A 144179-nucleotide genomic window follows, 5' to 3' on the forward strand; every position below is an offset into this window, starting at 1 on the left:
TGGAGTGCTCAGAGGAGACCCGTGCAAGCACGGGGAGAACATGCAAACTTCGCACAGGAAGGCTGGATTTGAACCCATGACCTCAGAACTGTGCCATGGACGCGCTATACACTCAGCTGCAGTGCCAGCCCTTAATAATACTAATAATGAACAAAACCACGTAATAGATTATGGAGAAAGAAACTCACGTGGTTTAGCACTATATAAAAACGATGCAAATGCAATAAATGCTGCATTGTTTTTCAGCAACATTTTTCTTTGCATTTGAGGCAGACAGTCAAAAAAACGTGACCCCTCTGCCTCTGGGTGGCCCATCATGCAGCCTGCACCTCTGTGTTAACAGGAGAAGGCAGAAAAACAATCGGGCCCGCATTATGAGCAAATGAGTTAAAATAAATGCGCCACCTAACCTGCGCATCTCGTGGTATGATACCAAGAGGAAAAGGAAAAGAATGAAGAACAGTTAATATAATACTAGCAAATTAGGACACATATGATAATTGAATATAATCTTTGAAAATATATTAAATACATTGCTTAGTAATTGAGTACAGATGGTATTTCATAACTTGGCCAAGAAAGTAAGTATACAAGTACATCATTAAATAGAAGTACCTACTTGGTCAATAACATTTTGGAAAAGCAAGTGTTTTATATACATACAGAGCGGTCTTTCAATCAAAAGAGGGAACATATCAAATACCTGATTGTAACCAACCACTAATTTTAATTTCTAACCCACAGGCATATCACAATAACAATTTGAATATGATCTAAATTGGAAAAATACTGTAGGTGAAGTAAAGTCCAGGGCTAAATGTGTTTATTGTATGCAATGATATTGTATCAGGCTTTAGTTATCATTGCTACTCTCACCGAAAGGCTTCTTACCAGTGTGTGTACTTTAGTGAAGTTTTACATCTTTTTTGTGAGCAAACATTTGGCCACAAACCGAGCAGGAAAAAGCTTTCTCACCAGTGTGTGTTCTTGTTTGAACTTTGAAGTCTCCCTTACGTACAAATTTGTGCCCACAATCAGAGCAGGCAAATGGTTTTTCACAAGTGTGTATTTCTTTGTGATATTTTAGTAGTCCCTTCTGAGCAAATCTTTGACCACAATCTGAACAGGCAAAAGGTTTCCTACCAGTGTGTGTTCTCGTGTGTATTGTAAAGGATACCTTCTGAGCAAACCTTTTACCACAAACTAAGCAGGGCAGCACGGCGGCGCAGTGGTTAGCGCATGTGCAGCACAGTTCATGTCTTGGAAACCTGCTGTGTGGGTTCAAATCCATCACCAGACTTTCTGTGCGGAGTTTGTATGTTCTCCCCGTGCTTGCGTGGGTTTCCTCCGGGCACTCCGGTTTCCTCCCACATTCCAAAAACATGCATTTCAGGTGAATTGGCCGGTCCAAATTGTCCCTAGGTGTGAATGAGCGAGTGAGTTGTAGTCCCCGTGTGCCCTGCGATTGGCTGGCAACCAGTTCAGGGTGTCCCCTGCCCACTGCCCGATGATTGTTGGGATGGGCTCCAGCACCCCCGCGACCCTACTGAGGATAAGCAGTGCAGCTAATGAGAAATGAGAGATAAGCAGGGAAAGGGTTTCTCACCAGTGTGCGTTCTTGTGTGTAATTTTAAAACTCCCTTGCGAACAAATGTTAGACCACAAACAGAGCAGGCAAAGGATTTCTTACATGTGTGTATTAATGCGTGTGCATTTAAGTTCCCTCTGTTGGCAAATTTTAGACCACGAATGTAACAGGCGAAGGGTTTCTCACCCGTATGCGTTCTTGTGTGAATTGTCAGGGATGCTTTCAGAGCAAACCTTTTACCAAAAACCTTTTACCTTCTTACCAGTGTGGATTTGTGTATGTGATTTGAGGTTCCCTTGATGAGCAAATTTCTGACCACAAATACAGGAGGTAAAGGGTTTCTCACCAGTGTGCATTTTTGTGTGGTTCTTCAGGTGTGCCTTCTGAGCAAACGTTTGACCACAAACAGAGCAGGCAAAAAGATCTACACCAGTATGTCTTCTTGTGTGAGCATTTAAGGCTTCTTTGCGAACAAATGCTTTACCACATAAAGAGCAAGAAAAAGGCTTTTCACCGGTATGTGCTCTTGTGTGTCCATTGAAAGTTCCCCTTTGGGTGAATGTTTTATCACATAATGGGCAGGCAAAGGGTTTCTCACCAATGTGTGTTCTTGTGTGTACTGTCAAGGATCCCTTCTGAGTAAAGTTTTTACCACAAACTGTACAATTAAAGTGTTTCTCACCAGTGTGTGTTTTTGCGTGTGTTTTTAGGTGTCCCTTCTCAGTAAATTTCTGACCACAAATAGAGCATGCATATGGTTTCTCACCAGTGTGTCTTCTTGTATGTATTGTCATGAATCCCCTCTGATTTAAATTTTTATCACAAACTGTACAGGCAAAGGGTTTCTCACCAGTGTGGACCACAAGATGTTTTTTAGAGAAAGACAGCTTTAAAAATGATTTTCGACAGTAAGAACATTTCCAGTGTTTGCCGTCACTGACACATGCTGGTGCACTTTCAGACTGTTGAGCGTACTCGGGGTAAGCAGAGTTCTTCATGTCGTCATCATCTGAGAGTGGAGCTAAATAGCTTTTTGCTAGCGACCCTTCACTTTGCCCACCTTCCTTTTTCATAATTTGTTGTTTGTAGCTGCCGCTCAGAGGCTCCCCTTGTTTTCCCCCTTCATTTTGACCTAGAATATGTTGACCTTGATATTCACCAGTCAAATGGACGTCAGTTACGTGCACCTCTGTGATATTCCCTTCATCTTTAATTTGCTCCTGGAGTTTCTCCTCTTTAACGTTGGAAAACATTGGCTTCTGCCCATCAGGAGGAACATGTTTTTCACTGACTGCAGGAAAAAAGACACATATGGTTTTGTGAAAACCAAATGGATTTCATGCAGTGGTTCCTAAATTGTGGTCGAGGGGGCCACGGGCGCGTTTGACTTAGTGGAACTTTTTTTGGAAAACTTTCCCAGAATAAAGTCAAAGAGGATTCCTTCTTTCGAGGGGGAGCATGGCAGAAAATGATCGAGAGGCATGGATTTAATGTGATGCATTTTCACAAAGACGTAATGACGTCATAAAAATGACAAGTGTGACCAGCACCCTACAGTCTTATTAGAATATATATTAGCTCTTATCGTAACATTAATTTTTCAATCAAGCGAGTGTGTTTGTGATTGAGAGAGAACATAAAAAGCAGGCAAAAGTGGAATGCGGAGTGATTAGTTCATTTATTGTTCATGCATAAGTTCAATGTTGGTGCAAGGAAATGTTATTTTGTAAGAAAAGTGCCCTTGTGTTTATTGAAAGTATTTTTTCGATATTGGAGGTTTCACAAATGTAAAAAGAAAAAAACAACAACGCTGAAGTGAAAGTTCTGCTTGAAATGGTTGGCACATACAGGGTTCCGACTGCTTAACGGCAAGTTAAGACTTTTAACGATTTCTTTATGTCTTTATGATATCTATGGGTCCCCAAAATTTAGTGTTATCGAGGTTGAAATTTTAAATCGGCGACAAATATAGAATATAAATCTATTTTCATACAATTTTAATCATCACACTTAATTGGTTATACAAAGCAGTTATCACTTCAGATTTTTCAGTTCTCAAAAATATTGTACATTATACAAAATAATATTGCTGACATATTAGTCTATATATTCATGCAGTTTTAATCACTTCAGATTTTTCATTTCATATATTTTTTGTGGTTTGCTGCCCCACCACAGTTGTAATGCCTTCTCAAGGTCCAATTGTTTGGTAAGATGCACCTTAATAAGCTGGTGTTGTTGTGTTGCTGGGTGCACGCATCACAGAACATGTATCCTCCATTATCATGCTCCTCATAGCATAACCAGGAATATAATTTGGTCCATTTTGGCAGAAAAGTCATTTTCTTGATAGGAGTATTCTTTTGTTTATTTTCTTTCGTCGAATACAGTGAGACCTCGCTACTTCGCGATTCGACGTTTGCGGATTCAGGGCTTCGCGGTCTGTAATGGGAAAAAAAAAAAATGTAGCGACGCAGCTTAAAAAAAAATCCGCTACTTTTTGCGGGAATCCCCCTCGGCCGACGACCCTAGCACGGCACGCCGTTCTTGTTAACAGGTGTTGTGCCCAAATCCGACTACCGTACAGAATCCTCCCCCCCTCGCGTGAACGCGCATTCTGCTGCGCTTCCGACAAAAGCGATCGTATTCTATATAATACGCTTATTGAAACCACAAAGCGAGCTTATTAAAATAATTAGGCGATCTTAGTCTATATAATGCGTTTATTTAAACAATAAAGCGCGATCGTATTCTACAAAATGCGTTTGTTAACGCAAAAGTCACCAACGTCACGTCTCCCGTTAGGGCCGCGATGGCTCTAAATGGCGCTACACGCCCCTCGATGGGGGGGAAAGGGGTAGGGGGGACCTGTGGTGGTTAGGGGGCGGTGAAGCGGAAGCCGCATGGACCCAGCAGTGGCAGCCGTGGGCTACCAGTACACTCAGTACGGCCAGAGTAAGTCGAGAGCCTTCCCGGCTTAGCATTGTGCTCTTGGCGCACTTTAAAGCTCGTGTTTGCTGACGGGATCTCAAAGACTATTATGCATTACGGTGGTGAAGCGGAAGCCGCACCAAAACGGCGCGCCGGTGTTGTGCCCAAATCCGACTCCTGTAAAAATTCTGCGCTTCCGACAGGCCGGCCTCCGCGCGGAGAGCCCGACCCGCTCGGCTTGTCGCGGTGTCGTGCGTATCGCGCCCGAAAGTACCCGCGCCGCGGGTTCGTGCTTTTTTTTGAAGTGGCGTTGCTACTTTGCAGATTTTCCGTTTTTGCGGGTGGTTTTGGTCCCCATGAACCGGGTCTAAAAAATAATAATTAAAAAAAAAATGTTTTTTTCTTTTTGAAGGTGCAGATTTTCACTTATCGCGGGTGGTTTTGGTCCCCATTAACCGCGGTAACCGAGGTCTTACTGTAGTTCGCTTCAACACACGTTTTCCTTTGCCTGCACGATCTGAAGAATTTCTCCGCCGTTTTTTCGTGCCGGAATTATTGCCGTTGTTACCACTTTCTGTATTATGTTTCGACTTATTACTGAAACTGAAAAAATTACAATTCTTTTTTTGTTGATTTGCACCTAATACCAACTGTGCCCAAATCCGACTCCTGTGCAGATTCCTCCCCCCCTCGCGTGAACGCGCATTCTGCTGCGCTTCCAACAAAAGCGATCGTATTCTATATAAAACGCTTATTAAAACAATAAAGCGAGCTAATTATAACAATTGGGAGATCCTTGTCTATATAACGCGTTTATTTAAACATTAAAGCGCGATCGTATTCTACGAATTGCGTTTGTTAACGCGGATGCAAAAGTCACCAATGTCAATGTACGCTTCCGACAAAAGCGATCGTATTCTATATAATACGCTTTTTAAAAAAATAAAGTGAGCTAATTATAACAATTGGGAGATCCTAGTCTATATAACGTGTTTATTTAAACAATAAAGTACGATCGTATTCTACAAAATGCGTTTGTTAACGCGGATAAAAAATACACCAACGTCAATGTACGCTATGATTTCCGCAATCACAACTAATCGTACACAAATAATATTTATTTGATTTACTATAATATCCGTATGTAACGGGTGTAATAATAACTTTTATTTTATTGAAATTCCTGCTAAAATATGTGTATAGTTTTTGGTAAATGTCCTGCAATGCTGAGTCCAACAGTGCCATCTGCTGGTATGGGGTGGGGTTTGGTTTTGGCTTCTAACATGTGACCAGGAGGCGGGGTTTTGTCAGTTTAACCAGAGTACTACAAAGGTAAGACATATCTTTTGGTGCTCCACAAAATAAGTTAATTTTAAACATTATAACCCCAGCTGACAAATCTCTCACCATGCATAGTAATGTGATTGATATTGTCAAGCTGTTTTGATTTATTTTCGTTTTGTTTCTGTTTTACTAAATATTAATTCCCCTTGTAGAGATCAAAGAGATCAAACCCAGCAGAAAAAGCTAATGTTGTGACTCATCCATTTGCAGGTAAATTGTACCCATTTTTATACTCATTATTGTTTTTATTCCTATTTTTCCATATACATTAAAAAAAGGATGATGTTGGTTAAAATTCAGAGTAAAGAAAAACATGTTGAATTCATTGTAAACGTTAAAAATCCACTATACGATCTCTTGTTAAAAGTATCTTGTTAAAATGCAAAGAATTATAAATGTATTGTGATATTCTAAAATGTATTTTCTGTAAAGTGAAAAGACAGCTCTTTGATATGCTTTGTTGTCAGTTTAACCAGAGTACTACAAAGAGATCAAAGAGATCAAACCCAGCAGAAAAAGCTAATGTTGTGACTCATCCATTTGCAGAACTGTAATAATAAAAACCTCATCATCCAGTCCAGCGTGAATGTGGATCTTTGGTGGGACACGTACAACGCGGTTACATTGGTGCCGTGACCCGTGACTTCTATCAAACTCGCCGAACCGAGGACTGTCCTACCTGCCACATGAGCTCACAGTATTTGAAATTTTAGTTACATGAGCGATATTGGTTAGCTCATTACAGTGCAGTGTCACAGTGATACGAAGGCTGCTGATTTATTTTGTGATTTTGACTTATTTACATTTTTTTCTGTTAATCTTTGAAACATGTTTAATCAGAGCAATGTGTTAGCTCCACAATTTGACACACCTATTCACTTTGGCAGGGGCAGGGGCATGTTTACCCCCATCCCCTCTGATAATAGTTCTACCCCAGGTGGTGCGACACATAGAGTAGAGGCAAGTTCCAGTGTGAGCACCCATAATGCAGCTGACCAACATGCTAGCCTACCTTCACCTCAGGTCAGACCCACATCTACGCCAAATTCCGCGAGTGAAATTTCTGAGGGTTTAGCTGATCACATGACAAATATTATTCAGGAGATAGGACATAAATTGGCTGATAGCATATTCTCAAATATACAGTCACATAATATAGTAGCTCCTAACGCTGCTGCCACACAAGATGAAGCAAACAGATTGAGTCAGGTGGTAACGCAGAGAAAGGTTAAGGAACCGCCGTCATTTATTGGGGATGGCTCAGACTCAATAACAATACATGAGTGGGAAGATCTAATGAGGACATTTATAAAAAGGAGTGATGTGAAACTTGAAGAGCAAGCAGAGGAAATCCTTATACATTTGAGAGGAAAAGCTAAAGATGTAGTTAGGTTTAGCATTAGAAACAGTAATATAAACGTCTATACCCGCCCTGACATGATTTATAGTCTTCTCAGGAAATACTTTAGCTGTACCAAGTACTCTGCTGTCCCTTTAGCTGACTTTTATTCAACTTTGCCCAAAGACCAGGAAGACCCCTATGACTACTGGCTGAGACTAAACAGAGCAGCTGACCTTGCCTCTGAGTGCTTGAGAGAGCAGGGCAAAACATTTGACAACCCTGAAATAGAGGTTACTCGCATATTTATTAGGAACTGCCCATGCAAGGAACTGGCACTCACTTACAGATCAAAAACCATCGAAAAGTGGTCAGCATGTGAGGTACTAGAGGTGCTGAATGAATACCACGCTGAGAAGAGCTACAAAGCAGATTCCCTACAACAACCTGCGAATAGAGCGGAAATTGCCGTACACAAAGCTGAGGTGAACCATGGTCCAACCCTCGTGCACGAGCCACCTCAGACTTCGAGCCCACAGTATGTCTCTCTAACGGACGTTATTAGTATGTTGGAGAAAGTTCTGATACGTGTTACCTCGAACCAGTTTCAAGAGAGAGGGGGAGCTCCAACCAGGCGACCTGGAGCCAGAATAAATGGTTTCACTGCCAAGCCATGTATCATTTGCAAAGAAGTCGAACACAGTGCTCTCTCTCATTGCCGAGACAAAAACCTTTGCTTTCACTGCCATGCCCCAGGGCATTCTCGACGTGATTGTCCAGTGACGAAAGTTGTCCCGCTGCCTCAGGGAAACTAACTGATCTGCGCTTAGGGGAGAACAGTGCAGATCAACTGAGTATACCTCCCACCACTAATGTGAAGCCTGACATGCAAGACAATAAATCAATTTATGAGTTGTATAGCAACAAGATACCTCCATCGAAGAAGCTGATCTTTCAGGGGTTTCAGAGAATAGCGGAGACTGACGAACTGTTTTACACACCTGTACTTGTGCAAGAAGGCCCCACTTTCAGAGCGCTGTTGGACAGCGGGTCGATGGCTTGTACAGTAAGTGAGGACACAGCTAAGTACCTCCTGCAGCAATTCCCTGATATGATGAGTTACACGGCCGATGATTATGTCATTGTAGGCTGCGGTGGACACCAAGTTTCTCCCAGAGATATGTACGACATTCACGTCACAGTTTACGGGTGCCAAATGATAATACCAGTAATGGTGGTGCCAGGCCAGACAGAACAGATGATCCTTGGCAGCAATGCCATCAAATATATTTTGACTCAATTGAAAAGTACTGATGGCTATTGGAGATTAGTTTCCACTCCTGACAACGGTCTGTCCGATAACCACAGTCAATTCCTGTCAATGCTTTCCAACACAGAGAGATGGAGAGGTGATTGCATTCCAGACAAGGTAGGGACAGTAAAGATCAAGAGTTGCGTGACGCTGAATCCACGGACCGAGTACGTTATTTGGGGCAAGTTACCTGAGTTGGCCGGGGCATCAGCGGGCAGCACAGTGGTCGTTGAGCCAACCCAATCTAAGGCTGCGCCCAGACAAGTCCTTGTCGGACGAGTTGTTACTCCACTCTGGGGAGATGGATGGGTGCCTGTTAAAGTCTTTAATCCCACGGACAGAGTTGTGGTGCTGAGAAGAAACAGGAAAATTGCAGATGTGTCTCCTTGTATCGCAGCGGAAGACCTGCCCAATGCAGAGGAGGTCAAGTGCAACGTGCAGAGTGTACAGAGCAAAGAGGTCCGACCCAGGTCAGAAGAGGACATGATGCGTGCATTGGAAGCTCTGGGACTGCAAGACATTGACCTGAAGTCATGTGAGGTTTCGCTGCAGTGTAAAGACAAGCTCCTTCATATCATCGAACAATTCGAGTCAATCTTTTCTCGCCATAAGATGGACTGTGGAGAGGCCAAAGAGTTTGTACATCGTATCCACCTTGTTGATGATAAGCCGTTCCGTCTACCCTACAGACGTATACCACCAAGTCAGTATGAAAAACTGAGGACGACTCTGAACGAGATGGAAGAGAAAGGAATTATTCAGAAGTCGACTAGCGACTATGCATCTGCGCTTGTTCTCATATGGAAGCGGAATGGAGAACTAAGGGTATGTACTGATTTCAGAAGGCTTAATGCAAGAACCATAAAGGATGCCTACCCACTACCGCATCAAGCTGATGCTTTGGCCGCACTTGGGGGAAATGCCTTTTTCTCCACAATGGATCTGACGTCAGGCTACTACAATGTCCCCTTGCACCCTGACGACAAAAAGTACACGGCATTCTCCTCACCATTCGGCCTTCACGAGTACAACCGGCTCCCTCAGGGACTTTGCAACAGCCCAGCAACATTTATGAGGATGATGATGTCAATATTTGGTGATCAGAATTTCATGAGCCTATTATGTTACCTCGATGATCTGATGGTGTTTGCCCCCACAGAGGAAGTTGCACTCCAACGCCTGCAGATGGTGTTTACTCGCCTTAAGGAACACAACCTCAAGCTCGCACCCAAAAAGTGTTTTTTCCTCAGACGGACTGTGAAATTTCTTGGGCATGTCATCAGTGAGGATGGAATTCGGACTGACCCCGAGAAAGTGAGAGCGATAAATGACGTACAAGTCACTGATCTAATGGAGTCGGATGGCAAGACGCCATGCCCTAGTAAAATCAGATCTTTTCTAGGCATGGTGATGTATTTCCAAAGCTTCATTGAAGCATGTTCTGCGAAGGCAAAACCTCTGTTCAGGCTCACATCTGAATCTGGTGACAAGCATAAGCGCAAGAGAGCCCGCAAGAAAGGTCAAGTGAAGCTGACGCCTGCAGATTGGTCCGATGCATGCCAGAACGCCTTTGAAACACTGAAGCACGACCTCGTGACAGGTGTCACTCTGGCCCACCCAGATTTTGATGCGCCGTTTATTCTGGCTGTCGACGCATCCTTTGATGGGATTGGAGCAGTCCTGTCACAGCTGCCACCTGGTGGAAAAGTAGCCAGACCAGTCGCCTTTGCAAGTAAGACGCTCTCTCGCTCCCAGCTCAACTACCCTGCACACAGGCTCGAATTTCTTGCCTTGAAATGGGCGGTATGTGATAAATTCAGCCATTGGTTGAAAGGAAGACACTTTACCACGTGGACCGACAATAACCCACTTACATACATTTTGACCAAACCAAGACTTGATGCGTGTGAACAGCGGTGGGTAGCGAAGCTAGCTGCATACAATTTTGACCTGAAGTACATTCCCGGACCAAAGAACATCGTAGCCGACGCTCTGAGCCGTGAGCCATTTGTACGGTCATGTGTGGGTCATCGCCTTGTTACCGAGCCCTATACTTCGCTCTTGGACCAAGTCAACAGGGTGAACAACAGTACTGTGCAAGAGGTGTTCAGAGTATCCAACAATTGTCACGCTGTTGTAGACGAGAGTGCTGGGACATCAGACGAGTCAGTAAAAAGGGCAATTCCATCAGGCTCCAATGGTTCTGTGACATCAGAAGAGGTTGCTGCTGTCTTCAGTGCTCAGTCCACTGGTGGCGTGGGTCAAGTGATGGGAACAGACGCCAACTTCAATCTTCTGCAGAAGGGAGATCAGTCAACGGCACTCCCACAGAGTCAGCTTGTTGGTTTACAAGAACAGGACAACACAATAAGCAGGACCATGTACTTTGTGCATAGACACAAGAGACCTACCAGGCGTGAGAGAGCTGTCGAGTCGCCTAGTGTGATGAAACTACTGAAGCATTGGAGCAGACTCACCATACAGAATGGCATGCTCTACAAAATAAGGAAAGATCCTCACATGGCCAAGAAAATCTTCCAGTTTGTGGTGCCTGATTCATTGAAACAGAAAGTCCTTCAAGGTTTACATGACTCAGCAGGTCACCAAGGCCAGAACCGTACTTTGTCTCTGGTGCGGCAACGATTCTTCTGGAATGGCATGGAACGTGATGTTGTGAATTATGTCAAATCCTGTCAGCGCTGTGTAGTAGGGAAAACACCGGAACCACACAACCGTGCACCACTCAAGAACATAGTCACCTCTGAGCCTATGGAGTTGGTCTGTATAGACTTTTGGACTGCTGAGCAAGAGAACAAGTCTGTAGATGTCCTGGTCGTAACTGATCATTTCTCCAAGATGGCGCACGCCTTCCCTTGCAGAAATCAAACCGCCAAACAAGTTGCTCGCCGTCTGTGGCAGGATTTCTTCCTTGTCTATGGTTTCCCACGGCGTATCCACTCTGATCAGGGAGCTAATTTTGAGAGCAAACTGATCAAAGAGCTTCTAGAGATGGCAGGGGTGCAGAAATCCCATACCACTCCGTACCACCCCATGGGAAATGGCATCGCAGAACGATTCAACCGAACATTGGGAGATATGATCAGAACCCTTCCCCCTCAGCCCAAAGCAAAGTGGCCACAAATGCTGCAGCAGCTCACATTCTGCTATAACTGCACAGAGCATGAGACAACAGGGTTTGCACCGTTTTACCTAGTGTTTGGTAGGATCCCTCGTCTCCCTGTCGATGTCATGTTTCAACATGCTAATACCAATGATGCTGTTGTCAGCTACTCTGACTTTGTACGCCATCTGAAGAAAGATCTACATGAAGCTGCTCAGATTGTACAGAGGAATACTCTCAGAGAACAGACTCGTCATGCCAAGCTGTACAACCGTAGGGCCAAAGGATCACCTCTCGTCGTGGGAGACCGGGTGTTGATCGCCAACAGAGGTGTCCCGGGGAAACGCAAAGTTGCAGACAAGTGGGAGTCAACCCCGTATGAAGTCATATCAGTCAAGCCTGATCTCAATGTCTACAGAGTCAAGGATTGTCTGACGGGCAAAGAGAAGGTAGTTCACAGGAATTTGCTGCTCTCTGTTAGCTTCTTGCCCTGTGAGGATGATCTGGCCAGCGAATCTGAACACTCAGAGTCTGACGCTGCTATGCATGGAAGTGATGTATGCCCTGATTTACCTGACGCGGTTGAAGACAGTGATGTCCGTACAGTAAACTGGGTGATACAGGCAGGTGAAGAGCAAGTTCATCCAGAGGTAGAGGATAACTCACTAGACAGCAGATCTGATGCCCAGTCCGACTCTCGCAGTGTTGATACATCCAGCCGAGGAAGTCAGCACATCCCCGAACAAGATGTTGACCATACTTCAAGTGACAATACGGAAAGCCCATCACAGTGCTCTGAAAACATGATCCCTTTGGGTATGGGTCTCCCAGACGAGACCCCATTGAACACTGACCATCTGGACGCAGACTCCCCTGATACTGACTGTTTAGACTTGACTGCCCCAGACCTTCAAGCTCAGGTTATTTGTGCTCAACCTAACCGTTATGGTCTTAGGGTCCGCCAGTCCATCAGGCCTCCTAGTCGTCTTATTTGTCAGATGAATGACCATGTGGTAGGTGACAATCATCTGTCCGCAATATCTGCAAGTTCCTAGTTTAAGTTCAGTAGAGATGCACTTTCAGTTTGAGTAACAAAGCTTGAGTAAGAAACAAGAATTGTGCCTATGTGAGCACTTACAACTACAGGAACAATGTTTGATATTTCAGAGATGTAACAGGCATCTTTGAGTCTGTGCTTAGTTAGGAGTTTGCTCGCCTCCTTTCTTTTCACACTCCTTTTTGGGAGAGTTTTAGAACTGACATGCACTTCAGTTTGTTCCTTGTAATACTGTACCAGTTTTCGTGTCCTCTTTTTCATCAGTATTTGCCTTTTTGGCATGTGATTTTTTTTCTTTTTAGTATAGCACTCCCATATTTAGCAGAATTTCAGGGGGGTGTATGTAACGGGTGTAATAATAACTTTTATTTTATTGAAATTCCTGCTAAAATATGTGTATAGTTTTTGGTAAATGTCCTGCAATGCTGAGTCCAACAGTGCCATCTGCTGGTATGGGGTGGGGTTTGGTTTTGGCTTCTAACATGTGACCAGGAGGCGGGGTTTTGTCAGTTTAACCAGAGTACTACAAAGGTAAGACATATCTTTTGGTGCTCCACAAAATAAGTTAATTTTAAACATTATAACCCCAGCTGACAAATCTCTCACCATGCATAGTAATGTGATTGATATTGTCAAGCTGTTTTGATTTATTTTCGTTTTGTTTCTGTTTTACTAAATATTAATTCCCCTTGTAGAGATCAAAGAGATCAAACCCAGCAGAAAAAGCTAATGTTGTGACTCATCCATTTGCAGGTAAATTGTACCCATTTTTATACTCATTATTGTTTTTATTCCTATTTTTCCATATACATTAAAAAAAGGATGATGTTGGTTAAAATTCAGAGTAAAGAAAAACATGTTGAATTCATTGTAAACGTTAAAAATCCACTATACGATCTCTTGTTAAAAGTATCTTGTTAAAATGCAAAGAATTATAAATGTATTGTGATATTCTAAAATGTATTTTCTGTAAAGTGAAAAGACAGCTCTTTGATATGCTTTGTTGTCAGTTTAACCAGAGTACTACAAAGAGATCAAAGAGATCAAACCCAGCAGAAAAAGCTAATGTTGTGACTCATCCATTTGCAGAACTGTAATAATAAAAACCTCATCATCCAGTCCAGCGTGAATGTGGATCTTTGGTGGGACACGTACAACGCGGTTACACGTATGTAATGTCTTTTTTATTGTGAATGAAACCCTGGTTGCATTGGATCCCGCGGTGTAAACAAATTGTTGTTGTTTTTTTTTTCATTTAAAATCGGACTTCCCTGTCTATACTGTTTGGAAAATAAGACACGCTTTAAACCTTATTATGCTCTTTGGTTTTGGGATCCAACTACAGGGGAATACCTCCACTATGCGATGTGTTACTGAATAGGTGTTCGACCAATCTAGTTCGTTTTTATTACTACTATTAATAATAATAATAGTAGTATTATGAAAAACGTCTGAAAGTTTTCAAATTCACTGTGCTGACATATTGATGCCACAGAAGGTTACTCTACAAGTTACAAGTCTGTATCTCCAACAAAGTCTGTTTTAGCAGGGGGGGGGAGGATTTGGGCATGCAAAATACTCCCCTCCCCCCTGCTAACTCCTGAATAAAAACTCCAAACGACCCCAAATTCACTGTGCTGACTTATTAATGCCACAGAAGGTTACTCTAGAAGTTACAAGTCTGTATCTCCAACAAAGTCTGTTTTAGCAGGGGGGGGAGGATTTGGGCAGGCAAAATACCCCCCCCCCCCCTGCTAACTCCTGAATAAAAACTCCAAGTGACCCCAAATTCACTGTGCTGACTTATTAATGCCACAGAAGGTTACTCTACAAGTTACAAGTCTGTATCTCCAACAGAGTCTGTTTTAGCAGGGGGGGAGGATTTGGGCAGGCAAAATCCTCCCCCCCCCCCTGCTAACTCCTGAATAAAATCTCCAAATGACCCCAAATTCACTGTGCTGACTTATTAATGCCACAGAAGGTTACTCTAGAAGTTACAAGTCTGTATCTCCAACAAAGTCTGTTTTAGCAGGGGGGGGAGGATTTGGGGCAGAAATGCCTGCCCAAAATTCTCCCCCCCCCTGCTAACTCCTGAATAAAAACTCCAAATGAGCCCAAATTCACTGTGCTGACTTATTAATGCCACAGAAGGTTACTCTAGAAGTTACAAGTCTGTATCTCTAACAGAGTCTGTTTTAGCAGGGGGGGAGGATTTGGGGCAGAAATGCCTGCCCAAAATTCTCCCCCCCCCTGCTAACTCCTGAATAAAAACTCCAAATGAGCCCAAATTCACTGTGCTGACTTATTAATGCCACAGAAGTTACTCTAGAAGTTACAAGTCTGTATCTCCAACAAAGTCTGTTTTAGCAGGGGGGGGGGAGGATTTGGGCAGGCAAAATTCCACCCCCCCTCCCCCCGCTAACTCCTGAATAAAAACTCCAAATGAGCCCAAATTCACTGTGCTGACTTATTAATGCCACACAAGGTTACTCTAGAAGTTACAAGTCTGTATCTCTAACAGAGTCTGTTTTAGCAGGGGGGGGGGGGATTTTGCCTGCCCAAATCCTCCCCCTTCACTGTGCTGACATATTGATGCCACAGAAGGGGAGGATTTTGCCTGCCCAAATCCTCCCCCCCTGCTAACTCCTGAATAAAAACTCCAAATGACCCCAAATTCACTGTGCTGACTTATTAATGCCACAGAAGGTTACTCTAGAAGTTACAAGTCTGTATCTCCAACAGAGTCTGTTTTAGCAGGGGGGGGGGGGATTTGGGCAGGCATTTCATTTTGCCTGCCCAAATCCCCCCCCCCCCCCCCCCCCCCCGCTAACTCCTGAATAAAAACTCCAAATGAGCCCAAATTCACTGTGCTGACCTATTAATGCCACAGAAGGTTACTCTAGAAGTTACAAGTCTGTATCTCTAACAGAGTCTGTTTTAGCAGGGGGGGGGGATTTGGGCAGGCATTTATAGAGGAATGTGGAAAAGGGCTGTGAAAATTACGGTTTGAGACACTTCTGTTTTGCTACAATTTTCATCAACATTCTGTGCTCTTCCAAGCAACCGTTTTGGCCAAGCCCTATTGTTCGTTTGCCTTTTTTTGTGCATCAAATTTAAAAGTAACCAAGTGCCATAGTTTTGATGTGCGTGGTTTTATTATGAGGACATAACAAGCAATATAGAAAGTACAAAAAATTAAGCATTTAAAAATGGGTAAATCTAGTTTTAATGCTGTTTGCATTAAATAGACAATTATTGACTATAAAGTTGTTATAATGTACTTGGAATCTTTGAACCAATCCTTGTAATTTTTTAAAAAACTTGAAAAAAAAATGGTGTTAGCAGGTCAGATTTGACCTGTTATTCAAATCAGCCTGAAATTACTTTCAAATTAGTTACCTTTCAACATTTTTTCACCTCAGAGTTAACTTAAGATGTATTCATATCTATTGAAATATTTCACAAATTAAAATATGTTTGGCGCAATAGGTAGGGCGTGGGTCGTGATGAGAATAATATCACAGGTACAACACTTAACTGGGCCAGGACTACGTTTCTCGGATGAATATATGTCACGCATCACCCCTGTGCGTAAAAGGTGTACTGTATTATAATATTCTTTTGTATGGCATATAATACAAAATCACTATTTTTATCACTTCACTTTTGGAAATGTTATCAGTGGATTTTAAGACATCTTATTATAAAACGAGTGGTACATAGAAAAACAAAATAGTTTACTCACATTACTTTAAATGGTAAGAGTAACCTTCTGTGGCATTAATAAGTCAGCACAGTGAATTTGGGGTCATTTGGAGATTTTATTCAGGAGTTAGCAGGGGGGGGGGGAGGATTTTGCCTGCCCAAATCCTCCCCCCCTGCTAAAACAGACTCTGTTGGAGATACAGACTTGTAACTTGTAGAGTAACCTTCTGTGGCATTAATAAGTCAGCACAGTGAATTTGGGGTCACTTGGAGTTTTTATTCAGGAGTTAGCAGGGGGGGGGGGAATTTTGCCTGCCCAAATCCTCCCCCCCCTGCTAAAACAGACTTTGTTGGAGATACAGACTTGTAACTTCTAGAGTAACCTTCTGTGGCATTAATAAGTCAGCACAGTGAATTTGGGCTCATTTGGAGTTTTTATTCAGGAGTTAGAGGGGGGGGATTTTGGGCAGGCATTTCTGCCCCAAATCCCCCCCCCCCTGCTAAAACAGACTCTGTTAGAGATACAGACTTGTAACTTCTAGAGTAACCTTCTGTGGCATTAATAAGTCAGCACAGTGAATTTGGGCTCATTTGGAGTTTTTATTCAGGAGTTAGCAGGGGGGGGGGAATTTTGGGCAGGCATTTCTGCCCCAAATCCTCCCCCCCCTGCTAAAACAGACTCTGTTGGAGATACAGACTTGTAACTTGTAGAGTAACCTTCTGTGGCATTAATAAGTCAGCACAGTGAATTTGGGGTCACTTGAAGTTTTTATTCAGGAGTTAGCAGGGGGGGGGGAATTTTGGGCAGGCATTTCTGCCCCAATGCTCCCCCCCCTGCTAAAACAGACTCTGTTGGAGATACAGACTTGTAACTTGTAGAGTAACCTTCTGTGGCATTAATAAGTCAGCACAGTGAATTTGGGGTCACTTGAAGTTTTTATTCAGGAGTTAGCAGGGGGGGGGGGAGGATTTTGCCTGCCCAAATCCTCCCCCCCCTGCTAAAACAGACTCTGTTGGAGATACAGACTTGTAACTTCTAGATTAACCTTCTGTGGCATTAATAAGTCAGCACAGGGAATTTGGGGTCATTTGGAGTTTTTATTCAGGAGTTAGCAGGGGGGGGGGGGGATTTTGGCCAGGCATTTCTGCCCAAAATCCTCCCCCCCCTGCTAAAACAGACTCTGTTAGAGATACAGACTTGTAACTTCTAGAGTAACCTTCTGTGGCATTAATAAGTCAGCACAGTGAATTTGGGGTCGTTTGGAGTTTTTATTCAGGAGTTAGCAGGGGGGGGGAGGATTTTGCCTGCCCAAATCCTCCCCCCCCCTGCTAAAACAGACTTTGTTGGAGATACAGACTTGTAACTTGTAGAGTAACCTTCTGTGGCATCAATATGTCAGCACAGTGAATTTGAAAACTTTCAGACGTTTTTCATAATACTACTATTATTATTATTAATAGTAGTAATAAAAACGAACTAGATTGGTCGAACACCTATTCAGTAACACATCGCATAGTGGAGGTATTCCTCTGTAGTTGGATCCCAAAACCAAAGAGCATAATAAGGTTTAAAGCGTGTCTTATTTTTCAAACAGTATAGACAGGGAAGTCCGATTTTAAATGAAAAAAAAACAACAACAATTTGTTTACACCGCGGGATCCAATGCAACCAGGGTTTCATTCACAATAAAAAAGACATTACATACGGATATTATAGTAAATCAAATAAATATTATTTGTGTACGATTAGTTGTGATTGCGGAAATCATAGCGTACATTGACGTTGGTGAATTTTTTATCCGCGTTAACAAACGCATTTTGTAGAATACGATCGTACTTAGACTAGGATCTCCCAATTGTTATAATTAGCTCACTTTATTTTTTTAAAAAGCGTATTATATAGAATACGATCGCTTTTGTCGGAAGCGTACATTGACATTGGTGACTTTTGCATCCGCGTTAACAAACGCAATTTGTAGAATACGATCGCGCTTCGCGCTTTATTGTTTAAATAAACGCGTTATATCGCGCTTTATTGTTTAAATAAACGCGTTATATAGACTAGGATCTCCCAATTGTTATAATTAGCTCGCTTTATTGTTTTAATAAGCGTTTTATATAGAATATGATCGCTTTTGTTGGAAGCGCAGCAGAATAGCAGAATGCGCGTTCACGCGAGGGGGGGAGGAATCTGCAGAGGAGTCGGATTTGGGCACAACACCGGAGGCACACTTCTCTTTCACTCGACAACCACCACAACAATTTCGTTTGTTGAGATCGGCGCAAGACCAAAACAATGGCGGATCTACCTGACGAAAAGTTTAGAGTGCGGTAAATCTTTGTTAATAAAAAAAGTAATTGGGGAATAATGACAATTTTGCGTACAAAAAGTTGCGTCCCGGGGACGCACGTTGATTTGACACTATGCGTCCCAAGCAAAAATGATAGGTCTAGGACGCAGGGACGTGGGCAAACAAGAACACTGCATTAGCATATGCTTGCAATGTTTTATTGTTTTATAATAATAATATTATGTGAACGATAAGGACCCAATGAAACACAATGCACTATTTTGGTTTGACCAAAGCCACATTTGTACACCTTGAGTCAATTCGTCGTAGTTGGAAAAGTACAAGGTCAAGAATCAAATAATATAAACTTGGATTTAAAGAAAAATAAGAAGTGCGCTTATAGTTCTGAAGTAAATGCAGAACTGCAGAAGTAAATGAAGGGACGTGGATGGATGGTGTTATGAGTGCACTGGAGGAAGGTCTAAATATAGATAGTGGAAGCTAGAGCTCTTGTTGGTGAAAAGGAATGAGTGGAGAAGTGTTGTAAAAGGATAGTGGGATGTTTAGACGTGTTCTAAGAGATGGGCAGGGCACCTTTATGATGCGGCAGGGGTAAACCAGTGAAAGCTGTCGGGCCCTGTTGTTGGACAGAAGAGTGTTGTGTCACCCTGACCCGAGTGACATGGACGCTTTCTTGTGTCCCGTTTCATCTGGAGGGATGAAAGCATGACAACTTGGGTGCCGAGGTGCTTAACTTGTTTGGGTGTTTGGGCATTTGGGTTGGCCATGGTCAATTTTTTTGTGTTTTTGCTACTTTTCCCTTTTTTCTTTTCTTTGTTTTTGTATACGTGTTTGTCTTGCTGTCGGTCACCCCTCTTGAGGGATATGACCGAGGTAGATAGTAGATAGATAGCGCTTATAGTGAGAAATCATTTGGATCATCATTTTAGCATTTAATCTACGTTTGACACTACCTCGCGAAGTAGGCCACAGAGTGCCGAGATGAGACGAAGTAGAAAAAATACATGGATATAGTCGTAAAATATTAAAGAAGGAATAAGTGACAAACTGGCACCATTCAAGTCAACTTGAAGCTCCTTGGTCAAAGAATCTGGTTGTCCACTTTGTAGCACGGTTTCCTCTTTATCTCCACAAAGAGCCACATCACACTTGATTGTCGTTGATGTGCACATTTCACGAAATATTTCGATCACAAAATTGAGATAAGCGCAGTTTAACAAACGCAGATCTGTTCGTTAGCGTTGCACAGCTTAAGTTATACACGTAATAACAAAGCAATGAAGGGATGTTTTAGTCGACGTTGGGTGGAAATTAGCATGGAGATGTAGGAGTTTTACGGCATTCACCGGTGCTGTAACACTGTTGTTGATTGGTTAACATTTAGTCCAATAGTCCAATTACAGCAAAGCTTACTTGAACCTTCCAAAGGCTTTTACCACAGTGAAATGTAACTGAAAATAATGTATTAAATCATTCAATTACAAATAGAACCCCCCCCCCCATGTATTCCCACCCAATATCGTAGACACAATTACATAAAGATTATGATGAAAAAGCATGGCAATACACTTTTGAGAAGGAAAAGAAGATGATCCTATTTGGAGCCTTCACTCTGAAAATGCTGGTCTACTAGTGATCCCAAGAGCCAAGAAGAAATCCACAGGTTCGAAATTGTTCTCCATTTGGGCCCCGGTTCTGTGGAATGCTCTGCTCTCTGATATTCCTTCCAAAAACTTCAGAGGAATTGTTTAAATCTTGTCTTAAAACACACTTATATTCAATAGCTTAGAACTCAAGAAGCTGTCAAGCGGACATTTTGTTATTACTTATATTGCAGCGCCACCTTACGTGAAAAATTAACGTTGAAAATTCAATCAAACCTTAAATGTACAGGATTTGACAATTGACAATTAGATCGAACCTGCAAAGCGAACCCTAGCCAATATTTTTTTCACACGGAAAAGAGAGTTTGCTCTTCTTTATTCAAAGTTTCGTTCAGATACACATTTACATTTCCTCACATGGCATGAATATTCAAAGTAAATTTTCTTCTTTCACTTCCTTAACAGATATTTACTTAAAAACATTAATTGCCGAATAACTATTAGTTGGGTGATTTAGCACATATGTTAACATACAGGACTGTCTCAGAAAATTAGAATATTGTGATAAAGTTCTTTATTTTCTGTAATGCAATTAAAAAAACAAAAATGTCATACATTCTGGATTCATTACACATCAACTGAACTATTTCAAGCCTTTTATTATTTTAATATTGCTGAATTTGGCTTACAGCTTAAGAAAACTCAAAAATCCTAACTCAAAATATTAGAATATCATGAAAAAGTATACAAGTAGGCTATTCAACTAATCACCTGAATCATCAAATGAACTCGAAACACCTTGCGAGGGTTTCCTGAGCCTTAAAAACACTCAGCTTGGTTCAGTAAACTAAATCACAAGTATGGGGAAGACTGCTGATCTGACTGCTGTCCAGAGGACCATCATTGATACCCTCCATTAGGAGGGTAAGACACAAAAAGAAATTTCTCAAAGAACAGGCTGTTCACAGAGTGCAGTTTCAAAGCATATCCACAAAAAGTCTGTTGGAAGGGAAAAATGTGGCCGGAAACGACGCACAACCAAGAGAGATGACCGCAGCCTTAACAAAATTGTGAAGAAGAGCCGCTTCCAGAATTTGGGGGAGCTTCAAAGACAGTGGGCTGAAGCTGGAGTCCAGGTATCAAAAGCCACAGTTCACAGACGTGTCAGGGAAATGGGCTACAATAGCCGTATTCCCATGGTCAAGCCACTTCTGAACTCAAGACAACGGAAGAAGCGTCTGACTTGGGCTATGGAGAAGAAGCACTGGACAGTTGCAGAGTGGTCCAAAGTCCTCTTTTCAGACGAAAGCAAGTTTTGCATTTCATTTGGAAGTCAAGGCGCCAGAGTCTGGAGAAAGGCTGGAGAGGAGCAAAATCCAAGTTGCTTGAAATCCAGTGTGAAGTTCCCACAGTCAGCAATGGTTTGGGGAGCCATGTTAGCTGCTGGTGTTGGTCCACTGTGTTTCATCAAGTCCAGAGTAAATGCAACTGTGTACCAAGAGATTTTAGAGCACTACATGCTTCCATCTGCTGAAAAGCTCTATGGAGATGAGGATTTCATTTTCCAGCATGATCTGGCACCTGCCCACAGTGCCAAAACCACCAGTAACTGGTGCACTGACCATGGCATCACTGTCCTTGATTGGCCTGCTAATTCCCCTGACCTGAACCCCATCGAGAATATGTGGGGTATAGTTAAGAAGAAGATGAAAGACACCAGACCTACAAATGCAAATGAGCTGAAGGCCGCTATCGAAGCATCCTGGGCATCAATAACACCTCAGCAATGCCACAGGCTGATTGCCTCCATGCCACACCGGATTGATGCAGTAATCCGTGCAAAAGGATTCCCAACCAAGTACTGAGTGCATCAATGGACATTTTCAAATGTTTGATTTAGTTTTGCTGTTATAAAATTATTTTTTTACTTGGTCTGAGGAAGTATTCTAATATTTTGAGATGGGATTTTTGAGTTTTTTTCAGCTGTAAGCCAAAATCAGCAATATTCAAATAATAAAAGGCTTGAAATAGTTCAGTTGATGTGTAATGAATCCAGAATGTATGACATTTTTGTTTTTTTTAATCGCATTACAGAAAATAAAGAACTTTATCACAATATTCAAATTTTCTGAGACAGTCCTGTATGTACATCAGAAGGTAGACTCTTACATAATCAAAAAAGAAGTACATAATGATGTAATTTTCAAAGGATTTATTTACATACAGCCTTTAAATCAAAACATGCAATCACACATTAACATGCCAGATTGTAACCATTCTCTATTTTTATTCTGTAACTCTCAAGCACATTAATATGACCTTTTTAAAAATCAACTCAATTCAAACAAATGAGAAAGGTCAATTCCAGGGCGGGATTCACAAATGCACAAGAAGATTGCATCAAGCTTTATTTATCATTGCTAATCTCCCCAACACATGTATGAATCTCAGCACCAGACCCACTAATTCTGCCACACAATGAACAGGAAAAAGCTTTCTTACCAGTGTGTTTACTTTTAAGGCCCCGTTGTGAGCAAATTTTGGCCAGAACAAGGGCAAGCACATAGTTTATTGCCAGTGTGTGTTCTAGTGTATACTTTTAAGGCTCCTTTGCAACAAATATGTGGCCACAAAGAGAACAGGCTAGTGGTTTCTCACCAGTGGGTATTGTTGTAAGATGTTTTAGTCCGTCCTTCTAAACTGACCTTTAACCACAAACAAAGCAAGCCAAAGGTCAATCACCAGTGTGTATTCGAATGTGATGCTTTACATGTTTCTTGAGAGCAAACCTTTTACCACAAAATGAGCAGGCAAACGGTTTCTCACCAGTGTGGGTTTGTTCATGAGTTATGAGATTCCCCTGTTGAGCAAATTTCTGACCACAAACAGAGCAGGCAAAGGGTTTCTCACCCGAGTGTGTTCTTATATGTACTTTTAAGGCTCCATTGCGTAGAAACTTTTGTCCGCAAACTGAGCAGGAAAAAGGTTTCTGATCAGTGTGTATTATTGTGTGTTTATTTAGGTAACCCCTGTTGGCAAATTTTTGACCACAAACTGTACAGGCAAATGGTTTCTCACCAGTGTGTACTCTTGTGTGTTTTTTTAGGTGAACCTTCCGAGCAAATGTTTTACCACAAACAGAGCAGACAAAAGGTTCCACACCAGTGTGTATTCTTGTATGTACATTTAAAGTTACTTTGTGAGCAAATGTTTTACCACAATAAGAGCAGGAAAAACGTTTCTCACCAGTGTGTGCTCTTATGTGTGCTTGTAAACCTCCACTTTGAGCAAATCTTTTACCGCATACTGAGCAGGCAAAGGGTTTCTCACCAGTGTGTGTTCTTGTGTGTATTTTCAAGGGTCCCTTACGAGCAAACGTTTTGCCACAGACCGTACAGGCGAATGGTTTCTCACCAGTGTGGACTGTAATGTGATTTTTAAGGTGTCCATTCTGAGAAAATTTCTGACCACAAACAGAGCAGGCAAAGGGTTTTTCACCAGAGTGTGTACTTGTGTGTATTGCCAAAAATTGTTTGCGAGCAAATGTTTTACCACAAACTGAGCAGGCAAAAGACTTTTCACCAGTGTGTACAGTCAAATGGATTTTCATGGAAGACGGTTTTCGAAACGCTTTTCCACAATAAGAACATTTCCAGCGTTTGGCGTCATTGACACCTGTCGGGGCTAAATCGACCTTCTGGGTCTCATCAGTGTTAACAGAGTGCGTCGTGTCGTCATCATCTGACAGTGGAGCTAAATAGCTTTCTGCTAGCGACACTTCACTTTGTTCGTTGTTTTTTGTCTTCATTTGTTGACTCCATCCACCACTTAGAAGCCCCTTTTGTATTTTCTCTTCATTTTGACTTTCATTCCCATTGTTGAAATGGGCATCAGTTACAAGGAACTGTGTGATATCTCCTTCATCTTTAATGTTTTCCTGCAGCTCCTCCACTTTCACGTCGGCCAACCTTGGCTGCTGCCAGCCAGGAGGAAGAAAATTTTCATTGAGATCTGAAGGAAAAAAGATACACTTAAACCCCGCAAAAGAGCGAGTAAAAAATAAATTGTTTTAATTAGCGAAACATTATTTGTTAATCCGTTTCAACCAAGTTTTGTAGACAACAGACATTACCTTAGATTATCAACATTAATTGTTAAAAATAGTTTCTTGGGGAAAAAAAAACTAATTTTCTTTGTTGACTCCACCTATAATGGTGTGGGTCACAATGGACAAAAAGCCCAAATAAGACCAATTTTGGTGAGTTTTGTTTCTCTTCTCTTTGAAGTGTTAAAAGGTTGCTTTGAAGCACTAAGAAAACATTGTTCATTATAACAGTAGCAGGAGAATTTCATTCAAAATTAAGATCTCCTTTTAATATCTGATGCTTCTGTTTATTGTATTTTTATATACTTGACTTGCCTCCTATCTGTGTCAATTTATATTGGGAAGTTATTGTAACTAGGTCGGGTTACTCTTTCTAGTTTCTTGACACTTGGGATGGCTCTGCATTCTTAAAGTTTATTCTTTAAGTAAAGACTGAATATATTTATTTTGGAAAACTAAGTGATCCAAGTGGCAAAGAACCCCAGAAGAAACAATAATAATGCCAGAGCCTGTGTCCAATACAAACAAATATCCGCCTTCAAATTTGTCACCCTTCTGCAGTTAAGACTTGTTAAGACTGTTAAAGTTAACATTGCCCATCATTCTCTTTGTAAATAAACTGCGGGCAAAGTACTTTTATGAAAATGTCACTAAATACTACAAATGATAAGGATGTAAATGTATTTACCTTTAACTAGCTATGTGACGTGGTCACAGTTCTGACTTTGGGAATCGAGTAGTCATTATTCGTCCTCCATTCCATTTTGTATATGCAAAATCTTTGAAATCTACTGATAATATTATAGTTTTGTAAACACTCAAAATAAGGAGAAAATACATCAATGGATTTTGAACTTGCAAGGAGAACAGGGGAGAGCGTAAACCTCAGATAAAACATTCCAACCTATTGTAAAAGCCCTCCCTGGTCTGACAAAAACAGCAACATGATCGGCCGATTGTGACAATGATGTAAATATTGCATAATAATCAAAGCAATGAACAACAGTGAGGTATGATAGTCGAAATATCAGACATCTTATGCAATCACATTCAAGGTTGTCCAATAGTAAAAATATTTTCCCAAAAAACAGTAGTTTGTGCTGCATTTTTATAAATTCAAATCATAAATCATCTGGGATCTCCAACATGGTGCCCACCGGCACCTAGTTGCCTCCTCAGAACAGCTGAGGTGCCCGTGAACCCGTTCTGAAAATAGCTAACCACTGCTGGGTCATTGTGATTTTCTAGTAAGATGATTTTTTTAAGTGGTTGACTGCGTCTATTTAACCCGACTTCCAATAGGAAGGAGCAGGTGCTTGAACACCACCAAATGGCTTTTTATGTATGTGCCTTTAGCATGCCTCTCGATATGACAACGTTCACCCAGATCTCCAAAACTAATCAACGATATTTGTGGCGTAGAATGTTTTTAAATGATCATGTACCGTAAATGCTGCAATAGAGTTATTAAAACTGGATACTTGAAGGTGATAAGTGTTATGTTACAAAATTCAGATTTGAATTATGTCACCGCTATAGGATGAAACTGCCAAAAAACAATATTGTATGATGTGATACTCAAAACTTATAAACAAAATAGATTCCCCCTAGTGATTTAAAATCTAGTATTAGTATTGTCAGATGCCGCTGCTTGTCAATGCAAAGGTACGGTTTGTCTATGAAGAGCGGGATGGAGATATACACCAAAAAACAACGGCGACCAGATGATGAAGGTGCTGTATCTGAGTCAGATCAGGAGGCTTCTCCTGCTACTGGTAACCACTTAAATCAGTACTGTTTCATATGAGGGAGAAAACCCCTACACAAAAAAACAGTCTGGAGATGGATGGGTGCCGATTATGAGTATCAAGAGGTGGCCGATAACCGATATTTGGAGACGATATTGCTGTAAAAGATCAAAGACTGGCGTAAGACATTTTCAGTCATGTGAAAAAAAAAAAATAACATTTGTTATAAATTCAAATGAAATTTTAATAGCTGTCTGAAACCTTCTATAGCAAGTAAGTACATTAGAATTTTAACAAAAATAACATGACCAATCTTTCACTTTAATAAAATAATATTAGGCTAAGCAGCAACTCGTATAAAGGAATAAGATAAATTTAAATACCTCCCTGAAACATTTTGCAATAAATAAAAATGTCAATGCAACCAACATGACTTAAATTGCCTTGGCGGGTGGGGAGAGGAGTGAGTGAGAGTATAACTTGACTTTCAAAGCGAAGTTCTCGCCTGCTACTTTTACACAGTTTAAAATATTTTTTTATTTAATTAATAAAAAGCCAATACCGATATCCGTCAAATCCCCAAATATAACAACCTAGTAATAACATGATACGTTGTCATTTTAGAAATGCATGTCAAACTGGGTGCCCTTTGCATTAACTAGTAAGAAAACGTAGCTCTTACTTTGAAAAAGGTTGGAGACCCCTGTATTTTATGTTATTGAAATATTGACAGGCTGTGCTATATGCATTTTTGGTGTCTGCCAAAAATGTCAGCTGTGTCCCACATTGTCTTCCACACGGACACTCCCTGTACCACATCTTGTGAGTGTTGTCGACAAAGTTTGACTTCTTGACTCAAGTAATCCGAAATAACCTCTCTTTTAAAGAGCCAAGGCGGAAGAGACGGTTCTCTAAATGGAGCCAGGATTCCGATAACTAGTTGCGAGTCTTTAACTTTTCTGCTATACGCGCACATTACGTGTGGTTGTTCGTGTAATCGCCATCTTGTGCACAATACAACTAAAATTAACATCGACATGAGCAAAAAGTACAGGACTTATATTTGTTAGACAAATGTTTGAGCCTGTAAATTGGGGTTGTTCTTTGGTTTCAAAGTACAACAGAACTGAGTATTGAATAAACAAATAAAGGTTTCTATCTAATGCCGGGGTCAGCAATGCGCGGCTTATGAGCCACATGCGGCTCTTTAGCGATGTTGAGTGGCTCGTTGGAGCTTTTCTAATAATGTTTACAGATTGAAAAAAGATTAGCAAGGATTTTTTTTTCTTATAATATGGTTTCTGTAGGAGGACAAACATGAAACAAACACTTTGTTTTCAAATACTGTGAAAATGTGGAGAGTAACTACTTTGCCGCATTTGTCCTATTGCTTGTTTTCCTCTCTCTCGTGTTTCCTGTGTTGGAGGCTTTGGAATTCTCTGAATTGGAAAACATCACAATTGTGTTATTTTTGCTTATTTGGTTAACCTTTTTGTAATTAATTTGAATTGTCATTAAAACTTGAACTCAATTCCATGACTTTAAATTCGGACACAAAACAAGGGCACCATCACAATATAAGTGAACCACTTGCCACAGCCCCAATTTAAAAACAGAAGTCACATTAAACGGGTAGGGATAGAATCCCAGACATGGGACCAAGTCACACATGTGCAAGTCTCAAGTAAGTCTCAAGTCTTCACCTTCAAGTCCCAAGTAAGTCCCAAGTATTTTTTTCTTGGGCAAGTCAAGTCACAAGTCAAGTCCCGAGTCTTAGATTGCCAAGTCCAAGTCAAGTCACAAGTCATAAAAACAGCGACTCGAGTCGACTCGAGTCCAAGTCACTAAGTCTCAAGTCCCCATGTCTGTAGAATCCTGACATAAACACCTTTTAGTAACAAAGTAGCTGTTTTAAATTGAATGATTTATGATTTTTTTCAATATATATTTTAATGACACTTACAGAGATTATTTATGTTTTGTTGCTCAGGTCCAAGTGCGTTGATTTGGTATCTAAAGAAAGAGAAGAGGATGTTGCTGCGTTTTGCCCATGCAGTAAAACTGACTTGTGACATTTGCAGCAGATTATGCATGTTCTATTTTGTTTTGTTTTTTTTCCCCGAAATCCTCAGAAGAATTACATCAAAAATGGCATTTATGTAATGCATTTATTTTTTATCAAAGCATTGAAACATTCTGTAATTCATTAATATTGTAATGAAGATAAACTTTTGGTGGTATCCTTCAAGAAAATGGCTGTGGTGCATCACTGTCCACTGGATGTGCTGCATTCAACTAGATGATAAAGATAGTATGCCAAAATAGCTCATTTAGATACAGGATGTGTTACATTAATTAGTAGGCTCATATAGGTTTTTTTTCCCGGCTCCAGAAAAAATTAGTTTTTTTCGTCAGATCTGGCTCTTTCAATATTCTGGGTTGCTGACTCCTGGTTTAGTGGGTTTTGACTATTGTGGGACCTTTATAGAACGCATTCCCGCGAAAAAAGGATTACTTTGTAGCCATTGTTCAGTATCTGTATGTCTACATTCAACCCTGCCTTATGAACTGGGCAGTGCTCAGATGAGACAGGGTAACAGAAAATACAGAAATATTGTTTGAAAATATTAAAAAGTAGCCAAACCTGCACTGTTCAAGCCAAGTTGAAGCTCATTGTACAAACTGTCTCTTTGTTGACATTTTCGCTCCATCTCTTCTTGATCTCCGCGAAGATCCAAGCCATACTCGATTTTCGTCCTTGTGCACATTTTTTCGCAATATTCAAACACACACTTAAGATCTGCCGGGTATAACAAACGGGTTTCCTTTGCAAGCACGGCTCAATTGAAGTAATACACGTAATAATAAACCAATTATTAACAAGAGAATGGAGGATTAGCAAGAAAATGGTGGCTTTAGCAGAAGTGCCGACGTCACTCCAACAGCATTGTTGATTGGATTGGCGGGAAGAATATTGACCAATCACAGAAAGGACTACTAAACCCTTGCAAGATACTGCTCGTTGTTGGTGCTACCATCGAGGGGACACTTTTAAAAATTGCCACATTGAAAGAATCGACGATACTTAGGGGGAGATTTTTTTGAGCAGACGATTAACTCAAATCAAATATATATTTTAAAACCTTTTGGCATAATTAAAGAAAACTGTAAGTGAAAAATAAAATCGCGAAATGGAAAAACAAACAAAAATAAAACAACAAAAGAACCCACTGTCATTTTTGGCATTTTAGTACGTCATTTATTAACACCTGTACAAGCCCGAATATGCTTGACCCTATTTCATCTTCCCTGCTAAAATCCTGCTTCACTTCTCTGCTTCCCCTAAATTCTGCCCTTAAGCATTCTTCACTTTCCAAGTCAAGTGACTTGACTTTCCACTGGTTCTTTCCCCATCTGCCCTTAAAACCTCCATGGTCTTGTCTGTCCTGAAAAAAAGCCTGGTTTAGACCCCAATAACTTTAACAATATCCGCCCTATCTCTAACCTACCATTCATAGCCAAAATCCTCAGAAAAGTAGTCTCATCCCAACTTCATGCTCATCTCACTACCAACAGTTTATTTGAACCCTTTCAGTTTGGTTTCCCTCCGTGCCACAGTACTGAAACTGCACTTATCAAGATTACAAACAACCTACTCATTGCCGCTGATTCTGGACTACTTTCCCTTCTCGTCATCTTCAACCTTAGCGCTTCCTTTGACACCATTTGCCTTTCCACCCTTCTGAGCAGACTCTCTTCACTTGGTCTATCCTACACCCCCTCCAACGGTTTCACTCGTACCTCTCTAGCTGCACTCAATTCATTCAACTCTAGTCCTTCTCCTCTGACCCCTCTCCAGACTCCTCAGGTGTATAATTTTGCACCCCCACTTTTTCTTTTTTTGTTAAAAACGTTTAATATATCCAATAAAGTGTGTTCCACTTCATGATTGTGTCCCACTTAATGTTGATGCTTCACAAGAAATTACAGTTTTATATATTGATGTTTGAAGTCTGAAATGTGGCAAAAGGTCACAAAGTTCAAGGGGGGCAAATAGTTTCGCAAGCCACTGTATATATATATATATATATATATATATATATATAAATTCAGTGGTAGATGTGATTTATTGTATGTACAATAAATGCAAAAAAGGATTGTGTAAAACTTTAATGATCATTGCTACTCTAACCAATACATTTGTGACACTCAACTCCAGCAGTACTTAAAAACATTTAACCACCATCACAGCAGGCAAAAGCTTTCTAACCATTGTGGACCTGTGCATGTGCTGTAAGGAGAGCTTTTCGAGCAAATTTCTGACCACAAACAAAGCAAGCAAAATGTTGCTCACCAGTGTGTATCTTTGTATGATATTTTAAGTGAGCTTTCTGAGCAAATTTTCTACCACAAACAGAGCATGCAAAAGGTTTCTCACCAGTGTGTGTCTTTGTGTGTAGTGTCAAATATTGTTTACGAGCAAAATATTTACCACAAACAGAGCAGGCAAAGGGTTTATCTTCGCTATGTATTATTGCGTGACTTTTTAGGTGTGCTTTATGAGCAAATGTTTTACCACAAACAGAGCAGGCGAATGGGTTCTCTCCAGTGTGTATCATTGTGTGACTTTTTACATGTGCTTTTTGAGCAAATTTCTTACCACAAACAGAACAAGCGAAGGGTTTCACACCAGTGTGCACTTGTGCATGTGATATGAGGTATACTTGTCGGGAAAATTTCTGACCACAAACAGAGCAAGCAAATGGTTTCTCACCAGTGTGTGTACCTGTGTGTAGGGTCAAATTTTGTTTGCGAGCAAATTTTTTACCACATACAGAGCAGGCGAAGGGTTTCTCTCCAGTGTGTATTATTGTGTGACTTTTAAGGTGTGCTTTATGAGCAAAGGTTTTACCACAAACAGAGCAGGCAAAGCGTTTCTCACCAGTGTGGACTATTATGTGATTTTTAAGGTGTCCATTCTGAGAAAATTTCTGACCACAAACAGAGCAGGCAAAGGGTTTTTCGCCAGAGTGTGTACTTGTGTGTATTGTCAAAAATTGTTTGCGAGCAAATGTTTTACCACAAACTGAGCAGACAAAAGTCTTCTCACCAGTGTGGACCGTCAGATGAATTTTCAAGGAAGACGGTTTTCGAAACGCTTTTCCGCAGTAAGAACATTTCCAGCGTTTGTCGTCATTGACACGTATCAGGGCTAAATCGAATTGTTGGCCCTCATCAGTGTTAAGAGAGTGCGTCGTGTCGTCATCATCTGACAGTGGAGCTAAATAGCTTTCTGCTAGTGACACTTCGCTGTGTTTGTCGTCTTTTTTCTTCATTTGTTGACTGCATCCACCAATTATAAGCTCCTTTTGTATTTTTTCTTCATTTTGACTTTGATCCCTGATGTTGAAATGGGCGTCAGTTACAAGGAACTGTGTGATAGCTCCTTCGTCTTTAATGGTTTCCTGCAGCTCCTCCTCTTTGACATCGGCCAACATTGGCTGCTGCCAGCCAGGAGGAAGATATATTTCATTGAGATCTACAGAACAGAAGACACATATAACCCCCTGTTAAAAAGCGAGTTAGAAATATGTTATTTTAATTGGGGAAAAATGATTTGTTATTCCATTTCAACAAAGTTTTGCAAGAAAAAAAGACATTGTATACATCATAGCAAGAACCTATTGCATGCCTTTGGTAATTGCTCGCTGCGGGCAGAACAGGCACAAAAAGCGTTGACAACAGACAGAACCTGAGATTATCAAAAGCAATTGTTAACAAGACAATGCTTGAAAATAAATCTTTGTTGAATACACCCGTGATGGTGTGAGTCACAATGGACACAAAGTGAGTTTTGCTTCGGTCTCTAAGAAGTGTTAAAAGTTTGCTTTGATGCACAAGTAAAACATTTCTCATGATAACAGATTTTAACATTTTAATCAAATCCGACAATGTCAAAGATTATTTGTTTTTTTTTCCCTACTGGGAAAATCCCTCGACTGGGAAATCTCGGTGATCCCATACCAAGAATCCAGCAGCCATGATTTGATTCTTCATAGTGCTTCACATCAAAGTCGTAGAAGGAATTGGATTATTCTGTTGATCTTGAGTGGACTTATTAACTTATTAACTTTTAATTGAGTGATTTCTGATTTTTGTCAGTATTTATTTTAAACGACACATAGGATATTATTTGTGTTTTGTTGCTCAGGCCCAACAATGGGTGCATTGGGTGCGATTGGTATCAGAAGGAAGATAAGAGGATAATTGTTAGGTTAACCCCAACACTTATAATAAAACATGCACTCAAAGAAGACACAGAGACGTGAGTATGACTTACTTGCAAGGAGAATGAGCGGAGACTGCCCTTTCAATATACCAGACTCACTCTAACTGACAGTCCCCTTTTCCTTGCCTTTTATTAAATTAGGAACGCCCTAGTTTACATGAGGTTTCTTCTGCTAAAGGGAGGGGGAGTGAGAAATAAAAGTTATGACCTGTTTTCACTAACAACATGTTATCGTATCAACACCTGTTTAAACTCACAACAACATGTTATCGTATCAACAATATTAAAACTATTGAACTAGGCGAGAATGGCACACTAAGCAAGAATAGTATGCAACAGTAGAATAACATATTTACAGTTTAAAACCATCAATAATGCTGCGTTTCGCCCATGCAATGACTTGTGACATTTGCACAGAAATCACACTTTAATTGTACTAATTGGACTTTAACTAGTTTGTAAAAGGTTGCTGTTTCATTCTTTAAGAATCCAAGCTGTGTTTTATTGCACATTTTTTTTGTTGCCGAGATATGCGGCTCATTATGGGCGTTTCATTTGTTTTCTTTTCAAAATTCCTCAAAACAAAAATGACATCAAAATTTGGATTTCTTTATTGCATTTCTTTGTTTTACCAAAGCAATGAAACATACTGTAATTCCTTAACATTGTAATGAACTTAAACGTAAGGTAGTATGCTTCAACACAGAAGTCGCGCGGTGTATCATTTTCCACAGGATGTGCTGCATCCAACTGAGTCATAAAGATAGAAGACTAATATAAATACATACAAGATGTGTTGCATTAATTATTTGGTTCATATAAGGCTTTCATTTTTTTCACGGCTCCAGTTTTTTTTGTGTCAGATATGGCTCATTCAAATTCCTGGGTTACTGACTCCTGGTTTAGTGGGTTATGACTATCAAGGTATTGAAAAAAGAAAGATTACGGTACAAGTATTGCCATAGTTCAGTATCCAGTGTTTCCCACCATTGAACGAGACTGTGGTGGCTCGCCAGACTCGTTTGGGACCTCCACAGTCGTGTGTGCTCCAAAGGCACCCCCCACTTTAATTACTTTTGGCTAATTGAAGTTATCTTCTAGGTCAAATCAGAGCTCAGGAACAGACTGTAAGAAGAACACCTTGCTGCCTGCCTGAGAGTCTCCATAAATGGACCAAGTCCTGAAGTGTTTAATTTTGGAAGAGCCATGAAAATTTTCTTTACAAAGCCAAGAAAAAATTAAATGTTCAATGGTGGGGTACAAAGTGTGTCAGTAGTGAGTGAATGAACAATGGACTGAATGAATATGTGAGTTAATTAATGACTTTGTGTCATGGCTTTTTGACTTAAAATTAAATTTAAAATATTCCTGATATGGGCAGCACAGCGACACAGTGGTTAGCGCGTGTGCGGCACAGTTCTGAGGTCATGAGATCGAACCTCCTGTGTGGAGTTTGCATTTTCACCCCGTGCTTTCATGGGTTTCCTCCGGACACTCAGGTTTCCTCCCAAATTCCAAAAACATGCATTTCAGGTTAATTAGACGGTCCAAATTGTCCCTAGGTGTAAATGAGCGAGCGAATTGTCTGTCCATGTGTGCCCTGCGACTGGCTGGAAACCGGTTCAGGGTGTCCCCTGCCCACTGCCCGAAGATAGTTGGGATGGGCTCCAGCACCCCCGCGACCCTTCTCAGGATAAGAGGTGCAGATAATGGATGGATATTCCTGATATGTCTGTGTGTGCTCTTAAGGATGATACCAACCTGTTGTGTTCATATACAGCAATTTATATTACATTCAGTGGTCTCAAAATGCCCTAAAGAGATACACCAGGCTTGAAAATGTACACACACCCTACCCCGAGGGTCAGAGACCTTCCCACCAGTCTCCCAAAATCTTATGGGAAACACAGAGTATCCGTATGTCAACGTTAGACCTTGCCTTATAAAATAGGACAGAGTGCTCAGACGAGACAGTGTGAAAGAAAATACCGAGATATTATTTGAAAATGTTTATAAGTAAACAGAGACAAACCTGCACTGTTCAAGCCAAACTGAAGCTCCTTGTACAAAGTATCGCTTTGTTGACATTGTCGCGTAATCTCTTGATCTCCGCGAAGATCCATGCCATACTCGATTTTCGTCCTCGTGCACATTTTTGGGCCTTAGTCAAACACACACTTGGGATCTGCTGATTTTAACAAACGTGTTTCTTTAGTCAGCGCCGCTCAGTTGAAGAAATACACGTAATAATAAAGCTATTATTATCAAGAAGATGGAGGACTAGCAAGAAAATGGAGGCTTCAGCAGACGCGATGACGCCAATCCATTCGCGTCATTGATTGGAGTAGCAGAAAAATGTTGACCAATTGCGAAGATTATTACTAAACTCTTTCCAAGAACCTTCTTGTTGATGCTGCCATCCTGAGGACAATTTTCAAAATTACCGGTACTTCATTGAAGGATTTCATTTAAAAACATTTTTATTGAACATTGCTAATACAAAAAATAGCATGGAAAAGTCTAAAAACAATACAATAACATTTTCTAGAGAGTGTCAGGTGCTGTGGAAATACAAATGAAGAAAGTAAATAATTAAAATAACTAAGTCCATACACGGGGCAGATTCATGAGTATATTAAAAATCCCTTAGACACTGGGAGTGTTCATCAAACTCAAAAGTTCCACCCTCCAAAAAAAATCACTGACAACATTCTGAATAACAGGTTTACACTTTTGATAATTTTTGTATGGATGAACATTTTTTTCTGTACATATGATAAGATTTATTGCATTTTCGTCATTATTGTCCTGTAAAAAGGGTCCAAATATTATCTGATCTCTAGTCAAGTTGGTAGGAACAGTGGAGACGACAGGAGTAAGCCAGAGCTGATTTTTTTGCCAAAATACTTGTATAATTGGACACAAGAATAACATGTTGTCAGTGGTTCTAATCTCAATTTTGCAAAATGAGCAGATCCATCGTTCCATCCATCCATTATCTGCACCGCTTATCCTCAGTAGGGTCGCGGGGGTGCTGGAGCCCATCCCAATTATCTTCGGGCAGTGGGCAGGGGACACCCTGAACTGGTTGCTAGCCAGTCGCAGGGCACACAGGGACATCCAATTCGCTAGCTCATTCACACCTAGGGACAATTTGGACCGGCTAATTAACCTGACATGCATGTTTTTGGAATGTGGGAGGATACCGGAGTGCCCGGGGGAAACCCACGCAAGCACGGGGAGAACACGCAAACTCCACACAGGAGGTTCCATCTCATGACCTCAGAACTGTGCCGCACACGCGGTAACCACTGGGCCGCCGTTGTGCCCAAAATGAGCTAATACTATCTTGAATTTTAAAACGTGCTTTTAATACATTTTTTGACGGATAAATATCATTCATCATTTTAAAGTGTGTTTCTTTAACGTTTAGGGGTTATAGGTAGTTTTAAATATACAGTTCTGATTCTATTTATCACAGTGTGATCAAATTTCATTTTTGTTTGTTTTTCTAGGAAATGTCAATATTGTTAAGCATTGCCTTATGAGGTCATCATTTACTGTCCAGAATTGACACCCCCTGTATAAGATGTTAATGTATTTGTGGGTTATTTGTAGGTGTTTCAGAGTTTCAGCTTTTATAAACATTAATTGCTTTGGAATTGCATTTACCAAATTGTTAAACTCGAATTTGGATGGATTTAAGTCCCATTTGATTTAAAATTATTCACAACTTAATATTCAACTATGACTTGTGGAGATTTTTTTTGCAGCCACTTTTAGCACGGTTAAATAGAACTGTGATGCATGAAAATAATTAACAACCAAGTCAAGTCATTTTTATTTGTATAGCCCTTAATCACAAAGAGTCTCAAAGGGCTTCACAGGTTATTACATAGACATTTTTTTTCATATTATTATTACACCATCCCCTGATCTGGAACCAACATGAGGGCAAGGAAAAACTCAAAAAACCTCAACATGAGGAAACTGAAGAAACCTTGAAAAGGGACCGCACATGGTGTATCCCCCTTCCAGGATTACCAGACAGCAAAGGATGTTGCAATCACAAATAATACAGAGATATTGTCCACGAAAAGTATAGGTTATTCATATGCTATAGCGTAGAAGTGAGTCTTAAGCTTAGATTTAAACATTTCCACTGAGGTTGCAGATCAGATCTCAGGAGGAAGAGCATTCCACAGCACCGGTGCCCGGATGGAGAACGCTCTCGAACCAGCGGAACACTTCTTGGCTCTTGGGATTACCAGAAGACCGGCGCTCTCAGAACGAAAGCTTCAGACCGGAACATAGAGGGAAATCAGATCTGAACGATATGAGAGAGCAAGTCCATGTATGATTTTGTATAATACTAAGAGAACCTTGAAATCACATCTTAGGCTAACAGGGAGCCAAATCAGGTTAGCCAAAATCGGCGTGATGTGATCGGACTTTTTTGTCCTAGTTAAAAGCATCGCTGCGGCATTTTGTACCAAAAGAACCCCTGCCGCTTTTTGGTGATTTAACACGTATTTTTTTAACATCTGTACACTTACATAATTAAAATAGAACTAAATACTTAATTGATGTCATTGTAATCTTCGTCAATATTACATGATGTGAAAAGTGCTTTACTTGCAAAGAGTACATAATTCAAAAGAACATGTACAAAATATACATCCACATGATGATGCACCAGATTGTAGTCTATTGATACTACATTTTAGATACTATGTCAAATAATTTAAGAAAATGTATATACGTATAAGGCAGCACGGCGGCGCAGTGGTTAGCGCTTGTGCGGCACAGTTCATGTCATGGGAACCTCCTGCGTGGGTTCAAATCCAGCTCCAGACTTCCTGTGCGGAGTTTGTATGTTCTCTCCGTGCTTGCGTGGGTTTCCTCCGGGCACTCCGGTTTCCTCCCACATTTCAAAAACATGCATTTCAGGTGAATCGGCCGGTCCAAATTGTCCCTAGGTGTGAATGAGCGAGTGAGTTGTCTGTCCCTGTGTGCCCTGTGATTGGCTGGCAACCAGTTCAGGGTGTCACCTGCCCACTGCCCGGAGATGGCTGGGATGGGCTCTAGCCCCCCCGCGACCCTAATGAGGATAAGCGGTACGGCTGATGAGATGAGGTATATACGTATACATATATATAATATATATATATATATATATATATATATATATGTGTGTGTGTGTGTGCGTGTGTGTAAATATATGGACACACAATGGAGAAAATAAGTATTTGAACACCCTGCTATTTTACTATTTCTCCCACTTAAAAATCATGGAGGGGTCTGACATTTTCACCGTAGGTGCATGTCCACTGTGAGAGAGATAAACTAAGAAGAAAATTCCAGAAATAACAATGCATGACTTTTTTACAACTTAGTCATTATTTGAAATAAGGTTCTCTGCTGGAGATGTCATTACAAAATGGAAGAAACTAAACATGACAGTCAATCTCAATTAGAGTTGAACCCCATGTAAGATATCATCTTTTGGTGTCTCATTGATTTTAAGAAATGTGAGGAATCAGCCCATAACTACACGTCAGGAGTTGGTCAATGACCTGAAAAGACCTGGGACCACCGTTTCCAAGGTTACTGTAGGTAATACATGAAGACGTTATGGTTTGAAATCATGCATGGCACGAAAGGTTCCCCTGCTTAAACCAGGACATGTCAAGGCCCGTCCTAAGTTTGCATATGACCATTTGGATAATACAGAGGAGTGATGGGAGAAAGTTTTGAGGTCAGATGAGCCCAAAATAGAACCTTTTGGTAGAAATTACACTTAGCGTGTTTGGAGGAAGAAGAATGAAGAGTACAAACCCAAGAACACCATCCCTAATGTAAAGCATAGTAGTACTTTGAGGGTGTTTTTCTGCACTTGGAACAGGACACGTGCACCGTATTGAAGAGAGGATGACTGGGGCAGTGCATTGCAGGATTTTTGGGACCAACCTCCTTTCTCAGTCAGCATTTAAAATGGGTCGTGACTGGGTCTTCCAACACGACAACGACCCGAAGCACACAGCCAGGACCAACCAAACCAAGGAGTGGCTCCGTAAGAAGCATATCATTGTTCTAGCATGGCCCAGTCTCCAGACCTGAACTGAATCGAAAATCTTTGGAGGGAGCTCAAACTTCTCAGGAACAGCCCAGAAACCTGACTGATATAGAGATCCTTCAGTGTGCGCAAACCTGGTGAAAAGCTACAGGAAACGTTTGACTTCTGTAATAGCAAAGGCTACAGTAGCAAATATTAAAATTCATTTTCTATGGTGTTCAAATACTTATTTGCAGCCAAATCATACAAATAATTTGGTTAAAAAAAATCATGCATTTTGATTTCTGAAATTTTCTTTTTAGTACATCTGTCCCACAGTAGACATGCATCAACGATGTAAATTTAAGACCCCTCTGTGATTTTTAAGTGGGTAAAATAGCAAAATAGCAGGTTGTTCAAATACTTATTTTCTTCACTGTATATGCCTACGCTCGACTAGGGCTTATTAATCAGTGTCTAGATGAGACTGGGTCGCAGATAATACAGGGATATTGGTTTACAATATTATCAAGTAAACAGGAGACAAAACTGCACGACACAAGCCAACTTGAAGCTCTTGATACAAATTATATATTTGTTGACATTGTTGCTCCATCTACTCTTGATCTCCGCAAAGATCCCTCGTATGCAACGCCTGTTCATCTTCAATTTTCGTCCTTGTGCACATTTTCTTGCGGTATTCAAACACATACTTGAGATCTGCGGAGTATAACAAACATTTTCTTTGCCAGCGCCGCTCAGTTGTAGAAATAAACGTAATAATAAAGCAATTATCATGAAATTGATGCGTTAGAAAAGAGACGCTGACGTAATCACAAATAGGTTACAACGCCATCGTTGACTGGATTACCGGAAAAAAATGTGGGCTGCCATCCAGTGGACAATTCTCGAAATTGCCTATTGAAGGAAGCGAAAATAACCTCATTACAGTTTTGGGGAGCAGACATTAAAAAAATCTAACGCCCTTTGGAACAGTTAAATGCAACTGTAATTGAAGTTGAAAATATTAAAAGACAAAAACAATAAAAGAAACATTCATGGTGATTTAGCACCTTATTTATTAAAAGCTGTACAAGTACATCATTAAAAGCACACACTTATTCGATGCCATTGTTATTATTATCAGAACAAAATAGCGTTAAAACAAGCGCTCTACTTACAAATTGGATATTATTAATATGAACATGTATAAAATATTTCACATGATGACATACCAGAATGTAGTCCCTTACGACATTTTGAATACTTGCTCAGGGAAGAATAATTATATATATATATATATATATGTGTGTGTATGTATATAGACATATGTGTGTGTGTGCGTGTGTTTTATTTTACATCCAGTAAATGCAAAACAAGATTGTTTTAAAGCTTTAATGATCATTGCTACTTTTACCGATACATTTGTGACACTCAGCTCCAGCCTTACTTGAACACATTTCCCCACAAACCGGACAATCAGAAGCCTTTTCGCCAGTGTGGACTTGTGCATGTTCTAATAGGAGTCCTTGTCGGGCAAAATGTTTCACACCAATGTGTGTAGTTGTGTGTACTGTCAATTGTTGTTTGACGGCAAATGTTTTACCACAAACAGAGCAGGCAATGGGTTTTTCACTGGTGTGTGTTCTTGTGTGATATTTTAGGTGTGTATTCTGAGCAAATCTTCTACCACAAACAGAGCAAGCAAAAGGTTTCTCACCAGTGTGTGTTCGTGTGTGATCATTTAGGTGTGTTTTGCGAGCAAATGTTTTACCACAAACAGAGCAGGCAAACGGTTCCCCTCCAGTGTGGATTATTGTGTGACCTTTTAAATGTGCTTTCTGAGCAAATGTTTCACCACAAACAGAGCAGGCAAAGGGTTTCTTTCCAGTGTGGACTTGTGCATGTAATACGAGGTGTCCTCGTCGGGCAAATTTCTGATCACAAACAGAGCAAGCAAAAGGTTTCTTACCAGTGTGTGTAATTGCGTGTAGGGTCAAGTGTTGTATGCGAGCAAATTCTTTACCACAAACAGAGCAGGAAAATGTTTTTTCTCCAGTGTGAATTATTGTGTGACTCTTAAGGTGTGCTAACTTAGAAAATGTTTTGTCACAAATAGAGCAAGCAAAATGTTTCTCACCAATGTGTGTACTTGTGTGTACTGTCAAGAATTGTTTGACAGCAAATTCTTTACCACACACAGAGCAGGCAAATGGTTTTTCACCAGTGTGCGTTTTTGTGTGTTTTTTTAGGGTTGCTTTTCGCGCAAATGTTTCACTACAAACAGAGCAGGCAAATTGTTTCTCACCAGTGTGTATTATTGTGTGTCTTTTTAGGTGTGATTTTCGAGTAAATTTTTCACCACAAACAGAGCAGGCAAAGGGTTTCTCTCCAGTGTGGATTCTGGTGTGGAGTTCTAGGTGATCTTTGCGAGAAAATTTCTGACCACAAACAGAGCAGGCAAAAGGTTTCTCACCTGTGTGGACATGCAGATGGCGTTTCAAGTAAGACAGGGTTTGAAAAGCTTTTCTGCAGTGAGAACATTTCCAACATTTGGCATCAGTGTCACGTGCAGGGGCTTTATCGGACTGTTGGTCGTCTTCAGAATGAGACGTTTCGTCATCATCTGACAGTGGAGCCAAATTGCTGTCTGCTAGCGACCCTTCACCTTGATCGTCTTCATTTTTTGTTTCTCTTTGTTGATCCCACACACCGCTCGAAACCTGCTTTAGTATCTTCCCTTCATTTTTACTTTCTTCTGTGTTCAAATGGGAGTCGGCAACAAAGTACTCTGTGATAACTCCTTCGTCTTTAATGTGTTCCTGCAGCTCCTCCTCTTTGACGTCGGCCAACATTGGCTGCTGACAACCAGGAGGAAGATTATTTTCACTGACGTCTGCGGGATTGGAGAGACACAGTTTTGTAAAAACTAAAACTAGCTACCATATTTAACATAATGTGTTTTCACCACTGGAAATTGCTCTCCTTGCCTTGATTGACAGTGTTATTTTGTCTTTATACCATTGGAAGTCATCATCCGTGAGATCCACTGATACCTCTGCTCGTAGCTTGAATTGCTCATGCAACAAGCCAATTTTCCACATATGAAATAATGAAAAACTAATTGGCCCGTTCCTGACCTTCCAAATGTGTCCAAGTGAATGATAAATACCTATAAAACACATCTTCCTGATCACTAAAACTCATTAAAATCGTAATTAAACATGAAAAATATATAATTAAAATGAATGAAATTACATATTTGCAATAAAATGTGAATTTAGTATTAGCACTTACTATGAAGGCAGTTGCACCAGTAAAGGCTTATCATGTTAAGAAAAAAGGATTTCTTTAAAAATACAATACTTGTGAGTGGAGAAATTTGTATTCATTTTACATAACATGAGCCTCACAGGAAGGGAACCAAAATAATTTTCTGTTATCTTGCTACATAGGTGCCAAAAATGTTACTCGAAGGCTTAGTGAAAAACAGAACAAAACAATTAATACTGTTTGGTCACTGAGTCTCCATAGTTGGTATAAATCTTTGTGCTTTTTAGCGCATGTTTTAGTTGCACGACACAATGCAGCGAAATATACTCAAATAAAACAAAATGTCCCTTTAAATCAAATAAAATCTATTTGAGCCCTATTCATGCAATGAAATACAACTGAAATTGCTGTGTAAAACATCAGATAACACAAACTATAGAACCCCCTCGTTTCCCCTCCCAATATTCTAGACATAATTACACAAAGATTGGGATGGAAAAGCATAGCAAGGCACAGATACACCATGTGAGGAGAGAGAATTTAGGGAAGTTCATTCGCAGTAATAAAAACGGCAGCGGCTGGCCGACAAAGGAAGTTTGAAGCCTTACTCCCATCAGCCAGCCAACCCACCTTCTCAGGCGCCTAGCAAGAGTACAATAATTTAAAAGAAAACTGTCAATGTTTCAAAAGAGCTACTAAATTCTATTTGACAATTAACCATTTTAGAAATGCTGACACCCACTGTATTTGTCTTAATTTACGTTATTTTTCTTTTGCATGCATACCATGGAGAAAGAGCAATTCGTAGAGCTGTTCTTTATTCAAAAGATAATTAGGGCACACATTTATATTTTCTCACATAGCAAGTATATTTAAATTCATTATAATGCGTCATTTACTTAACACATCTTCATTTACAAAAATTAAATGGAAAATAGCATACATTTATTTGTGATTCAACATGTCATTTCTTAAAATCTGTACGTGTACACAACTGAAATAGAAGTATTTGAGGTCATTGTAGTCATCTTCAAAATTACAGTGAAAAACAAACACATTGTTTACAAATAGTATATAATTAGAAAGGGCATGTATAAAGTATGTATTCACATGATAACATGCCAGATTGTAGCCCGGTAATGTGACAATGTGTATAGTCATATCCAGTGGTAGATGTAATTTAATGTACGTACAGTAACTGCAAAACTAAATTGTGCTGAGTTTTAAGAAGAATTGCTACTCCCACCAACACATTTGGAACTCTCAGCTCAAGCCTTATTTTAGATTTGTTTTCCCATAGAATGAGAAGGAGAAAGCTTTCTCACAATGTGGACTATTGCACATGCTTTGAGGTATCCTTGACGCGCAATTTTATGACCGGAAACAGAACAAGCAAAAGGTTTTTCATCTGTGTGTATGTGTGTGTCTTGTCAAAAATTGTTTGACAGCGAATTCCTTACCACAAACAGAGCAGGCAAAAGGTTTCTCACCTGTGTGTATTAATGTGTGATCTTTTAGCTGTTCTGTCCTACCAAATGTTTTACCACAAACAGAGCAAGCAAAAGGTTTCTCACCAGTGTGTATTATTGTGTGTCTTTTGAGGGTTGCTTTTCGAGCAAATGTTACTCTACAAACAGAGCAGGCAAATGGTTTCTCACTAGAGTGTACTATTGCGTGTGTTTTTAGGTGTGATTTTCGATTAAATCTTTCCCCACAAACAGAGCAGGCAAAGGGTTTCTCACCAGTATGGATTCTACTGTGAAGTTCTAGGTGATATTTGCGAGCAAATTTCTTACCACAAATAGAGCAGATAAAGTGTTTCTCACCTGTGTGGACATGCAGATGACGTTTCAAGGAAGAGGGGAATTGAAAAGCTTTTTCACAGTGAGAACATTTCCAGCGTTTGCTGTCAGTGTTATGTGTCGGTACTTTTTCAGGCGGTTGGTCTTCTTCAGAATGAGACATTTCCTCATCTTCTGATATCGGTACTGACGGGTTGGCTACTCGCGACCCTTCAATTTTCTCATCATCCTTTTCTTTCTCCTTGATTTGTTGACTCCAGACGCCACTTAGCGGCTGCTTTTGTATTTTCTTTTCATTTTGACTTCCTTTTTCTGTGTTCAAATGGGAGTCAGTAACAAGGAACTCTGTGATATCTCCTTCATCTTTAATGGGTTCCTGCAGCTCCTCCTCTTTAACGCTGGCCAACATTGGCTGCTGAAAACCAGGAGGAAGACATTTTTCAGAGATGTCTGCAGGAAGGGAGAAACACACAGTTTTATAAAAACTAAAACTAGCTACCAAATTTAAGCCAACACATTTTACCAATAGAAATTGCCCTCCTTGCTCAAGTCTATACCATTAGAGGTTATCATCCGTGATATACAGTAATACCACTGCTCGTGGCTTGAAGGCCCCCCCCCCCTGATTTCTACAATTCATTATGTGTCCAAACCCCCAATTCCAACTCCTAATAAAGAGCGCCAAGCAGGGAGGCAAAGGGTACCAATGTTGTAAGTCTTAGGTATGACTCAGGCTAGGCTCAAACCTGCGACCCCCCAGTCTCGGGGCAGGCTCGTAGCTTGAATTGCGCATGTAGTCAATTTTCCCCATATGAATTAATTGAAAACTAATTGGGTCATTCCAGACCTCCTGAATTAGTCAAAGTGAAAGATGAAGAGCAATAAAACACATCTAAATTAAACAGTAATTAAACATAAAAAATACAGAAATAAGATAAATGTTAACGAGATAAAATATGAGTTAAGTATGAGCACTTACCATGGAGGCAGTCGCACCTTAAGAAGGTTTACATAAAATGAGGTTTACATAAATTTTTTTTAAAAATGGGCAGCACGGCGGCGCAGTGGTTAACGCATGTGCGGCACAGTTCATTCACGGGAACCTCCTGCGTGGTTTCAAATCTAGCTCCAGACTTCCTGTGCGGAGTTTGTATGTTCTCCCCGTGCTTGCGTGGGTTTTCTCCGGGCACTCCGGTTTCCTCCCACATTCCAAAAACATGCATTTCAGGTGAATTGGCCGGTCCAAGTTGTCCCTAGGTGTGAATGAGAGAGTGAGTTGTCTGTTCCCGTGTGCCCTGTGATTGGCTGGCAACCAGTTCAGGGTGTCCCCTGCCCACTGCCCGGAGATGGCTGGGATGGGCTCCAGCCCCCCGCGACCCTAATAAGGATAAGCAGTACAGCTGATGAGATGAGGGATGAGATGGAATAAAAAAACGTAGAAAAAAAAAATACAATACTTCAGCTCGTACAGAATGCTTCAGAGAGGCTTTTAACTAAGACAAGAACGTTTGATCATATTACCCCGATTTGAGCTAACCTGCATTGGCTCCCTGTTAGCTTAAGATGTGATTTTAAAGTTCTCTTGGTATTATACAAAATCATGCATGGACTTGCTCCCTCATATCATTCAGATTTAATTTCCCCCTATGTTCCGGTCCGGAGCCTTTGCTCTGAAAATGCTGGTCTACTAGTGATCCCAAGAGCCAAGAAGAGATTCGCAGGTTCGAGAGCGTTCTCCATCCGGGCCCCGGTGCTGTGGAATGCTCTTCCCCGTAAGATTCGATCTGCAACCTCAGTGGAAATGTTTAAATCTGAGCTTAAAACACACTTCTATTCTGTAGCATATGAATAACCTATATTTTATGTTGACAATATCAGGGGATGGTGTCATAATTACGATACCAAACTGTATTACAATACCAAACTGTATGTAACATCCTACATGCGGGCATTTCTTCTCTGTTCCTTTATCTTCTTGGCTTTTTTACCTCACTGTGAATATGTGAACCTGGAGTGTCATGCCCAATTTCGTTGTCACAATATGTTAACCCATTTTGTAACAATGACAATAAAGGTATATTCTATCCTATTCTATTCTAATAGTCTGTAATAATACTTTGCAATAGTCTTTGATCTCTGCAGCCCTTTGAGACTCTTTGTGATTAAGGGCTACACAAATAAACGTGACTTGACTTGACGGTCGAGAAATTTGTATTTATTTTACATAACATGAGCCTCACGTGAAGGGAACCAACATAATTTTTAGCTGAGCTTTTCTGGCAAATGTTTTACCACAAACAGAGCAAGCAAAATGTTTCTCACCAGTGTGTATACTTGTGTGCACTGTTAAAGAATGTTTGCAAGCAAATACTTGATCACAGACAGAGCAAGCAAAGGGTTTTTCACCAGTGTGTATTGATGAGTGGTTTTTAGAGTGTGCTGTCTGAGCAAATGTTTTACCACAAACAAAGCAGACAAAAGGTTTCTCACCAGTGTGTGTACCTGTGTGTGTTGTCAAAACTTGTTTGCAAGCAAATTTTTTACAACAGACAGAGCAGGCATAAGGTTTCTCATCGGTGTGGATTGTGGTGTGACGTTCTAGATAATCCTTGCGAGCAAATTTCTGACCACAAACAGAGCAGACAAAATGTCTCTCCCCAGTGTGGGTTATGGTGTGAAGTTCAAGGCGATATTTGCAAGCAAATTTCTGACTACAAACAGAGCAGACAAAGGGTTTCTCACCAGTGTGGACTGTCTGATGTATTTTCAAGGTAGATGGGTCTCGAAACACTTTTCCACAGTGAGAACATTTCCAACGATTGCCGTCATTGTCACAGTTTGGGGCTTTTATGGAACGGTGGTTCTCTTCAGAATGAGATGTTTCATCATCATCAGACAGAGGAGCCAAATAGCTGTCTGCTAGAGACCCTTCACTGTGCTCGTCTTTATTTTCTGTTTTTCTCTGTTGACTTGAGACGCCGACAAGAAGCTGCTTTTGTATTTCCTCTTGGCTTTTATTCTCATCTTCAGTGGTCAAATGGGTTTCAGTCACTGGCCACTCTGAGAAATCTTCTTCATCTTTAGCGAGTTCCTGTTGCTGCTTCTCCTCTTTGACGTCGGCCAACTTTGGCTGCTGCCAACCAGGAGCAAAATGTTTTTCATTGAGTTCTGCGGGACAAAAGACACACAGTTTTGTTAAAATGAGCGCTTGCTTCCGGATTTAACGTGATACATTTTCACGACTAGCACTTGCCCTCCTAGCTCTGGATCGACAGCGTCATTTTGTCTATACCTCTAGAGGTCATCATCCGTGATGTCCAGTGGTACCTCTTCAATCAAGCTTAATTTGTTCCAGCATCTTGCTCGTAGCTTGAATTGCTCGTGTAAGAAACAAACTTTTCCGACATGATTTAATCAAAAACTAATCGACCAGTTACCCACCTCCCAAAAGCGGCAAAGTCAACGATAAATAGCTATAAAACACATATTAACTTAACGTATAAATTCATTTTTAAAATAATTGTTCTTGAGTGCCAAAATGTAAGGAAAGTTTTTTTGGTAATTGTCTCTGGCCCCTTGCCTGCGAGAGGCAATGATGAGAGGTTTAGTAGACTAGTCTCGCTAAACCGATGGCTGGCAAGTTTTTGCAATCAGAAGGGATTTAGGTTTGTGGATAACTGGCCTGCTTTCTGGGGCCGACCTGACCTGCTGAGGAGAGACGGCCTTCACCCTAACTGGGAAGGTGCTCTCACTCTTTCTAAAAATATAGATTACTGTTTAAGCCTTCCATGACAGGATACACTAGTGCAGGCCAGGTCACAGGTGATTAGTGAACCTGTTACCATGGGTGTGGAGTCTGTAACGCTAGAGCTAACTAGCGCTATGCTAGATTCATGCAATTCACATAGTTTTTGTAGTTTAGAGTGTTCTACTGACTGCACCATACACCCTGATTTATACTATTCTATAGCATCTTCTTCTGTGCCTCTTACCTCTGTTTCTCCCTTGTTAGGTGAGGAGGGAGAAGAAATAACATTATTTTCTACCAATAGTCATCCTGCTACTCCACCGGTCAACAATATTCCTGTGGTATGGAATTCGGGCCGCATCTGCCGTCATGCAAGGCACAAGACCCGGGACCGGCAGTCGAATCCTGTGGTGGTTACCACTAAGGTGCAAAACTCGCGAAAGGTTTCAGCTCAGTCCACAGTGCTGAAGCTTGGCCTTCTTAATATTAGATCACTAGCCTCCAAAGCTTTACTTGTTAATGACCTTATTAATGAACACAATCTTAACCTTATTGGCCTTTGTGAGACCTGGTTGAAACCAAATGAGTTTGTAGTGTTAAATGAGGCTTCTCCCCCTAACTTTGTGAGTGCGCACTTGGCACGACCATGCAAAAAAGGTGGAGGTGTTGCTCTTATATCGGAAAATAGGTTGAAATTTACTTCTAATACCCCTACTAGTTTTAAAACGTTTGAAGCACTTGTTATGAGGTCCTTAATGTCAACACCAATTTATGTAGTTGTTGTGTATCGCCCACCTGGACCATACTCAAATTTTTTGGAAGAATTTTCTGATTTGTTAACAGACTTAGTTACGTATGCGGATAATGTTGTAATTATTGGTGATTTTAATGTTCACATAAACTCCCCATCAAATTCACTTGCAATTGCATTTAAGTCACTGATGGATACATTTGGTTTCAATCAAATAGTTGATGTGCCAACTCATAAAGATGGGAACACTCTAGATCTTGTCCTGACCCGTGGCGTTGTAGCCTCAAATGTTACAGTGTTACCGTATCCTAATGCCATCTCTGATCACTATTTTGTTAAATGTGAGGTGTTGTTTAATGTTTACTGTGATAAGGAAAATATAGGCTTTAGCAGTCGCAATATCCGCCCTAAAACGGTGTTAGCCTTAAAAGAATTATTACCTACGGTAACTGCAGCCTTCCCTTCGTACACTGGGTCTGTTGACTCACTTACAAACAACTTCAATACTGCTTTGGTAAATGTTCTTGATTCTGTGGCGCCCCTAAAGTATAAATTCCGACCCAAGAAGAATACACCTTGGTTTACTGAAGAAACTAGGTTACTCAAACAAAGTTGCAGAAAAATTGAACGAAAATGGCGCACTACTAAGCTGGAGGTTTTTCGACTGGCCTGGTGTGACAGTTTGCTGAAATATAAAATAGCTCTTGCCTCAGCTAAAGCTTCGTATTTCTCTAAGATTATTGTTGAACATAAGAATAATCCAAAATTTTTATTTGACACAGTGGCGAAACTTACCAGACAACAACTTAACCCAAATGGTTGCACTCATTCTGCTAATGACATTATGGAATTTTTTAATAAAAAGATTCAACTAATCAGGAATGAAATTTTAAAAGAACGCTCTGTTTCCTCCTCCTATATCAAAGATGTGGAGGTGCTAGGTATGGACTGTGTCAGCGGTTGTTTAGAAACATTCTCCAGTTTCAATGAATTGTCCCTTGATAATCTAACACAGATGGTCAGTAGGGCCAAACAAACTACGTGCCTGCTTGATCCGTTTCCAGCTTCACTGGTAAAGGATCTGTTTGAGATCTTAGGACCATCAGTTTTAAATATTATTAATATATCGCTATCCTCGGGTATTGTTCCTGTAGCCTTCAAGTCTGCCGTCATTAAACCCACGCTTAAGCGACCTAACCTTGACCCAGAAAGCCTAGGTAATTATAGGCCAGTGTCAAATCTGCCATTTCTTGCGAAATTACTTGAAAAGGTCGTTGCACAGCAGCTAAATGACTACATGTCAGAAAATAACCTTTTTGAAACTGTCCAGTCAGCATTTAGAGCAAATCATTCTACTGAGACAGCCCTTGCAAAAGTAACCAATGATCTCCTTTTAACAATAGATTCTGGTGCCTCATCAATGTTACTGCTGCTGGATCTCAGCGCTGCTTTTGATACGGTCGACCACAACATATTATTGATTCGTCTAGAACGCATTGGTATCTCAGGAACTGTACTCTCGTGGTTTAGGTCCTACCTGTCAGACAGGATGCAATGTGTTAACTATGGCAATATGACCTCTAAACAATCTAATGTCCCTTGTGGTGTTCCTCAAGGCTCTGTACTTGGCCCCCTTCTTTTTAGTATTTATATGATCCCGCTTGGTGACATTATCCGCAAGTATAATATTAGTTTCCATTGCTATGCAGATGACACTCAACTGTATGTGCCACTGGAAAAAACTGGACATTTAAGTTTTAGAAATCTGGAGGATTGCCTTACTGAGATTCAAAGATGGATGTCAAATAATTTTTTACGCCTTAACCCAGAAAAAACTGAAATGTTGATTATTGGTCCAGCTCACTGTCGTCATTTGTTTTCAAACATTACCCTGAACCTAGACAAATGTAATATCACCCATAGTGACTCGGTCAAAAATCTAGGTGTTATATTTGATCCTAATCTGTCGTTTCAGTTACATGTGAAAAATATTACTAGAATAGCTTTCTACCACCTCCGTAATATTGCGAAGATTCGTTCAATGCTGTCCCAATCAGATGCAGAGATTTTAATTCATGCGTTTATTACTTCTCGGCTTGATTACTGTAATGTATTGCTTTCTGGTCTCCCGATGTCTAGCATTAAAAGTTTGCAGCTGGTTCAGAATGCGGCAGCTAGACTTTTGACTAAGACTAAAAAGTTTGAGCATATTACACCTGTATTGGCCAACTTGCACTGGCTCCCAGTCCACTTAAGATGTGACTTTAAGGTTCTCTTATTAACATATAAATGTTTGCATGGGCTTGCACCCTCTTATCTCTCTGATTTGATTTCCCCCTATGTTCCTGCACGGAGTCTGCGCTCGGAAAATGCCGGTCTACTTGTGATTCCGAGAGCCAAGAAGTCTGCGGGCTCGAGAGCGTTCTCCATCCGGGCCCCGGTGCTGTGGAATGCCCTGCCTCTGGAGATAAGATCTGCAACCTCAACGGAAGTTTTTAAATTGAGGCTTAAGACACACTTCTATTCCAAAGCATATGATTGATGCCCACCTCGTATTCTGTTTTGTCCTGTCTTTTTCTGAGGCCTGCCTGGCTGATACGAAGGAGAAGGATGATTTGGGATGGGTCAGCGGACCGGGGTCTGACCTGCAGCATGTCAACCCCTGCATTTACCAGCTGGCGTCGTCGTTGATGTCATGCTCTTTCCGGACATTTTCAACATCTTACCTAGTGTTTACTATTCTGTGTACAGTAATGCTAATTGTAATTCACCCTGTTCAATCCTGGAAGGGGGATTACCACATGTGAGGTCCTTTCTCAAGGTTTCTCTTTTCTCCTCACACTGAGGTTTTTGAGTTTTTCCTTGCCCGCATGCTGGTTTGCTAGTTTAAGATCAGGTAATTGTGTAATTTTGTAACTGTAATCCTGTGCAGTCCTTTGAGACATTTTTGTGATTAAGGGCTATATAAATAAATTTGACTTGACTTGATTTGGTGTTATTTAAAAAAAACTATAACATAAAAAGCCTTTGGCACTGCTCGTCAGTAAGAATCAAGCCTATGGAAATAGTTCCAGTATGAAAAATAACCAATAAATGGCAGGAGTGGCTTTGATCAGATCTTTGTCCACACATTGAGGAATTACTACTTCCTCGTGTTGCTTCCTCCGTCCAGCGATTGAGAGAGTGTGGGCGGCCCTCGAGTGACCGAAATCGTGTGATCACTCCACCGGAAATATTGGGCGCTAAAACGTTCTAGCAAAGTTCACTATGTAAGTTTACTAAGCAATCGCAACACACAAAAGTTTACGTGAAGTGCAAAATGACCTGTGTTAATTTAACACTTTAAAATAATGACTATGTTCACTGAAATAATCTTAAAATTTTACCCTTTAAGTAAAACACAAGGCCCACAGGCCAAATGTGGCCCGCCGCATTATTTTAAAATCTCTTACCAGTCTAAAGATAGCAAAGGTCAAAGGAGCACTTAAACAAAAAACTACATTTCCCACAATGCCAATCGCCGATGGTCCCCAAAAATGTCTAGGAAGTAGGGGTGGGACTATACGCCTTGGTCACGATTCGATCGTATCAAAATACTAAGTTGCCGATTTCTCCATTCTAAATAATTGAGATTTTACAAGTATTGCGATTCAATATAACTGATGATTTAAAAAATGGATTTATAAAAAAGAAGTAACATCTTCCGGGACAACACACCATGGGTGATGTTCAAACAATGATCATCAGTCTACCTTTTAATGCTAATTGTGATTCACCCAGGTCAATCCTGGAAGGGGGATTACCACATGTAAGGTCCTTTCTCAAGGTTTCTCTTTTTTCCTCACACTGAGTTTTTTGAGTTGTTCCTTGCCCGCATGCTGGTTTAAGATCAGGTAATTGTGCAATTTTGTAATTGTAATCCTGTGCAGGCCTTTGAGACATTTTAGTGATTAAGTACTATATAAATAAATGTGACTTGACTTGACAGTCTGTGTCAGTCAGTCTGGAAGCTGACAACTCATTTCAACTGAGATAATGTAAAATGTGGAACAGGTTTGCAGCCACAAAATGTCATGAACTAAAATTTCAACCTAACATAACGTGCTTCTCCAAATGAAATTGAGCTTCTAAAAAAACAGCACAAGTGAACCTAAAACTAAGATCTTTCAAATTCAACATATTTTCTTTAAAACCCTGTTCTGCAGCTAACAAAACTGCCTCTGAAAGAAAGTGATTGAACTGTGAGCTTTGAAATTAAAGTGCTTAAAATTCAAGTTTTCCAGAACCTGGAATTGCAACAACAAACAAAACCTTACAGCACTATTTGATACAAGCAGGTAACAAATAGGCTGACTTAATTTTGGCTGCTTCTGTTAATTGAGCTGTTGCTTAGGAGTATCATAGTTCTCATGCAAACACAAGAGCTCATCAACATGGTCTGCTCTTAGGGAGCTCCGCTGAGACTTCGTTCTCCTTGCACGCTTTTGTCCTCCATTTCCCACTTCTGTTTGCGCACTGGATATGACTTCACCAAAATCCCTTCCCAGGAGAAACATTGTTTTTTTTAAACCGCATCAATTTTTCTTATTCCACTTTCATTTCAAAAGAAACAGTTCGCCTCTTCTTTACACTTTACACCAACCATATTGAATAGATGCAGGAGATATTAAACATAAAAACGTCAAAATTTCAAGAGATACAGTACACGTCGTATGTTTACACACGAACTAGGAAGTAGAAGCTGGATTTCTTCTTCGGGTGGATGCTGGGTGACCTCTCACAGCGCCACGCGGCAGAAAGAACCACTACAGTAATGTCCTCTACTCGGAAAAAGGTGCACACAATACACAATTTAACTTACAGCAGTGTTAGGAAATCTTTCAACATCCCAGAAAAAAATGTTCGTATCTATCGTTTTTTGTAAGTCGAATGGTCGTAAGTAGGGGAGCATCTGTACATGTATAAGTTACACCAGGGCATTTGACGACAGCCATTACAAGAATGTGGCCCTCAGTGAAAATGAGTTTGACACCCCTGCTATAGGTGTTAATTTAACACTTTTTATTTTAGGGTACTAAGTAATCACCTCAGCGAACATTCGGTCCTTATCTACAGAGTGTAAAATTACAGTGGTAATTCAACTGTGTGTATAGCATGAGGGTCTCCTGGAGATGTGTTTATCGATTGTTGGGTCGAGATCCAAAATTGGGCCGCGGTCCTTATCTACAGAGTGTTAAATTAACAGTGGTTATTCAACTGTGTGCATAGCATGAGGGTCTCGCGGAGATGTGTTTATCGATTGTTGGGTCGAGATCCAAAATTGGGCCGCGGACCTGTTTTCAGCGGGCCTTTTTCAATGGCAAAATAATGCTTGGAACCAAAAAACCCAGAGGGTCAATTACACACATTTAGCAGTAGATGACAACAATGTTCTACTCGACCTCTTCCTTATGTTCAGTCAATGGGTGCAATAATCAATTAATGGAAAAATTATTTTTTCAATTGATCAATGAATCGGATATAAAAAACAACACTTTCAATCTCGGACTTTATTCTGATATAAAGATTTTGGACGGACAGGAAATTAAAACACAAAACAGAATATTGTATCATATAAAACAATTTAAAAAAATCAAAGTCCTTGTAGAATAGCCTAACAAAATAAGAATACACATTCAAAAATGTAACATAATTTTTATAAATCTGCAAAAAAAAGGCAACATCAGAGGAGAATACAAATACTTTGTTTGTTGAATGTCTTCCTATTGTACACTGAATGTTCTTATACAGCACTGTGAGTTGAATTTCATTGTCCGAAAAGTGATACATAAATTTGGATATACATCAAGATCAGTGTTTCTCAACTGGCGAGTCGGGACACTAAAGTGGGTCGCGGACCTGATTTTAATGGGTCACAGGCCTTGACAAAATTCTGCTAAGAAAAAATAACTGAGTGTTATTTAAGCTACTTTAGAGGAGATAATTTGCTGCAAACGTGAATTGACACCTGCCGTTTCTAAGCGCAGAAAAAGACGAATGAATTTTGTTAAAACATGTTAAACATAGCCACATGCAGATTCAGCAGAAAATAGAATAGAATAGAAGAATATACCTTTATTGTCATTGTTACAAAATGGGTTAACATATTGTGACAACGAAATTGGGCATGACACTCCAGTTTTACACATTCACAGTGAGGTATGAGCCAAGAAGATAAAGGAACAGAGAAGATAAGGTTATAAAACAAAGGGGATAAGACTATAGTTATAATTTACATGGTATTTACACAAGAAATGTCGGCATGTGGGATGTTACATACAGTGTTATCGTGATACCGTTGGTATCGTAAGGGTTGTGCAATATTGCATTTGGTGCAAAGTCATCATAGTGCAAAAAAATAGTCAGCATATGCATTGGTGCAAACATAGACATCATAGTGCAGAAAAAAGAAATGGTCAGGCATTGTGCAAGATGAGCAGTAAACGTAGTGCAGTCGACATGTGCAAGAACATAGACATGAGTACCATTATATTCGTATGAGATAGTGTGGTCATGAGTTTTCATTTTTTTTTGTGCGGTGTCTGTTTTGAGCAGTGAACAAACATAGTGCAGTCAGCATGTACGTGAGTACCATTTTACATTCGTGTGAGGTAGTTATTTGCAAGAGTTTTCAGTTTTTTGTGCGGTGTCTGTTTAGGGTGGTAATGGCTGTGGGGAAGAAACTGTCTCTGAGTCTGTTTGTTTTTGTTTTGTGTGACCTGTAGCGCTTGTCGGAAGGCAGCAGGTCGAAGAGGTGGTGGCCGGGGTGAGAAAAGTCCTTGATGATGTTTTCTGCCCTGCTGAGCGAGAGCAGGCAATGTCCTCCAGACTGGGCAGAGAGCAACCGACGATTTTCTGGGCTGTTTTGATGCTCCTCTGGAGCTTTTTCCTGTCTGCTGCTGTGCACCCATTATACCACACCGTAATGCAGTATGTTAGAATGCTCTCCACTGTGGCTTTGTAAAAGTACACCTGCAGCTGCTGTTTTAGATTATTTTTCCTGAGCAATCTCAGGAAGTGCAGTCGCTGCTGGGCCTTCCCTACCACCGCTCTGGTGTTTGCAGACCAGGAGAGGTCGTCGGAGATGTGCACACACAGAAATTCGAAAGAGAGGACTCTCTCTACACAGTCTCCTTTTATGGAGAGTGGTGCTGGATTCCTGCCATTCCTTTTGAAATCCAGAATCAGTTCTTTTGTTTTTGTGGTGTTCAGTATGAGGTGGTTTTCCGAACACCACGTTGAAAGTGACTCCTCCTCATCCCTGTATGCCGCCTCGTCCCCTTCAGAGATGAGGCCGATCAAGGTGGTATCGTCAGCGAACTTAATTATAGTGTTTGTGGGGTGGGTCGGTGAGCAGTCGGAGCTGTAGAGGGTGAAAAGCAGGGGGCTCAGTGCACAACCTTGGGGGGAGCCAGTGCTCAGTGTTAGGGTGGGAGAGACGTGGGTACCGAGTTTCACCGACAGTGGGCGGTTGGGGAGGAAGTCCATTATCCAGTGGCAGATGGAAGGAGAGAGTCCTAGGTGTGCAAGTTTCTCCACCAGGATCTCCGGGATAATGGTGTTGAAGGCTGAGCTGAAGTCCAGAAAGAGTTTTTGAGGCAAGGTGGGACGGTCGCCTGTGACAGGGACCGGTTGAAGATGGTGGTGAAGACCCCAGCCAGCGGATCAGAACAGTCCCTGAGTACCCTCCCTGGCACTCCATCCGGGCCAGTTGCCTTCCTGGGGTTTATGGTTTTCAGCGCACGCCTGACTTTGTGCTCCTGAAATGTGAGGGAGTTGCTGCTGGTTGTTGGTGGGTGTGATGTGGCTGTTTGTGGCCTTCCAGCTTCAAAGCGAGCGAATAACTGATTAAGGTCCGCAGCTAGTGAAGCCTCAGCCTCAACTGTTGCCAGGTTGTGGCCTCTGAAGTTGGTGATGTGTTGAAGGCCCTGCCACATCCTCCTCGGGTCATTTCCAGGGAAGAGGTGCTCGATCCTCCTTGTGTAAGCTGCTTTTGCTTTCTTGATGCCTCTCTTCAGGTCAGCCCTGGCCACCCCGTAAAGAGCCTTGTCTCAGACTTGAAGGCGGTGTTGCGGTGTTTGAGGAGGGTGCGCACAACATTCATTTGGACAGGTAACTTAAAATTAGTTTTACCTGGTTATATCAGTATCAGAAATTATTTTCCCCCCATTTTATTAACACTCCACTTATTGAAACATGAATATTTTGTTTGTTTGTTTGTTTGTACATGATTCAAATTGAATCTTTTCTTCCGGCGCCGTCACGAATGGCAGCCACTCCAGCAGCTCCCGTGTTATTTTCGATTGTTCTCGATTGTTCTCAGCTCAGGGATGCTGCTGGAAATGTGAATTTCCCTTCGGGGATGAACAAAGTATCTATCTATCTATCTATCTATCTATCTACCTCGCTGGACATCCAGGGTTTTTGATTTGGGTAGTTTTTGGTATTTTTATTTACTGTGACTTCATCCGTGCAGTACCGGATGTAGGATAAAACAGTGTCAGTGAATTTCTGAAAGTCATGGTGTTCAAATACCTCCCAGAAAGTTTGATCAAAACAGTCCTGCAGCTTAGAGAGGGCTCCCTCAGGCCACGTTTGTATTGTCCTTGTTACAGGTTTTGTTTTCCTTCGGATGGGGGTGTATGAGGGGGTAAGGGATAGGCATAGGTGATCGGAATTTACTAGGTGGGGGAGGGGGGAAGCTTTGTATGCGTTTTTGATGTTGCTGTAAACGTGGTCCAAAGTTTTTTCACCCCTTGTTGCACAGTTCACATGTTGAAAGAATTTTGGAAGAACAGTCCTTAAACATGCCTTATTAAAGTCGCCAGCGATAATGAAAGCTCCGTCGGGGTGTGCAAGCTGTTGTTTGTTGATGGCAGCGAGCAGGAGGTTTAGCGCTGTGCTAGCGTTAGCATCCGGAGGAATGTAAACAGCTATCACAATGAGCACAGTTAGCTCTCGCGGTATATAAAATGGTCTACACGATACCGCCAGAAACTCTATATCGGGCGAGCAGTGTGTATCAATAATTCTGCTGTTATTGCACCACGCATTATGTACATAAATGCATAGTCCCCCACCTCTTTTTTTGCTGGAGTCTTCGTTGCGGTCGTATCGGTGTAGCGTGCGTCCTGTTAGCTGGACTGCAGCGTCGGGGATCCGCGGGTCAAGCCATGACTCCGTGATCACAAGAATCTTGCTATTCCGTACGAAGCTGTTGGTAGCTATCCGCAGCTCAAGCTCACTGATTTTGTCTGGCGTTGGTCAGGAAGATACTCGGAAGCGCTTGTCGGTGTGGTCGCCTTTTCAGCTTCTCCGCTAAGCCTCCCAGAGAGCCTCGTTTTTGTTTACGTTCCCTCCGCCGTCTCCGCCGCTTGTTGGGCGGGCAGATCACCCAGGGAGATCCCGCTGGTCTTCGTATGTCCTTTGGGATGGTGTTGTTGGTGTTGTAATCGTGAAATGAGTCAAAATCTAATCTTAGACCCAGGTTAATAAGTTCCTGGCGACTTAAGGTGATAGTTGCCGAGCAGGTATTTATCAAAGAAAAGATGAGAGATAAAAGAACACTTAAAGTAAAAAGATTTACTGGAGAGACACGTGAAGCCGCTGCGTATAGACGCGCCGCCATCTTGTTTACCTATATGACCTATATATAAGCTGTGGATTTTATTATCTCAAAAACAGAGACAAAAAAGTGAAGCGCTATGGATTTCATTCAAATGTAGCTAATTGGAGAATTACTTGAATTCGTTTTGGCTTTGTTAGTCATTTTTTATGCAAATACTGTACAGTACTGAATAGTTGACTATCACAGCTTTAAAACACATAATTCTTTCATTCAATAAATTTGATTAGTAGAATTTTTTTGGCAGGGATTTTGACCGAGGCTTGCAATTAGAGTAAGCTGGTGGGTCCTTAAGCCAGACCAGTGATAACATTGTGCATCAAAATACAGTCTTAGAGCGCCGACCTCTGTCGAACCAATGTGCACAACAAGGAGGAAATTTGGTGCACTCTCTTATTTGCATTGCATTACGGGCTAAGTGCTGCATAAATCGAGGGAAAGAGCGTAGCAATGAACAATTTTGTAAAAAAATGCTTTTAATAATAGTAATTGTATAAATTTGTTGTTGCAGCCTTAGATCACATCTCATTTATTGTGATTTTGTTGGTTTTATTTCCTTCTTATACCTATAATAAATCCCAAGGAAGGTGAGTTTTAAGGGGAAGGAAAAGTAGAAAAGAGTGACAACAACGATTGAGTCGAAGAAAGAAACTATTGCGAAATTTTTAAAAAATGGTGTACAGGTAGAGGTAAGAGTTTGGGCCCAGGCCCCAACTGAAATTCGGTGCTAATGCTTGGTTGTTATCGGAGAAATCCAAAATAACCTTTCCCCCTTACAAATAGAATGTGAATTTTTGGGTTTCCATCTGGCTCGGTCCCTCAAATAGGGAAGGATTTTTTAGGCCCCACTTCTATGTAAGAGTGTCTGCCATTGCTGCAATAAAGTAGAGTAAATGGTTTTAAAATGTTATACTTTTAGTTTTATATCGGTACATTAATCATTATTAACTAATGATTAATATTTTGAACTTCTTTCAGTATGTTGCTATATCATAAAGCAGTTTTGGGGGGTGGTTTGTATGCTATGTAGGATTATATGCGTTTTGGTTTTGATTGTCATTTAGTTTGTTGAAAACTAAACAAAAACCTAAAATTGCCTTTATCGACACAATCCTTTAATTTGATATATTTGAGAAGTGGATGTATTTTTATTTTTGGAATTGGGCTGTCATTCGAGTGGAATGGTGGGTCTAAAAGTCAAACCCGTTGAGAACCACTGAGCTAGAGGGACCTGATGGGATTTTCTGCAATCTCAGTTACAGGTAACCTCTAAAGCAAAAAAAACTTCTAAAGGCTATGCAAAAAAATAAAATGAACAAATTGTGAAGTTTGGTCACTTTGAGTCTCCGTAGATAACATTATTACTTTGAAGCAGTCGTTTTTAGTTGTACTTCAGTAACTACACAATGAAGCAAAATCTAGTGAATTATTACACAGTATTCCTTTAAGAACTACTGTTACTTTTGGCCGCTTTCTGCTAATTGGGGTATTGCTTAGGAGTTTGTAGATGAGCCCGCATAACCAAAAATACAGGAAAACAGTTGTTAAATATCAATAATCAAAAAACACAAACCTGTTGTCTTCAACTCATCTGGATGGAATGTTACCAAAGAATGTGGCTGTTGACGTTGTTTATCTGTTTCCTCTTTCACGCCGCAAAGATCCACGTCATACTTGAATTCTTTTGTGCACATTTTCACGCGATATTCAAACTTACAGTTGATATCTAATGAGTGTACCAAACACGTTTCTTTTGTCAGCGCCGCTCAGTTAAATAAATAAACGTAATAAAAGGCAAATTACGCCGAGCGGACATTTAACAGTTAAATGGAGAATCAGTAGGAAAATGGAGGAACTGGAGCAGAAAAAAGTGGCTATGACATCGTCGTTGATTGGCCAATATTATTTCCGATAATCCAATCACAGAAAAGATTACTTATCACTGAGCAAGAATCCACTTCTAGTTAGTGGTGCCATCCAGTGGAAAATTTGTAAATCGGGCATAGTGAAAGTCAGGGAAACTTGAGGACATATTTTCCCCTTCTGATCTCATTTTAGCTCAAAGGACAGACAAGTTGATTGGAAAAAAAGAAAAAGAGGGAGACTAGGAGATAGGGAGAGAGAAAGCCCAAGACACGGAGATGGGAAAGGAATGGAGAAAGAAAAGAAAGAAAGTAAGAAAAATCGAGAGGTAGAAAAAAGAGGGAGATAGATAATAAAATCCTAAAACGTCACTCAAAGGCCTAGTAAAAAAGCAAGAGGAAAACAATAGTGCTATTTTGTCACTAATCTCCATAGTTAGTATACTTCATTGTTCTTTTAAGGTTTTGTTTTCGGTTGCATGACACAATACAGCGACAAATAGTCAAATAATACAAAAAGTCCCTTTAAATCAAGCAAAATATATTCAAGTCCTTTTCATAGAATTAAATGCAACTGAATTTGCTGTTTAAACATTCTATAACACATAAAAAAGCGAAATCTTTTCTCCCTTCCCAATATTCTAGACAGAATTACACAAAGATTGTAATGTAAAAGTATGGCAAGAAGGCACAATAGATAAACCATATGAAAGAAGGGACTTTGGGGAGGTTCATCCGCAATTATAGGATAAGATAAGACAGTATTGAGATGTTAGTGCGTGGCATGCAAAAAGTTTGAAGCTTTGCTTCCGTCAGCCAGTAAACACCCTTTCCAGTGCGGAGGCACCAAAAATTAGTATAATAACATAAAAATATTAATTTTCTCAAAACAGCTACCAAAAATATTTGACAGTTAACCGTTGTAGAGCAAAACCTGGTACCTAAAGTATTTGTCTTCCTTTATGTTATTTTATTTTTTTGCCAGCATATCATGGAGAAAAAGCATTTTGAAGAGCTGATCTTTATTCAGAAGAACATTTAGGTACACATTTAAATGTCTTCACATAGCAAGAATATTCAAAATTAATTTTATTGTGTGATTCACAATCCGATTTTTACTTACGAACATTCAATCGACAAAAACAAACATTTCTTTGTAATTTAGCATGTAATATCTTATGATCTGTACATAAACAAAGTGAAGAGGTTTATGTCATTGTAGTCATCTTCAAAATTACAGTGGAAAAGCAAGTGCCTTATTTACAAAAAGCATCTAAATTAGAAAGAACATGTATAAAATACGCATTCACATAATGACATGCCAGATTGTCGTCCATTACTGTGACAATGTGAATAGATGAAGTTGTTTCCAGTGGTAGATTAAATGTACGTACAGTAAATGCAAAATCAAATCAGGTTATATTTGAAAGATACCTGATACTCTTAGCAACATATATGTGACTCTCAGCTCAAGCAGTATTTTGCAGGAGAAAACTTTCTCACCACTGTTCCTTGGTAGAAATCCTTTTTTAACACAAACCAAGCAAGTTTTTCTCACCAGTGTGTATTGTTGTGTGATCTTTTAGCTGAGCTTTCCTGGCAAAAGTTTTTCCACAAACAGAGCAAGCAAAAGGTTTCTTACCAGTATGTATGGTTGTGTGAACTATCAAAGAATGTTTGCGAGCAAATACTTGATCACAAACAGAGCAGGCAAAGGGTTTCTCACCAGTGTGTATGGTTGTGTGATTTCTAAGGTGTGCGTTCTGAGCAAATTTCTTACCGCAAACAGAGCAAACAAAAGGCTTCTCACCAGTGTGTGTACTTGTGTGTGTTAACAAAACTTCTTTGCGAGCAAAACTTTTACCACAAAAGGAGCACACATAAGGTTTCTCACCAGTGTGTATACTTGTGTGTACTGTTAAAGAATGTTTGCGAGCAAATACTTGATCACAAAAAGAGCAAGCGAAGGGTTTTTCACCAGTGTGTATTGTTGTGTGATTTTTAAGGTGTGATGTCTGAGCAAATTGTTTACCACAAACAGAACAAACAAAAGGTTTCTCACCAGTGTGTGTACTTGAGTGTGTTATCAAAACATGTTTGCCAGCAAATTTTTTACCACAAATAGAGCAGGCATAAGGTTTCTCACCTGTGTGGATTGCGGTGTGACGTTCTAGATAATCCTTGCGAGCAAATTTCTGACCACAAACAGAGCAGGCAAAAGGTTTCTCCCCAGTGTGGATTATGATGTGGAGTTTTAGGCGGTACTTGCAAGCAAATTTCTGATTACAAAAGGAGCAGGCAAAGGGTTTCTCACCAGTGTGAACTGTCTGATGGATTTTCAAGGAAGACGGGTCTCGAAATGCTTTTCCGCAGTGGGAACATTTCCAGCGTTTGCTGTCATTGTCATGTGTTAGGGCTTTTTCAGACTGTTGGTCGTCTTCAGAATGAGATGTTTCGTCATCATCTGACAGGGGAGCCAAATAGCTATCTGCTAGCGACCCTTCACTGTGCTCGTCTTCATTTTCCGTTTTTCTTTGTTGACTCGAGACGCGGCTAAGAGGCTGCTTGTGTATTTCCTCTTGATTTTGACTTTCATCTTCAGTGGTCAAATGGATTTCAGACAGTGCCCACTCTGTGAAATCTCCTTCATCTTTAACAAGTTCCTTTTGCTGCTTCTCCTCTTTGACCTCGGCCAACTTTGGCTGCTGCCAACTAGGAGCAAGATGGTTTTCTGCGGGACAAAAGACACACACAGTTTTGTAAAAAGGAGAGCTTGCTTCAGGATTAAACGTGATGAATTTTCACCAAGAGATCGACAGTGTGATTTTTTCTCAATGCCATTAGTGGTCACCATATATATATATATATATATATATATATATATATATACACACATACATACATACACACCCACAAGTTTAATTCGTTCCAGGATCGTGCTTGAAATGTAAATTGATATGACACTCAGCTAGACCCCAGAAGAAGAAACGTGAACGTTTAACTAACTCAGAATAACTTCCCAGATTGGTGAAGTACAATGAAATAAATTAAAAATGTGCGCAAACAAACTCACAAAATGACATACGCAAACCTCACATCGAACCAAACTACTGCTAGATATAGTTGGCTAGATAAACACTACCAAAACTTACAGCATTTCCTTGTCAATTCCTTCACACATTGGACAGAAATATCGTGCACTTGTCATGTGAGCCCATGTGTGATATTGATGATGGCCGGGACAAAACAGTGACAAAGGAGCATAATTTTTTCAGTACGTTTTTAACATAAACTTGATCATAAAATGTATCACTTCTTAGTGAATCCACATCCTTTTCTAGCATTTTACACACAGTGACTTATTTGTCAAACAAAATCAGTTGTCCTAAGGACAACACAGTGCTCGTAGCTTGAATTGATCGTATAACGAAAGAAAATTTCCACATGAAATAATCAAAAACTAATTGGCTTGTTTGTTCCCCATCTCCCAAAAGCAGCAAAGTGAACAATAAATAGCTACAAATTACATAAGTAACATATAAATACGTTTTCAGAATCATTGTTCCCGTGTGCTGTTGGCATAGACATTCCATGTCCCGCTGCATGTTCAACTCTCGGGCACAGGCAAGGTATTTGGACAAGAGAATAACCTGAAAAGAGCATTTAATTTGAGCACTATTATTACAAAGTTACATAACAAAATAAAACAGAGCATACTCTGGACCAGTGATTAGCGATACAGTCATTACTCCAAAAGGCATTAAAAAAAGTCTCTTCCCTGTCTTATAGGAAAGTGCAGTCAATTTTACAAAATGGAAAATTATACTTACTGGGATGGGATTTTCCTGAGAAAGTTTGGAAGTAACATATTTACAAACAGACATTTGTGAAGACTGAACTCAGGTGGATGTTCAAAGTTGTATGATAAGAGTATGGCAGATTCAAGGGTACTTGGGAACATTACTGGGAAAGTCCTGACGGAAAGTAAATACTCCATTCAAATATTTGGTGAACCATAGGGTGCATTTGTTAAAACTAAATGATTACTGTTATTATCAAATGAATAAAGTGATGAATAAATAACACTAGTATTCCAGCTGGAAAACTTAAACGTGATGTGATAGTGACAACATACCTAGTGACATATTTTATTAATATAACATGGCCAAAACGTATTTTATTTTGCTATACTTAAAAAAAAAAAATATTAAAATATTTGGTCAATTTGAGTCTCTGCAGAGACCCTCTGTAGATTGTATTATTATTTTGTTTTGTAGCACTCGTTTGGTTGTTCAGTACTACAAAACGTAGTAAAATCTAGGGGTCAATTATTACACATTTTAACTTTAAGAACTAGTGCTCAGTTTCTAGATGAGCTCGCGTGACCAAGAATACAGGGAAATAGTTGTGAAATATTAATATCAATCAAAGTAATCGGACCTGCACTGTTCAACACATCTCGACGGTGTCGAGGCACTTTGTCCAAAGAATCTGGTTGTTCGCGTTGTCGTTCCGTCTCCTCTTTCACACGACAAAGATCCACGTCGTGCTTGAATTCTTTTCTTGTGCACATTTTCACGCAATCTTCAAACTTACAGTTGATAACTAAAGAGTGTACCAAAAAAGTTTATTTAGTCAGCGACGCCCAGTTAAAGACATAAACGTAATAAAAGGCAAATCACCCCGAGCAGAGATGTAAGCGGGATAATGGAGAATTAGCAGGAACATGGAGGAGTTGGAGCAGAAACGTTGGTAATAAGGTCGTCGTCGATTGGTCAATATTCTTCCCGGTAATCCAATCACAAAAAAGATTACTTGACACTGGGCAAGATTCCACTTCTAGTAAGTGGGGCCTCCGGTGGAAATTTCGTAAAATGCCACAGTGAAAGAAAAGGACTGTCGGGGAAACAGGGGGATTAAAGCGGGAGATAGAGAAAGTGAAAAGCATACCTGTCAACCTCCACGGCTCTATGCCCGTAAAAACTGTCGTATTTTCCCGTATAAAATACAAAATTATCGTACACTATTTTTTTTTTCGGAATGATGGATAATGGGAAATCCAGGCCGCAGACGCATGCGATTGACAAATGTGTGTTTTCCCGTACAGATTTCCATGTACGTCGTACTCGTCTTAGAATGCATAAAAACGTACTATATACGGCAAAACCGTACAGGTTGACAGGTATGAAAAAGGTAAAAAAAGAGAGAGAGAAAGAGGAGAGGAAGAAAGATAATACAGAAAACGAGAGAAAGAGTGTAAATGAGAAAGAGAATGATAAAAAGAGGTATTTTGACCATGGATTTTTTTTTTTATTCTATTTTATTTTTTCACTTCCAACCACTCAAAATGTTCAGAGGGCCTTAGCTACGGATACATTTATGCTTTTTGGATGCCCTTTTGTGTACCGTAACAGGCTGTTACAATGCCGGAGTGGCTAATCTGGAAGAACGGGAGATTTCCCGAAGGGCCGTCTCTAATCAAGGTTGAGTTTGGGCTGGGCTTTCTGAAGCTGTAGATGAACACAGCAGAACAGAAAATAAACAAAGAATAATATAAGACAGGTACGGAAAGGTGGTAGTTAGAGCCGAAAAAGACAAATACATAGAAATGCGTTAAAAGAAGGACTGTTATCATTCAACAGAAGAAAAATAAAATAACGGCAAAACAGAGATAAATGAAGAAACAATATAAAAGGGACAAAAATAAGTAAAAGCCAAGAAGAAAGTACAGCCCTCAGACTTCTTGTGATTAAGGGCTATCCAATTAAACATGACTTAGCTAAAGGCATTTAAACAAATGCAAGGAAAATGAGAAAAAGGAAGGATTTGCAGGACATAATAAAAAGGGGGGAAACATGCTAGAAAAAAGAAGAAAAAAAGTCTTAACTCCAGCCATGTTTATGTGTATAGCCCTTAATCACAAGGAGTCTCAAAAGGCTGTACAGACCACAGATTATTGCAAACTGCAGTCTATTATTACGCCATCCCCATCTAAAACTTACATGAGGGCAAGAAAAAACTGAGAAATCCTCAACATTAGGAAAATGAAGAAACCTTGACAAGGGTCCGCACATGAGGTAATCCACCTTCCAGGATGACCAAGCTGCAATGGATGTTGCAATAACAAAGGGGGGGGGGGATTTTTTAAGGGTTATTGTTCTATCTTCTTTATTCATTATCCATTATCTGTTATCGGTCAGTTCATAATACGCTACAAAGCCTAGGAGCCGGGACTCTCAGCCAAAAGGCCAAGCTAAGGTCCTAGCCTTAAAGCCTTGCTGCGATCATTGCGAATGCACCGTGCCCGGAGGTACTGCAATACCGGGTCGATGTGTGGAGTGGACAGAGCAAGCTCTTATTCCATCTCCGGATTGCAAAAATCAACTACAAACCAAGTTCACACAGATATTGTCAACAGGAAATATTGGTCATTCATAAGCTAGAGAATAGAAGTTTGTTTTAAGCCTAGGTTTAAACAGTTTCACTGAGGTTGCAGATCAAATTTCAGAGGGCAGAGCATTCCACAACGCCGTGGGCCGAATAGAGAACGTTTTTGAACCTTTGGTTTTCTTCAATCCATTTTTCCAACCGGTCTAGTAAGATATGTGTCAGAGGCAGCACTAAGGTCTAGCAGCAGTAAGAGTGATGAAGCGCCAGAGTCCATTGTGAGTAGATCATTAGTTACCTTAATCAGGGCTGTCTCAGTAGAGTGATTAGCCCTAAATCCTGATTGCATGCATTCATAAAGATTATTCTCAGATATAAAATCATTCAGCTGCTGTGCCACAACTTTTTCAAGTACTTTAGAAAGAAACGGTAGGTTTGACACAGGTCTGCAATTATATAAGCTTTCTGGATCAAGGTTGTGTCGTTTAAGTGTAGGCTTAATAACAGTGGACTTAAAAGCCACTGGAACAACACCTGAGGAGAGTGATATGTTTATAATATTTAGAACTGAAGGTCCAAGGACCCCAAAAAGACCTTTAATCAGCAGACCCAGAAGCAGGTCAAACAGGCAAGTGGTCGGTTTGGGCGTACTCACCACCTGTGTAAGATTATCATGTGACAGATCACTAAATCGCAAAAAAATCCCTGGGCAGCCACGATGTCGGGCATCTATAATTTTCAGACCTTTGACATGTGGCGTATTTACATGGTCTTTAGATATCTCTTCCCCTATGAGTTGAATCTTATTAAAGAAGACCATTAAGACATGGGCTGAATGGGTAGAACTATCTAAATAATCTGTTGCCTCGTTCGCGATGCTACAGTGTCAGAGGATTTTGGGGTTATTCTTTTGTGCCAGATCCCCTTCGAACAATAGGCTAATTTTGCAGAGGAAAGGGCTGATTTGTACTTTAACAAGCTGCCACACCAGGTTTGACGGAAAACCTCAAGCTTGGTAGCGCGCCGTATTTTCATTCAGATTTCCTGCAATCTTGTTAAAAGGATCTACTTTTATCAGTACACCAAGACGTGCATTTTTGGGTCGTGATTTATGCCTTAGGGGCGCCACGTAATCCAGGACACTAGCCAGAGTAGCATTAAAATAATTCATGAGTGAGTCAATAGAGCCTTTATATAAAGGAAATTACACAACTACCCCTGAAAGAAGATCAGAGAGCTCAAAAACGGCACCAGTAAAAATATTACGGACGCTAAATCCTTTAGTTTCTTTAATACTACATTTAGCGAGATCCTCAAATGTAACTAAATAATGATCAAAAATAACATTAGCACACGCAAACACCATCACATTTGAGGTTGAAACTCCTCGAGTCTGAACCAAGTCGAGTGTGTTTCCATCTTTATGAGTTGTCACATAGATCAGTTGATTAAAACCAAGTGTGTCAATTAGAGACTGAAACGCAACAGTAAGCGATCTGAGTGGGGAATTAATGTCCCCCGTAATTATTATTTTGTCCGCAGAGGTTACTAGGTCAGACAACAGTTCAGAGAATTCATCTAAGAAAACAGAATATGGTCCTGGGGCGCAATAGTTACTACAAACATTGACTGAAAGAGGACTACATGACAAGAGCCTCACAGGCCTTATAATTATTAAAGTCAAGGGCAATAAATGAACAAACAAAAGTAAAAAAAAAAAGAAAAAAGAAAAATCGCAATATAACCTCGCCTTCCATGTAATTTTGCCTGGCATATAAATTCCTGTTGAACCTTTTCTGTACACATGGGTTGCATGTGAGCAGAGCTTCTCTGCTTTAAAATGTGTGAAAACAAGGCTATGAAGTTCACCGTCTTTATGCTGATGTACACTTAAAAGGAAATTTTCATATCTATGGACAATGACATTGTTATCAACAAAGTTGCACAGACCAATGCTTTGCTTAGGAGGATTTTTATGTTTTAAATAGCCTACTTCAAATGTGTGTAGTGTAACTACTTTATAAGAGCCCTAAGGGATTTATTGTAAAGCCTTACAATCTCATCTCATTAGCCGTACCGCTTATCCTCGTTAGGGTCACGGGGGGGGGGCTGGAGCCCATCCCAGCCATCTCCGGGCAGTGGGCAGGGGACACCCTGAACCGGTTGCCAGCCAATCCCAGGGCACACAGGGACAGACAACTCGCTCGCTCATTCACACCTAGGGACAATTTGGACCGGCCAATTCACCTGAAATGCATGTCTTTGGAATGTGGGAGGAAACCGGAGTGCCCGGAGGAAACCCACGCAAGCACGGGGAGAACATACAAACTCCGCACAGGAAGTCAGGAGCTGGATTTGAACCCACGACAGGTTCCCATGACCTGAATTGTGCCGCACAAGCGCTAACCACTGCGCCGCCGTGCTGCCCCCTTACAATCTCTTAGGAAGGTAAATCCAATTTTGATTTCAAATTACTGATACTGCACATAGGTAAACATGTTTTCATCTATATCAGAATCTTTATATTAGATTTATGAAACTTGTAGTGCTTTAACTAAACATATACCTAAATTTCTTCCCAAGAAAAATGCATCATAAGACCTCGCTGCTGTTCTATTCATTCAAATTCCTCCCCCATAGCTAAGTGGGCAGGCGTTAGGTAGAAAACTCCGGTGCTGAAAAAGGGGCCTAGCACTACTTAAAGCTCAGATCCAGATTATTTATTGTCATTCTCGAAGACTAACAAACCGTTGTTTGGAACATATTTTAATCCAATATTTATGAGAAAATAAAAAATGTACAGAATAAATATCCATGGAATTTAAGGCCAGTAAAACCCCCAATTAAAACATTAAAAGTGCGGCCATGGTACATTTGGAGCCGTGTTATGCCGATAATAAATTTAACTATGCTGCATACATCATTTGCTGTGAAAGATTTTATACATTTGACTATAAAGGATTTTATACGATTGACTCATAATGCAATGAAGATTTTCACTGAGTGGGCTTTAGTTCAATGACAGGTCAGGCTGTTCCAAATGCAAAATACTTTGTCTAGTTCTGTTGATAACAGGATGCGTGATAGTGCTTACACAGAATGTTTCAGACATCAAGACACTCGTATATGAGATTGTGAAGCCCACTTTGGGCTTCCTTGGCACGCCCATGGGAGGAGCCGGCACACCATTATGCGGGGAGAAGATGGCCAATAGGAAAAAGCAAAAGGATTTCAGAAGAGGACTTCGTTCGTCTTTTCTGTATTTTTTTTTTGACTCCAGATGACGCTTAAAGGCTGCCTTTGTAATTCCTCTTCAATTAGACTTTCATCTTCAGTGGTCGAATGAGTTGCAGTCACTGGCCACTCTGTGAAATCTCCATCATCTTTAACAAGTTCCTGTTGCTGCTTCTCCTCTTTGACGTCGGCCAACTTTGGCTGCTGCCAAACAGGAGCAAGTCACTAAAATCACTTTCAAATACCTATCATACAAAAAATACAGCAAGAAGAAAGATAAGATTATATGAAAGTTTGAATGTGGTACAGATGAAGGGGTGAGCAGTTTGCAAAGATGAGTGACGGTGATTGCATACTTGTCATCTTATAAATGTTTTTAATCATTTCACAGTGTCCAGGCTGTAAAATAAGTTTAGACAATATTGTCTTAAGGGTTAGCAAACCATTTTCATGGCCAAATGTAGGCACTTTTTGAGGACTTTCAGAGCCAATCTTCCAATTTCTACGGTACCATCAAAAGAAGAACTACGGTACAAATAATTTATTTTGCAAAGTCCGAAACATATCTGTGATTTTATATGCAATTGTTAATCTTGTGTGTGCATTTATCAAGACAAATGCTTTTAAATCTTGATCAAATTTCAAATAGATTTGTTTTATAGACAAATCTCTCCCTATAAAGGTGTTGGGTAAAATGGCATTAATGTATTTCTTACAGCAAATTGCCAAACAAAATTACTAGGTATGGATTTCATTAATTAAAAGAAATAAAAATTTCTCTACCTATGAATACTAAAAAAAATAACATTGGTATGATAGTTCATGTATTTTGCCTATTACTCAAGTCAATGTTTCTTTTCAATTGAATAAAGGTTTTTTTGTACAATAGGAGGCACTAAATATTACACACTGTCCAATTAAACAACTGTTCAGTTTTCTATACGAAACTACGGAACACAAAAACAGGGAAACAAATGTAAAGCATCCATTCATCTATTATCTTCTGCTTGGGCTGGGCCAGGTCGCAGGTGCAGCAGCCCCATTAGGGAAGCCCAGCCACTTCATCCAGCTCATCTGACGGGATGCCGAGGCATTCCCAGGCCAGCATGTTCTGCTTCGTCCCCAGGGCTTCCTACCGGTGGGACATGCCCGCAACACCCCCATAGGGAGTCGTCCAGGTGGCATCCTTATTGGATTCCCGAGCCACCTCAACTGGCTCAGCTTAATGCGGAGGAGCAGCTTTACTACACCAAGTCCCTACTGGGCTACTCACTTGTTCTCTGAAGGAAAGCCCAGCCACCCTGTGGAGGAAACTCATTTCAGCCGCTTGTATCCAAGACCTTGATCTTTGGGTTATGGCACACAGTTCTTGGCCATAGGTGAGGGTAGGAACGTAAATCTACTGTATGGCTAGTGCTTTGCCATTCGGCTCAACTCCATCTTCCCCACAACAGACCAGTACAGGGTCCGCATGATGGCAGACGCTGCACCCATCCCTCTGTCGATGTCCCCTTCCATCCTAACCTCAGTCGTGAACAAGACCTCGGGACACTTGAACCCCTCCAATATGGGAAAAGTTCTTATCGCCAACCCGGAAAGAGCATGTCACCCATTTGCGGCTGAGAACCAGGGTCTAGGACTTGGAGGTTCTGATCTACATTCCGGCCGCGAATTGCAGCAGTGAGAGCTAATGGTCACGGCTTGAGGAAGCGAACGGCACCACCAATATGGGGAAAGTTCTTATCGCCAACCCGGAAAGAGCATGTCACCCATTTGCGGCTGAGAACCAGGGTCTAGGACTTGGAGGTTCTGATCTACATTCCGGCCGCGAATTGCAGCAGTGAGAGCTAATGGTCACGGCTTGAGGAAGCGAACGGCACCACATCATCTGCAAAAAGCAGAGATGCAATGCCGAGTCTTCCAAACTGGACCTCTTCCCCGCCAAGGCTGTGCCAATAAATGTTGTCCATGAAAGTTTTTAACAGAATCGGTGACAAAGGGCTGCCTTCGCGGAAACAAACTCCCACTGGAAACAAATCCGACTTACTGCCATCAATGGGGACCAACTCTGGCACCGGTCATACGGGGGCCGCAAAGCCTAATTGTAAGGGTGGATGGGAGTTTTGCCTAGTCTACATTTGTATTGAGGACTTGGAAAAGGCATTCGACCGTGTTCTTCGAGAATACCTGCGGGGGGTGCCCAGGGAGTATGGGCTTACGCACGGTCTAATTGTAAAACATTGACTATTAAAATGGTGACAAACCTGCTCTGTTCAGCAAGACCCAAAGTTCTTTGTGCAAAAAATCCGGATGTTCACATTGTAGCTCAGTCTCATCTTTCTCTCCACTGAAGTCCGTATCGTAATTGAATTCCGTTCTTGTGCACATTTTCACGCAATATTCAACCTTACAGTTGAAATCTGTTAAGTGTAAGAAAAACGTTTCATTTGTCAGTGCTGCTCAGTTTAAGAAGTATATTATTATATATATATTGTAGTATAATGGAGTTAGCAGGAATACAGAAGTTTCTTCTTTTTGGGGATTTAACAGGGGTTGGCATCCATCTCTTTGGTGCATTACCGCCCCCTATCGCCACATCTTCCTCACCATTCCACTCCTGAAATCCTGTTTAAAAGCCCCTCACTCCTAAAAAATGTAAAATAATCCTCTGTTGATACCCATTGTCCAAGTCCAGCAATCTTTTTATTGAAAAGTCCATTACTTTTTCTTCCACCACCCCTTTCTTAAATGTCCTCACTGAACGTTGTAGGTCATGGAGTCCGTAATGATATGCTACACTGACTCTTCCCTTTGAGACTCTTCACAAAATCCAGTGACATGTTTTCAAATCAATTTCAATGATTTGTTTAGGGCAGTGTGTTAATTCCTTATTCACCACGGAAGAGTATGGGCAGACCCGTTGGATATGACGCCGCCGTTAATTCGATTATCATTTAAAATGTTGACCAATTGCAGAAAGGATTACGTAACACTGGGCAAGATTCCGCTGTGTTTTAGTGCGGTCATCCAGAGAACATTTAACAAAATGGACAGTGTCCATCACTTTGGGAGTCGGGGGACGCATTGGTTTAAGAAATGTGTCGAGAAGGCCGAAGCCTGAAAACCCAATTTTTTATTTGCATTAATCAATAAATATACATGCATGTTATATATGTTTTAAATATATTAGTTTAATCAAATTTGGTTTTAAAATGCCCAAAGTTTAAGATAAATAATACATTGATACTTTTTTTATAATATGGATGTGGTATTTTAGCACCCCCAAAAAATTGTTTTTGGTCCTATATCTTCCATAGATAAGGTGCACCGGATTATAAGGCGCTACAATGGGAACGTGGACAAAACAGTCAGATGATTCAGTCCAACTGATTACCCCCTTAACATTCCCAAAGCTTGCAAAGAAGCAAATACGTGTCGTAGACACGTGCGGATGCGGTGTCCGTACCATGTCACTCAAATGCATCATTTTAAAACTCCACTTATTGAAACATAAATATTTTGTTTGCTTGTTTGTTTGTACATGATTCAATTGTTTGTTTGTACATGATTCAAATTGAATCGTTTCTTCCGGCGCCGTCACGAATGGCAGCCACTCCAGCAGGTCCCGCGTTATTTTCGATTGTTCTCAGCTCAGGGATGCTGCTGGAAATGTGAATTTCCCTTCGGGGATGAATAAAGTATCTATTTATCTATCTATCTCTCTAATAGTATTTTAATAGTATTGCTGTAGTATTTTTGTTGTACTACTGTTGTATTTTGAAGTGTTTTTTTCTATTATTTCTGTATTAGAGTTTTTGTACTATTATTCTAATAGTATTTCTATAGAATTGATGAAGTTGTATTTCTGTCACAGTATTTTTTGCAGTACTGTATTACTGTGGTACTATTTCTACAGTACTGTTGTGGTAGTATTTCTGTAGTACAATTGTTGTATTATAGTATTCTTTTTTTAATATTCCTGTGATATTTTTTTTCTCCTCAGAATCACACCAAAAAATAAAATGGTCCGTGTTTTTAAGAATGGTACTCAATTTGATATCTAATTGTGTAGTCACAATGGAGACAAAGCTGGCACTAAAATTATATATATATATATATATATATATATATATATATATATATATATATATATATATATATATATATATACATATATATAAAACTTCATATTCACACACACACACACACACACACACACACACACACACACACACACACACACACACACACACACACACACACACACACACACTACTAATTGAGGTATTCCTCTGTAGTCTGCCAGAGCCAAACAACATGTTTGAAGTGTGGCTTACGTTGCAAAGTCGATATTTCACATTTAATTCAATTCAAACATGTGTTTACACGTGGAAATCCATTTAAAAACACAAGGTCTCATTTACAACGGTTTTCTGGTTCCAGGACCAGTGAACAACTACGTACATTAAACACGCTTTACAATAAGGCTACAATAGCACACTATAAATGTGCAATACAATAAGGCTACATCACGCTATATAAGTTCTACGTGTGTACATCTAGTCGTGGTCGTAAATATTATAGCATTTAGCTACATTGGGTCGCCTCCAGTGTTGGTTACGTTCAAAGGAATATGTCTTAACAAACTCATTATATAGACAATGACCACTTTTTTGTTTTAATCACGTTAATCAATATTTCTTAAGAAGACCATATTATACAGACTAACAAGTTTTTGCATTTTAACAAACATCTATGGCTGTGCTCTCATGTCATGATGTTAGATAATTCCTGATCATAACAAGTTTAGTTTGAAAAATGGACCTATACATGCGTGCTTGGTAAAAAAAAAAAAAAAAGCTAAATATTTACAACCATATTGTGAGTTTTCTTTTTGTCAATTCAATGAATTTACAAATCAGAAGGCCCACAAGGGAGGGACACATGGGCAAGTTCCGCCTCAACCCCCTCTCCACCTACTTAGGTGGATTCAAGTCATGCTATAAACGGCGGATGCATCTACCCCACAGTCACTCTTTTTCCTACAGACAAAGGACGAGTGTGGGCTCTGAACCATGCACCTCCCTCTTGAGGTGCAGGGCCCATGGGTTAAGATCCAGTGGACCCACCAATACATCCGTGCCAAGAAGTGGCTCACAAACCTGGCCTTATTCATTAAAGTAACCTGGGCACAGAATGGACAATATGCCAGTGGGTACAGACACTCCCCTACTTACGAACATTCGAGTTACGCACAACGATACATACGGACATTTTTTTGAGGATGAGGAAAAATATCTGGACATTGCTGTAAGTTAGATTTTGTGTGGTGTGCACCTTTATCCGAGTAGAGGACAGTACTGTAGTGCTTCTTTCCGCCGCATGGCGCTGTGAGAGATCACCCAGCATCCACCCTGAAGAAGTAATCCAGGTTCTACTTCCTCGTTTGTGTGTATACACACTGCACTGTATCTCTTGCATGCTAAGAACTTTGACATTTTTTATTGTTTAATATCTCGTGCATCCTTATGGTTGGTGTATAGCTTAAAGAAGAGGCCAGCCGATTCATTTGAAATGAAGGTGGAACAAGAAAGCATGATAAGGTTGAGAAAATGGTCGGAACGTTTTTTTTTCGGCCACTTTTTACCACGCAGGAGGAAGTTGCCTTAATATTCCATAAGTAAGTTAAACTTAACTTTATTTATCTTTAAAGTCAAGTCATGTTTATTTGTGACGCCCTTTATCACAAGGAGTCTCAAAAGGCTACAAAGACCACAGAAAGTCAACGCCTAATATGTAGCTTTGTTTGTCAGTACTATGCTTATCATTCATTCATCTTTGTTACGTTATAGAGCATATTATTATATTAAACGTTTATTTTTCAAATTCAAAACAATACAGCTTACTTATGCAAGCCTTAAACATACTTATGTAAAACTTAAACATACATTCCATACAAAATACAGCACTGGAGAAACTTGCGAACAAATTCAACTTACAGACGATTGTTCAGAACCGTTCGTAAGTAGGGCAGCGTCTGTATTTGGGTAGCCACTAAGCTTAGTACGCATTTGTAAGGAACATTTGTCAAAATAGGCACAAAACGAGATCTTGTGTTTCTAAAAAACAACAATGTTGCCTCTTTACTCACTTCCTTTTTTTCTTTTCCACACGGTTTGTCCTTTGTTATTCATAAATGCGAGTTTCTCTTGACAACAATGTGTCTTATTCTATCGTTTGAAATTTATTTTCCTTGACATGTAAATTAAAGTAGTTTTTTAGTATCAACCACCTGCATTATTCATTTGTGTGTCTGCTATTTTCCTTCTGGGCTGATTAATCAATATCCATATTAATGAATTTTCGATCATTTAAAGACAAAATTAAAATATGTTTAGAGTAAAGCCTTCTTCATGATAAATGCTAGGTACATTATGAGGCTATGTCGGATTAATTCGGGTGGATACCGTGAGCACTATCTGCTGGCTGAATCATTGAACCTTTAAGTCAAATCTGACCTTTCTGAAGCCCTTTTCATACAATGAAATGCAACTGAAATTGCTGAATGAAAAAGAAATTCCTTTCTTCACCCCAGCCAATGTTCTACACATAATTATACAAAGATTGTGATGGAAAAGCAAGGTAAAATACATCATGTGAAGAAAGGGACCTCAGGGAAGTTCATGGGCATTTAGAGACGGTAGCAGCTTACTGACGAAATAAGTTTGAAGCCTTGTTCCCATCAGCAAGCAAACAACACTTCCCATTTTGGATCCCCACGCCCCATAGAATGTGCAAAGCATGACACCCACAGTATTTGTCTTCATTTACGTTATCGTTTTTCCGCCTTCATAACATGGAGAAAAAGTAGTTTGATGAGCTGTTCTTTATTCAGAAGATCATTCAGGTACACGTTTAAATTTCAACAACAAGAATATTCAAAATACTCAACATATCTTCACTTAATTCAAGTCATGTTTATTTGTATAGCCCTTAATCACAATACGTTCCAAAGGGCTGCAAATAAATTTTTGGGTGATATAGCACGTCACATCTTAACATCTGTATATGTAAATTATTAGGATGGAAGTAGCTGATGTCATTGTAGTGATCTTCAAAATAACATATGGTCAAAAAAAAAGCTCTTTATTTCCAACATTTGTGACTCTTAGCTCCAGCCTTACTTGAAAATCTTTGATGACAAAATGAGCATGACAAATGTTTTTCAACAGTGTGGGTTTTTACGTGTACTTTTAGGTAGTCCTTCCTAGCAAACTTTTTGTCACAAACTGAGCAAGCAAATGGTTTTTCACCAGTGTGGATTCGTGCATGTGCTATGAGTTTTTGCTTTTTAGCAAACTTATGACCACAAACAGAGCAAGTGAAAGGTTTTTCCCCGGTGTGTGATCTTGTGTGTACTTTCAAGTCTCCACTGTCACGAAATTTCTGGCTGCAAATAGAGCAGGCAATTGTTTTTTCACCAGTGTGTATTGTTGTGTGATTTTTCAGTTTTGCTTTCTCAGCGAATGTTTTACCACAAACTGAGCAGGCATAAGGTTTCTCACCAGTGTGAATTCTGATGTGACGTTCTTGGTAATCCTTGCGAGCAAATGTCTGACCACAAAAAGAGCAGGGAAATGGTTTTTCACCAGTATGGATTCTTGTGTGAAGTTCTAAGTGGGGTTTGTGAGCAAACTTCTGTCCACAAAAACAGCAGGCATAGGGTTTCACACCAGTGTGGATAGTCAGATGGCTTTTCAAGGAAGACGGGTATCGAAACGCTTTTCCGCAGTGAGGACATATCCGGCGCTTGCAGTCAGCGATACGTGTCGTGGCACTTCCTGACTGGTGAGCCTCGCCTTTGTCTTCAGAATGGGACGTGTCGTCATCATCTGACAGTGGAGCCAAATAGTTGTCTGCTGGCAACCCTTTACTACGCTCGTTTTCATTTTCTGTCTTGATTTTTTGACTGCAGCTACTGCTCCAAAAGTCATTTTGTCTTTCTTCTTCTTTTTGACCTTCATCTTCAGTGGTCAGATGACAATCATTCACAACCACCTCTGTAACATCCCCTTCGTCTTTAGGTATTCCTAAATGGATTTATAGACAATTAGGCACAGAATAAGTAGTGTTCTTCAATGTTGCAAAATATTCTATGCGCCGGGGGACTCAAGAGATATTTACTTAAAGTTGACTGATCTAGCTTGTTTGCTATGAAGCAGTGGTTCTCAACTGGTCTGACCTTAGGATCCACTATTCTACCCTAATGTTAAGCTGTGATCCAAATCAAGTAAGAAATCTCAGTTCTTAAATAGATCCAATGAAAGAATTGTTTAGTTTAAAGGAGGGATCGTAGAATATATTCAATTTTTTTCAAAAAACAAATTGACCAGCAAACCAACACAACTTCAGGTACATACTTTCATATAAGACTACATCGCAGATAAGCAACTCTTTAAAACCTGCTCTCAATAAGTCACATAGTAGAGGGAAATTCAAATATGAATAAAACGTGTACATAAACATCAATAATGATTTATTTATGTAATTAATCAAGTTTAATACACTGGTTAAAAGCTAAAAATACAATGTTTTTGAAACCATTTACTGTACCTTCCAACAGCAATTCAATTTTAGACACTAGTAACACCTTTTACATATTTCACAATTGTTCCCTTTATCGACTCAATCTTTGTTGTCAATATTTTCCCCTTTTCCTTTGCCTTATACTTACTTTCCTTCAGACCTGTTATTATGAGCAGAACAAATCAAAATCCCAATTATATCAAATGTGGTCCCCCTTAAATGTACTGATTGACTGAACATGAAGAAGGAATCAAACAGGGCATTATGGCCATCTAATGTTAAGGGGTGCATTCAAACCTCAGTTTTTTGTCTTTTCAGCATTGTTTTGCAAAGGAAAAGGCTTGCGACACACTTAAAACACGTCCACAACACACCGAAAACGGCTCCGCGACCTACTTTTGGGTCCCGACTCACCAGTTGAGAAACAATGCTATAGAGCTGTGACATAATTAGAAAAACACAACACGTTTAAAATGGCGAAGTCCATGAATACAACATGTGAAGCCAGCCCTAAAACAGACTCCTTTAGGTTATTGATTGTGGGTTTTCGTTTGTTTTTCGTAGCATGTCGCTGATTGTATCATTTTGTCTAGCTAGTGCACCATAAGCGGCTCATTGGCTGCCCAGTGCATTGTTTGGCCGGCTAGTCTGGTGTTAACGCCAGTTTTGCCTTGTTCCTTGGTCTGTTTATACTTGGCCGCTCAAACAGTTGCTGATTTTGTGTTGTAGGTTCCCAATTAGCTCGACTGCTCCCTTAGTGTTTTTCAAATAGGTGCCGATTTTGCAGTGTTTCTTGGTATTTTTAATTTAGTATGTCCCAGAGGCCTTTGCCAATTCTATAGTTGGTTCCCAGTTAGCTTGGCTGCTCACTGCTTGTTTTTTTGGACCCCCAGTCTTGCGTTTCTCTGCTAAGACTGCGGCTGCCCCACATTGATCGGTCCCAATTAGCCCTCCTGTGGGGGCTCTGTGTGATTTTTTTTTGCCAGATAGCCCCTTTCGACTACTCACCCCTTGTTTTAACATCACTAAATCTACCTGGAACACAAAAGCTAGGCATTATCAACAAAAACTACCAAAACTTAGCTTAAAACACTTGTAACGTCTTTGACTAATTTACACGTGAACCAATATGGTGACTGTCTGGCATGCCTGCCAGTGTTCCTCACATGAAGTCACAGCTCACAAAGTCAAAGATGAGGCTGCATGCAAAATGCATTCTCTCTGAAAATAATTGGAATATATATTATGCAAAAAAACACAAAAACAAGCCCGCTGCTGACCTTCTACCACTCCACCAGAGTCTGCTGACCTGTCAGTGTGGCACTCAAGATGCACAATAGCTGACAGAAGGAGGCTGCAAATGATGACTAATATTGCACAACCCACTGCTTTCCTTGACTGACATTTAAAATTCCAGATAACTGAACAGAGCAAAAGGTATCATAAAGGACTTTTCTCACCCGGCTTCCATCGTTTCAACCTGCTACCCTCTGGTAGGCTTTGCAGATCCATTTGAGCCAGAACTGTTGGAGCTATATATTATTATAACTCCATTGCTGGCAAAAATATTCAGGCCGAGACATTTATTAAGTTGAAAACTACTGCGCAAATGTAGTGAGCCCGACCCGGGCGCCATCTTGCTTGGTTGCCCAGGCCCAACTGACAACAGTAGGCGTGGTTCTCTCTCCGTTCCTATTCATTCTATATACATCGGACTTTAAGTACAACTCTGAGTCCTGCCATGTGCAAAAGTTTGCCGATGACACTGCGATCGTGGGATGTATCAGAAACGGGCAGGAGGAGGAGTACAGGAAATTGATTCAGGACTTTGTCCGATGGAGCGACGCAAACCACCTGCACCTAAACACCACCAAGACCAGAGAGATGGTGGTGGACTTCAGGAGAACCAGAACTCACCCGGTTCCTGTAACCATCAAGGGAGAATGTGTAGAATTTGTCCAGACCTACAAATACCTGGGTGTGCAGCTGGACAACAAACTGGACTGGACTGCCAACACAGAAGCTCTATGTAGGAAAGGGCAAAGCCGACTTTACTTCCTCAGAAGGCTGGCCTCCTTCAACATCTGCAAAAAGCTCCTGAAAATATTCTATGAGACAGTAGTGGCAAGCGCCCTCTTCTATGCGGCAGCGTGTTGGGGAGGCAGCGTCAAGAAGAAGGATGCCTCTCGTCTCAATAAACTGGCTAGGAAAGCGAGCTCTGTTGTGGGCAAAGAGCTGGACAGCCTAACAACAGCAGCTGAGAGACAGGCACTGAAAAAGCTGAGGTCAATCATGGACAATCCATCGCATCCGCTTCACAGCATTATCTCCGGACAGAAGAGCAGTTTCAGTGACAGACTGCTGTCACTGTCTTGTACTACGGACAGACTGAAGAGTTCTTTTCTTCCTCATGCCATGAGGCTCTTTAACTCCACCCGGCAGAGTAAAGGCCCACATTAAACCACACCACCTACATTGGATCTTACTGCATTATGTGTTCTGTGTAGCACTATTTAGTTAATCTATATAACATGCTAAAGTGGGCATTTGCACGTCACACTGGGTATTTGTATATTGTTTTCTTTTGGCTTTATTATTGTATTGTTCTCAGCTCAGGGATGCTGCTGGAAATGTGAATTTCCCTTAGGGGATGAATAAAGTATCTATCTATCTATCTATCTATCTATCTATTGAAAGGTTGAACATGCGCAGTGAATGGATGGAGTGGCGCATACATATTACATTAAATACAATAAACATTAAAAACGTATTAAAAAGAATGGAATTAGACTGAAAATATGGATCTTTGAAACGTGACTATGTGTGTGTGTGTAATGATTGCTTGCATATTGAAAAACAGGTTAAACAAGTTGATTTCATAGCATAGGAGTCTGAGAAATACACAACTAAAAGTTGCCTACTTTATAAGGACAAATAGACTTATATAAGGCTTCTTCCCTAAGGCTGTCACAATACCTAACACAAACATGCACTGAACTGACATACTTTGCATTGGGTGTCATTTGCACCACTTTATCGTATCAGGTAATCCATATTTGTACGGTAAATAACCAATAATTATAATTGATCGCTGCAATCTGTGGTTGCCTACTGAGTTTTCATATTGTGTTTTGTCTAGTGATGTGTAAATAAAGATATATATTTTTAAGCATTTTGGTAACTGCACTACTTTTGAATTCTATGTTACTTTTTAAATTCTACATTACTTTTAAGTTCTATGTCTACATGTGCACTGAATGAGGCAGCTTTGAATTTCATGACACTGTGTAATGACAATAAAGGTGTTTAATTCTATCCTACTCTATTCTTAAACATGTATAATTTTCTCAGATTTTGCACATAAAAAAATTGGGGAATACCTTTAATATTTCTCCACCAGGAATTGCCTTCTTTGTTCTTGATTGACAGCGTCATTTTTATTTTATATCAGTAGAGGTATCCATCCTTGATAGCACATGGCCTTACACACTTGGATGAAAAATCTCCTTTTATGTGTGATTGGAAGAGATACATTTACACTTTAATTCTGTTGCTAGATTTTATAATGCAAATATATCAGAAGTGTGAAAGCCAAAATATATGTACACAGCAACTGCACTACATTTTACTTTTCTGGTTTTAGACCGAATAGCCCATGCTTGCAATATGATTTTTGTGAGTTTAGAACTCAGTGGGACACTAAGCACCATTTTGGTTTGGATAAAGTGGCATTTGTACACATTGAGTCAATTCGAGGTCAGGAATCAAATTCTATAAACTTGGTTTTAAAGCGACATTAAGTATTTCTAAGCGCTTGCTAGTGGTAAAAAATCCATTCATAAAAAAATAAAAATATATATAATACTGATTTGAATAATAAGCAAAGAAACCATGAATTATCATATAGACATGTGTTCGTTGGTTGGATCCTTTAACCACTAGGGTCGTAGGGGCACCATTTCCTGAGGTATGTCTTGGGCAAGTACATTCTGGTAGCGCCCATCCATCTCCAGGCCAACATAATTACCAGTTTTACTTTGAAACTCATTAATCAGGACTATATATTTACTGAGGTAGCCTTAAAGGTTTACCCTTTAAGTGTTATTTTAACATTGTTTTTTAAGGTAGAAATGATGTTAATTAAGAACTAAAAAAGTAAAGACTTTTAACACATCCCCAGTGAACATAACATGAGGATCACCTAGAGGGCTCTGACATGATTTTCAACCATCTTGCTGCTAGGTCATAAAAAACAACAACCACCCAAAAATCTTGTAAAAGTCTGTGGGGAAAGGGGGGAGAATTGTACGGTTTGGTAACTTTGAACAGTAACTAAGACATTTGTTCAATCACTGGGACAAAGCATCAACCCAGCATAGGATGGAAACCGGCACCAGAAAAACATAAGCAATGAAAAACAAAATAGATATGATGATCAACCATCAAGAGCTTGAACTTGTCAATCCATCCATCCATTTTCTGAGCCCCTTATCCTCCATTAGGGTAGTGGGGGCTGCTGGAGCCCATCCCAGTTATCTTCGAGCAGCCAGCACACAAAAACTGGTTGCCAACCAGTTGCAGGACACACAAAGACAACTCACTCGGTCGTTCACAGATAGAGACAATTTGGTCCGGCCTGTCAACCTGACATGTATGTTTTAGGAATTCGAGAGGACAACCTGAAACTCCGGAAGAAACCCACACAAGCACAGGGTGAACTTAAGGGGAAATAGCCAAAGCTGAAATCAAACCCTGGACCTCTGCACCACGGGGCTCAAACTAACCATCTAGCCATGGCCATAGCCTCGGCTTGAACCTTTCACTAAATATAAATATCTTAGAGCTGTCATATCAGAAGAGGTTCCAGAACCAGAAATAATGACCAAGATGGCTCAAGGCACAGTAAAAGACATGGACTCTCACTAAGAGGAAGATGGGGCCTAAAAGTTCCAGCCCAACCTGACACAGGCCTACGGGTATTAAAGCCTGCACCAGCCAAGCCCGACTAATCAACTTGATTCAAAGGACCCAGCCTGAAATAAACCAGAATTTTCATATTTTATCTGTGAAGACTCGGGTGGAGCAGGATTTCTCTCTCGATAACTTTTCTTTTAAAAATTATCCACCATCATTGTTATTAGTTTCCTTTTCTTTGTGGAGGTTTCCGTGCAATGTATTCCATCCCACTTAATGCAACTCGCATCCGCTTGCTTGACACACAAAACGCACCGAAACACCTGACGCACAGATACTCCACAAAGTAAAATAAACAAATAACAATGACGGGTGGATAATTTATTTTTAAAAAGTCAGCGAAAAAGAAGCCCGACCTGAACCCAAACATAACGATTGACAATTTTGAGTCGGGCTAGAGCCTAAGATCTAATCTCTATCTGGCCATGGAGATACGATGCTACAGGAAACTTCTAGGCATTTGGTACATAGTCCTTGTCACAAACAAAACAGTGAGCAACACCATCAGAGAGCTCATTGTTCTGTACAAGTCAAGTCATGTTTATTTGTATAGCCATTAATCACAAAGAGACACAAAGGGCTGCACAGATCAAAGACTATTGCAAACTACGAACTGTTATGACACCATCCCCTTATATTGTCAACATAAAATATAGGTTAAGCTTGGATTTAAACATTTCCACTGAGGTTGCAAATCAAATCTCAGGAGGAAGAGAATTCCACTGTACCAAAGAACTGTTGTTGTTGTTGTTATTTCCTGATCGTTTTTCTCTGTATTTCTGTCTGTTCCCTTGAAAATTGTTAACTTTGTTTCATGATGAAATAGTCAAACACTTAAATTGAAACTTGCATGTCAATTTTGTTTGTAAATGATGCAATGTATATAAAAAAAATTAACATAGGCTTTTTATAAAAACTCTTGGCAACCTCTGCCGGACCAAAGCAGTACTACAATTCTCAGCGTCACAATGAAATGGTGTGCACTCGAATTTGCATTGATTCAACGTTCTTGGTGGTTCAAAAATTACGTGATACAACGAATCAATTATGTAATTAGTTGTCAATGCTTTTAATCATCCATTTTAATCGATTTTGTCGATTTGTTGTTGCAGCACCTGTATGGTCATGTCACAAGATCATCAGGACTGGCCAAGATCATTCTAGAGGAAACAGTCCAAAGGAGCAGGAGGAAATAAAGTCAGAAAAAGAACTGGGTCTGACAGCCTCAAGGAATGGACTGGTGCAATCTCTGCCATGACGAAAAATTGGCCAGGGATTGTCGGCAGTAGAACAGTTGTCTAGAGTGGTGTCTCAGTTGTGCACCAACAACCCAGCCGGTTAAGGGATCAATGAACCGTGAACACAATACTGCAACATCTAGTGGTCCAACATTACACAGTGTCCCTTTAAGAACTATGGCTTCGAGCTGGGGTCTCCAACGTGGTGCCCCGTAAGAATGGTTGGAGTGCCCGTGGACCTGTCCTGAAAACAGCCCACAGGTTCTTTGTGATCTAGTGAAATTATATTTTTATTTATTGACTGAATCCATTCAACCCTAGTTTTCATGATTAACCTGCTAACCTGGTGATTTTAGAAAAGCAAATAAAATAATTCCAGTTTATGGGTTTCATGAACAAAAAAACAGATATTTTTTAACAATTGAGATAATGAAATGTCTTAAAACACATTTCGATATCATCTTTGTATTGATTTAGTTCACAGGAAATACCACAAACTAAATTCCCATTTATGGGATTTACAAGGCGAATGGGCAAAAATGTGCAGTTTTTAGCTAGATATCTGGCTATCTTTTTAGCTAGCCACCTTCTTACATATTTAGTTATTTAACAGGACATTTAACTGTCTTTTTACATTTCTTTGCATGCTATCTGACTAAAATTTTAGCTTTTTTGCTAGTTATCTGGGTAGAATTTGGGCACCATTTATAGCTCATTATCTATCTTTTTTTTTAGCTCTCTACCAGGCTATTAAGTTGGCTTTTTACTCTTTTAGCTAGTTATCTAGATACCGTCGAGATTTTTTTAAAACCTGTTTACCATTCTAGCTAAAGATCAAGATATATTTTAGCTATTTAGTAAGCCATATAGCTAAGTTGCTATTATAGAAATTCATATACAAACTCAGGGCAGCACAGCAACGCAGTGGTTAGCGCATGTGAGGAACAGTTTTAAGGTCATGTGATCGAATCTTTCGGTGTGAAGTTTGCATGTTTTCCCTGTGCTTGCGTGGGTTTCCTCCGGGCACTCCGGTTTCCGCCCACATTCCAAAGACATGCATTTCAGGTGGATTGGCCGGTCCAAATTGTCCCTATGTGTGAATGAGCGAGCGAGTTGTCTGTCCCTGTGTTCCCTGCGATTGCCTGGCAACCAGTTCAGGGTGTCCCCTGCCCACTGCCCAAAGATAGCTGGGATGGGCTCCAGCACCCCCGCGGCCCTACTGATGATAAGCGGTGCAGATAACGTATGGAAGGATATACAAACTCGTTGCCCTTTGCGCTAATTAGTAACAAAAAAAGTAGATTTCAGCTTGAAAAAATGTTGACCTTTAAAGGAGACTGCGTAACAAGAAATACAAGAAAATAGCATCAAATTAGTGACGAACCTGCTCTGTTCAGCAAAACTCGTCGCTCCGTCTCTTCTTTAAATCCACAATCATCCACGTCATAATTGGATTCTGTTCTTGTGCACATTTTCATGCGATATTCAAACTTACACATGAGATATGCTGAGTGTAACAAATATTTTTTTGTTTGTGGGATTAACTCACAGTTAAAAAAATACACGGAATAAGAGGCAAATTGCGCTGAGCAGAGATGTTAGCAGAATAGTTGAGCAGAAGTTTCTTCTTCTTGGGGTATAATGGCGGTTGGCATCCATCTTTTTAGTGCATTACCGCCTCCTTATTACAACACCCTCGTCACCGCCCCACTTCTCAAATCCTGTTAAAAAGTTCCGTACTCCACAAAAAAAAAATAGAATCCCCCGTTGAGGCCAATTTTCCGAGTCCAGCAACCCTTTCTTTGAAAATTCCATGACTCCTTCTTCCACCAGCCCTTTATTCATTTCCTCTCTTTGAACCAGTTTGAGCAGACAGGTTGGTTATATCGCTGTCGTTGATTGGATCGCCGTTAAAAGAATTGACGAATCACAGAAAAATATACTTTAGGGACAAATCCGCTGCGTTTAAGTGCTGCTAGTGAAACGTTTGCAAAATGCACACAGTGAAAGTACCGTCACAGAATACCGGATATGTAATTTTTCTTTTCAGCAGACATAGTAAATCAAATAAAATATTTTTCTAGCAAAGTTAAATGCAAGTGTAAGTGATGTATGAAAACGTCAAAAAACAACCCATTCTTTTTAGTAGCAGCAAGATGGAGGACAATTATCAAAGTTCCCTCGAGGCTCGTGTTTTCCAACCTACGAGCATGTATGAAAGTTCATGCATTTAAGGGAGAGAACCTACAAAGAGGACCGGAGGATGCTGCTTGGGGGGGTAGGATGGCAGAGCTATGCCCTTGCGCAATAGTTTTGCCCTTTACACTTTGGTTAACTACTATTAAAAGATAATAACTCTGAAATTGTTTAATTGATGTTGAAAATGTCAGGAAAAAGTGTTAAAATGTCATATTGTGAGTGCAGCGCTGCCGAGGACTTGTGGACAATGGCCGACCAACTAGGAAAATTCCCGGACTTGCCAGCAGGGGAGGTCCCTGATGCACAGTACGTGCTTTACGGGGTGAGTCGGTCGAGGTCTCGGAACGACTTTGCCAGGGATTGGCTCACTCTCGCTGCCATCAAGGACTCCAGCTGGACTTCTAGAAACCTGCTGGTATGGAGGTGCAGGCAGATCCCCCCAGTGGCTGTGCTCCAAATGGCTTTATACCATACAATCTGTGAGCGGCGGGCCTAGGACGCAGCCATAAAGAAGAATCGTCTGCACCCACCCAGAGTGGGGAATCGGGGCTACACTGTGGGGGAACCGGGGCTACACTGTGGGGGTCCCGGCAGCAACGGCCTGGGTTGTGGAAAGTAGATGTAAGGGAGAGGAGCCACAAATAGGACTGGAGGATGCTGCTTGGGAGGGTGGGATGGCAGAGCTATGCCATTGCACAATAGTTGTGCCCTTTACACTTTGGTTAACTACTATTAAAAGATAATAACTCTGAAATTGTTTAATTGATGTTGAAAAAGTGTTAAAATGTCATATCGTCACTTCATAGTGTCAGATATAACAATATTGTGATTATGCTTGATGGTTGTTGAGATTGTCGTGTTTGTTTTGCTGCTGTTGGTGTCGGTGGATTTGTTCAGAACAAAAAAAAATCGACTTTGGCCTGGACGGATCTATTGACACTAACAAAGATGTTATACAACGAAATTGTGAATACGCTTGATTGCTATTAAGATTTTCGAGAAGGATTGTTCAAACCTCACATTGTGTTTGCTGTTAAACATCATATTGAAATATAATAGTGTGAATGTGCTTGATTGCTGTTGAGATTGTCAAGATTGTTTTTCTGTTATTAGTGTCAATAAATTTTTTCAAACCAAAAAAAAGTTAAACAGGATGCAGTCAATTATATTGTTAGATAACTGGACGGATCTATTGACACAAACAAAGATGTTAAAAATGTCAAGAAAAAAATGTTAAAACGTCATATTGCCAGACATAACGAAATTGTGAATATGCTTGATTGCTGTTGAGATTCTCGAGGAGGGTTGTTCAAACCTCACATTGTTTGTTTGATGTTATTAGTGTCAATACATTTGTTCAAACCAAAAAATAATATCTATCGAAATAATGAAATTGTGAATGTATTTAATTGCTGTTAAAAGTGTCGATAAAAACTCATACTGTGGGGATATGATATAATTAAATTGTGAATGTGTTTAATTGCTGTTAAAAATGTCGACAACAATTGTTCAAACGTCATATTGTTAGATATAACAAAATTGTGAATATGCTTGATAGCTGTTGAGATTCTCGAGGAGGGTTGTTCAAACCTCACAATGTTTGTTTGATGTTATTAGAATCAATAAATTTGTTCAAACCAAAAAAATTATGCTTAATACTTAAATATTTTTTTGGATGAATTCAGTTTTATTTTATTTCAGGGCAGCACGGCGGCGCAGTGGTTAGCGCGGGTGCGGCACAGTTCTAAGGTCTTGGGAACCTCCTGTGTGGGTTCAAATCCAGCTACCGGACTTACTGTGCGGAGTTTGTATGTTCTCCCCGTGCTTGCGTGGGTTTCCTTCGGGTACTCCGGTTTCCTCCCACATTCCAAAAAACATGCATTTCAGGTGGATTGGCCGGCCCAAATTGTCCCTAGGTGTGAATGAGCGAGCGAGTTGTCTGTCCCTGTGTGCCCTGCGACTGGCAGTTCAGGGTGTCCCCTGCCCACTGTCCGAGGATGGCTGGGATGGGCTCCAGCACCCCTGCGACCCTACTGGGGATAAGCGGTGCAGATGATGAGATGAGTTTTATTTCACCAGGAAGCTTAGTGCATTAAGCAATAATCATTTAGGGCGGTGTTTTTCAAACAGCGTGCAACGGCACTCTAAATGGCTCAAACTTTAAACAGCAAAGAACATTCATTTAGTAATTTAGCACTTTATTTCTCAACATCTGTACATTAACAGGTAAACCAGAACATAAATAATATAAAAGTTATGTGATGATATTGTGGTTGTCTTTAAATTTATATTGTGGAAAAGCAACTACAATTACAAACAATCTTTGACAGTATAATAGTAATTCATAACACATGCCATTTCTTAACATTTGATCATTAGAAAAATTAAACAGAAGTACATACCTGGTAGCTGTCATTTTAACTAACTATTATTGCACACTGGAAAAACAAGTACATTATTTTCATATAGCCTTTAAAACAAGCGTGTGAAGATTACCGTAAATTCCAGACTATAAGCCGCTACTTTTTTCCCAAACTTTCAACCCTGCGTCTTTTTCAGTGATGCGGCCAATTCATGTAATTTTTCTAACGGCCGCCAGCGGCGCTCGAGTACTAAAGTTAAGATTTAGACTGCAACTTCTTAGCTTGTGCACAAATTAAATTAGCGGAGACATATCCTTATCATGCAATTGCAGGAAGAAAGGCACATGACGCAACTTTCAAGCTAAACGCAATCGAGCAGTCCGATATAGAAGGAAACAGAGCCTCCACACGTATACCTTACTTTGTGAGCGTGATGCTAGCGTGATTTTGAATAAGGGTGCGTGGGACGACGACTATGTGACAAAGTCTCTTTCCCATACTGAAGGAAGACGACTTTGATGACATCATATATGAGGAGGAAGATGAGGACGGTTTACCGTGCCTACTTCAAGTTCGGTATGTTTTTTTAACAGAGCTGCTTACTTTGATGCGAGCGTGTTCCTAGCAGCGTTTTGCTACCCTTTACAGGCAAGGTTTGGGATGAAAGTTATAATATTATTATTAAAGCTTTGAAAACTCTCTTGGTGACCGTCTTTCTTTGTAAATATGTGTAACCATGTATAAAATGTATTTGCAACTGTATATTTTTGTAATGTATTTATTTTAGAAACTTATTCTGTTATGTTTTGTACGAACCAATGAGAAAGAAGGGGCAGGGCAAATGCGGGCTGACGGAAAGTGGAGAAAAGGTGAGACGTGTTTGTGGACCCGGCCGACAATAGTCGATATATATTTTTCCCACCCTTACCTTTGGAAAGATACACTTTTTTCCTTAGATTACTTTCAACAGGCACCCGGACTCTGCAGGTCTGCATTAAATAATAAGTATCATTTTCTGTTCATTTCGCCAGCTGTAGTTTTTGGACTGTATTGGGTATGGGTTCATTTGTATTGCATTTTTTCAATGTAGGCTCATGTGGCTAATATACAGGTGCGGCTTGTGTATGTACAAACCCGGTTTTCCTACAGAAATGTGGTGGGTGCGGCTTATAACCAGGTGCGCCTTATAGTCCGGAATTTTGGGTAATAGGCATTCATGTGTTAACACCAGATTGTATCCTGTTTTACTGTATAACCGACACGCACATTGATATGACATTTTGACCACTCGCTCTATTTTTTAAAAAGTTGTGAGGTAAAATCCACAGCAAAAAGGGGTGTAGTGTTAGTGCTAACTGCTACTTTTATCAAGCCATTTGTAAATCTCAGCTCTAGCTTAACTTTTATTGCCACAAAATGACCGAGAAAAGCTTTTTCACTTGCGTGCATTTGAGTGCGTCTTTTCTAGGCTCCATCGTGAACATATTTTTTGGGGCTACAAATAGAGCAGGCAACCGGTTTCTCCCCATGTATCATTTAGTGATATTTGAGTGCTTCCTTCATGGCAAATTTCACCACACACTGAACAGGCAAATAGTTTCTTGCCAGTGTGCACTAGATCGCACTGCATTATCTAATGCGAACGAAAACCAGTGCCAGAGAGCACAGCACAGTAGAAAGATGCCAGACCAAAATGGCGGTGACCACAAATCTGGCATTCCACTATGTAAGATAAATACAAATTTATCAATAAATAGTTTTTTTCATAAAGATTAACATTGGTATGATGGTTCATTTATTTTTACCTAGTATTCAAATATTTTTTTTGTGAATTCAAGGTTTCTGTACCACTGGGAGGCACTGAATAATACAAAATGTCCCTTTAGGTTTTCTTGTTGGCAAATTGTTGACCACAAATGGGGCAGGGAAAATGTTTCTCACCAGTGTGGATTCTTTTGTGAGGCATTGTGTTTGCTCTCTCAGCAGGCAACATGTTTATCACCAGTGAGGGTTTGCACATGTTTTAGGAGAGCAAATTCCTGACTACAAAGAGAGCAGGCGTATCTTACCAGAATGTGCTCTTGTGTTTCCTTTTAAGGCTCCCTTAAGAGCAATTTTTTGTCCGAAAACAGAGCAGAAGAAATATTTCTGACATGTTGGTAAAAATCTTTACCATAACCAATGTTCCATCTAAGCTGCATGTGTGCGCAATTGTGCACTACCCAGAGCTTTTCCGCGCACAAGAAAATCTAGCCAGCACACAAAAATGAGGGCTCGAAATTGCTAATTAAAAAGCGAATTAAGTCAAAGTTACAGTGCATGAAGGTAAAAATACTCAGGTTCCCCTGACGCTGTGTTCTAAATGCAGTATTTTGAAGACAATGTCGAAGTAGAACGAAGTAGAGTAAAGTCAGCAGAGTTTTTCGAGAACCGGCTTCTTCGGCTCGGCTCACTAAAAAGAACCGGCTCTTACGGGTCCCAAACGGCTCTTCAGGTTGTTTTTGCTTCTTTAATCCCTACAAGGCCAAATATTATGTAAAATTGTGCACAAAATGACTTAAAGGAAGGAGGGGAAGAATAGAACAAAAAATAAATAAAATGAAAAAAGTAGTGAAAAGCTGAGAAAAAAAAACTAAACAAAAGGAGAGAAAAAGAGAAAAAAAGAGCAGGACAAATTAAGAAAAAAAAGCCAGAAGAAAAGAAAGAAGCAAATAAAGGGAAAAACGGTAATAGAGAACAAAAAAGCAAGAAAAAACTAACAGCTAGGAAAAAATAAACACAATGACATTTTATTAAAAGGAATTTTTTTAAAAAAGGAGAAAAAAACGGAAAAAGAGGAAAAGTTTGTGTTGCATTCAAATAATTTCCAATTATATCAAGTTAATCTTGTTGCCAACATTGTACTTCCACTAAAAAAGTAATTAAATACACTTCTGTATCGCGCAACCGACTAAATAAGCCCGCAAAAATGTTAGTATTATGCTACAAAAGATACCAGGAATAAAAGAAATGGAAATCTTGTGAAAGACCTGTAAAAAAAAAAAATGACGTTTGTCGGCCCTGCAACCTTTGCAATTTTATATTTGTCAATTCATTCAAAAGTGAAAAATAATTTTGCATTGCTGGAAACTCAGCAAAATGTAACGTGATGTCAAGTTTTGGACATGTTTGATAATGATTCAGTTGCCACACTCGGGTTGCTGTTGCACACTGTTGTTTCAAGCGTTGCTCAACGACTTTGTGTGAACGCTCAGACCCGTGGAAAATTAGAAGGAACATTGACCATAACTATCCAGGCAAATGGTTTCTCACAGGTGTGTATTGTTCTGTTATTTGCTAGCTGTGTCTTCTCAGTAATTCGTTTTACCACAAACAGATCAGGCGAAAGGTTTTCCACCAGTGTGTATTCTTGTGTGTACTGTCAAGGCTCCCTTCCGAGCAAACTTTTTACCACAAACTGTACAATCGAATGGTTTCTCACCAGTGTGTTTGGTTAAGTGATTTTTTAGTTGTCCCTTGTGAGAAAATTTCTGACCACAAACAGAGCAGGCAAAGCGTTTCTCACCAGTGTGTATTATTGTGTGACTATTTAGTTGTGCTTTCTGAGCAAATTGTTTACCACAAAAGGAACATGCATAAGGTTTCTCACCAGTGTGGACTCTAGTGTGAAGATCTAGGTGATCTTTGCGAGCAATTTTCTTCCCACAAAAAGAGCATGCAAAAGGTTTCTCACCAGTGTGGACAGTCAAATGCTTTTTTAAAGAAGACGGTTTTTGAAATGCTTTTCCACAGTGAGAACATTTCCAGCGTTTGCCGTCAGTGTCATAATTTGGTGATTTTTCAAACTGTTGGTATTGTTCACTGTGCTCGTCCTCGTTTTCTGTCTTAATAAGTTGACTCCAGCCGCCGCTTGGAAGCTCCTTGAGTGTTTTACCTTCATTTTGGTTTTCATCTTCAGTAGTCAAATGGGTCGCAGTCACAGGCAACTCTGAGAAATCATCTTCATCTTTAATTTTCTGTGGCAGCTCCTCCTCCTCCTCCTCCTCTTGAAGGTTGGCCAACATTGGCAGCTGCATACCAGGAGATTTATATTTTTTACTGACGTCTGCGGGACAGAATACAGACGCAGTTTCGTAAAAAGTTGAGCTAGCTTCCAAAATGAACACGATGTGTTTTCAACACCAAGATTGGCCCTTTTTGATCTAGATCAGTACTTCTCAATAGGACTAACTTGAGGACCCACCATCCCACCCTCATTACAAGCTTCGACCAAAATCTAATTTTTTTTTTCATGAAAGATGGTTTAAACCAGACGTAGTACAGTATATTCACATTAAAAAAACAGCAAAACCAGAACAACTTCAAGTACTCCTCAATGCACAATTGGCTGCATTTCAATGACATTCATGCTCTGATTGCAGTGAAGCCTGCAGAAACATGGGAGGTGCAAGAGGCATTGAAAGAAATGAAAGGGGGGAGGCGCCTGGGTTGGATGGTTGTACTGCTGAATGCTTGAAGAAAGGTGGCACAGCCATGATTGACTGGTTAGTACGCTTGTTGAATGTAAGCTTTTTAAGTGGTGTGGTTCCTGTTGATTGGTGTAGTGCATGTTAGAGGTAAGATCGGGGCAAAAAAAAGCACCCGAGCCCGACGCAGGCCCGAGGGGTATTAAACCCGACCCGGACCGAGCCCGACTAATTAACTGGATTTGCTGGCCCGGCCCGAAATTACATATTTTATTTATAAGGAGGGGTGATTTATGATAACAAATTAAACTCTGCCTTTTGTTACAACATCTAGGCCTAAGTTAAATAAAACTGTATAAACATTTACATCTTTTATATTTCTGTGTCTGCACTGCAGATGTTACATTAAGCGACAATCTGTCATTGACGGGTTTTTTTAAAAAAACATTTAAGGGCGTCCGTCATTTTGACGACTTGATCATTGGGCCATAATCCACAGCAGCAGGACGTCCTTAAGATTTTAGCGCAGCACTTTCATTGAGAGGGGGTGTTGACGTGTTGTGCCCTTTTCCGACTCCTATGCAAATTCCTCCCCCCTCTGATCGTATTCTATATAAAACGCTTATTAAAACAATAAAGCGAGCTAATTATAATAATTGGGAGATCCTAGTCTATATAACGCGTTTATTTAATCAATAAAGCGTGATTTTATTCTACAAATTGCGTTTTTTAACGCGGATGAAAATGTCACCAACGTCAATGTACGCTTCCGACAAAAGCGATCGTATTCTATATAATACGCTTTAAAACAAAATAAAGTGAGCTAATTATAATGATTGGGAGATCCTAGTCTATATAACGCGTTTATTTAAACAATAAAGCGCGATCGTATTTTACAAAATGCGTTTGTTAACGCGGATGGAAAAGTCACCAACGTCGCTGTACGCTATGATTTCGGCATTCACAACTAATTGTACATAAATAATATTTATTTGATTTACTATAATATCCGTATGTAATGTCTTTTTTATTGTGAATGAAACCCTGGTTGCATTGGATCCCGCGGTGTAAACAAATTGTTGTTTTTTTCATTTAAAATCGGAGGGGGGGAGGAATTTGCATAGGAGTCGGAAAAATAGCAATTACAGCTCCTTCTCCGTTTTATCCAAATTATTTATTTTATAACAAGTATTCCTTGGTCTAGTATCCATACATAGTTTAAGTATATATTTTTAATGAACATATATTTATAATTATTAATTAATTTAAAAAAAAAAAAAAAAAAAAAAGCAGGACCGAACCCGACCCGACCCGACCGTATGACTGACATTTCAGGCCTGACCCGGCCCGAAATTGCCTCGGGTTCGGGTTCGGGCTTGGGCTCGGGCCCGAAATCTTAGGTCTAGTGCATGTGTGGTCCCATTGTATATGGGTAAAGGTGATAAGAATGAATGTAGCAATTCGAGAGGTATCCGTTTGTTGTCCGGGTAAGTTGTGTGGAAGAGTCTTGATTAAGAGAGTGAGAGGAATAACGGTTGAGGTGGTGATGGAGGAGCAGGAAAGTAAGAAGATGTGTGGATCAGGTGTTTGCAGTACAACAGGTGTGTGAGAAATATTTTGCAAAAGGCAAGGACGTTTGTTTGGCTATCATGGATTTAGAAAAAGCGTGTGACAGGGTCAAGTGATGGTAATGTATGGAGTGGGTGGAATGTTGTTGGAAACATTGAGGCGTTTTTATATGAACAGCAGAGCATGTGTAACATGTGTTACATGTGTATCATGTAGGGAGTGAGACAAGTGAGTGGTTCCCTGTGTTTACTGGTGTGAGACAGGGGTGTGTGATGTCACCATGGCTGTTTAATGTGTACAAGGACGGTGTGGTGAAAGAGGTGAATGCATGAGTATTTGGCAGAGGTGAAGAGATGATGGATAACAGTGGAACGGTGTGGCAGGTAAGTCAGTTGTTGTTTGCAGAGGACACAGCGCTTGTGGCTGATTCTGAGGAAACATTAAGAAGGTTGGTAACGAAGTTTGGAAGAGTATCTGATAGGCGTAAGTTATGTGTGAATGTTGGGAAGAGTAAGGTGAAAAAGTGTTCACGTGATGGAGTGGGCATGGCGTTGGAAATAAGGTTGGCTGGAGAGGTGTTGGAAGAAGTTAAAAACTTTAGGAACCACAAGATGTGGCTGCAGTTGGTGGAATGGAGTGTGAGGTATTGCACAGAGTGAATAAGGGAAGTTTTTGGGTGCTCTGAGGAGAGTGATGAGCAACAAGAGTATGCGAATGGATGTTAAGAGGGGACTGTATGAGAGTGCGATTGTGCCGACTGTGTTGTATGGTGCAGAGACTTGGAGCCTGAACGCAGATTTGAGAAGGAAATTTTAAATGTTTTTGAGATGAAGTGTTTGAGGAGTATGTTAGGAGTGACAAGATTGGATAGATTGAGAAATGAAATTGTGAGAGAAAAAACTGGAGTAGGAGTGGAACTGGGCAATTGTGTAAATAAGACAGTACTCGGTTGGTTTGGACACATGGAGAGGATGGATGTGGAGCGAATGTTGAAGAAGATCTACAGAGCAGAAGTAAATGGAAGGAGACCAAGAGGAAGGCCGCGATTGACGTGGATGGATGGTGTTATAAGTGGACTGCAGGAAAGAGGTCTAAATATAGTGGAAGAAGCTAGAGCTCTTGTTAGAGATGGGCAGGGGACCTGTATGAGATGTGGCAGGGGTAAACCAGTGAAAGCTGTCGGGCCCTGCTGTTTAACAAAAGAGTGTGATGTGTCACCCTGACCCGAGTGACATGGCCGCTTTCTTGTCACCCGTTTCATCTGGAGGGACGAAAGCATGACCAACTTGGATGCCGAGGTGTTTAACTTGTGTGGGTGTTTGGGCATTAGGGTTGGCCGTGGTCCCCCCAAAATTTTTGGGGTGTTTTTTGCTACTTTTTCCCTTTTTTATTTTCTTTGTTTTTGTGTACGGGTTTGTCTTGCCGTCAGTCACCCCTCTCGAGGGATATGACCAGGGTAGATAGATAATTGCAATGAAAAAAAAAGTGCAAAATTTGTGTTGGGCTTGGTGGCTGTTCTTCTTTCCCATTGTTCCGTCAGCTTAAGGCAAGTAAAATTCAAGACTTTTTAAAAAGCTTTTTTTATATCAAATTTTAGCCAAAGTCTACAAAAAACGCACAATTGAGAAAAAAAACCTAACAAAAAACACATAACTTCTTGCACACAATTCAAGGTGCCCTACTACACATTACCTGGAACAGCTTTTAGCCACGCCGAAAACATTCGGACAGCCACTTCTCATCAAACACTTTCCCATGGTTCAGAGTAAATGTCTCTATCCGAAATTGCTAAGTGTACTGTATTGTGGGGAGACATGCATCCGGTTTAAAAGCCGCAACTGAAACCACATCACCGTTTTGATAGTTTTTTTTATTGTGGTCAAGCGATGTAGCCACGAAAGTAAATCGCTGAATTATCAATCCCCCCCCCCAAAAAAAAAACATTGATAAATGTTACTAAATATTTTAAGTTCAAAATGTATTAATATGTTCAATTTTTTTAGTCTTTTGAAAATTAGATTTAAGACATTTTAATGGAATATTGAGGCCTTATTTTTAGAACGAATTTAAAGCCTTTTCGGACTTTTCAAAGATACGGTGGTACCCAGTGCCCACCAAAAAGTGAACTGCACGTGTGTGGCCACAATCCATCATCCCGATCGCATACTGTTAAGAGCTGTGGCTGAGAGATCAATGTTGGCTCATGCGTGGCACTTCTTTTTACCTGTTCTTTCCGCCTAAAATGAACCACACTCGTGCGGCCACAGTCCATTATTTCCGGTCAACTTTTGCTGCAAGCGGGGGCTGGCAGAGCGCATGTTAAATCAGAAGGAAGTTGTGCTACATGGTAGATTTTTGGATATTGCAGTGGGTTCTGGTCCTCATTAACCATGATAAATAGACAACATTACCTGTGATTCTCTATTATCAACATGTGTAAACAAAGTTTACCGTTTTTTTCCTTTGTGGTGCGAAATAGCAGGAGTCAACCCACAATTGCAGGGCATTATCACCATCTACTTTTAAAGAATGTAATTGACAGTCATTATTTTTGTATTCTTAGCAGGTTTTTGCCAAAGCAGAGGCCTGCGACTCACTTATGGGTGTTGACCCACCAGTTGAGAAACACTGATCTAGATCAACAGAGTCATATTGTGTCCTAACCACTAGAAGTTTACATTATTGATTTATAAACAAGACCACATGGCATCACACAGCATTTGTACACATTTCTAATGGCCAAATTCATGCACTTTTTAAGGACTTTGAAAAGCCAACCTTCTAATTCCTCCAGTAACATTTGAAGATGAAATCCGTCGTGAATCATGCATTTTGCAGAAACAAAAACACACAAGGGGGACTAAATATTACACACTGTCTCTTTTGACCACTACATATTGTTGTATTGCGTCGTGTACCTAAAAACTAGTACAGTACTAAAAATCACAAGGAAAATTACAAACTACGGAGACTAAAGTTAACAAAACGCATCATTTTTCTTCTCATTGGTTTGCTCAGCCTTCCAAAGGTTTTTTGGGGAGGGGGGCTTCTGAGGGTATCCGTATTATCAAGATGGTGGACAATTAGTCAGCTGCATTCAGGTGAGGCACCTGTCATGTAAACAATACTAATTTTTTTTAATGAAGGCCGTTTCTTACCCACTAGAGGGTGCCTAATAATACACATTGTCCCCTTTGAAGCGAACTCTCTTGCACAAATGATTTGGAAACCAGTGTCCACGGTAGGTGAAACTAAAAGACTTCTATTTTTTTTTTTGTTTTGCTTTTTGCGTTAAACATAGGACATGAAAGGACTAGGAGCCTTTAGCTCAACATTCTAAAATATAATCATTAAGACAAGAAGGACCACATTGCATTCAGACTTGTTTCCATTAAAGCTAACAATTTCCTCCCAGTTTCCCAGAATTTCTGAATCCAGTTTTAGAAAGTTGTTCAGGAATAGCTTTTTCTTTTGCTTTGTACCATTTTTTGTATTCGTGGTCCATTAAAATAAAAGCCAGAAATGAGCAGTTCCTTTGAAGGTTTTACTAACAGAATATTCTGGGCATAAACGAGAAACGGGAAATAGCGGGAGGAATTCAGAAATGCAGAGGCTAAGGTAGTTTACCATAATTCTTACACAGAAAAGGCCAGTCCATAATCCTACTGTAGATCTATAACAAAGTTACATATTCAATATTAGAGCAAACTTAGGCACTCCAGTCTTGTAGGGCCAAAAGTCCTGCACAACTTTAGAGGTTTCTCTTTTACAACTAAGGCGATACAAATGACCTATTTGTCAGCAAACTAACAGGCGTTTTCAAACGATCCTGGGGGTGAAAATCACCCGTATTGAAGCAGCGAAACCTCAAAATTCATGCAGGACATGTGACCCTTTAGGACCAGAGTGTCCAGGTCTGCATTAATGTGATCACATGGTTGAATAAAGCCCTGACGATAGCCTCGTCCTCCTTGGGTAAAATATTACTGAAACTGCTCAACATTTGCCTGAGGAAATAAATTACATTTAATTAACAGTGACGAAAGTGGACTGAATGTGATTCTTCACGTGGGCAGTACTAGTTTGTTTACGTCTCCTCGTGAGCGGAAATTTCTGTTTGTCTGTCTCTCATTTCGTATTCCACTCATTAAAGTAAGGTGATATTATAATATAAAACACAACTGAAGTTACGTAAACACGACCTAATAAATAGAAGATTTGAATGACGTCCTGCTGCAGGCGAATTCACGGCATAAGAAGCGTTTGTAGATGCTCCTTGAGAAAACAGAACCAAGATGAGACTGCAAAGCAAATAATACAGGTATATTGATGAAAAATATTTAAAACCAAACAAATGGCAAACCTGATCTGTTAAACGCAACTCGGTGCTCTTCGTACATAGATTCCTGTCTTTTACATTGTAGCTCGGCCCCCTCTTTCGGTCCGCAAAGATCCACGTCATACTTGAATTTCGTTCCAGTGCACATTTTCAAGCGGTATTCCAACAAACAGTTGAGATCTGCTGAGCGTGAAACCCCAGTTTCCCTCGTAGGCGCTGCCCAATTGCTGAAAAAAACGTAATAAGAGGCAACATACGCCAATCGCGGATGTCTAAAGGAAAATGGAGAATCAACAAGAACACGGAAGAGTTTGAGTACCAACCTTGGCTATACACCGTCGTTGATTGGTCAACATTTCGTTGAGTAACCCAATCACAAAAAAAGATTGTTTTCCACGAGGAAACCTTCAACTGCGTGATGATGGGAATTCCGTCTCTTTTTAGAGAACCGGCTTTTTCAGCTTCTCTCACGAGAAAGAGCCGACGTGAATCGGTATCGGATCGGTATCGATTGATGCTATTTACTTGCTTTGGCTGGATACCATCACTCCAAAGTCTAATACCTGCAGTGAGCAATGACAAAAAACGTTCTAACAGCTCTCGCTATGATGTCTATGATTTATATTTTTAAGAAGTTTATTAAAACCGGGAATAACAAATCATTGTTCGCTAAATTTTTTTTGATTTGATCACTTTGTTATGTTTTCCAATCAAATTTTATTTGATTTAAATGTTAATCTATTCCTTTTTAAAAATGTATTTCTAAACTTATTTTTAACAGGGGTCATAAAGTAAATGCGCCTTAGCAGAGACTGTCAGACAGATGCGTAATTATAAGGAAGGGATCTACGTAACGTATTAAATGTAGCCTAATGTAGTGAATGAAGAGTGCATTTTCTTCTTCACAAACCTACTCAAATAAAAGAAAAAGTATAGTGATTTAAAAACATTGCAGGAGGTGGGAAGCTTTTTGACTCAAGGAGCCATAAGGGGAAAAGATTTGAGTTTTTTTCTTTGAGTGAGCCACACCATATATTTGAAGACAAACAACAGAACAGCTAAACTCACTGTCCATACAAAAGCTAATTCTTGGCCGTATTTTATTTCACCATACCTGTGGTGAGGGGCCCTCTCCTCGTGAGAGGTAAGAGAATTCTACCACCGTGGTCCGCTGTGTGTCGTAAGAGGCGACTAAAGTGGAGGGAGCGATGGGACTGGGGATCCTCTCCTCTCTATCTCTACTCTCTGAAAGACAGCAAGGCAAAGAAAGGGGGGCGGGAGTCTCGCAAACCCTAGTTAAAGGGTCACTAAATGTGAGAGGATGTGGAAGTAAAGCGACTGAGTGGAAGAAAGAGGAGATCGGAAGGATGATGACTAAAAGGAAGTTTGATGTGTTAGCCTTGAGTGAAACAAAGATGAAAGGAAAGGGTGAATTACAGCTTGGGGGTATGTATGGTAGAAGGTCTGGAGTTACGGGTGGACATGCTAGAGAAGGAGTGGCTGTGCTTGTGAGTGAGAAAGCAAAGGAAAAACTGGTGGAGTGGAAAGAGATATCTTCCAGATTGATGTAGGTGAGGTTGAAGTGAGGTGTAGAAGTATAGATGTTTATAAGTGCATATGGACCTGGTTTAGAAAGAAACGCTGAGGAGAGAGAGGAGTTCTGGAAAGATTTGTCCGAATGTGTGGCAAGTGCAAAAGACGGGTGGAAAGTGGTAATACTAGGTGACCTGAATGCTAGAGTTGGTGATGGAATGGTTGAAAATGTGATTGGTAGTTATGGAGTACCAGGAAGAAATGAGAGTGGGAAGAAATTGATTTTGTGTGGAAAATGAGTTGTTGATTGCAAATACATTGTTTAAAAAGAGGGACATGAATAAGTGTAGCTTTGTCAGAGTGGATGGTGGTGAGACGGTGGACAGAGCACTGATGGATTATGTGGTGGTTAGGAAAGGGATGTGAAGTAGATTGTTGGATGTGCATGTTTACAGAAGTGAAATGAGTGGTATGTCTGATCATTTTATGTGGAAGGAAAACTGAGAATAGATGGATCGTGGAGGGCTAGTCATAAGAAGAGTGTAAGGGAATAGGTGAAAATGTCAGAGTTGAATAAGGCAGAAAAGGAAAGGGAGGTTAAAGAGAAGTGGTTTAAAGAGGCAGTGTTGAGGAGTGCAAAAGAAGTGTGTGGAATGAGAAAAGTTGGTCGAGGTATGAGGAAGGATGAGGTCTCAGAGGCTGTGACAGAGAAGAGACATGCCTTTGAGGATTGGCTGCAAGATAAGAGTGGTGATGCGTATGGAAGCTATAAAGTGAAGAAAAGGTTGGTAAAAGCGGCATTGGAAGCAGCGAAAAGGAAAGCAAATGATGAATGGTGTCAAAAGATAGGAGTGAACTTTGAGGAAAGGAGAAAAGTTTTCTGGAAAGAAGTGAAAAGAGTAAGAAACAATGAGTCTGGAAAGGAAGAGAAAGTGAAAGATAAGGATGGTAGATTGCTGGTTAGCGACAGTGCAGTGAGGATGAGATGGGCAGAGTATTTTGAGGAGTTGCTAAATGTGGAGGATGGGAGAGAAGTGAGAGTCAAGGCGATCGATGGTATGGAGAGAATGCCCGTATTGGGTGATTTAAATGTGAAGCCTGTGGAAACATGGGAGGTGCAAGAGGCAGTGAAGGAAATGAAAGGGGAGAAGGCGCCTGGGTTGGATGGTTGTACTGCTGAATGCCTGAAAAAACGTGGCACAGCTATGATTGACTGGTTAGTACGCTTGTTGAATCTATGCTTTTTGAGTGGTGTGGTTCCTGTTGATTGGTGTAATGCATGTGTGGTGCCATTGTACAAGGGTAAAGGTGATAAGTATGAATATGGCAATTCGAGAGGTATCAGTTTGTTGTCTGTATGGAAGAGTCTTGATTAAGAGAGTGAGAGAAAGAACGAATGAGGTGGTGATGGAGGAGCAGAGTGGTTTCAGGAAAGGAAGAGGATGTGTGGATCAGGTGTTTGCAGTACGACATGTGTGTGAGAAATATTTTCTAAAAGGTAAGGATGTTTATTTGGCTTTCATGGACTTGGAAAAGGCGTATGACAGAGTTGATAGAGAGGCGTTGTGGCAAGTGATGGTAATGTATGGAGTGGGTGGAAAGTTGTTAGAAGCATTGAAAAGTTTTTATATGAACAGCACAGCATGTGTAAGAGTAGGGAGTGAGACAAGTGAAAGGTTCCCTGTATTGACTGGTGTGAGATAGGGGTGTGTGATGTCACCATGGCTGTTTAATGTGTACATGGATGGCGTGGTGAGAGAGGTGAATGCAAGAGTATTTGGCAGAGGTGTAGAGATGATGGATAAAAGTGGAACGGTGTGGCAGGTAAGTCAGTTGTTGTTTGCAGATGACACAGCGCTTGTGGCTGACTCTGAGGAAACATTGAGAAGGTTGGTAACGGAGTTTGGAAGAGTATGTGATAGGCGTAAGTTATGTGTGAATGTTGGGAAGAGAAAGTTGATGAAGTGTTCACGTGATTGAGTGGGCATGATGTTAGAAATAAGGTTGCATGGACAGGTGCTGGAATAAGTCGAAAGCTTTAGGTACTTGGGTTGTGATGTGGCTACAGTTGGTGGAATGGGGTGCGAGGTATTGCACAGATTGAATCAAGGAATCAAGGTTTTGGGTGCTTTGAGGAGAGTGATGAGTAACAAGAGTATGAGTATGGATGTTAAGAGGGGACTGTATGAGAGTGTGATTGTGCCAACTGTGTTCTATGGTGCAGAGACTTGGAGCCTGAACACAGATTTAAGAAGGAAGTTGAATGTTTTTGAGAGACTATGTTAGGAGTTACAAGATTGGATAGACTGAGAAATGAAATTGTGGGAGACAGAACTGGAGTAGTCGTGGAACTGAGCAAGCGTGTTGATAAGAGAGTACTCGGTTGGTTTGGACACATGGAGAGGATGGATGAGGAGCGAATGATGAAGAGGATCTACAGAGCAGAAGTAAATGGAAGGAGACCAAGAGGAAGGCCGCGATTGATGTGGATGGATGGTGTCATGAGTGCCCTGCAGGAAAGAGGTCTAAATCTAATGGAAGGTAGAGCTCTTGTTGGTGATGGGAAGGAGTGAAGAGGTGTTGTGAAAGGATAGTGGGATTGTGGACGCGTTCTTAAGGATGGGCTGGGCACCCGTATGATGCGGCAGGGGTAAACCAGTGAAAGCTGTTGGGCCCTGCTGTTGAACAGAAGAGTGTGTTGTGTCACCCTGACCCGAGTGACATGGCTGCTTTCTTGTGTCCCGTTTCATCTGGAGGGACGAAAGAATGACCAACTTAGGTGCCGAGGTGCCTAACTTGTTTGGATGTTCGGGCAATTGGGTTGGCCATGGTCCAAAAATGTTTGTGTGTGTTTTTTTGCTTTTTTTCCCTTTTATTTTTTTGGTTATTGTATGTGTTTTTCTTGCTGTCGGTCACCCCTCTTGAGGGATATGACCAAGGTAGATAGATAGATATATAGATACCTGTCAACTTGTACTGTTCCCTGTAATTTATATTTTTGGATCATCTCAAAATTTGATTCGCTGTAAAACAATTTTATTACTTTAAATAAATCTCCTTCCTGTAGTTACCTCAAATCCGTGAGGCTCATTTTGACCGTCATTTTTGTCATATATATTAATGAACATACATCAGCTAACAATGCAAATATTGTCGTGATTGCCTAATTGGAGCCACCTAGGGCATTCGTTTGGCGCACTGGAGCGCGCTTCATGATTGGCTGACGTTCTCCACTTAAGCTTGATGCGTCCAGAAATGGACGTTCGAGTGTACTCTTCGTATCCCTGAGTGTTTCTCCAGACTACAAGGTACCCACGAATTCTCTTGCCCGATTCATGCCTGCCTCTCGTTTTTTGACCTATTTCCGTTCCACGTTTTGCGACCGACTCTTCATCGACTTACCCGCTAAGCTGCACCTTCCGTCTCCCGTCACGTAGCTGCCATTCCCTCCGAAGGGGCTGACAACCAACAAGCGCCGACGTCCCAAGCCAGCCAACAAGTCTTTCAAATAAAAACTTTGAAACTAACGCTATTGGATCCGTGAGTCTGTTCTGGTCCTTGACAAATATGTTATTTTCAAACACAACTACTTTTTTGGTAGTACAACATTTCATAAGAAAAAAACAGATACACATACAGTATTTTAATACAAGTATAGATTTCCATTGTTTTATAACAACAAAAGCTGACACTTTCAGGAAAAAGAATTGGTAGACAATGTACTTGTAACCTTGGGCGTAACCAGACAGGTTTTAGGAGTGCTCAGGCACCCCCGAAATTTATAGCATTTTTGAAAACTTTCTTTTTCTGAATAAAGGAAAGAATAGGCTAAAATATAATGAAAAACGCTAAATATTATGTAAAAGTAAAACAAAACGAAAATGTGAATGACAGAGCGTCGAAAATACTCCACTGTCTTGATACGGTTGAGTCCATTTCATTCCTAGCACCTCATATTTTTGCAGCAGTATTTTATTTAGTACTTTATATAATAAAATGTTTGTAGTATATGGTTTGATTACTGCAGTTGAATTTTTGTAGTATTTATGTAGTATTTCTCTAGTCACAATTTTGTGTAATTGCTGTTTTATTTTTGTAGTATTTTTAGTCGTATTTTTTTGGTATATTTTTTAGGTATTTCCATAGTAGAGTTTTTGTAGTCTATGTGTAGTATTTTTTGTAGTATTACTTGAAATTGTATTTTTATGGTATTTTGTCGTATTTCTGCGGTCAGATTTTTGTAGTATTTCTGTAGTATTTTATAGTATCACTCCACCTTCAGTTATTAGTATTTTGTAATATTTCTACAGAAGTATTTTTGTGGTATTTACATAGCATGGTTTTTGTAGTACATCTGTAGTATTTTTGTGGTATTACTGTAGTTTTTTATGTAGTATTTTTTGGAGCAGTATTTTTGTGTTATAGTGTTACTGAAGTGGTATATATTTGTAATATTTCAGTATAGGTATTTCCATCCTTGTATCTTTGAAGTGTTTAATAAGTATTTTTTAAACTGTCAATAAAATTATCAATCATTGTTTTAGAAATGTACAAAAAAATGGTCAATGAGTTAGTCAATTACTGATATTTAAACTTACCTAAAATGGTCAATAAGATAATTCATATTTTAATTGATCAATACATGTTAATACAATGGTTTATAACTGCTATATACATTTAGCCAAAAAATGGCCAATAAAAAGGGTCAGTAGTTAATATTCAAATTGACCTAAAATTTGTCAATAAAATTATCAATATTTGTTGCATAAATGTACAAAAATGGTCAATGAATGAATCAATAACTGATATTTTAACTTACCTAAAATTATTAGTAAAATCTCCAGTAATTAATATCTAAATGTTTAAAGTACAAGACTTTTATTTGTTAAGTGAGTGCTTGAGCCTGTAAATATGGTTGTTTTTTTGTTTCAATTTTTTTAACACAGTATTTAATCAATTAATGAATAAAAGTTTCCACTTAATGGATTTTGGCGATCACGGGTCGTTTTTGGAATGCGACCCTTGCGACAAACGAGGAAATACTTCGCTGTGTTTTTTCCATTTTGTTTTTTAGCAGAACCCCAAACACTCAGTGGTCCCCAAATGACCTGCACACCCATAGTTAGCATTACTAAAACCAAAAATTGAACCTACCTTGCGGACTCTATTGCGCTTTTCCTTCTTGGTGTCTTTTTTCTCGATGTACAGTTCGACCAGCGGCTGGTAGCGTTCGGCCCGGAAAACCAGAAAGGTCTCCGGGCGCTGCCAGTGCTGCTCGGCTTCTTCTGAGTCCACGTGGCGCTGGTACGAAGGCAATGCAGGTACGGCCTGATCTTCCCAATCCCTACGTAGCACTTCTTTCAGTGTCATGGTTGTTTGTACAGAAGGAGATGGCTGGTGAGGATGTTCGGAGGGGTGGGTAAAAAAAAGGGGGGAGTGTTGAAAACAAGTTCCTCGGCAGGGGTCTGTCCACAGTGGTCTTGTGCATTCCAGAGCAGAAGCCAAACCATTAAAGGGGCAAGAACAGAGGTGGGTAAACCTTTAAGTCACGGGCCGCATTGGTTTGAAAACATTTGCACAGGCGCCGGGCCAGAGGGAAATAAACGGATAAGCCAATCCATTTTTTTACATTTACCTGCACAAGTAATGTTTAATGGTAAATAAAGGGATCATTTCATCCGATTGGTTACAAAACACACAATATATAAAAATCTATTCATTTACAAACCAAAACTGAGGGCAAAAACAAAGTAACATCTCCTTTTATTAAGTACTAAGTTTGATCATTTGCATTGAAAAACTCAATTCAATAGGGCTACCTCAGAAGAGTTTTGTTGGATGCAATTTAACATTTTAATCAATAAAATTGATTTAAAAAAATGTTCAAATAATAGGAAGCCTGTTATTTAAATGTTGGGCATGAGCACAATGAAAAGTATTGTTTTTATGGGGGTACACACAGGCTAAAAAATCCAAGTGAGAACAATCATATTGCCTTAAACTTCTATTTTAAATGAAATAGCATCGACCTAGGCGTTTCCACAAATGTTCTCTGTTTGATAAACGGTAGCTAAAACCGCCGCAGTTGTTGATTTGAAGTGGCAGGTGACTATGGTGTCATTTAGTGGACACATTTAAGGCTGCAGGTCATTTTTTGAGGAGAAAAGTTTTATTTTTTTCTTTCGCTTCTTGTAGGCCGTATTAAATCCGTTGACGGGCTTACTACATCACGCGAGCCATAGTTTAGCTTCCCCTGGGCCAGAGTCTTCCTACACTTGATCAGTGTTGGGACTAATGCTTTCTTTTTCCTGTTGCTTTTTATTATAATTTTTTTTTTTTTTTTTTTACGTTTTGCTTTTTTTTTTTTACCTTTTTTGAAAGTACAGACGCTCCCCTACTTACGACCTTTCGACTTATGTAAAACGGTAGATACATACATTTTTTTCGCGATGTCGAAAAAGATACGAACATTGCTGTAAGTTAAATTTTTTATTGTGTGCACTTTTTTCCGAGTACAGGACATTATTGTAATTGTCATGATTTGGCAATTGCCCTCACCTGCACTCACTTGTTCAGCCCCAGGTGCCACTCATTCCCCAATTAGTCCTCCTTCTATTTAAACAAGTCGTTCTCATACACTCCGTGTCAGTCTGTCTGCGAGCCTCAGCACATGCAAGGCAAGCACTTTTGACCCTGGCTCCTGTTTTGATCCCGACCTGTTTCCTGTATCGATCACCGATCCAAGCTCCATTCTCCTGTCCCGGCTACCCGTATCCTGATTTTGTTTTCTGTATAGATCCTCGATCCAAGCTCCGTATTCCTGTCCCGGCTACCCGTATCCGGATTCTTTTTCCTGTATCGATCCCTGATCCAAGATGCGTTCTCCTGTCACAGCTACCTGTATCCTGCCCGATTCTGTTTTCTGTATTGAGCCCGGATCCCTGGCTTTCCGCTCGTCCCGGCTGACCGACTTGTTCCGATCTCCGACCACGCTTCGTTCGCAAGGGCTTCCCTGCTGCTCCCGCCCAGCGAGCACCAGATTGCTATCTTATTCCTCCCGCCCTGACTTCCCTGATCCCTTAATAAAGCATTGTGAGAAATATTTCACATTTGGGTCCCCTGCAGGTACCGGTCGTGACAGTAATGCTTCTTTCCAGCGTGTGGCGCTGTGAGAAATCACCCAGAATCCACCCTGAAGTAAAGAAAATACACTTCCTCTTTCCAGTTCGTATGTACACATACAGTGCTACTTGTACTAAAACTCCAGCGGCTCAGAACTTTGACGTTTTTATTGTTTAATATCTTGTGCATCCATTCAATATGGTTGGGATGAAGTGTGAAGGAGAGGCTTTTGAAATGAAAGTAGAATAAGAAAGCTTGTGTCGTGATTACCTAACTGGAGCCACCAGAGGTAATCAGCTGGCGTGCTGGAACGCGCTTTCCTGATTGGTGGAAGCTTTCTACTTAAGCTGTCAGCGTCCAGAGATGGACGTTCGAGTGTACTCCTCGTTTCCATGAGTGAGCCTCCAACATTCAAGTTTACGACCTACTCTCCTGCCCCGGCCACCGACTTACCTGCAACGTTACTCGTCACGCTTTTCATCACGGAGCGGTCATTCCGTCCAAAGAGACTTTCTGCCACCAAGATCCGACGTCCCAAGCCTGCTCCACCGAACCTTGTCCAAATAAACTATAAAACTGACGCTATTGGATCCGAGTGTTTGTTCTGGTCCATGACAGAACACTCAAACCAAAAAATGGATCCAGCGACATTTTTTCCCACCTCCGAGAAATGCGGAAATGCCGAGCAGGAATCCGCGCTACAGCGCTTAGTACACACCGAAGGCGCGGTACAACAGATCGCCCATGACGTATCCACACTGGTCCGGCAAGTACAACGTCACCAACAATTTTTCGAGCAACAGTGCGACACTTCCCTGGCAGCCCGACCACGAGATCCGGCTCCGCCTCTTTCTGATCGGGCCGGTGTTGTGCCCAAATCCGACTCCTGTGCAGATTCCTCCCCCCTCGCGTGAACGCGCATTCTGCTATTCTGCTGCGCTTCCAACAAAAGCGATCATATTCTATATAAAACGCTTATTAAAACAATAAAGCGAGCTAATTATAACAATTGGGAGATCCTAGTCTATATAACGCGTTTATTTAAACAATAAAGCGCGATATAACGCGTTTATTTAAACAATAAAGCGCGAAGCGCGATCGTATTCTACAAATTGCGTTTGTTAACAAAGCGATCGTATTCTATATAAAACGCTTATTAAAACAATAAAGCAAGCTAATTATAACAATTGGGAGATCCTAGTCTATATAACGCGTTTATTTAAACAATAAAGCGCGATATAACGCGTTTATTTAAACAATAAAGCGCGAAGCGCGATCGTATTCTACAAATTGCGTTTGTCACCAATGTCAATGTACGCTATGATTTCCACGATCACAAGTTATTGCACACAAATAGCCTTTATTTGATGTACTATAATAGCATTATGTAATTTATTTTTTATTGTAGGTAGTTATTCACCGATCGCTGGTTATTTTGGTAACCAGGCGACCATTGTATTTTCAGAGTATGGATTGTTCGTTTTGTACTTAATTTCGCATGGTCATAATGTATATTCCGCTGTTCTGTCCTTTCCATATGCACCTTATTCCACAGTGTGTCATCTCCGTTTTTCATGACCCAGGGATGATTCCATTTACAATGGGAAAATAAACACATCTTGTAATCGTGACGTATTTAAACTCCTTTGTCTTGTGACTGCCCTGTGTTGCAAAGCACTCCAATGTTCTGTTCTGTTACTAAAATGAAACTGAAAATAATATATCCTTTTACACAAAACTCTAAAAATATATACTTTGTGAATTCTGTTTTTGAATTGCTGGTGCTAAATGCCATAGTACTTATTTTCATTGCACTATTGTTACAATGCACTGTTCTTTGCAGTATAATCATCACTTAGGTAAGTTTTCTGAGCACTCCGCAAAGGTTTTTCGCCTATTTATTCCGGCTAAAATGTTGTGGTGTGTGTGACATGAGTTCTTGGAGCATACTCGACTGAAGAGCCATGATTAGCAATGAAAAATAAAAACATTAGTCCACTTAATTTAAAAATGTAATTTGATTTACTGCCTTAAAACATGAGTTAACACACCTTGTAATGGCAATTGTTTTCAATATCGTAAGTTATCTAAACTCTAAATTGTGAGTTGAAATAATATTAAATTTTTTGTTTGTTCAACAAGATAAAGCAAGTTTTCTTAAATGAATAATATAACATGAGTTTTATTGACTCAGTATCAAGTTCAAACAACAAATGATCATCAATTGAACAACTTGTTTGACTGAACCTTGTGTGTGAGAACAAATCTTTTCTTTCAGTTGTGTTTACACATACCTTTTAAGGCAGCAAATGAACTTAAATTCTTAAATTGAACCACATAGATTTTTATTACAGTTTAGTGCACCTAAGCCCTATTTAGAGAGCCTAATGTGTTATCTTTTTATGGAGAGGGTCATGTATATTGAGTAGTGCTTTCTGCTAAGCCAACCGAATTGCATACCTAAGTGTATATTGTATGATAATATTTGATTTGTTTTTAAAAATGTAGGATAAGTTGTAGCCTGTGTTGTATGTGGTGTGCTTGTTTATTTGTGACTTGACTCCTCCCTATTAGCATCATTCCACATTATCACTGTGTAAACTTTTGTGTCCAAAAATAAGACAAATGCAAAAGTATACTTGCTTGTTTTCTTCTGTTCTTTTCAATGTTTCACGAGATTGTAACAAAAATGCAACTTTTTACACATCAACACAAAGAACTTGTCAAGTCAAGTCACATTTATTTATATTGTTCTCAATCACAGAGTGTCTCAAGAAAAGTATGAGGGGGGCATCAGTCAGCTATTGAATAGAACTTGTAAAAAAATAACTAAATAATAATAAATAACATAAATATATAAATAAAAGACATGTTTAAGGTTATCCAGCCACTACTGTTTGTCCAGGCCTTCTCGGTCAAAAATACACGCAGGACAGTAAAAATGACTCGTGGCAATGCAAGCCTGAACACAGCTTGTATGGAACCACAAATTGCAGCTTTCACAGGAAATCTGAAAAAAAGATATTGACAAAATAAAATGAAGAGTCCAAACTTTGCAAGTACTTTTGATAACTTGGCACATACAACCAATTTCTGTGCCACTGACACTAACATGTGTTTAAAAATTATAAACAGATAATAGCATTTCTCACCCAGTCTGTCTGTGTTTGTTTTCCTGACATTTCCCTGGGGTCGGTCTCGCCACAAATGCGGCACAGGTTAGAAAGGTCCTCTACAAAAATATAATGACAAATTACTCCTAAATGGCTATACATTTGTTTATTATTAATGTTAAGATTAAATGTATAGATACCTGTATTCTCAAGAAGAGCAGCTGCAATCCCCCAGCGCAATTCCCGAACGCATTCTAATGATGCTGGAAATGTAATTCTTTCCTTTGTAAGAAAACATTCAGCAAACTGTAGAAAAGAGTTTAAGAAATCAACATTTATCTTCCAAAGCTGCCTTTATGTTACTATTAGGAATACTATTTGTTTTGGATTAATTGTCACAAGTTCACATCCCATTTTGATCATGTTGACAGAGAACTAAATAATTGCACTATCCACTGGCACTTACCTTTAATACAAAAGGACCACAAGAAGTGGCATCTGTCTGGCGTGTGTGTGGGACTGTGTGACATGTCCATCGTGAAATGTTGACCCCCTGAGCTCTTATGAATGCTCTGAGAAATAACAAAGCACTGTTACAATGCATTTTTGATCTTTGTCCTAATGGACAATACTCATTTAGCAGATGCTTTTGTAAAAAGCAACTGACACAATACTTGCATTTCACATAGGATGTTATTGTACTTGTAATCAACAGAACTCAAAACTGTATCTTCTTTCTAAACAAGTGACTGTGAGTTTAACCAACATTTACAACAGACATTAAACAAGTGAATGTATAGATACCTTGTAACATTTTGGCATCTTTTTATTTGGTGCTTGGATTCCCCAAGAGGGTCTAGAAAGAGGGCCCTCTTTTGTGGAGGGATCATTATCTGTTTTTAATGATATGAAATACATTAGTAGAAATGTATGCAGATATTCAATTCACCCACACATACAGTGAAGAAAGCATCATGCTTTGGGGTGTTTTTCTGCACATGGGACAGGACAAGTGCACTGCACTAAAGAGGATGACTGGGGTGGGGCCCTGCATTGTGAGATTTTGGGGAACAACCTCCTTCCCTCAGTCTGAGCATTGAAGCTGGGTCTTGGCTGGGTCTTCTAACACAAGAGCGACCCGAAGCCCAAACAGCCAGGAAAACTAAGGAGTGACTCAGTAAGAAGCATATCAAGGTTCTAGCATGGCACAGCCAGTCTCCAGACCTGAACCCAATCAAAAATATTTTAGTGAGCTCAAACTCTGTTTCCCAGCGACAACCCAGAAACCTGACTGATCTAGAAAACATCTGTGTGGAGGAGTAGGCCAACATCCCTCCTGCAGTGTGTGCAAACCTGGCGAAAGACTACAGGAAATATTTGACCTTTGTAATAGCAAACAAAGGCTACTGTACCAAATGTCAACATTCATTTTCTCAGGTGTTCAAATACGTATTTGCAGCTATACTACACAAATAAATAGTTAAAAAAATCATGCATTGTCCTTTCTGGATTTTTCTTTTTAGTTTATCTCAATTGCAGTGGACATGCACTTACGATGAAAATGTCAGACCTCTCCAAGATTACTAAGTGGGATAAATTGCAAAATAGCAGGGTGTTCAAATACTTATTTTCTTCACTGTAGACACAAAAGACTTATTTTACAAACATTATAATGGAATGTAGACAGCAATGGATACGGTAGAATAAATTGAGAATGGTCCATCTATGAATGAAATAATATTTATCTTACAGTCAGCATGAAATGATTGTTCTCGTTGATGATGCCAAAGATGTATTTGAACCGCAGAGGATCCAACTGAAAATATCAATATTATTCATAGAGTTAATAGGATTGTGCAGAAAATGAGTTTCATGTTGAAAATATAAAGGTGATTACTAACATTTACTCTTTGTTTTTTGTGTTGCCAAAGTTTTGACATGGCAAAAGAGTCAAGTGCCACAGCTTTTTCAGTGGACTTCTTATTGAAGTCCCTCACTAAAATGGACATGTAGCCATTCAGGACCTGAAGGACAGAAATAGAACAAGATATATATCTTAACAAAATGTGTACTGTAATATTACTGATGTCAAACTACAATGTAGTACTGCTTACCTCACTTTCGACTTATACATTTGGGGCCGTTCTTTCTATGCCAGCATAGAATATTTTATATGGGCCTATCTTAGAAAGCAAGACATATACTGACTTTCCTGCCCACGCCTCTGCTATTCCTGCAATTGAACATAATATTTAGAATGTGTCAAAGCAACAGTGTTATATCATGGATGTCATAATATCCACATACATTCTCTCCTTCTCCACCCCACTCTCACTTTTACACTTTCCTTTTCCCCTCTTCTTTATTCTTTCTCTACCTCCCTGTCCTTCTCCCTCTATCTCCCCCAACTCTCTTCATCTCCCTTTTTCTCTCTTCCCCTCTCTCTCTCACACACACTCTCTCTTGCTCTCTCTCCTCCCCCTCCTCTTCTCTGTATCAATCTCATGAAAATGACATACATTCTCTTTATCTCTTCTCTAGCCCTCTCACAACCTCCCATTTTTTTCACACTCTCAAAACATACGTTGGGATGTTGATCCACATGCAGTTGTAGGTGTTGGAGTGGCGTTATATGACAGTTGTGCAGGTGTATTTGAGGAGGGAGATGCAGGCGCTGGTGTTGGGTTGTTTTTTGAGGATGGTGGTGTGATTGCCGGTGATGGGGTCGTCGTGGAAGACAGTTGTGCAGGCGCCGGTGTTGGGTATTTTTTTGAGGATGGTGGTGTGATTGCCGGTGATGGGGTCGTCGTGGAAGACAGTTGTGCAGGCGCCGGTGTTTGGTTGTTTTTTGAAGATGGTGGTGTGATTGCCGGTGATGGGGACAACGTGGAAGACAGTTGTGCAGGCGCCGGTGTTGGGTTCTTCTTCGAGGATGGTGTTGCGGTGGACTGAGACGATGGTAGTGCAGGGGACGGGGTGGTGTCTGGCATTTTTTTAAAAAGTCTTTTTGGTATGCGAGGGAATGTTGGAATGTGTATCTTCAAGTGGTCTACATTTATATTTGTTAACACAGCCCCTTTGGCATCAACCAACTCTGCACTTTTGCTTTCAATCGCTGTGATCGTGTAAGGCCCTGTGTAGTTTGGATCCAGTTTCCCCCCCTTTCTTTGCTGGCTCCGGATGTTCATCCTCCACACCTTGTCCCCAACATGATATTCAACAGGTGAATAATTTTTTGTTTTTTTGGTCATTTTCCCTGGGCTGCCATGATGTTTTCCTTTTCTCTGGAAAGCAGCTCAGGGATATTGAGAGCATCAGTCACCTCTTCCTTCTCCACCGTCTCCTCGATACTGCCATCAATCTAAAAAATAAGGTACACTTATGAAAAGATATTTAGTGTCAAGTTCAGACAATTCATTGGTGGTATTTAAAGCTAAGGGCTTGATTGTACTTTTCCCTCCTGAAAACAAGCAAGCTAATCACATATACCAGGTTGGTCATTGCCTGGTACAATCATACTCCAAATACTTGGCATACAATACATTACAACACACCCTAAATATTGAGCCTGAAAATATTGCCCTCTGCCACAGAATTTAAATGCACTTTTCTTGACATTTTTTCTTCGAACTGTAACTGTATTTAATTACAATGACAATTACTACCAATGCATTGTTTGTGTTGTTTTTGTGTCGGTGTTTTGAGTAATATTGAATTATTGTAGTTCCCCAAACCCAGGACTAACCCTGTATTGCTCTGGGATTTGTGAAGGATACCGTGCCTCTCTTCCAAACATTAAAAGAAATGGTGAGAACTTCGTAGTCATTTGTTTTTTGGTTCTCAAACCAAACATGACGGCATCCAAGTGTTTGTCCCATTCTTTCGGCTGTCGCTCCACCAGCTTGCACAGTGATCTGAGGACATGACATAGATTAAAGATTATTCATATATTTAAAGGGTTTTACCCACCCATGACGCATTTTATTGTAAATATTAGAGGTTATTTAAATATTTGGTAACACTTAACCAGAAGAATTGTTCATCAGACAGTCATGATGCCGTCATATATGTGTTAAATCATGTTGACTTCAATTCAATATGTGTCCACCACGTGGATTACTGTCTTTATTATTGCCCTATGGTTCCAGCAAGATAATATTCAAAATGACAAATTGGCACTCCATCTACAGTTCAATCCCCACCACTAAAAACACAACATTTCATAACTCTATCATTCTAATTCAAACCTGCAGTTCCCACCTTTGGATTGTCCCGTTCATCTTCTCCACTAACCCATTAGTTTGGGGGTGATAGGGCGCACAAAGACTTCTTTGGATGTTTAGAACATCGCAGACCTCTTTGTTTAACTGTAGTTTGTGAATACATTTTTACACATGGGAACAGTTAATGCCATTTTATTTAAAAAAAAAAAAATTAATCAAACTTACTGCATTTACAAACTCCGTCCCCTGGTCTGTGAGGATTCTCTTTGGTGCCTCAAACTGGTGAACAAATTTCAAAAGACAGCCAGTGACGTCTTTTGCACTTTTGGTGGGGATGGCATAGGCTTGAGACCATTTGGTAAGGTAGACAACCATTACACAAATGTATTGATTTCCATTTTCTGTGAGGGACAGCTTACCAACTAAGTCCATCCCCACCAGTTCAAAGGGCTCCTTAACCTTTAGAATAGAATTGAAAAAAATGAGAAATGTACCCTTGAAAATGTAACTGTTTTATTGCTAAGTTTTATAATGCATACGGTATGTATATTCACACATATTTACCTAAACGTAACGTTGAAAAAGAGGACAATAGAAAATATAACTTACTGTTATTGGAATGATTTCAGTGTCAGCCTTTATTGATATTCTGTCTGACTGGCACGGGACACACTGTCTCACCTTTAATAAAACACCAACATTTAAAATGTCAATAGTTCAATAAATTCTCACTTGACAAATGGTTTAAAGAAGTACATTTAGAACACAGATGCAATGTAGGCAACAATTGTCTTCAGGTACTACACTGATAAATAAAAATATGTACAAAAGTTGCAAGGAGTGGACAACATTTGCCAATATTCTCTTATAGTACGACTAAATTTGAGTTATTATAATAGTTAGTCACCCATGCTTCGATGTCATCAGACATGCCAGGCCAATAGAAGCGCTTAGAAAGTGCATCTTTTGTTTTGCGCTGTCCACAGTGAGCACCAACGCTGCTGTTGTGGAAATCGTTGAAAAGATGATTCGCCTGTTCTGCACCACGGACGACTTTAGTTTTATAGACAGTAGACAGGTTTTTATTACGTTCATAGTAGAGTTCTCCATCTGCAGAAAATAATAATAGTCTATATCAACATGTATCACCAATCCAACCATGCAAAGATGAATTGTGCGTGCATTGTTGTATCTTTTGCAATAGCATAGAAAAAAACATCCATATCTTATTTTTCTGTTTGTATATAAAGCCCAATATATCATATTACATATTTTAAACGGCCTCCCATTTCTTATTTAATGTAAAATGCATCCATTTAATACGCAATAGTACGACTGGAAACCATAAGAGTATTAATTGTGGGGGGTGGTAAAAGTTTAGTCAGAAAAATGTAATTGGTTGTTTTTAACTCACTTTCAATGCAGAATTCATTTCCCTTCTTGCAGAACAATTCTTTGTCGCCTTTTTTGAATTATTTGGATAAACTGCATTGAGTTTATAATCCAAAATCTGCTGGTAAAGTATTGGGTCCATGGTTGATTAGGTAGGGGTCGTGATGAGAATAATATCACAGGTACAACACTTAACTGGGCCAGGACTCCTTTTCGCGGATGAATATATGTCATGCATCACCCCTGTGCGTAAAAGGTGTACTGTATTATAATATTCTTTTGTAGGTCATATAATACAAAATCACTATTTTTATCACTTCACTTTTGGAAATGTTATCAGTGGATTTTAAGACATCTTATTATAAAACAAGTGGTACATAGAAAAACAAAATAGTTTACGCACATTACTTTAATTGGTAAAGGGGTGATGCGTGACATATATTTATCCGCAGAAAGTAGTCCTGGACCAGTTAAGTGTTATACCTGTGATATTATTCTCATCACGACCCACGCTCTACCTATTGTGCCAAACATATCTTAATTTGAAAAATATTTCAATAGATATGAATACATCTTAAGTTAACTCTGAGATGGGCAGTAGACAGGTTTTTATTTCGTTCATAGTAGAGTTCTCCATCTGCAGAATATAATAATAGTCTTTATCAACAAGTATCACCTATCAAACCATGCAGAGGTGAATTGTGCGTGCATTGTTGTATCTTTTGCACTAGCATAGAAAAAAAAATTCATATCTGATTTTTCTTCTTTTTGTATATAAAGCCCAATATATAACATTAAATATTTTAAACGCCTTCCATAAGTCTCTTCAGCTAGTACAAAATGCCGCAGCGAGGCTTTTAACTAGGACAAAAAAGTACGATCACATAACACCGATTATGGCTAACCTGCATTGGCTCCCAGTTAGCCAAAGATGTGACTTCAAAGTTCTCTTAGTATTGTACAAAATCATACATGGACTTGCTCCCTCTTATCTTTCAGATCTGATCTGCCACTATGTCCCGGTCCGAAGCCTACGATCTGAGAGTGCTGGTCTTCTGATGATCCCGAGAGCAAAGAACTCTTCTGCTGGTTCGAGAGCGTTCTCCATCCGGGCACCGGTGCTGTGGAATGCTCTTCCCCCTGAGATTCGATCTGCAACCTCAGTGGAAATGTTTAAATCTAAACTTAAAACTCACTTCTACTCCATTGCATACGAATAACCTACTCCTCTTGTCGGTTGAAAATAGTTTGTGTAATATAGTGTAACAATCTGTGAAGCCCTTTGAGACTCTTCGTGATTTAGGGCTATACAAATAAAAATGACTTGACTTGACTTGACTATAGTACGACTGGAAACCATAGGGGTGTTAATTGTGGGGGATGGTAGAAGTTTAGCCAGAAAAATGTAATTGGTAATTTTTAACTCACTTTCAATGCAGAATTCATTTCCCTTCTTGCAGAACAATTCTTTGTCGCCTTGTTTGAATTATTAAATGTAAAATGCATCCATTTAATACGACTGGAAACCATTAGAGTGTTAATTGTGGGGGATGGTAAAAGTTTAGCCAGAAAAATGTAATTGGTTGTTTTTAACTCACTTTCAATGCAGAATCTATTTGCCTTCTTGCGGAAACAATTCTTTGTCGTCTTGTTTGTATTATCTGGATAAACTCCATCGAGTTTATAATCCAAAATCTGATGGTAAAGTATTGGGTCCATGGTTGATTAGGTAGGGGTCGTGATGAGAATAATATCACAGGTACAACACTTAACTGGGCCAGGACTACTTTTCGCGGATGAATATATGTCATGCATCACCCCTGTGCGTAAAAGGTGTACTGTATTATAATATTCTTTTGTATGGCATATAATACAAAATCACTATTTTTATCACTTCACTTTTGGAAATGTTATCAGTGGATTTTAAGACATCTTATTATAAAACAAGTGGTACATATGTAACTGCGTTGTACGTGTCCCACCAAAGATCCACATTCACGCTGGACTGGATGATGAGGTTTTTATTATTACAGTTCTGCAAATGGATGAGTCACAACATTAGCTTTTTCTGCTGGGTTTGATCTCTTTGATCTCTTTGTAGTACTCTGGTTAAACTGACAACAAAGCATATCAAAGAGCTGTCTTTTCACTTTACAGAAAATACATTTTAGAATATCACAATACATTTATAAATCTTTGCATTTTAACAAGATACTTTTAACAAGAGATCGTATAGTGGATTTTTAACGTTTACAATGAATTCAACATGTTTTTCTTTACTCTGAATTTTAACCAACATCATCCTTTTTTTTTAATGTATATGAAAAATAGGAATAAAAACAATAATGAGTATAAAAATGGGTACAATATACCTGCAAATGGATGAGTCACAACATTAGCTTTTTCTGCTGGGTTTGATCTCTTTAATCTCTACAAGGGGAATTAATATTTAGTAAAACAGAAACAAAACGAAAATAAACCTAAACAGCTTGACAATATCAATCACATTACTATGCATGGTGAGAGATTTGTCAGCTGGGGTTATAAAGTTTAAAATTAACTTATTTTGTGGAGCACCAAAAGATATGTCTTACCTTTGTAGTACTCTGGTTAAACTGACAAAACCCCGCCTCCTGGTCACATGTTAGAAGCCAAAACCAAACCCCACCCCATACCAGCAGATGGCACTGTTGGACTCAGCATTGCAGGACATTTACCAAAAACTATACACATATTTTAGCAGGAATTTCAATAAAATAAAAGTTATTATTACACCCGTTACATACACCCCCCTGAAATTCTGCTAAATATGGGAGTGCTACACTAAACAGAAAAAAAAATCACATGCCAAAAAGGCAAATACTGATGAAAAAGAGGACACGAAAACTGGTACAGTATTACCAGGAACAAACTGAAGTGCATGTCAGTTCTAAAACTCTCCCAAAAAGGAGTGTGAAAAGAAAGGAGGCGAGCAAACTCCTAACTAAGCACAGACTCAAAGATGCCTGTTACATCTCTGAAATATCAAACATTGTTCCTGTAGTTGTAAGTGCTCACATAGGCACAATTCTTGTTTCTTACTCAAGCTTTGTTACTCAAACTGAAAGTGCATCTCTACTGAACTTAAACTAGGAACTTGCAGATATTGCGGACAGATGATTGTCACCTACCACATGGTCATTCATCTGACAAATAAGACGACTAGGAGGCCTGATGGACTGGCGGACCCTAAGACCATAACGGTTAGGTTGAGCACAAATAACCTGAGCTTGAAGGTCTGGGGCAGTCAAGTCTAAACAGTCAGTATCAGGGGAGTCTGCGTCCAGATGGTCAGTGTTCAATGGGGTCTCGTCTGGGAGACCCATACCCAAAGGGATCATGTTTTCAGAGCACTGTGATGGGCTTTCCGTATTGTCACTTGAAGTATGGTCAACATCTTGTTCGGGGATGTGCTGACTTCCTCGGCTGGATGTATCAACACTGCGAGAGTCGGACTGGGCATCAGATCTGCTGTCTAGTGAGTTATCCTCTACCTCTGGATGAACTTGCTCTTCACCTGCCTGTATCACCCAGTTTACTGTACGGACATCACTGTCTTCAACCGCGTCAGGTAAATCAGGGCATACATCACTTCCATGCATAGCAGCGTCAGACTCTGAGTGTTCAGATTCGCTGGCCAGATCATCCTCACAGGGCAAGAAGCTAACAGAGAGCAGCAAATTCCTGTGAACTACCTTCTCTTTGCCCGTCAGACAATCCTTGACTCTGTAGACATTGAGATCAGGCTTGACTGATATGACTTCATACGGGGTTGACTCCCACTTATCTGCAACTTTGCGTTTCCCCGGGACACCTCTGTTGGCGATCAACACCCGGTCTCCCACGACGAGAGGTGATCCTTTGGCCCTACGGTTGTACAGCTTGGCATGACGAGTCTGTTCTCTGAGAGTATTCCTCTGTACAATTTGAGCAGCTTCATGTAGATCTTTCTTCAGATGGCGTACAAAGTCAGAGTAGCTGACAACAGCATCATTGGTATTAGCATGTTGAAACATGACATCGACAGGGAGACGAGGGATCCTACCAAACACTAGGTAAAACGGTGCAAACCCTGTTGTCTCATGCTCTGTGCAGTTATAGCAGAATGTGAGCTGCTGCAGCATTTGTGGCCACTTTGCTTTGGGCTGAGGGGGAAGGGTTCTGATCATATCTCCCAATGTTCGGTTGAATCGTTCTGCGATGCCATTTCCCATGGGGTGGTACGGAGTGGTATGGGATTTCTGCACCCCTGCCATCTCTAGAAGCTCTTTGATCAGTTTGCTCTCAAAATTAGCTCCCTGATCAGAGTGGATACGCCGTGGGAAACCATAGACAAGGAAGAAATCCTGCCACAGACGGCGAGCAACTTGTTTGGCGGTTTGATTTCTGCAAGGGAAGGCGTGCGCCATCTTGGAGAAATGATCAGTTACGACCAGGACATCTACAGACTTGTTCTCTTGCTCAGCAGTCCAAAAGTCTATACAGACCAACTCCATAGGCTCAGAGGTGACTATGTTCTTGAGTGGTGCACGGTTGTGTGGTTCCGGTGTTTTCCCTACTACACAGCGCTGACAGGATTTGACATAATTCACAACATCACGTTCCATGCCATTCCAGAAGAATCGTTGCCTCACCAGAGACAAAGTACGGTTCTGGCCTTGGTGACCTGCTGAGTCATGTAAACCTTGAAGGACTTTCTGTTTCAATGAATCAGGCACCACAAACTGGAAGATTTTCTTGGCCATGTGAGGATCTTTCCTTATTTTGTAGAGCATGCCATTCTGTATGGTGAGTCTGCTCCAATGCTTCAGTAGTTTCATCACACTAGTCGACTCGACAGCTCTCTCACGCCTGGTAGGTCTCTTGTGTCTATGCACAAAGTACATGGTTCTGCTTATTGTGTTGTCCTGTTCTTGTAAACCAACAAGCTGACTCTGTGGGAGTGCCGTTGACTGATCTCCCTTCTGCAGAAGATTGAAGTTAGCATCTGTTCCCATCACTTGACCCACACCACCAGTGGACTGAGCACTGAAGACAGCAGCAACTTCTTCTGATGTCACAGAACCATTGGAGCCTGATGGAATTGCCCTTTTTACTGACTCGTCTGATGTCCCAGCACTCTCGTCTACAACAGCGTGACAATTGTTGGATACTCTGAACACCTCTTGCACAGTACTGTTGTTCACCCTGTTGACTTGGTCCAAGAGCGAAGTATAGGGCTCGGTAACAAGGCGATGACCCACACATGACCGTACAAATGGCTCACGGCTCAGAGCGTCGGCTACGATGTTCTTTGGGCCGGGAATGTACTTCAGGTCAAAATTGTATGCAGCTAGCTTCGCTACCCACCGCAGTTCACACGCATCAAGTCTTGGTTTGGTCAAAATGTATGTAAGTGGGTTATTGTCGGTCCACGTGGTAAAGTGTCTTCCTTTCAACCAATGGCTGAAATTATCACATACTGCCCATTTCAAGGCAAGAAATTCGAGCCTGTGTGCAGGGTAGTTGAGCTAGGAGCGAGAGAGCGTCTTACTTGCAAAGGCGACTGGTCTGGCTACTTTTCCACCAGGTGGCAGCTGTGACAGGACTGCTCCAATCCCATCAAAGGATGCGTCGACAGCCAGAATAAACGGCGCATCAAAATCTGGGTGCGCCAGAGTGACACCTGTCACGAGGTCGTGCTTCAGTGTTTCAAAGGCGTTCTGGCATGCATCGGACCAATCTGCAGGCGTCAGCTTCACTTGACCTTTCTTGCGGTCTCTCTTGCGCTTATGCTTGTCACCAGATTCAGATGTGAGCCTGAACAGAGGTTTTGCCTTCGCAGAACATGCTTCAATGAAGCTTTGGAAATACATCACCATGCCTAGAAAAGATCTGATTTTACTAGGGCATGGCGTCTTGCCATCCGACTCCATTAGATCAGCGACTTGTACGTCATTTATCGCTCTCACTTTCTCGGGGTCAGTCCGAATTCCATCCTCACTGATGACATGCCCAAGAAATTTCACAGTCCGTCTGAGGAAAAAACACTTTTTGGGTGCGAGCTTGAGGTTGTGTTCCTTAAGGCGAGTAAACACCATCTGCAGGCGTTGGAGTGCAACTTCCTCTGTGGGGGCAAACACCATCAGATCGTCGAGGTAACATAATAGGCTCATGAAATTCTGATCACCAAATATTGACATCATCATCCTCATAAATGTTGCTGGGCTGTTGCAAAGTCCCTGAGGGAGCCGGTTGTACTCGTGAAGGCCGAATGGTGAGGAGAATGCCGTGTACTTTTTGTCGTCAGGGTGCAAGGGGACATTGTAGTAGCCTGACGTCAGATCCATTGTGGAGAAAAAGGCATTTCCCCCAAGTGCGGCCAAAGCATCAGCTTGATGCGGTAGTGGGTAGGCATCCTTTATTGTTCTTGCATTAAGCCTTCTGAAATCAGTGCATACCCTTAGTTCTCCATTCCGCTTCCATATGAGAACAAGCGCAGATGCATAGTCGCTAGTCGACTTCTGAATAATTCCTTTCTCTTCCATCTCGTTCAGAGTCGTCCTCAATTTTTCATACTGACTTGGTGGTATACGTCTGTAGGGTAGACGGAACGGCTTATCATCAACAAGGTGGATACGATGTACAAACTCTTTGGCCTCTCCACAGTCCATCTTATGGCGAGAAAAGATTGACTCGAATTGTTCGATGATATGAAGGAGCTTGTCTTTACACTGCAGCGAAACCTCACATGACTTCAGGTCAATGTCTTGCAGTCCCAGAGCTTCCAATGCACGCATCATGTCCTCTTCTGACCTGGGTCGGACCTCTTTGCTCTGTACACTCTGCACGTTGCACTTGACCTCCTCTGCATTGGGCAGGTCTTCCGCTGCGATACAAGGAGACACATCTGCAATTTTCCTGTTTCTTCTCAGCACCACAACTCTGTCCGTGGGATTAAAGACTTTAACAGGCACCCATCCATCTCCCCAGAGTGGAGTAACAACTCGTCCGACAAGGACTTGTCTGGGCGCAGCCTTAGATTGGGTTGGCTCAACGACAACTGTGCTGCCCGCTGATGCCCCGGCCAACTCAGGTAACTTGCCCCAAATAACGTACTCGGTCCGTGGATTCAGCGTCACGCAACTTTTGATCTTTACTGTCCCTACCTTGTCTGGAATGCAATCACCTCTCCATCTCTCTGTGTTGGAAAGCATTGACAGGAATTGACTGTGGTTATCGGACAGACCGTTGTCAGGAGTGGAAACTAATCTCCAATAGCCATCAGTACTTTTCAATTGAGTCAAAATATATTTGATGGCATTGCTGCCAAGGATCATCTGTTCTGTCTGGCCTGGCACCACCATTACTGGTATTATCATTTGGCACCCGTAAACTGTGACGTGAATGTCGTACATATCTCTGGGAGAAACTTGGTGTCCACCGCAGCCTACAATGACATAATCATCGGCCGTGTAACTCATCATATCAGGGAATTGCTGCAGGAGGGACTTAGCCGTGTCCTCACTTACTGTACAAGCCATCGACCCGCTGTCCAATAGCGCTCTGAAAGTGGGGCCTTCTTGCACAAGTACAGGTGTGTAAAACAGTTCGTCAATCTCCGCTATTCTCTGAAACCCCTGAAAGATCAGCTTCTTCGATGGAGGTATCTTGTTGCTATACAACTCATAAATTGATTTATTGTCTTGCATGTCAGGCTTCACATTAGTGGTGGGAGGTATACTCAGTTGATCTGCACTGTTCTCCCCTAAGCGCAGATCAGTTAGTTTCCCTGAGGCAGTGGGACAACTTTCGTCACTGGACAATCACGTCGAGAATGCCCTGGGGCATGGCAGTGAAAGCAAAGGTTTTTGTCTCGGCAATGAGAGAGAGCACTGTGTTCGACTTCTTTGCAAATGATACATGGCTTGTCAGTGAAACCATTAATTCTGTCTCCAGGTCGCCTGGTTGGAGCTCGCCTTCTCCCTTGAAACTGGTTTGAGGTAACACGTATCAGAACCTTCTCCAACATACTAATAACGTCCGTTAGAGAGACATATTGTGGGCTCGAAGTCTGAGGTGGCTCGTGCATGAGGGTTGGACCATGGTTCACCTCAGCTTTGTGTACGGCAATTTCCGCTCTATTCGCAGATTGTTGTAGGGAATCTGCTTTGTAGCTCTTCTCAGCGTGGTATTCATTCAGCACCTCTAGTACCTCACATGCTGACCACTTTTCGATGGTTTTTGATCTGTAAGTGAGTGCCAGTTCCTTGCATGGGCAGTTCCTAATAAACATGCGAGTGACCTCTATTTCAGGGTTGTCAAATGTTTTGCCCTGCTCACTCAAGCACTCAGAGGCAAGGTCAGCTGCTCTGTTTAGTCTCAGCCAGTAGTCATAGGGGTCCTCCTGGTGTTTGGGCAAAGTTGAATAAAAGTCAGCTAAAGGGACAGCAGAGTACTTGGTACAGCTAAAGTGTTTCCTGAGGAGACTATAAATCATGTCAGGGCGGGTATAGACGTCTATATTACTGTTTCTAATGCCAAACCTAACTACATCTTTAGCTTTTCCTCTCAAATGCATTTGGATTTCCTCTGCTTGCTCTTCAAGTCTCACATTACTCTTCTTAATAAATGTCTTCATTAGATCTTCCCACTCATGTAATTTTATTGAGTCTGAGACATCCCCATTAAATGATGGTGGTTCTTTAACCTTTCTCTGTGTAACCACCTGAACCTGTGTTACATCTGACACATAACCTGGCTTACTCAATGTGTTTGCTACATCTTGTGTGGCAGCAGCGCTAGGAGCTACTGTATTGTGTGACTGTATACGTGAGAAAATGCTATCAGCCAATGTATGTCCTATCTCCTGAATAACATTTGTCATCTGATCAGCTACACCCTCAGAAATGTCACTCGTGCTCTGATTAAACATGTTTCAAATATGTAAATGAGTCAAAATCACAAAATAAATCAGGAGCCTGCGTAACACGTCACTGTATAGCAATTTTAAATACTGTGAGCTGATGGCATCATGAAACAATGTGGCAGGTAGGACAGTCCTCGGTTCGGAGAGTTTGATAGAAGTCACGGGTCACGGCACCAATGTAACTGCGTTGTACGTGTCCCACCAAAGATCCACATTCACGCTGGACTGGATGATGAGGTTTTTATTATTACAGTTCTGCAAATGGATGAGTCACAACATTAGCTTTTTCTGCTGGGTTTGATCTCTTTGATCTCTTTGTAGTACTCTGGTTAAACTGACAACAAAGCATATCAAAGAGCTGTCTTTTCACTTTACAGAAAATACATTTTAGAATATCACAATACATTTATAAATCTTTGCATTTTAACAAGATACTTTTAACAAGAGATCGTATAGTGGATTTTTAACGTTTACAATGAATTCAACATGTTTTTCTTTACTCTGAATTTTAACCAACATCATCCTTTTTTTTTTAATGTATATGAAAAATAGGAATAAAAACAATAATGAGTATAAAAATGGGTACAATATACCTGCAAATGGATGAGTCACAACATTAGCTTTTTCTGCTGGGTTTGATCTCTTTGATCTCTACAAGGGGAATTAATATTTAGTAAAACAGAAACAAAACGAAAATAAACCTAAACAGCTTGACAATATCAATCACATTACTATGCATGGTGAGAGATTTGTCAGCTGGGGTTATAAAGTTTAAAATTAACTTATGTTGTGGAGCACCAAAAGATATGTCTTACCTTTGTAGTACTCTGGTTAAACTGACAAAACCCCGCCTCCTGGTCACATGTTAGAAGCCAAAACCAAACCCCACCCCATACCAGCAGATGGCACTGTTGGACTCAGCATTGCAGGACATTTACCAAAAACTATACACATATTTTAGCAGGAATTTCAATAAAATAAAAGTTATTATTACACCCGTTACACATAGAAAAACAAAATAGTTTACGCACATTACTTTAATTGGTAAAGGGGTGATGCGTGACATATATTTATCCGCAGAAAGTAGTCCTGGACCAGTTAAGTGTTATACCTGTGATATTATTCTCATCACGACCCACGCCCTACCTATTGCGCCAATCATATTTTAATTTGTGAAATATTTCAATAGATATGATTACATTTTAAGTTAACTCTGAGGTGAAAAAATGTTGAAAGGTAACTAATTTGAAAGTAATTTCAGGCTGATTTGAATAACAGGGGATTCCTCCAGAGCGTGAACCGTGCGCAACCTGCCCCGGGGTCAGTGGGCCGGTGCAAGCCGGTGTTTGGGCGTGCGGGGGTCCCCGGCTTGCGTGCAATGAGCCGGTTTAGGGCGCTCGACTATCAGTCTCGTGCCAGTATTTAAAATTGCTCAAATCCGACAGCCGCCGTGGCGCGAACACCCGGCGCGCCGGAACCCTCAAAAAGCCAAATTAAGTTGGAAGTTGGCGCCCGAGACGTGCGTCGGCCCGTGTCTGGCGGCGCTTTTGGCGGACGTAAAACGGCCCACTAGTGTCGGGCACAAGTCTTCGAAGTCGGATGGCCCGGATTTGAGCCACTAGTGGCGGGCACAAGTAGATCAAAAAGCGACGTCGCTGTGGACACTTCGCCGGACGGACCGGTGGAATGTCGCGGGTCGGATTTTCAGCCACGAGTGGCGGGATTTCAGCCACTATTGGCGGGCACAAGTCCCCAAACAATAGCGATCACCACTTCGCCTCCTGTGGGCCGGTCCCCGGCTTGCGTTTGGGGAAGCCCGGATTTCAGCCACTAGTGGCAAAAAAAGCCAAATTAAGTCTAAACGCGCCCCCCGTACCGGTTCTAATCTCGGGCCTGACACGATTCAGCGAACAGACTCGCACGGTGTCCGGCGGGCGGGGGCTCAGCCGTCGCGCACTGTTTTTATGCCCATAAGTCCCCCAACACTAGCCTGGATCTCATCTGATCTGAGGGCGTGCGCGTAAAAAAAAGCCAAATTAAGTCAAAACTTAAAGGCTCGGGCCTGACACGCTTCGGCGACCGTGTTTTTTTAAACACTCTGCCTCTCGCGGAAAGACTTAAATTTTTGAAAAACCACTGCGGACAGTGCGTGGCCGGCCGAGGGGTGCGGTACGACGCCACGACGAGCCGAGTGGGCCCCAAACACCGGCCGGGGACCGTTACTGCACTGTGCGCATGGGCCGGGGGCCGGTCCCCGGCTTGCGTTTGGGGACTGGCTGCCGCTTTTGCGGTCTGTATTCATACTGAAAATCAAGATCAAGCAGCGCTTCCCGCTCGGTCAGTGTTTCGGCCCCGCGGCGGCCACTCGGGGGCTGTTATTGCATACGACCGACGGATTGCAGCCAATAGTGGCGGGCTGTTTCGTTTGACGCCTCTAAGTCAGTGCTCAAAGTAAATGCTTCGGGCCCCGTGATGACCTGGTTTTCTTTTTTCCTTTGGGCGTGCCCGCCACTAGTGCTCCCGCGAGGGATTCAGCCACTAGTGGCGGGGCAAGTTGGATCCGTAACTTCGGGCTTTTTAACTGCAGCAACTTTAAAATACGCTATTGGAGCTCTGCCATAAGGCCGTTGTGATCCGTGCGGGGATCCCGAGCCGCACGGACACGCTAAACCGCCCACCTGACACCGCGTGGGTTTTTGTGTCTGATAAATGCTCCGGTTCAGCTTGGAAGGGCCTGGTCAATGCTGCCGGCCATCAGCAGAGTTTCCTCTGACTTCGCGAAACCCCTAAAAAAGCCAAATTAAGTGTTTGGGGATTTGTGGCGGAAATCCGCGAACCAGGGATTAATGTAAAATGACCCCGTTTTCTTTTTACCGGGCCGGTATTTGGAGCCGGAATTACCGCGAACATCGGCCGGGGACCGGCCCACAGAGCCGCATTGCCGCAAAAGTTTTTCAAATTTTAAAGTATTGAAACCGGACTCAAAACGCACAAAGGGGAATTGATGTAAAATGACTCAGTTTTGCTTTGACACTTGGAAATGAACGGCCACCTTTACACGAAGCCGGCGCCGGGACCGGGGCCGCCGGGCACAAGTCCACAAACACCGGCACGAATCCCCAAACAGCCGGCGGAACGAGGACTGGCGCGCACGCCCGCGACCGGCTCCGGTTCGGCTTGGAAGGGCCCCTTGCGGGGTCACCAGCCCGTAACTGTTGGGGGACTTGTGGGCGTATAACCGGTCGGGCACGCGGCGCTGAGGCCGGCACCCAGGGTTTGAGCTCCAATAGTTTATTTTAAAGTATGGCGGCGGCAAAACCCCCCAAAAAGCCAAATTCAGTCAAAACTTAAAGGTTTGAAAATTTTTCTAAGTTTTATTGTCGAGGCCCTTTAAATGACTTGTGGGCATAAAACTCGTGGGGCCCGAAGCGATTACTTTGAGGAAATATAAAACCAAGCCGGTGTTTCGGCTGCCGCCGGGAGACAAACGCGCTGCGGGTGCCGTTAGGTCGTCGGGGCGTGGGTGGCGGTCGGGGTGCAGTATAGTGGCCGCGCCACCGTTGTCCCGGCTCAAAACCGGGCTGGTGTTTGGGGACTTGTGGGCGCATGCGTGCGCTACGTGGCCCCTCGATGGCTCTGGCCGGCACATGTCCCCAATCATCGGCCCGGGCCCTCGCGGGAGCGACCCAGAAATCACATCGCGTCAACATGCTCCGGAGGCCATCGCGATGCTTTGTTGCGTTTGGGGACCTGGGGTTCGGTTCTGCACGCTGCACCACGGCGACTGCACACTGTTTGGGGACTTGTGCCCGCCACTAGTGGCCCTCTTGCAAAACCATGCCTCGGCATGGCACTGCGGGTGCCATTCGGTCACTCAAGCCGGAGGAGCCTCACGCCCGAAAACCGGCTTGCGCCGGCCGACGTGTGGTAGCCGTTTCTCAGGATTTCAGCCACTAGTGGCGGGCACATGGACGAGCAGGTGTCGTGAAACGCTGTTTGACAGACGACCGGCCGGGCGCACGGAAGAACCGCGAGACACCGACCGGGCTGGTGTTTGGGGATTTGTGCCCGCGTAAAACTGGGCTGGTGTTGTGCCATTTTCCGACTCCTATGCAAATTCCTCCCCCCTCGCGTGAACATGCATTCTGCTGCACTTTGTGCCCTTTTCCGACTCCTATGCAAATTCTCCCCCCCTTGCGTGAACGCGCATTCTGCTGCGCTTACAACTAAAGCGATCGTATTCCATATAAAACGCTTATTAAAACAATAAAGCGAGCTAATTATAATAATTGGGAGATCCTAGTCTATACAACGCATTTATTTAAACAATAAAGCGCGATCTTATTCTACAAATTGCGTTTTTTAACGCGGATGAAAATGTCACCAACGTCAATGTACGCTTCCGACAAAAGCGATCGTATTCTATATAATACGCTTTAAAAAAAATAGTGAGCTAACTATAACAATTGGGAGATCCTAGTCTACATAATGCATTTATTTAAACAATAAAGCGCGATCTTATTCTACAAATTGCGTTTTCTAACGCGGATGAAAATGTCACCAACGTCAATGTACGCTTCCGACAAAAGCGATCGTATTCTAATTATAATAATTGGGAGATCCTAGTCTATATAACACGTTTATTTAAACAATAAAGCGCGATCTTATTTTACAAATTGTGTTTTATAACGCGGATGAAAATGTCACCAACGTCAATGTACGCTTCCGACAAAAGCGATCGTATTCTAATTATAATAATTGGGAGATCCTAGTCTATACAACCCGTTTATTTAAACAATAAAGCGCGATCTTATTTTACAAATTGCGTTTTTTAACGCGGATGAAAATGTCACCAACGTCAATGTACGCTTCCGACAAAAGCGATCGTATTCTATATAATACGCTTTAAAAAAAATAAAGCGAGCTAATTATAATAATTGGGAGATCCTAGTCTATATAACGCAGCAGAATGTGCATTCATGCGAGGGGGAGAGGAATTTGCATAGGAGTCGGAAAATGGCACAACACCGGCCCAGTTTTACAACGGGCACAATCCGCGGCTGGGGTTTCAACGGTTCTATGCCCACAACACAGGCCGGGGACCCACTAGTGGCGGGCACTTCCAGAGATGCCGAGCCCCTGGTGACTGCAGGTTCAGACATTTGGTTCGGGCGCACGCCGAGGCATGGTTTCGCAAGAGGGCCCCAACGTTTTCACGCCCTGTTGAACTCTCTCTTCAAAGCCCGTTCCCTTGGCTGTGGTTTCGGGTCAGCGATTGCAAAACCCCGAAGTTTGGGGATTTGTGCCCACCAATAGTGGCTGAAATCCGCCCCGGGGCTATACCCGGGTCGGACGACCGATTTGCATCGACCAGAAGGTACAAGACGGTTAAATAGGTGAAAGTTCGTTCGTTTGGGAGGCGGCGCTTTTGAATCCTCCCAAACGAGTGCCCTCCGGCGGCGCTTTTGCGGATGTGGCGTGTGCGTAGAGCTGTGTGGTCGGGGCTGGCGCCGGGATCGCCTCTTGCAGTTCGTTCTCGGCTTGTGTTTAGGCCGAGCACCCCGTTAAAACCGTGCACAGGGTGTCTGGCGGGTCACGCGTCGGAGCGAGTTCGTAAAAAAAGTTTTTCAAATTTTAAAGTATTGAAACCGGACTTCCAGAGATGCCTCGGACGAGTGTCCTACCCCACTTGCGCGCTGGCGCCCGGTGTCTCCTGCTCGGGCCTGAAATCCGCGAACCGACACACAGGCTCGGGCGGGGGGGAGTTGACAAGTCCCAAACACCGGCCCAACTCCTGCCGTGCGCCAGGCCCTTCAAGTTTTTCAAATTTTATAGTATTGAAACTGGACTTCCGCGGACGCGCACGCCCTCAGGTCAGACGAGACGACAAAATCGGCACTTGCCCTTTAAGTTTTAGCTAGTGTCGGGTTATAAGTTGCCAAGTTTTGACTTACTTTGGCTTTTTGAATTTTGACTTAATTTGGGGCACAAGTCCCCAAACCTCGCGGGACTTAGAAATTCCGGCGGCGCTTTTGCGGCAATGCAATGCCCGCCGTCTAGCGAAACAACAGCCAAAACCCCCAAAAACGCCAAATTAAGTGGCATCAGAGGGGCTTTCTCCAAGGTGCCTTTAACTTCCCCCGGATTTATGCCCACCAGTCCCCAAACGGCCTGGCGCGAGATTTTCATAATGAAAATCGCCGCTGCGTGGATTTACAGCCGCGCAACCTCGGGGGGCCGCCCTACCGCAGCGCTTGGAACCGTAAAACCGGGACGGTGTTTGGGGATTTGCACGCGTATTATCGGGCCGGTGTTTGGGGAATTGTGCCCGCCACTAGTGGCTGAGAACTGGGCTAGTGTTGGGGGACTTGTGCCCGCCAATAGTGGCTGAAATCCGGGCCGGTGTTTGGGGATTTGCGCGCATATTATCGGCCCGGTGTTTGGGGAATTGTGCCCGCCACTAGTGGCTGAGAACTGGGCTAGTGTTGGGGGACTTGTGCCCTCCAATAGTGGCTGAAATCCGGGACGGTGTTTGGGGATTTGCGCGCGTATTATCGGGCCGGTGTTTGGGGATTTGTGCGCGTATTATCGGGCCGGTGTTTGGGGAATTTTGCGCGTATTATCGGGCCGGTGTTTGGGGATTTGTGCGCGTATTATCGGGCCGGTGCTTGGGGAATTGTGCCCGCCAATAGTGGCTGAAATCCGGGCTGGTGTTTGGGGAATTGTGCACGTATTATCGGGCCGGTGTTTGGGGATTTGTGCGCGTATTATCGGGCCGGTGTTTGGGGAATTGTGCCCGCCACTAGTGGCTGAGAACTGGGCTAGTGTTGGGGGACTTGTGCCCGCCAATAGTGGCTGAAATCCGGGCTGGTGTTTGGGGAATTGTGCGCGTATTATCGGGCCGGTGTTTGGGGATTTGTGCGCGTATTATCGGGCCGGTGTTTGGGGAATTGTGCGCGTATTATCGGGCCGGTGTTTGGGGATTTGCACGCGTATTACCGGCCCGGTGTTTGGGGAATTGTGCCCGCCACTAGTGGCTGAGAACTGGGCTAGTGTTGGGGGACTTGTGCCCGCCAATAGTGGCTGAAATCCGGGCCGGTGTTTGGGGAATTGTGCGCGTATTATCGGGCCGGTGTTTGGGGATTTGCACGCGTATTATCGGGCCGGTGTTTGGGGAATTGTGCCCGCCACTAGTGGCTGAGAACTGGGCTAGTGTTGGGGGACTTGTGCCCGCCAATAGTGGCTGAAATCCGGGCCGGTGTTTGGGGAATTGTGCGCGTATTATCGGGCCGGTGTTTGGGGATTTGTGCGCGTATTATCGGGCCGGTGTTTGGGGATTTGCGCGCGTATTATCAGGCCGGTGTTTGGGGAATTGTGCCCACCACTAGTGGCTGAGAACTGGGCTAGTGTTGGGGGACTTGTGCCCGCCAATAGTGGCTGAAATCCGGGCCGGTGTTTGGGGAATTGTGCGCGTATTATCGGGCCGGTGTTAGGGGATTTGTGCGCGTATTAACGGGCCGGTTTTTGGGGATTTGCGCGCGTATTATCGGGCTGGTGTTTGGGGAATTGTGCCCGCCACTAGTGGCTGAGAACTGGGCTAGTGTTGGGGGACTTGTGCCCTCCTATAGTGGCTGAAATCCGGGCCGGTGTTTGGGGAATTGTGCGCGTATTATCGGGCCGGTGTTTGGGGATTTGCGCGCGTATTATCGGGCCGGTGTTTGGGGAATTGTGCCCGCCACTAGTGGCTGAGAACTGGGCTAGTGTTGGGGGACTTGTGCCCGCCAATAGTGGCTGAAATGCGCACCGGGGCTATACCCAGGTCGGACGACCGATTTGCATCGACCAGAAAGTACAAGACCGTTAAATAGGTGAAAGTTCGTTCGTTTGGGAGGCGGCGCTTTTGAATCCTCCCAAACGAATGCCCTCCGGTGGCGCTTTTGCGGATGTGGCGTGCTCGTAGAGCTGTGCTGTCGGGGCCGGCGCCAGGATCGCCTCTCGCAGTTCGTTTTTGGCTTGTGTTTAGGCTGTGCACGCGGGTGGCCGGCGGGTCACGCGTCGGAGCGAGTTCATAAAAAAAGTTTTTCAAATTTTAAAGTATTGAAACCGGACTTCCAGAGATGCCTCGGAAGAGCACGCTACCCCGCTTGCGCGCTGGCACCCGGCGTCTCCCACTCGGGCCTGAAATCCGCGAACCGACACACCGGCTTGGGCAGGGGGGAGTCGACAAGTCCCAAACACCCGCCCAACTCTGGCCGTGCGCCGGGCCCTTCAAGTTTTTCAAATTTTATAGTATTGAAACTGGACTTCCGCGGACGCGCACGCCCTCAGGTCAAACGAGACGACAAAATCGGCACTTGCCCTTTAAGTTTTCGCTAGTGTCGGCTTATAAGTTGCCAAGTTTTGACTTACTTTGGCTTTTTGAATTTTGACTTAATTTGGGGCACAAGTCCCCAAACCTCGCGGGACTTAAAAATTTCCGGCGGCGCTTTTGCGGCAATGCGGTGCCCGCAGTCTAGCGAAACCACAGCCAAAACCCCCAAAAACGCCAAATTAAGTGGCATCACGGGGACTTTTGCCGAGGTGTCTTTAACTTCCCCCGGATTTATGCCCACAAGTCCCCAAACGGCCTGGCGCGAGATTTTCATAATGAAAATCGCCACTGCGTGGATTTACAGCCGCACACCCTCGGGGGGCCGCCCTACCGCAGCGCTTGGAACCGTAAAACCGGGCCGGTGTTTGGGGACTTGTGCCCGCCAAGGCCTGAGGATTCCTCCGGAGCACACCGTTTTTATGACCATAAGTCCCCCAACACTAGCCTGGATCTCGTCTGATCCGAGGGCGTGCGCGTAAAAAAGCCAAATTAAGTCAAAACTTAAAGGCTCGGGCCTGACACGCTTCAGCGACCGTGTTTTTTTAAACACTCTGCCTCTCGCGGAAAAACTAAAATTTTTCGAGAACCACTGCGGACAGTGCGCAGCCGGCCGAAGGGGCGCGGTAAGACGCAGCGACGAGCCGAGTGGGCCCCAAAGACCGGCCGGGGACCGTTACTGCACTGGGCGCGAGGGCCGGGGGCCGGTCCCCGGCTTGCGTTTGGGGACTGGCTGCCGCTTTTGCGGTCTGTATTAATACTGAAAATCAAGCGGCACTTTCCGCTCGGTCAGTGTTTTGGCCCCGCGGCGGCCAATCGGGGGCAGTTATTGCTTACGACCGACGGATTTCAGCCACTAGTGGCGGGGTGTTTCGTGCAACGCCTCTAAGTCAGTGTTCAAAGTAAACGCTTCGGGACCCGCGATGACCTGGTTTTCTATTTCCTTTGGGCGTGCCCGCCACTAGTGCTCCCGCGAGGGATTCAGCCACTAGTGGCAGGGCAAGTCGGATCCGTAATTTTGGGCTTTTTAACTGCAGCAACTTTAAAATGCGCAATTGGAGCTCTGCCATACGGCCGTTGCGATCCGTGCGGGGATCCCGCGCCGCACGGACACGCGACACCGCCCGCCAGACACCGCGTGGGTTTTTGTGTCTGATAAATGCTCCGGTTCGGCTAGGAAGGGCCCGGTCACCGCTGCCGGCCTCCAGCAAAGTTCCCTCTGACTTCGCGAAACCCCTAAAAAAAGCCAAATTAAGTGTTTGGGGATTTGTGGCGGAAATCCGCGAACCGGGGATTAATGTAAAATGACCCTGTTTTCTTTTTACCGGGCCGGTGTTTGGGGAATTTTGCGCGTATTATCGGGCCGGTGTTTGGGGATTTGCGCGCGTATTATCGGGCCGGTGTTTGGGGAATTGTGCCCGCCACTAGTGGCTGAAATCCGGGCTGGTGTTTGGGGAATTGTGCGCGTATTATCGGGCCGGTGTTTGGGGAATTGTGCCCGCCACTAGTGGCTGAGAACTGGGCTAGTGTTTGGGGACTTGTGCCCGCCAATAGTGGCTTAAATGCGCACCGGGGCTATACCCGGGTCGGACAACCGATTTGCATCGACCAGAAAGTACAAGACCGTTAAATAGGTGAAAGTTCTATCGTTTGAGAGGCGGCGCTTTTGAATCCTCCCAAACGAGTGCCCTCCAGTGGCGCTTTTGCGGATGTGGCCTGCTCGTAGAGCTGTGCTGTCGGGGCCGGCGCCGGGATTGCATCTTGCGGTTCGTTCTCGGCTTGTGTTTAGGCTGCGCGCCCCGGTAAAACCGTGCACGGGTGTCCGGCGGGTCACACGTCGGAGTGAGTTCGTAAAAAAAAGTTTTTCAAATTTTAAAGTATTGAAACCGGACTTCCAGAGATGCCTTGGACGAGCGCGTTCCCCCTTGTGCCTGCCAATAGTGGCTGAAATCCGGGCCGGTGTTTGGGGAATTGTGCGCGTATTATCGGGCCGGTGTTTGGGGATTTGCGCGCATATTATCGGCCCGGTGTTTGGGGAATTGTGCCCGCCACTAGTGGCTGAGAACTGGGCTAGTGTTGGGGGACTTGTGCCCTCCAATAGTGGCTGAAATCCGGGCCGGTGTTTGGGGAATTGTGCGCGTATTATCGGGCCGGTGTTTGGGGATTTGTGCGCGTATTATCGGGCCGGTGTTTGGGGAATTTTGCGCGTATTATCGGGCCGGTGTTTGGGGATTTGCGCGCGTATTATCGGGCCGGTGTTTGGGGAATTGTGCCCGCCACTAGTGGCTGAAATCCGGGCCGGTGTTTGGGGAATTGTGCGCGTATTATCGGGCCGGTGTTTGGGGATATGCGCGCGTATTATCGGGCCGGTGTTTGGGGAATTGTGCCCGCCACTAGTGGCTGAGAACTTGGCTAGTGTTTGGGGACTTGTGCCCGCCAATAGTGGCTTAAATGCGCACCGGGGCTATACCCGGGTCGGACGACCGATTTGCATCGACCAGAAAGTACAAGACCGTTAAATAGGTGAAAGTTCAATCGTTTGAGAGGCAGCGCTTTTGAATCCTCCCAAACGAGTGCCCTCCAGTGGCGCTTTTGCGGATGTGGCCTGCTCGTAGAGCTGTGCTGTCGGGGCCGGCGCCGGGATTGCCTCTTGCGGTTCGTTCTCGGCTTGTGTTTAGGCTGCGCGCCCCGTTAAAACCGCGCACGGGTGTCCGGCGGGTCACACGTCGGAGTGAGTTCGTAAAAAAAAGTTTTTCAAATTTTAAAGTATTGAATCCGGACTTCCAGAGATGCCTTGAACGAGCGCGTTCCCCCTTGTGCCTGCCAATAGTGGCTGAAATCCGGGCCGGTGTTTGGGGAATTGTGCGCGTATTATCGGGCCGGTGTTTGGGGATTTGCGCGCATATTATCGGCCCGGTGTTTGGGGAATTGTGCCCGCCACTAGTGGCTGAGAACTGGGCTAGTGTTGGGGGACTTGTGCCCTCCAATAGTGGCTGAAATCCGGGCCGGTGTTTGGGGAATTGTGCGCGTATTATCGGGCCGGTGTTTGGGGATTTGTGCGCGTATTATCGGGCCGGTGTTTGGGGAATTTTGCGCGTATTATCGGGCCGGTGTTTGGGGATTTGCGCGCGTATTATCGGGCCGGTGTTTGGGGAATTGTGCCCGCCACTAGTGGCTGAAATTCGGGCCGGTGTTTGGGGAATTGTGCGCGTATTATCGGGCCGGTGTTTGGGGATATGCGCGCGTATTATCGGGCCGGTGTTTGGGGAATTGTGCCCGCCACTAGTGGCTGAGAACTTGGCTAGTGTTTGGGGACTTGTGCCCGCCAATAGTGGCTTAAATGCGCACCGGGGCTATACCCGGGTCGGACGACCGATTTGCATCGACCAGAAAGTACAAGACCGTTAAATAGGTGAAAGTTCAATCGTTAGAGAGGCGGCGCTTTTGAATCCTCCCAAACGAGTGCCCTCCAGTGGCGCTTTTGCGGATGTGGCCTGCTCGTAGAGCTGTGCTGTCGGGGCCGGCGCCGGGATTGCCTCTTGCGGTTCGTTCTCGGCTTGTGTTTAGGCTGCGCGCCCCGTTAAAACCGCGCACGGGTGTCCGGCGGGTCACACGTCGGAGTGAGTTCGTAAAAAAAGTTTTTCAAATTTTAAAGTATTGAAACCGGACTTCCAGAGATGCCTTGGACGAGCGCGTTCCCCCTTGTGCCTGCCAATAGTGGCTGAAATCCGGGCCGGTGTTTGGGGAATTGTGCGCGTATTATCGGGCCGGTGTTTGCGGATTTGCGCGCATATTATCGGCCCGGTGTTTGGGGAATTGTGCCCGCCACTAGTGGCTGAGAACTGGGCTAGTGTTGGGGGACTTGTGACCTCCAATAGTGGCTGAAATCCGGGCCGGTGTTTGGGGAATTGTGCGCGTATTATCGGGCCGGTGTTTGGGGATTTGTGCGCGTATTATCGGGCCGGTGTTTGGGGAATTTTGCGCGTATTATCGGGCCGGTGTTTGGGGATTTGCGCGCGTATTATCGGGCCGGTGTTTGGGGAATTGTGCCCGCCACTAGTGGCTGAAATCCGGGCCGGTGTTTGGGGAATTGTGCGCGTATTATCGGGCCGGTGTTTGGGGATATGCGCGCGTATTATCGGGCCGGTGTTTGGGGAATTGTGCCCGCCACTAGTGGCTGAGAACTGGGCTAGTGTTTGGGGACTTGTGCCCGCCAATAGTGGCTTAAATGCGCACCGGGGCTATACCCGGGTCGGACGACCGATTTGCATCGACCAGAAAGTACAAGACCGTTAAATAGGTGAAAGTTCAATCGTTTGAGAGGCGGCGCTTTTGAATCCTCCCAAACGAGTGCCCTCCAGTGGCGCTTTTGCGGATGTGGCCTGCTCGTAGAGCTGTGCTGTCGGGGCCGGCGCCGGGATTGCATCTTGCGGTTCGTTCTCGGCTTGTGTTTAGGCTGCGCGCCCCGTTAAAACCGCGCACGGGTGTCCGGCGGGTCACACGTCGGAGTGAGTTCGTAAAAAAAAGTTTTTCAAATTTTAAAGTATTGAAACCGGACTTCCAGAGATGCCTTGGACGAGCGCGTTCCCCCTTGTGCCTGCCAATAGTGGCTGAAATCCGGGCCGGTGTTTGGGGAATTGTGCGCGTATTATCGGGCCGGTGTTTGGGGATTTGTGCGCGTATTATCGGGCCGGTGTTTGGGGAATTTTGCGCGTATTATCGGGCCGGTGTTTGGGGATTTTTGCGCGTATTATCGGGCCGGTGTTTGGGGAATTGTGCCCGCCACTAGTGGCTGAGAACTTGGCTAGTGTTGGGGGACTTGTGCCCGCCAATAGTGGCTGAAATCCGGGCTGGTGTTTGGGGAATTGTGCGCGTATTATCGGGCCGGTGTTTGGGGATATGCGCGCGTATTATCGGGCCGGTGTTTGGGGAATTGTGCCCGCCACTAGTGGCTGAGAACTGGGCTAGTGTTTGGGGACTTGTGCCCGCCAATAGTGGCTTAAATGCGCACCGGGGCTATACCCGGGTCGGACGACCGATTTGCATCGACCAGAAAGTACAAGACCGTTAAATAGGTGAAAGTTCAATCGTTTGAGAGGCGGCGCTTTTGAATCCTCCCAAACGAGTGCCCTCCAGTGGCGCTTTTGCGGATGTGGCCTGCTCGTAGAGCTGCGCTGTCGGGGCCGGCGCCGGGATTGCATCTTGCGGTTCGTTCTCGGCTTGTGTTTAGGCTGCGCGCCCCGTTAAAACCGCGCACGGGTGTCCGGCGGGTCACACGTCGGAGTGAGTTCGTAAAAAAAAGTTTTTCAAATTTTAAAGTATTGTAACCGGACTTCCAGAGATGCCTTGGACGAGCGCGTTCCCCCTTGTGCCTGCCAATAGTGGCTGAAATCCGGGCCGGTGTTTGGGGAATTGTGCGCGTATTATCGGGCCGGTGTTTGGGGATTTGCGCGCATATTATCGGCCCGGTGTTTGGGGAATTGTGCCCGCCACTAGTGGCTGAGAACTGGGCTAGTGTTGGGGGACTTGTGCCCTCCAATAGTGGCTGAAATCCGGGCCGGTGTTTGGGGAATTGTGCGCGTATTATCGGGCCGGTGTTTGGGGATTTGTGCGCGTATTATCGGGCCGGTGTTTGGGGAATTTTGCGCGTATTATCGGGCCGGTGTTTGGGGATTTGTGCGCGTATTATCGGGCCGGTGTTTGGGGAATTGTGCCCGCCACTAGTGGCTGAGAACTGGGCTAGTGTTGGGGGACTTGTGCCCGCCAATAGTGGCTGAAATCCGGGCCGGTGTTTGGGGAATTGTGCGCGTATTATCGGGCCGGTGTTTGGGGATATGCGCGCGTATTATCGGGCCGGTGTTTGGGGAATTGTGCCCGCCACTAGTGGCTGAGAACTGGGCTAGTGTTTGGGGACTTGTGCCCGCCAATAGTGGCTTAAATGCGCACCGGGGCTATACCCGGGTCGGACGACCGATTTGCATCGACCAGAAAGTACAAGACCGTTAAATAGGTGAAAGTTCAATCGTTTGAGAGGCGGCGCTTTTGAATCCTCCCAAACGAGTGCCCTCCAGTGGCGCTTTTGCGGATGTGGCCTGCTCGTAGAGCTGTGCTGTCGGGGCCGGCGCCGGGATTGCCTCTTGCGGTTCGTTCTCGGCTTGTGTTTAGGCTGCGCGCCCCGTTAAAACCGCGCACGGGTGTCCGGCGGGTCACACGTCGGAGTGAGTTCGTAAAAAAAAGTTTTTCAAATTTTAAAGTATTGAAACCGGACTTCCAGAGATGCCTTGGACGAGCGCGTTCCCCCTTGTGCCTGCCAATAGTGGCTGAAATCCGGGCAGGTGTTTGGGGAATTGTGCGCGTATTATCGGGCCGGTGTTTGGGGATTTGCGCGCATATTATCGGCCCGGTGTTTGGGGAATTGTGCCCGCCACTAGTGGCTGAGAACTGGGCTAGTGTTGGGGGACTTGTGCCCTCCAATAGTGGCTGAAATCCGGGCCGGTGTTTGGGGAATTGTGCGCGTATTATCGGGCCGGTGTTTGGGGATTTGTGCGCGTATTATCGGGCCGGTGTTTGGGGAATTTTGCGCGTATTATCGGGCCGGTGTTTGGGGATTTTTGCGCGTATTATCGGGCCGGTGTTTGGGGAATTGTGCCCGCCACTAGTGGCTGAGAACTTGGCTAGTGTTGGGGGACTTGTGCCCGCCAATAGTGGCTGAAATCCGGGTTGGTGTTTGGGGAATTGTGCGCGTATTATCGGGCCGGTGTTTGGGGATATGCGCGCGTATTATCGGGCCGGTGTTTGGGGAATTGTGCCCGCCACTAGTGGCTGAGAACTGGGCTAGTGTTTGGGGACTTGTGCCCGCCAATAGTGGCTTAAATGCGCACCGGGGCTATACCCGGGTCGGACGACCGATTTGCATCGACCAGAAAGTACAAGACCGTTAAATAGGTGAAAGTTCAATCGTTTGAGAGGCGCCGCTTTTGAATCCTCCCAAACGAGTGCCCTCCAGTGGCGCTTTTGCGGATGTGGCCTGCTCGTAGAGCTGTGCTGTCGGGGCCGGCGCCGGGATTGCATCTTGCGGTTCGTTCTCGGCTTGTGTTTAGGCTGCGCGCCCCGTTAAAACCGCGCACGGGTGTCCGGCGGGTCACACGTCGGAGTGAGTTCGTAAAAAAAAGTTTTTCAAATTTTAAAGTATTGTAACCGGACTTCCAGAGATGCCTTGGACGAGCGCGTTCCCCCTTGTGCCTGCCAATAGTGGCTGAAATCCGGGCCGGTGTTTGGGGAATTGTGCGCGTATTATCGGGCCGGTGTTTGGGGATTTGCGCGCATATTATCGGCCCGGTGTTTGGGGAATTGTGCCCGCCACTAGTGGCTGAGAACTGGGCTAGTGTTGGGGGACTTGTGCCCTCCAATAGTGGCTGAAATCCGGGCCGGTGTTTGGGGATTTGTGCGCGTATTATCGGGCCGGTCTTTGGGGATTTGTGCGCGTATTATCGGGCCGGTGTTTGGGGAATTTTGCGCGTATTATCGGGCCGGTGTTTGGGGATTTGTGCGCGTATTATCGGGCCGGTGTTTGGGGAATTGTGCCCGGCACTAGTGGCTGAGAACTTGGCTAGTGTTGGGGGACTTGTGCCCGCCAATAGTGGCTGAAATCCGGGCTGGTGTTTGGGGAATTGTGCGCGTATTATCGGGCCGGTGTTTGGGGATATGCGCGCGTATTATCGGGCCGGTGTTTGGGGAATTGTGCCCGCCACTAGTGGCTGAGAACTGGGCTAGTGTTTGGGGACTTGTGCCCGCCAATAGTGGCTTAAATGCGCACCGGGGCTATACCCGGGTCGGACGACCGATTTGCATCGACCAGAAAGTACAAGACCGTTAAATAGGTGAAAGTTCAATCGTTTGAGAGGCGGCGCTTTTGAATCCTCCCAAACGAGTGCCCTCCAGTGGCGCTTTTGCGGATGTGGCCTGCTCGTAGAGCTGTGCTGTCGGGGCCAGCGCCGGGATTGCATCTTGCGGTTCGTTCTCGGCTTGTGTTTAGGCTGCGCGCCCCGTTAAAACCGCGCACGGGTGTCCGGCGGGTCACACGTCGGAGTGAGTTCGTAAAAAAAAGTTTTTCAAATTTTAAAGTATTGAAACCGGACTTCCAGAGATGCCTTGGACGAGCGCGTTCCCCCTTGTGCCTGCCAATAGTGGCTGAAATCCGGGCCGGTGTTTGGGGAATTGTGCGCGTATTATCGGGCCGGTGTTTGGGGATTTGCGCGCATATTATCGGCCCGGTGTTTGGGGAATTGTGCCCGCCACTAGTGGCTGAGAACTGGGCTAGTGTTGGGGGACTTGTGCCCTCTAATAGTGGCTGAAATCCGGGCCGGTGTTTGGGGAATTGTGCGCGTATTATCGGGCCGGTGTTTGGGGATTTGTGCGCGTATTATCGGGCCGGTGTTTGGGGAATTTTGCGCGTATTATCGGGCCGGTGTTTGGGGATTTTTGCGCGTATTATCGGGCCGGTGTTTGGGGAATTGTGCCCGCCACTAGTGGCTGAGAACTGGGCTAGTGTTGGGGGACTTGTGCCCTCCAATAGTGGCTGAAATCCGGGCCGGTGTTTGGGGAATTGTGCGCGTATTATCGGGCCGGTGTTTGGGGATTTGTGCGCGTATTATCGGGCCGGTGTTTGGGGAATTTTGCGCGTATTATCGGGCCGGTGTTTGGGGATTTGCGCGCGTATTATCGGGCCGGTGTTGGGGGAATTGTGCCCGCCACTAGTGGCTGAAATCCGGGCCGGTGTTTGGGGAATTGTGCGCGTATTATCGGGCCGGTGTTTGGGGAATTGTGCCCGCCACTAGTGGCTGAGAACTGGGCTAGTGTTTGGGGACTTGTGCCTGCCAATAGTGGCTTAAATGCGCACCGGGGCTATACCCGGGTCGGACGACCGATTTGCATCGACCAGAAAGTACAAGACCGTTAAATAGGTGAAAGTTCTATCGTTTGAGAGGCGGCGCTTTTGAATCCTCCCAAACGAGTGCCCTCCAGTGGCGCTTTTGCGGATGTGGCCTGCTCGTAGAGCTGTGCTGTCGGGGCCGGCGCCGGGATTGCCTCTTGCGGTTCGTTCTCGGCTTGTGTTTAGGCTGCGCGCCCCGTTAAAACCGCGCACGGGTGTCCGGCGGGTCACACGTCGGAGTGAGTTCGTAAAAAAAAGTTTTTCAAATTTTAAAGTATTGAAACCGGACTTCCAGAGATGCCTTGGACGAGCGCGTTCCCCCTTGTGCCTGCCAATAGTGGCTGAAATCCGGGCCGGTGTTTGGGGAATTGTGCGCGTATTATCGGGCCGGTGTTTGGGGATTTGCGCGCATATTATCGGCCCGGTGTTTGGGGAATTGTGCCCGCCACTAGTGGCTGAGAACTGGGCTAGTGTTGGGGGACTTGTGCCCTCCAATAGTGGCTGAAATCCGGGCCGGTGTTTGGGGAATTGTGCGCGTATTATCGGGCCGGTGTTTGGGGATTTGTGCGCGTATTATCGGGCCGGTGTTTGGGGAATTTTGCGTGTATTATCGGGCCGGTGTTTGGGGATTTTTGCGCGTATTATCGGGCCGGTGTTTGGGGAATTGTGCCCGCCAGTAGTGGCTGAGAACTGGGCTAGTGTTGGGGGACTTGTGCCCGCCAATAGTGGCTGAAATCCGGGCTGGTGTTTGGGGAATTGTGCGCGTATTATCGGGCCGGTGTTTGGGGATATGTGCGCGTATTATCGGGCCGGTGTTTGGGGAATTGTGCCCGCCACTAGTGGCTGATAACTGGGCTAGTGTTTGGGGACTTGTGCCCGCCAATAGTGGCTTAAATGCGCACCGGGGCTATACCCGGGTCGGACGACCGATTTGCATCGACCAGAAAGTACAAGACCGTTAAATAGGTGAAAGTTCAATCGTTTGAGAGGCGGCGCTTTTGAATCCTCCCAAACGAGTGCCCTCCAGTGGTGCTTTTGCGGATGTGGCCTGCTCGTAGAGCTGTGCTGTCGGGGCCGGCGCCGGGATTGCATCTTGCGGTTCGTTCTCGGCTTGTGTTTAGGCTGCGCGCCCCGTTAAAACCGCGCACGGGTGTCCGGCGGGTCACACGTTGGAGTGAGTTCGTAAAAAAAAGTTTTTCAAATTTTAAAGTATTGAAACCGGACTTCCAGAGATGCCTTTGACGAGCGCGTTCCCCCTTGTGCCTGCCAATAGTGGCTGAAATCCGGGCCGGTGTTTGGGGAATTGTGCGCGTATTATCGGGCCGGTGTTTGGGGATTTGCGCGCATATTATCGGCCCGGTGTTTGGGGAATTGTGCCCGCCACCAGTGGCTGAGAACTGGGCTAGTGTTGGGGGACTTGTGCCCTCCAATAGTGGCTGAAATCCGGGCCGGTGTTTGGGGAATTGTGCGCGTATTATCGGGCCGGTGTTTGGGGATTTGTGCGCGTATTATCGGGCCGGTGTTTGGGGAATTTTCTGCGTATTATCGGGCCGGTGTTTGGGGATTTGCGCGCGTATTATCGGG

The 144179-nt window shown here is 42.2% G+C and overlaps 3 protein-coding genes, 1 long non-coding RNA gene and 1 pseudogene across 18 annotated transcripts; all 5 read right to left on the minus strand.

Moving 5' to 3' along the window:
• Positions 1–22510: 22510 nt before the first annotated feature.
• LOC148346708 (uncharacterized) lies at positions 22511–34772 on the minus strand. 2 transcript variants are annotated; one of them, XM_088325319.1, is made up of 3 exons: positions 34488–34772; positions 31277–31705; positions 22511–24324 (listed from the first exon to the last, which is right to left on the minus strand). In XM_088325319.1, exons 1-3 carry the CDS (start codon positions 34606–34608, stop codon positions 23048–23050), a joined length of 1827 nt encoding a protein of 608 aa, XP_088181445.1. In that variant the 5' UTR covers positions 34609–34772; the 3' UTR covers positions 22511–23047. The 2 variants fall into 2 exon arrangements, with proteins under 2 accessions (XP_088181445.1, XP_088181446.1); XM_088325320.1 differs by lacking the exon at positions 34488–34772 and adding an exon at positions 32507–32582.
• Positions 34773–39565: 4793 nt separating this feature from the next.
• On the minus strand, positions 39566–105980 carry LOC148346709 (uncharacterized). Of its 11 annotated transcripts, none has more exons than XM_088325193.1 (7): positions 98990–99254; positions 98829–98901; positions 92526–92696; positions 61757–62341; positions 46328–46753; positions 43610–44035; positions 39566–41406 (listed from the first exon to the last, which is right to left on the minus strand). In XM_088325193.1, the coding sequence occupies exons 3-7, from the start codon at positions 92665–92667 to the stop codon at positions 39905–39907; spliced, it is 3081 nt and encodes a 1026-aa protein (XP_088181319.1). In that variant the 5' UTR covers positions 92668–92696; positions 98829–98901; positions 98990–99254; the 3' UTR covers positions 39566–39904. The 11 variants fall into 11 exon arrangements, with proteins under 11 accessions (XP_088181319.1, XP_088181318.1, XP_088181315.1 ...); XM_088325192.1 differs by lacking the exons at positions 92526–92696; positions 98829–98901; positions 98990–99254 and adding exons at positions 64051–64215; positions 64293–65120; positions 71496–72023; XM_088325196.1 differs by lacking the exons at positions 98829–98901; positions 98990–99254 and adding exons at positions 41501–41682; positions 105653–105978 and having other exon boundaries at positions 41129–41406; positions 92526–92661.
• LOC148346710 (U2 spliceosomal RNA) lies at positions 65899–66062 on the minus strand (annotated as a pseudogene).
• LOC148346711 (uncharacterized) lies at positions 76189–87068 on the minus strand. 4 transcript variants are annotated; one of them, XR_015848289.1, is made up of 3 exons: positions 85579–87068; positions 85414–85485; positions 77251–77321 (listed from the first exon to the last, which is right to left on the minus strand). XR_015848289.1 is itself a non-coding variant. In XM_088325200.1 (2 exons), the coding sequence occupies exons 1-2, from the start codon at positions 85526–85528 to the stop codon at positions 76378–76380; spliced, it is 1059 nt and encodes a 352-aa protein (XP_088181326.1). In that variant the 5' UTR covers positions 85529–86352; the 3' UTR covers positions 76189–76377. The 4 variants fall into 4 exon arrangements, 2 of the variants coding, with proteins under 2 accessions (XP_088181326.1, XP_088181327.1); XR_015848288.1 differs by having other exon boundaries at positions 77307–77321; positions 85414–85490; XM_088325200.1 differs by having other exon boundaries at positions 76189–77321; positions 85414–86352.
• Positions 105981–110933: 4953 nt separating the features above from the next.
• On the minus strand, positions 110934–111628 carry LOC148346712 (uncharacterized). The gene is made up of 3 exons (XR_015848302.1): positions 111538–111628; positions 111200–111305; positions 110934–111039 (listed from the first exon to the last, which is right to left on the minus strand). It is a non-coding gene; the product is annotated as an uncharacterized LOC148346712 (long non-coding RNA).
• Between the last annotated feature and the right edge of the window lie 32551 nt (positions 111629–144179).

The sequence above is a fragment of the Urocampus carinirostris genome, chromosome 20 (genome assembly GCF_059441175.1).
Source record: "Urocampus carinirostris isolate Australia breed hairy pipefish chromosome 20, RoL_Ucar_1.0, whole genome shotgun sequence".
In the NCBI taxonomy this organism is placed as follows: Eukaryota; Metazoa; Chordata; class Actinopteri; order Syngnathiformes; family Syngnathidae; genus Urocampus; species Urocampus carinirostris.

Bases quoted from the DNA above. Each gene is read 5' to 3' on its own strand.
- LOC148346708 (XM_088325319.1), bottom strand. From the start codon at position 34,608: ATGTGCACGAGGACGAAAATCGAGTATGGCATGGATCTTCGCGGAGAT. The intron at 31,706-34,487 runs GTTTGTCTCTGT...TCTGTTCTGTAG, and splicing joins GTTTGGCTTGAACAGTGCAG to ATCTCAATGAAATATATCTT. The intron at 24,325-31,276 runs GTGAGAAGACTT...TTTTTCCTTCAG, and splicing joins TCATCTGACGGTCCACACTG to ATCTCAATGAAAATTTTCTT.
- LOC148346711 (XM_088325200.1), bottom strand. From the start codon at position 85,528: ATGTGTAAGTTTGAATATCGCATGAAAATGTGCACAAGAACAGAATCC. The intron at 77,322-85,413 runs GTTCGTCACTAA...AAATCCATTTAG, and splicing joins AGTTTTGCTGAACAGAGCAG to GAATACCTAAAGACGAAGGG.
- LOC148346709 (XM_088325189.1), bottom strand. From the start codon at position 105,868: ATGACACTGAAAGAAGTGCTACGTAGGGATTGGGAAGATCAGGCCGTA. The intron at 92,662-105,652 runs GTAGGTTCAATT...CCTGGTATGCAG, and splicing joins AGCGCAATAGAGTCCGCAAG to CTGCCAATGTTGGCCAACCT. The intron at 44,036-46,327 runs GTGAGAAACCCT...CCCTTCCTGCAG, and splicing joins ACATCAGACAGTCCACACTG to ACATCTCTGAAAAATGTCTT.